Source organism: Psittacula echo (genome assembly GCF_963264785.1).
Source record: "Psittacula echo genome assembly, chromosome: 16".
Taxonomy (NCBI): Eukaryota; Metazoa; Chordata; class Aves; order Psittaciformes; family Psittacidae; genus Psittacula; species Psittacula echo.
In genome coordinates, this window is record NC_137752.1 from 10,575,587 (window position 1) to 10,697,482 (window position 121,896).

Consider the following 121,896-nt stretch of genomic DNA (forward strand, 5'->3'; position numbering starts at 1 on the left):
CTCTCCTGACACTGACCTCAGAGGGCCTCACTTTGGCCACTCAGTTCAGTGCTGCCATTGCTCAGAGCGGTTGGTGGGTTTGCTGACAGTTGCACATGAGCACTTCTGATGTTCTGCTCCCTCAAGAGACTGGTAGACAGGCCACCTCAATAGGGATGGGGGATTGGAGTGGTTCTTTGGGAACAGCAGCCTTTGTCCCCATGCCTGGTGGGACACTTCAGCCAAGCTGTCTTGGGGAGGAGAGATGAGTGGGGCTGGAGAGAGAAACCTGATATGCTTCAAGTCATTGTGAACCTCAGCCTTCTCCAAATCCAGGGTAGCCAGTTCTCCTGATAGCTTCTGGAGAGGGCCTACATTATCCTTACTCTGTCTTTTGTTTGCTCCATACCTATAGAAGCCCTTCCTGTTATCTTTCACCTCCCTTGCCAGATTTAATTCTAACTGGGCGTTAGCTTTCCTAACCTGGTCCCTAGCTTCCTGGGCAATGTCCCTGTATTCTTCCCAGGCTGCCTGTCCTTGCTTCCACCTTTTATAAGCTTCTTTTTTCCCTTTTAAGTTTTCTCAGCAGTTCCTTATCCATCCATGGAGGTCTCCTGGCCTTCCTGCCACATTTCCTTCTAGTCGTTACACAACACTCCTGAGCTTGTAAGTCAGGATACAAGCATCCCTTCCCTCAAGCTGGTTGATCCTTGAATATCAACCAGCAGTCTTGGCCCTCCTGCCCTTCAGGGCTTTATCCCACAGAACCTTACTATAAAGGTTCCAGAAGAGGCCAAAGTCTGTTTTCTTGAAGTCCAGGGCAGTGAGCTTGCTGTGTGCCTTTCTTACTGTCCTAAGGATCTCAAACTCAACCATCTCATGATTGGTACAGCCAAGGCTGTCCTGGAGCATCACTTTCCCAACCAGCCCCTCCTTGTTGGTGAGTATGAGGTAAAGCATGGCACCTCTCCTTGTTGGCTCCTCTATTACTTGCAAGAGGAAGTTGTCTTCTGCACAATCGAGGAACCTCCTGGACTGCTTGTGCCAGGCTGTACCGTCCCTTCAACAGATATCCCCCATGACAACAAGGGCCTATGAGCATGAGGCTGCTCCTATCTGTTTGTAGAGCACTTCATCCAGAGAGTCGTCCTGATCAGGAGGTCTGTATGAGATCCCCACAGTAATGTCCCCCATTGCTGTTCTCCCTTTGACTGTGACTCACAAGCTCTCTGTTGACTCATCACCTGTCCCCAGACAGAGATCCATACTCAAATGTCTGAAGATAAATATGTCTGTTATGGGACTTGCTTGCTTCTTCTCCATGGAGTTATATTTTAGTACTTTGTCGTTAACTAGTAAACAGGAGAACTTAATACCTATTTATCAACAGTATTTAGTTACAGAATGCCCAGACACAGTCTAGGCAAAATTTACTTTTTCAAATATCACTTTTATATTGATCTGGTAACCCTTTATTCATAGAGCTTAAATGAATATGTGAATGAGCTCCACTCAAGGCAGGTCCTTGTGCCTGAAAGCTTGCTGCTTCCCTCTCACGCCCAACTCTCTGTCATTTGGCCCAATGAAAGTTATTAACATCTATCTCTCAAATTTGCTATCCCCAGACTTCTCCAGTAGTTTTACTAAACTTCCTAGTGAGTGGTGCAAAAGCCAACGAGACATGAATATAAAGAAGAAAGTAGGAAAAGAGTGGCTATTGTTTTTGTGGGGCTGAGCAAGCCATGGTAAGAACACTGCAAAGGGAGGCAAGCCTAGCAGTTCAGATAAGCTGAAGGGGTCAGGGCTGAAGTGTGGTTTCTGCATCCTTGTTTATCTTTCTCCAATACAAAAGCACACAAATAATCCAGAGCAGCATTCTGTTGGAAACACAGCCATGAGCAAATCTAGAGGAAACCATTTTCACTATTTTTTATGAAACCAACATTCTACCTTTTGTTCTGTCACTACAAAATTTATACTTTACATAGGATAAGTAGTAGAACAAAGAAAATATTTGTAGTGTGTTGCTCTTCTTTAACTCTATTCCTTTCACTGGAAGGGTATCAAATATCTATAAAAATAAATCTGGATGCAATATATATAGCTAGACTGTGTGCTATGAAAGGGGGGACAACTGCATACAACATGAAATAGATTCTGTATCAAGTCTTTGTTTCTGAACCTTTTTCCGTATGCTGTCTTCATAATTTTAAATTTTGGTATTCTTCTGGGCAAAAGTGTTTTCTTGCAACACAAAAATTTAGGTTTCATGATTTTTAATGAAATAGTCCCATATCCAACAATTTCTACTGCTTCTTTATGTCTGATAAAGTAATGATCTAATAGGCTGTAAGGGATCAACCTATCTAATCCTTATCTTTCTCGTAAAGCTTTTTTTTTTTTTTTTCGAATACGCTATGACTCAGACCAGGTGATTTTTAAAGCTACCCTTTCACACTGTTTTTGGTGAAGTATTCGATGGTGATGCTATGATTCATGCTGAAAGAAGTAAAAACTACTGTCTGGTGACTAAATTTTTTGAGTGTTACTGAAGCTATGACACATACAGGCTGATACTCCAAGTGTGCTGTGGTAAATACTGTAAAGCTTTAGGGCTTTGCCTGATCTGGCCAGGGTCTGGGTTTCCTGCTGTTGAACTGTCAATAAAAGCTTCTCCAGTCACTAACGTGTCACATTTGCATATGCACATTTGCAGGCGGTGATTGAACTCCTCAGACATGGGGCTGACCCAAATCTGCCATTGAGTGGAGCAGTAAGAAGTGCCCTGTGTGCTGCTGTCAGTACAGCGCTTGAACAGCAGAGGACGGCAGCACAGAGGATTGCCTTGGTGAGATAACTTCTGGGTGTTTATTGGGGTTTTTTTCAAACCTCAGAAAACGAGAGAGTTCTGTCTCCTTTCTCTGTAATGGGTAATCTGATTTCTCCCCACTCTCCCTGTGTCTGTTCCTAATGCTGTTTATTTCTGTCCTGCAGAACAGGCGTTTTTTATGGAAATTAATTTTCATGTTCGAGTAAAGAGGATGATAACTTCCTTGTGTAGAAAAGGAAAAACTGCATTAAAGTCAGATGGGGTAGTTGTAGTGCCCATAGTCCTATCAAATCTGACTATAACGTTTATGAACCCAACCAGCATCCACATGAAGAGAGATGCGCTGTCTTTGATTGTTAATGTAAAATATTCAATACCACTGGTGATGAGTGAGCTTTCTCATTCATGATTAGGTCAATGGCAGCATTGGGCCTTGTGAAAACTGGAGTTTCTTCTCCTCATCCAAGGGAGCACAGGGCTGATCTTATTCAGAGTGGAGGTTAAAGGCTGCAGCTGATGGGTCTGGGAGAGGAGGGAATTTCCTCAGGTGGGTTCTGTTCTGAACCCTCCCTCACTAGTTGTCTGTACTTCATGTGTTGCTGGAATATCGTGAGATATCCAGAAACAAATAGCTACTGCCTGCAAGAAGGTTTTACTTACAGAACATTTTTAGATTTGACAATTCATCATCAGCTCTAAAGAGGCAGAAGAAATGCATGGTTTGGTGCACAAAATGGTCTCACAAATAGAGGTTAAGCTCTGATGCTCAGTACTGTCTCTTTAGCTGTGGTATGAATGCAGTTTCTGGGAAAGTTTTCTTTTTGCTTGAATGTGTTATGATTTGCTGTCTTCAGGTTGATAAGCTGCTTGAAGCTGGTGCAGATATCCTTGCACCAGTTACTCTTCAGGAAGGACAGAGAAAAGCTGTGGGAACAGTTGTTGGCTATACCTATTATGAGTATTACCAGGTATAACTTCAGTTTCCATATCTGAAAGTCCTGTGCATTTGCATCCATTCAAATACATGGCCTGTTATATCCTTATGAATTGACCAGGGCCTCCTTCAAAACCTTTTATGGAAATTTGATTTTCTCTTCTTTTTTTGGTGAGACTCAGTTCAGCATCAAATGAAACACTAATCAGTTAAGTTTCGATACCCTCTGATAGTTTTGCCTGTGAAGACAATCTTTGCTGTCACATGTTATTGTAAGATTCTATTCATAATCTGATTGAACAGGATTACTCGTAGTCTTAAACTTGGGCATTAAAACCAAAAATAGTATGTGTTTCTGTGAGGCTACAACCAAATCAGGGGAAGTTATTATGGGTTATAGATCATGGCAATTTTTGATGTCTTGTAAGCTACGAGAGGACATTATTGGTCAAATTTTAAAATAATGGATTTCCTAAATAAAAAAATACATTAAAATATGTATTATGCATTATATGTTATAGATAAATAACTAAATATATATTTATTAAGTAAATTTACTAAGGGATCTGTAATCATTTAGTAATGCCTTATAAAAAGAATCTCACAAAAAACTTCTGCTGATGTGTTTTTTCTGTATATATTTGTTTAAAAAGAAACTACTTTAAAAAGCCTGGGATTCTGTGACATAATTTCAATTAAACTCCTTTTTTTTTTTTTTTATAGCATTCTTATTAACAAGAAAACTTACATGTTGAGCAGATTGCTTATGTCTGAAACATAAACAGCAGTTGTTCTGAAAAGAACGATAGTAATGGTCACCTTGTTCACAGAGCAGCCTGCTTAGAGCTACTGAGGGTTTTTTCATCCCACACCAATGTTCTATGTAGATGTTACCTTGTGATCATAGCTGATTCTCAAACAGGAAAATAAATTAAGCAATTCATAGCTGTAATCACAGGTCAAATTTGATCACTGTGCTCCATGTATCTTACTGTCTTGCTTTGGACTTTTTTTTCTATACTCTCCTTCCTGGCACTTGCTACAGGGAAGTAGCACGGGAAATTGAGGAGTGTAGTAGTGGGCAAACAGTGCCCCCCAGCTGTCTTTTAATTTTCAAGACACTTCGTGGTGCTTCCAGACATGCTGGGAGAAGAGCTCTGCAAGATGAGGGCAGCTTCCAAGTGCAAGGTCCTGCAGATGGGTCCATGCAACCCCTGGTATCAATGCAGGCTGGGGGTGAAGCAGCGATTGAGAGCAACCCTGAAGAGAAGGACATGGGGGTACTGGTGGTTGAAAAGCTGGATGTGGCCCAGCAGTGTGCACTCGAGCCCAGAACCCAGAGCCTTGGTCAACATGGTCTAGGGTAAGGAGTCCCTGCCCATAGCAGGGGGCGTTGGAACTAGATGATCTTAAGGTCTTTTCCAACCCTGACTATTCTGATTCTATGATTTTGATTCCCCCCAACTCCCTTGGGTCTGGGTAAGGGGAAAAGAAGAATTTAAGCATCAGTACCAGTGTGGCAGCAGGATCAGGGCAGTGATCATTCCCCTGTACTTGGCACTGGTGAGGCTGTACCCTGTAGTTCAGTTCTGGGCCCCTTTACTACAAGAGAGATGATCATCTTTTCTCACTGCTGAAGGAGAACAGAATGAGTCCATAAAGCCTCACTCAAGTCCTGAAAGACAGATCCCAAAATTACAACCAAATCCACTGGGATAAAAGAGAGGCCTCATCCCCACTGTCTCTTTCTGAAAAGATCTAGAGAGGGAGAAGGGTTTAGAACAGTCACCACCCACGTGGCAGGACTTGGCTCTCCTGGGAGGGCACCCAGAGCCTCTGTCTCATCTGTACAATGACCCTGGACTTTCTATGTGGCACCCAGAGCCCTTCCTGGTCTTTACAAGAGACCCTTCTGGTCTCTACAGTCCCACAGAGTACAAGGGGATGGATCTACCCAGTTCACCCCTGCAACCATTCCTGGACAGTCCCGTCTACCCCCATCCAGGCCCTGCCCCCCAGGCCTCTGAGGTCTCTGCAATCCCCCAAGATCCCTCATCCCATGTGAGGATGTGTCCCCCAGTGCTGCTTTCCCTGAGACCAAGGAGCCCACCCAGGCATTTCTGATGCACAAAGGGTACCATCTCATTGACCAGAGGCTGGGAGAAAGGGAGTCTTAGGGCCTCCCTGGGGAGCCCTGGAGTGTACTGGGAGGGGAAAGCAATGGGGACCATGGGGAAGAGGACCTCCAGGGAAAAGACTGTAGTTCATGGGTTTTCATGGTGGGGCAACGGCATGCACTGGGAAGCCCTGGCCAAGAGAGGAAGGAGCCTGCAGAACTCATGGTGCTGACCAGAGATTCCTCCTCCTGAATGTCAACCAACTGCAACAGGAAGGTTGCCATGAGAGACCTTGAGGGTCACAGGGATGTTCCCAAGGGCAATAAGGGAGCAGAGGGGACAGATTTCACATGCTGTCTGGCACCAAGTCCAATCTCTCTCAGCTACTTGTGGTTAAAGGAACATCTCCACTTGCTGGGAGATCAGAATCTGCCACGTCCTAGGGAAGGAGAACCACAAAGCAGTTGTGATAAGACCTGAGAGGTGGGGAGGATCAGAGATGTTTCCCCTCATCCCCCCCCCAAGCTTCCCGCTCGTGCACCCCCAGCCTCATTGCTTTCCAGGTTTGTCTGGGATGTCTAACCGTGCAAGGACAACCTGGGTGGAGATGGACACATAGGACACTGCAGTGAATTTGGGTACCCAAGGAGAGGAGATTGGGGAGTGTGGAGGGAGAGGATTTTGGGAAGTCCAGCTGAGGTGATTGGTAGGCACCAAAGGAAAAGAACTGAAACAGATCCAAGTTAAGGGGCCTGGGAGGACCACTGTTAGGGGAATTTAGGCTATGGACCAGACAAAATGATAAGCATAGATCTGAGAAGAACTGAAAGGTCATGGAAAGAGAGCAAGGAGGATTTCTTTATGGACACATAACCATAGACTTCGTGGAGGCTCCTCCATGAGTTTGGGATGTGCCTTCACAGGCAAGGGACAGATGTGACCATTCACTGTGAACCTGGGCTCCAGGAAAAGAAAGACTTATGGCGGGAAGGAGAGGGACTGGCAGCATTGGGTAGCTCCTTGCTTGGTCAGGGAGAGGCAAAGCCGAAGAGGCTTGATCCCCAACATCGCAGCTTTCTTCCGCAGGATTGATGATATCAGCTTGCTGAGAAATCCTACCCCAGTCTCCCCAGAGCTCCCTAGATGTCTCTGGAGGGGCATTTCCAGGCTCCCTGGGATCCCATTACCCCAGACTGGCACCTGAAGGGCCATCTGGGCACTTACCACATGGTTCAAGTTCAACAATCAAAGAGGTATGATTTGGGCTCTGGAGAGAGAGAAGAGGGCAATGGGATGAGAGTTAAGGACCCAGGACTCCAGAGGCAGATCCATACCTTATGCTGGGACCCAGATGTCCATGAGGGCAAAGAACATCCATAGTCATTGGGATCTCCTGCAGCCTAGACCAACCCCCAGCCTTATTCATTAATAATGTTGAATAATTTGGGCTCACCTGTGCATCTGATTTGGTGTACCAAACGCTGAGGAGCAAGGCCAAGTTGAGCACTGTGATCTTCATCTTCCTCCTTTGGTTTATTATGTTTATTAATTGGTTGTGAAGATGTTAGTGATCACTTGATTCACGCCTTACCTGAACATTTGAAGGTTACATGAACCCTGTGTAAAAGCACAACTGGGTGCCTCAATTTAGCTGAAACACCTTATGTACATGAATAAATATTTGTTCTTGTAATTCTGTACTTCGTGTCCTGACCTCTCGCCTCAGTTAGAGTGAATTTTTGCGACACCACCACCGTCATTGTCAGCCTAAGTCAGCGCTGTCACCGAGCAAGATATGGCCCTTCAGAGTGGACACAATGAATTGTCTGCTTGTCCCCAAGCAGCCACTTGGAGCTAACTGCAGGAACAGAGCTCCCCTGGCTGTAGGAAGGATGTTTGTCCCCACAGCACCTCTGGTAAGATGCTCTTATTTTTGTTTGTCCAGGGCCCACAGGACAAGGATCTTGTCGAGGAAAATTGGAAAGAGCCTGATCCAGGTGGGCTGTGGCAGTTGAAGCATCCGATATGCCTGGGTACTGGGGAGACTTCCTTCCCTGCCTATCCTGGGCAGCATCCTCTGATCAGTGTGGGGTAGGGGCAGCCATGAGAGCCTGGGAACTTACCAAGCCTGGAACTATTCATGCCTGTTTTCAAGCACTGCAATCTCATCGTGCGCAAGAATCAACTGCAATTGAAATAGAGCCTTAAAGCATGGTTGTCAGCCTGGCTTCTTTCCATGAGACAAGCAAAATGCTGCCCACATGCCATTGCTAGAAAGAAAGGAGAACAACACTGAGAGCACTCTCATAGTTTTGGCCAGTCCTGGGCAATTTTCACATCAGGACAAAGATCTGTTTCTCTTGCCTGTTTCTGAAAGGTAACCATTGAAGCATATCAGGTTTCTCTCTCCAGCCCCACTCATCTCTCCTCCCCAAGACAGCTTGGCTGAAGTGTCCCACCAGGCATGGGGACAAAGGCTGCTGTTCCCAAAGAACCACTCCAATCCCCCATCCCTATTGAGGTGGCCTGTCTACCAGTCTCTTGAGGGAGCAGAACATCAGAAGTGCTCATGTGCAACTGTCAGCAAACCCACCAACCGCTCTGAGCAATGGCAGCACTGAACTGAGTGGCCAAAGTGAGGCCCTCTGAGGTCAGTGTCAGGAGAGCAGAGCTGTGAATGCCAAGTTGTTGCCTTATTCAGAATCAGAATCAGAATTACCAGGATGGAAGGGACCTTCAAGATCATCGAGTCCAACCCATGCCCTACACCTCGACTAAACCATGTCACCAAGCGCCACATCCAATCTCTTTTTAAACACATCCAGGGATGGTGACTCCACCACCCCCCTGGGCAGACCGTTCCAACATTTTATTATTCTTTCTGTGAAAAATTTCTTCCTAATATCCAACCTGTACCTTCCTTGGCGCAGTTTGAGACTGTGTCCTCTCGTTCTGTCAGTTGCTGCCTGGTGAAAGAGACCAACCCCCACCTGTCTACAACCTCCTTTCAGGAAGTTGTAGAGAGTGATAAGGTCACCTCTGAGTCTCCTTTTCTCCAGGCTAAACAACTCCAACTCTCTCAATCACTCCTCGTAGGGCTTGTGGTCCAAGCCCCTCACCAGCCTCGTTGCCCTCCTTTGGACGCTCTCAATCATTTCCACGTCCTTCTTAAACTGAGGAGCCCAGAACTGGACACGGTACTCAAGGTGCGGCCTCACCAGTGCTGAGTACAGGGGAAGAATAACCTCCCTGTTTCTGCTGGCCACACCATTCCTAATGCAGGCTAGGATGCCATTGGCCTTCTTGGCCACCAGGGCACACTGCCGGCTCATATTCAGCTGGCCATCCACCAATACCCCCAGATCCCTTTCTACCTGGACACTATCGAGCCACACTGTCCCCAACTTGTAACATTGCAAGGGGTTTTTATGGCCAAAAGGTAGGACTCGGCACTTAGACTTATTAAATTTCATCTCATTGGATTCTGCCCATCTATCCAACCCATCCAGGTCTCTCTGAAGAGCCCTCCTTCCTTCCAAAAGATCGACACAAGCTCCCAGGTTAGTGTCATCTGCAAACTTACTGATGAAAGACTCAATACCCTCATCCATGTCATCAGTAAAAATACTGAACGACACCGGTGCCAGCACAGACCCCTGAGGGACACCACTGGTGACTGGTTGCCAGCTGGATGCAACACCGTTCACCATCACCCTCTGGGCCTGGCCATCCAGCCAGTTACTGACCCAGCAAAGAGTGCTCCTGTCCAAGCCGTGAGCTGCTAGCTTTTCCAGGAGTATGTTATGGGGGACAGTATCAAAAGCCTTGCTGAAATCCAAATAGACAACATCCACAGCCCTTCCCACATCCACCAGGCGGGTCACCTGATCATAAAAGGAAATCAGGTTGGTCAAGCATGACCTGCCCTTCATAAACCCATGCTGGCTGGGTCTAATACCCTGGCCATTTCTTAAGTGCTGCTTAATAGCACTCAGTATGAACTTTTCCATTAACTTTCCCGGCACTGAGGTCAGACTAACTGGCCTGTAATTACCAGGATCCTCCCTCCTACCCTTTTTATAAATGGGCATCACATTGGCCAGCTTCCAGTCATCTGGAACCTCACCAGTGAGCCACGACTGTTGGTAAATGATGGAGAGCGGCTTTGCAAGCTCATCTGCCATCTCCCTCATCACCCTGGGATGGATCCCATCTGGTCCCATTGACTTGTAAATGTTCAGGTGCCTCAACAATTCTCTAACTTCCTCTTCTTGAATAACAAGAGGACCATTCTGCTCCCTAACACCACCTACCAACCCCAAAGTACAGTTATCCTGAGGGCAAGGTGTCTTCCTACTGAAAACTGGGAAAATTCTTTAGACTCTTCCTCTCCTGAAGTGTCACAGTCTTTCCACATACCAAGCAGAAGCCTCAGCACTTCCTCCCTCTAAAATAACTAAAATAATCCACTGTGAGGATAATTCTACAAGGCTGGTGGGGAAAACCTGACTTGGATCTTGAAGCCCATGGGATATTTCAGGGGAAGCAAGAGGTCACCTGGTTTGTCTCCATTATGATACAGACTCCTGTAGTAGTTTCAAATAAAGGCTGCCAAGTTCGTTTCAGATGGAAAGCTAGGAACAAAGAAGCACTATGTGTGGCTGAGAGCTGAAAATAGCTGGGATTCTCCAGTGAAACATTAAAGGTCATTTCTGAAGATTACCCATTACCTGATGAGTGCTTGTTCTTTACAGAAGACTTGGTATAGAGAAGAGGACTGTTGTTGGGCAGTTCTGAGAAGATATCAAGCACTTCTGAATATTTGCTTTGGAGATTGTTTAAAGGAGAGGCAGTCAACTGGAAGATTGTTCTGCCTTGTGCATTAGTTGCTGAGCCACAGAGTGCTGAATAATTAGCATTTCAGAGGGCTATGACACAGCTGTGAAGTCGTTGTTTAAGGCATTGCATGCATGTAAGTAGTTAACCACAGTGGGCAGTGCAGCCCACCCAGCCACTCACTCAGTCCTTGCAGTGAGTTCAATTCTTCCTCTATCTCCCCATCCCCTCCATTCCCCCTTTACTCACCTAGCATCTGTTGGTTTCCCCATCCCTTCCCACCTCATTTCTTCCCTCTCTTCATCCCTTCATCCCTTCATCCCTTACCTCTTCACCCTTCCTGAGTCACTCACTCACCAACATCCACAAATATCACTGAGAGCACCACAAATGGACAAGCAATGATTTTATCATCAGTAAATTGACTCGAGACTTTCTGTACCTTGGACCTTCTGTATCAGCAGTATCAGAGCATACAAGTGAAGTCTACTATGCAGGAGCTGATGTGCCTCCTTCTACAGCTTCATGCCCAACTGGAACATCATCTGCAAGGACCTGTAATTTAGGGGGCTGGAGGATACTGATTACCACCTCAATCAACACCTCTAGGGACTGTGAGAGCCATCTGGGGGATAATGGTCCTGAATGTGAGAAGAGAGAGAGGTGGGAAGCCACCAGATAGTGTCTAAATGACTCGGAGGGGGGAGAGATGTGGGGCTCCTGGCCTGGCTGGTGGTTACTTGTGGTCACTTCCGATTTTCAGCTGCCTCTAGAGAACAATAGAGAGGTGACAACTTCCAGCAGGGCACAGAGGTTCTCTGTTCCCAGGGTTTCAGTCACCCCACCCCTGCCAGCAACCCCTATTTCCACAGTGCTGCCCCCAGTGTCATCCCATACACCCTGAGTGTGATCCCAGCACCACCTGAACCGCCCTGAACCCCAGTGCTCCCAGTACTCCCTCAGTCCATCCACCTGCCCCAATGCCCTCCCACACCACTCCCTGGTTCCCTTTGTCTGCCCCAGTGGTCCCACTTCTGCTTCCTTTCCCTCCCACCTTTCCAGGGCCACTTCTTTGTTCTCTTCTCCTATCCCACTGCTCCCAGTGCACTCTCTCATTCACTCAAACCACCCCTCTGCTCCCAGTTCTTCTCTCTCATTCACCCAGTCTGCACCAGTTCTTCTACTTCTGGTCTCTAATTCCCCTTATTTTCCCCAGTGCTGCATGGGGAAGGTGGAAATGGAAGGGCTCAGCCATCTGGGGATACTCAAGGGCTGGTAGTTGCAAAGCAGAGGACGAGGGGCAGGCAGGCTGCCTTCCCTTTCCCAGGCAGTAGTCCTGGTTTTGACTGAGACAGAGTTAATTCTCTTCCCTGTAGCTGGTGTAGTGCTCTGTTTTGGCTTCAGTCTGAGAGCAATGCTGGTAACACATCAGTGGTTTAGTTGTTGCTCAGTAGCACTTACCCTGATCAAGGACTCTTCAGTCTCTCATGCTCTGCCAGTGAGAAGGGGCACAAGAAGCCAGGAGGAAGCAGAGACAGGACACCTGACCTGAACTAGCCACAGAGGTATTCCAGACCACAGCATGTCATGACTGGTATAGAAACTGGGGGAGTTGGACGGAAAGGACCGTTTGATGCTGGATCAGGCTGGGTATCGGTCAGCGGGTGCTGAGCAATTGTATTGGGCAACACTTGTGTTTTCTGGATTTTCATTTCTCTTTTTTCTGTTGCTTCCTAGTATTATTATAATTTCTGTTATTGTTGGTATTATTTATATTATCACTATCTTTTACTTGCTTTCAATTATTAAACTGTTCTTTTCTCCACCCGCAGGTTTTACATTCTTCCGATTCCCCTCCCCATCCCACCCAGGGGGTGGGCGAGTGGCTGCCTGGTGCTGAGCTACCAGCTGGGTTTAAATCAGGACAGAGGGACACTCCAGTTTGCCCTCATCTGCCCTTACCTGGGGCACACAGTGTGTGGGAAGGGAATGTCCTTTACACAGACACCACAGGAGCCCACACTCCCTCAGCCACTCTGCTCACTGTGGTGATGCAGCCAGAGAGGATCCAGGCATGCGGCCACTGGCAGAGGAGAGGGGACACAGACACAGACACACAGAGTGCAGCTTTGCTGAACTGGTTTATTGATCATGAGAGGGAAATGGCCCAGGGCTCCCAGGGGATCAGGTGGGGTCCTCCAGGGATGACCATCTCCTCATGGCGCTGGAGGGGGACACGATAAGGAGGTCACCACCACTTCCGGTCCTAAAAGACAGATCCCTAAATGAAACACCCGCCCGCGGTGTCTGCTGGAACATGAGAGGGGCCTTGTCCCCAGTGTCTCTCTCTGCAGAGACCTGAGGAAGGAGAAGCGAATTGGAGACCCCAATATGCCTGGGATAGGGCTTGGCTCCTGTGAGATCCATAGGGCACCCAGACTCCCTTACCACAGGAAGCCTTGAAACCTCCCAGAGCCCTGCCCAGCCCTCACGGTCATCCTGGGGGTCTGTATGGCACCAGAGCCCTTGCCTGGCCTGCACGGTGATCCTCTGGGTCTGCTGAGCCCCGCTGAGTTCAAGGAAAGGCAGCTCTGTCCAGCTTGTCCTGGCACATGGATCATGGACAGTCCCAGTCCCCTCTGTTTCTCTCTTCCATACCCAAGCTCTGGCCACCCCTGAGGGCTCAGGGATTTCCTGGGTCTCAGAATCCCTTGTGGGGCTGGAAATGCCCTGATGCTGCTCACCTAGACACGAAGACCTACAGCCAGGCGTTTCTGGGGGAGAAGCACCTCGAAAGGAACCTGGGGAGAAAGGGAGGGTTAGGGACACGCTTGGGTGCACTGGGGTGTACTGGCAGGCAGGGAAAAGCAATGAGCAATGGGGTCCTTGGAGAAGGTGCTTTCAGGGAGAAATGGGGTACATGAATTTGCTTGGTGGTACACAGAAAGCAAGGGGGTCATGGGGAAGGGGCCCACCTGGGTGCATGGCTGTGTATTGGGGCATCCTGGGGTGCTTTGGGTTGTAATGGGATGGATGGGAGTGCAACGGGGACCCAGGGGAAGGGGGCCTCCCTGGAAAAACACTGGGGTGTGGGGCTGCTCTCGAGGGTTGTAGTGGAGTGCACTGGGGCACACTGGGATGTCCGGGAGTGTTGTGGCTGTGAGAGGGGAGCATCTGGGGACAGCAGAACTCATGATACCTACCTCAGGCTTCTTCTCTTCCTCTATTTCGAGTTTCCCCTGTAGAGAGACCACGAAACCTCACTGGTCACTGGTATGTCCCCAGTACCAGCAAGGGACCAGCAAAGGATGGGAGGCGCAAACTGCCACCTAGTTCCCCAGACTGGTTGCCCTCTAAGTCCACCCCAGTACTCACATTCAGGCCATAATCTCCACTTTCTTCTAAGACTGCCTGGGAAAGAGAGCAAAGAGCTTGTCTGGATTGGACCTCGGTGGGGCTTTGTGTGGGGCACAGGTGTCCCCAGCCTCCCCAGGCCCACAGCTTCTCTCTGGTCTGAGCAGGAAGATCCCTTCTGCTCCCCCCCACCCCATTGCTCCAAGTTTCACCTGGGATACCTGTTCATGCAGTGACCAGGGGTGGGGACAGAGGTAAGGATAGCCTGGGGAACTAGGGGTCTCCAAAGGTGATGGGGTGACTGGGACCCAAAGATAGGGCACTGGCGTGAACTAACCAGGCTGATAACGTTGAAGGGACAGGACTGTGTGGGATGTTAATGTGGGGTATAGGAATTCAGGTGCAGAGGATATGGGGACTTCAAGCGTGGTGGTTGGTAGAGGCAGAAGGCCGACTGCAGAGGACCAAAGTGAGGGGACTGGGAGAGTGTTTGGGAGCTGGGGTTCAAGGAAGTGGCTTTGGGGACATTACCACAGTGGACAGGATGAAAGGTAAAGGACTGAGGGGGGCAACGTCCCAAAGGCATTGGGAATGATCAAAGGGAAGGCATCTGGGGACCCTAGGTAGGACACAGAGGAGATCCCAGGGAGGAGATGTCTGAGGGGATCAAAAGGATGAAGGGGCCCAAAAGGGAGGGGTGTGGGGGCACCAAGAAAAGAAACCATTCGGGGCCCTCCTAGGGAAGAGATAGATCCGACCATTCAGTGAAGAAGCTGGGCTCTGGGTATCAGGAGCTATACTGCTGGGAAGCTTGGGAACAGACAGAACTGTGGAAGGCAGAAAGGCAGAAAGCCTGGGGCTTCTCCCTTTCCTCTTGCTTGGGAAAGGGAGAAGCCAACTCAAGGGGTTTTATGCTCACCACTGTGATTTCATCCTGCAGGGGAGCTGATGTCTTGCAGCCAACACCTGTTCCCAGCCTTGAGCTCCTCCACGGGGCACTGGGGACTCACCTTAGCATCTGCTGGGGTGCACAGCAGGATGGTGAAGAGCAGGGCCATGCTGAGCACTGCGATCTTCATGTTTCTCTGCGGTGTGGTGAGTCCTGGATGAGGCTGGAGAAGGTGAGGGGCAGATTTTTCCCTCCCAGGACTCCTCCTTGCCCTCCCCGAGAGCCCCCAGGGCAAAGCCAGACTTGGCAGAGACACCAGCCCTGGCAGCAAGCCCGGCCTAGGCACAGTCACCCCTGCCTCCAGCATGGCTTCAGCCACCTTTGCCAGCATCAGTCCAGCTTCCTGCACGAGGCAGCTGGACATGCAAGTGCCCAGGCATCTGGGGGTGGTGAAGGGGAAGACAAAGGACCCCTGACAGCCAGACATCCTACAGTGTCTGCCCACTGCTCCAACACAAAAGCACCCTCCAACAGCCCCCCAAAGCCGGATCCCCCTATCTCCCAGTGCCCCTCACCTCCCAGCACTACCATCTCCCAGTACCGCCTACCTCCCAGGACTGTCCTTCCCCCCAGGACTCCCCCAGGGATGATGCTAGCCTCAGAACACGGGTCCCTAAGCAGAACTGTCCCTGCCCCCTCTCCATCCCTTGGGTAAACAGGGGGCTGGGAACGACCCCTCTTCCTGGGGCATCAAGGATCCCAGCATTAGGGAGCATTGGGAGGTGGGAGGACAGCTGCGGTGTACTGGCAGGTAGGGATACCGCTGGGTGACTGCGACCTTCAGTCACGGGAGGCAATGGGGAGCACTGGTGAGTGCTGGGCACTGGGAGATGAGGGTTCGGCTTGAAAGCGTGCTGGGGTGGTCCCGATGCCCAGCTCCAGCCCACCCCATTTCCCATGCACTGCAGGCCCCAGTCTGATCCAGTCCCCAGCCACAGCCTCCCCAGTGCAGAGAACAGAGCAGAATATCCCCTGCCCTGGCCACCAGCCTGCCACTGCCTGGGGCCACCATACCCACCCCAATCACTGGAGTCCCACTCTGCTGAGCTGAGTCCAGATGGGGGGTCCCAATGACTTTGTCCCCAACAAGGCTCTGGCTCCAGCCACGTCCCTGGGTGGCACTCAGACACTGGTCACTCAAGGCCCTTGTCCCCAAGGCATGTCCCTTCAATGCCCTCATCCTTGGCCAGGCCAGCTCTGTCCCGGAGCAGGATGTGGCCATCCGGAGGGACACTGAGAAGCAGGCGCTTGTCCTCAGGCAGCCACTTGGAGCTAATTGCAGGGACAACAGAGCTCCCATGGCAACAGGAGAGATGTTTGTTCTTGTCATTCCTCCTCTGTGTGTGTGTGGCTGATAAGCTGTATTTGCCCAGGGTCAGTGGCACAGGAACCTGTCAGCAAGAGCATGTTGTTGCTTCCAGCATGTTCTGCAAGTTGCCACTTCATGAGAATGCATAATGGGGGGCTGAGGGAGAACCTGGAGAGGTTAAGCCAGAGTGGCAGAGCCCTCCAAGGAGGGCAGTGAAAGAGAGGGACACCCTGGCCATGAGGCTGCTCCCCTGGGACTGCCCCCACCTCTGGGCTCCAGCCTGTCCCAGGGGAGTGAGGAGCCCTGGTGAGTGTACGGGGCGCCCTAGACCTGCTCCTCCCCGGTGCCCTCAGCACTGCCCTCCTTGTCCGGGAGGCCATGGCTGGAGACTGGATCAGACTGGGGACTGCAGTGCATGGGAAATGGGGTGGGCTGGAGCTGGGCACTGTGACCACTCCAGCACTTCCTGGCCCCGGGCAAATATAGCTTATTAGCCACACACACAGAGAGGAGGGATGACAAGAACAAACATCTCTCCTGTCCCATCAAAAAAACTGCAACTGCAAGGAAATGTCCTCTTCTCTCCACTGTTTTGTTAACAGGCTGGCAAGCTCTCACACTGTCCCCTCCCTAAATCATCTGTATGAAGTGTCCCATCTCCCACTCTAGATGGCTTCTGCTTGCCAGACCAAGTATCATATCCTCTTCTCCCTCTATGCATATTTGAGCAGGCAAATGGAAGCAAAAGAAGATTGCTTCCCATCTTCCTCATCTGTCATCACCACTGGCAACTCTCAATGTGGGGCTGTTTCAAGCAGATATTTCTGCATGTTCCCTTCTGAAGAAGGAACAAAAGCAAAATGCTCTTTGATGTGATGCTTGCCATACTCTCCAGGTTGGAGTCAGTTCATTAGTATTTGACTAGATGCTCTAAATGAAATTAAATAACTTTCCTGGCAGCCTTGGAAGAACAGGTTCAATAGCAAGGTGTGATTTAAATGATGACCCATTGCTGGCACCTCTAAAAAACCTGAAGCATTTAAAAGCAGCTGAAGGGAATATAATTGCTTTCATAAAATTCGCAGCATGCCACTCTGCATACTTGGGATGGGTTTGCCTATATATATACTTTTCTTTTTTTTTTTTCTGGATAGGTTTGCCCAGAGAGATCAGAGTCTGGGTCCTAGAAGCAGGATCAACAGGAGGGACTGCACAAACTGGGACTGATCCTCTCCCTTTGAAATTAATCATATACAGAGGTCTTTTTCTTACTGAAAGTAATTATAAAAAATGGTGTGACTTTCACTAGCAATGACTGAAATTACAAATGGCTTGGCAGCAAATTTAATGCACGATTTTGTTTCTTAACCCACTCTGACCCTGAAAAAAAGAAAGTTTTTTAAAAGTCCATTTGTTCAGGGCTAGGAATTGCCAACTGTAATGGATTGTTTTCCCTTGTTAGTTTTGAAATGACACCTGGATTTAGGAATTGCCATGAATTAACCTTGAAAAGAAAAGATCCATCAGAAAGGTAAGTCAGCAGCAGCTCACTGGGAAACGCTGTTTTCTAGATCATTTCAGAAGTGTTCAGCATTTATGGTGGAGAGCTGTATTATAGAAACTCCTTGTACCATCTACATTTTGGGTCAATCTTTAAAATTGGCCATGGTACCTCAGGTGCTGAGTGACCTTTGTGTGAGGGAAGGACAGGGACCTCACTCACCCACAGGAGTGTGACCTACAGGCCCAGCCACATGGTTTAGCAGCAAATGTGGAGCCTGATCCTGAGCAGCACCTCATCCAATGTAACCTTCCCAACAGCTCTGCAGCAGCTGGGCCAAGTTCTCCTTACAGTTATATTGAAAGGAAATATTTGTACACAAGGTTTGCATTTCCAGGGCTGGGGTGCTGTTAGCATCGCAGTGCATCAGCACTGCATCCTCTTAATGCCTGATGTGCTGTTTTGCTTCAACAAACAAATAAATCCTTGCCAAAATTCAATGCCCCTCATTCAGAAATGAGTGAAACCAACACATGAGATAGCAATGTTCTGGGTTTATATGGCTTTGTACACTGCAATTCCGTCTGATAGTCCAGACCTCAGTATGTCTGCAGAGAATCTGAGCAACAGAAGTGAGCTGAGCACAAGAGAAGTGACTCGTGTGTAACTGTGAGGAGAACCTGGTCCATTTGATTCAGAAGCATAGGTACGTTCTTTGTGCTTTAGCAGTCCTGGAAGAGCTCCGGATGGTCTGTTTCTCCAGGACCGAGAAGGCAACCTGGGCAACCAAGAGAATAGAAGGATTTATAAAATCTGCCTTGCATCCAGCAAGGCCCACTGATGCCCTGCAGTAGTGCTCAGACATGTCAGGTTTTGTACTCTCTATTGAAGTAACTGTGAATGTGTGCTCTCTGCAGGAGACTCCTTATCATAACACAAGGACGTGCCATTTTCAACAACAGATGAGGACAATGACATGAGCTCCTTTAACTGTGTGACAGAATACAAGGGAGCGTGGTGGTACAACGACTGCCATTACTCTAATCTGAATGGGATGTACTGGTTGGGTGTTCACAGGAGCTATGCTGATGGCATAAACTGGAAGACAGGGAAAGAATACCATTACTCCCATAAGCGAACAGAAATGAAATTCAGGCCAGTTTAATATGGCAAGAGAATGTCTGACTACCACCATCAGGTGCCATTCAACAGCCTAGAGTAGGCACAAAACAATGTTGTTAGAGGGCAAAATTGGACCAGGATGGATATTACAGGTTGCGCCTTCAGGCTAGAGCAGACTTTTAGAGACCACAAGAGACTAGTGCTAGTTTGAGCTCCTGTAAGCACAAGACTCTCACCCTGGACTATCTCCAGCAGCCCCACAAATGCTGACTGAGCCTGAGCATCTTTTTCTGAAAAGTGCATTGCCTTGATTTAAAGTGATGGTGAGGCTACTGCGTCTCAGTAAAGCTTTCAGATATTATCACCCTAAACAGTGATTACTGGTAATTTTCAGTCTTCTCACATATATGAAGCTTCCAGTGCTCTTGCAGCCTTTTTGCTGTTAGACCCAATACCCATATGAAAGGCACTGAATACCCAACAGCCCCCTGCTCTCTCCCTGCAGGCTGTGACAGAGCCACGATGGAAAGAACTGAGCTTCCAGCACAGAGCTGTCAGCACTGCCACCTGCCTCCTTCTCTCCCTACTGCCTCACAAAATCTGTGCTTCAGGACCTCAGCTTCTGGAACCACAGGAGTGTTGCCCAGCACTTCCCACCATGACACAACTGCAGCCACTCCTCCAGGGCACATTTCCAGATCTCATTCTTTAGCCACTGTGGACCAAGAACCGGATACAGAACAGTCTGTCCAGTAATATTTTTGGTACCAGGACACTACAGTAGTCCAAAGTCAAGCCTTGCACAAGTGAACATAATGTAAATTGCCAGGAGGTGTCAGTATCTTCCATTTCACCTTGTTTCCAGTGGGATTTGAAGATGGGCTATCCGCTGGTAGATGGAGGCAGTTCATAGTTACTGTGATGTTGTATTTGACTATTAGCAGAACTGGTTAAAGGGGCTCTTCTTCCTGGACTCCTTCTCCATAGGGGAAGGACAGCTTGGTGCTATCTCCATACTACAGGGACAGACCAGAGTTAGTGGAAGCAGAGTATTTATTTGCATATGTTCCTAATGGACCCAGGTTTATCACACAGTTATTGCATACGTGTGTCACAGTGGCAGCTACAGCCCTACAATACTGAATCCAAACTTTGTGGCTGAGAAAAGCAAAGAGGTCACTCATCCAGCACACCAGAGCCAGTCAACGACATGCTAAGAAATAAATCTGAGGCCTATTCACCAGGCCCTGTCCCTGCTTACTTCTCCAGGAGCTGTGTTTTGTTTTTCTCTTACTCTCAGTCAGTTTTGACGTGTCCTCAGCAAGAGCAGCAGCAAGGTCTCAAGCGTCCAGCTATGCCTCACCCAACCAGCCACTGATGTTGTTGTCTCAGAGATGCCCAAGGTGCCAGTTCTGCAGAACCACAGACTCCTCTGCAGAGATGGAAGAGCTGGTGCCGACAGTCAGTTTTAACTCAGCTAAAAGTGCTGAATACCTTTTCTCTGCTCCCCTCTATTTTCTCCTCCTACTACACAGAAACCTTCAACATTTAAATTTCATCTGTGAAGGACACCGATGTTACAGGGATTAGGAGAACACCAAGATCAGTTCACACAAACCCATGTAGTTGATATTCCCAGACCACCACCCAACTCCATGGAGGAAATGTTCAGGTATGACAAACCATCACCAGTGCTAGGTGCTTGGCTGCAGAGTGAAATTCTCATGCATCCCGTAAGCTGGTGCAGTGAGCCATGGGTTGGCAAACCACTTCAAGGCAGGAAAATGCTTCCTATGCTGATACAGGCATGTGGGGGAGAGGGTCCTTGGGCTTGATGGTCCATTTCAGGCATCATGCCTGCAGCAGTCAGAGAGGGTTTGTGACTCCAGCCAGGAAGAATTGAACCCCTAAGATCAGGATGCAGTTCCCTAGATACATACACATACCACCAGCCTGGCACTCCCACCTCCCCCCATCAGCTTTCACATCTGACCAGTGGGGGAAGAGGCAGGGAACAGACCTGAGATGTCCTAAAGTAATATGCTCCTCAAATTGTCAGGATACCATCCAGTCCCTCTTGCTTTTCATTGTCTTGCCAAGGGTCCCCAGAAGAAAACCAAGAATAGCCCCAGTCAATCTGTGATCCCAGCCACTGCTCATCTCAAGGCTTTTTTTCTCTGTCCTGGAAAACTCTTTCTGTGTTTGAAATTTTGTGTTTGGAAATCCTCTTCTGCTCATTAGTGGACACTGAAAGGGCCAACTCTGAAACGCAGCAATTACAACATCCCTGGAGCTTCTCCAGACATTGCCCTTGCTGCAAATAATGACAAGTGAGGCTGCAGGAGTCACCAGCAGAGCAGGTGGGCCAGGCTATGAGGTGTGGGGAGAGGACATGTTTTCTGCAATAGCGGGGAGCCAGACACATAATGAGAGGCTGGAAGCACCTCTGATGGCTTGTTGATGCACAGCCATCTGAAAGCAAAAGCGAGGCCAAACTAGTCCTCTCAGGTCCCACCAAGTCCAGCCTCCTGGCCAGATCAAGGCTGCCTCCAGCAGTGGAGGACACCTCAGGAGTCATGGGACACCTCAGGAGTCTGAACCACCCACGTGATTGCTGGCAGCCTCCAAGGGCTGCAATACAGTTCCTTCCAAGGAGGAACACAGCACTTTGGCCATGTGCAAGTGCCCAGAGGTTTCGCAGCTGTAAATCTGAAATCTGATTGACTCCAAGGAACTGGACTTTGGAATGAAAGGTCTTCTTCTGAGACAAGGAGACACAAAATTAAATACAAACCTTTGTAAATAAGTAGAATCAGTTCTAAGCAACGTTAAGTTTGATGGCTTTGTAACAGTAGTAACGGAAAATAACTGAGGTACATGTTTCACAGAAGAAAAAAAAATATACAGTCAGAGTGCAGTTAGAGAATATAATGAGAATCCTTGTATAATCCATTGTAGTTGGCATAGTTTTAGGTCCTTATGACCTTAGTACAAAAATAAGTGTAAGAAAACAGGATAGAAAAACAGGATGCGTAGATAAAGAGTATCTGAAACTAGCAGATGTCCAGGATGGGCTACAGCTAAACTAACTGATAAGTAGAAGGACAGGATGATTGCTATGTCTGCAGTGTTAACGAACCAATTAAGCTGCTGTAAGCATTATCTAGTGCATGTGCTTCAAAGCTGCCAGAAGTGATGAAGATTGTTGGAAGAAGTAAACGATCCTCAGAGACCACCACCACAGTTTTGAACGCATGCGGGAAAACTTTCTGGAACAACGATGTAATACATACGCGGCCTCATGAATATGCATGTCTGTACGTAATGAATATGTATGCATAGTGACTATACAAGGACGGCTTGTTTAGCAATTCGGGGAGACACGCTAGGTGGAGCTGTCCCTCGTGTCTGCCGGCGCCACAATAAAGCGTACCTGCTTCTCAGCTTGAAAACTCTGTTGGCGACTTCCTGGTGATTTCTCCGAATCGCTTCCTACCTAACACCGATGAGAGGAGCTCACAGAACTGAGTTTCAGCACTGCTCTATGATTTGGGTTTGGAGGCAGCAGACCTGGTGGTCCTGGCATTGTGAATAACTTCCTCAGATTTTCTGAGGTGTCCTTGTTGAGAGCATTGCATCTGAAGAGTAACTAATGCCGCGTGTGAGTCAGCATAGCAAGCTGCAGCTGGGGAAGGGAAATCGTTTCACTGCGTTTGGTCCTTTTGGGGTGGAAAAGATGAATCCTACATTCTTTGCACTATGTCTGTGCTCCTGTTGTTACCTTGTGCCCATCCAACTGAAGTGGTGACTTAAGACACCAGCTGACCCTGCCACAAACCAAGATACTCAGAATACCACTCTGTCATGGGTAATACTCTTCTGTAGGTTGCTTTAATTAAAGGTTTATTATGCCAGGCTGATGGAGCACAAAGCTGTTCATTTACTTGTGTTCGGTGCCTCTGCTTGGAAACACAGCATTTTGGCAGCACCACTCAGCAGACCCAGGATGATTAAAACACAGCAGCCAGAGCTGGTTTAGAAAAGACCCACTAGAATTTATTCCCAAATAGCATTTATAAAAGCAAACAAAGAAACAATGGAGGATGTAGGAACCCATGGCCCATGGGGCACAGCATGGCCAGGTCCACGCCATCAGCCACCTGCACAGCAAGTGGACAGCAGAAAGAAGACGCAAAGGCTCCTGGTCTGGTCCAGCAAAGTGGAGCCTGCTGCACTATCCCAGAACCTCCACCCACCATCACAGTTACTTCAGTTCAGTGCCAGGACTCCAAGACATGAAATTCAACCCCTGACCTGGTCTTTGCATCAGACTGGCATGGGGAAGTCAGGCCCTGCACTCCCAGCACACGGGCTTGTACCTGGAGGGCATCTCAGCAGGTTTCCCATGCTCACATTTCACCAGTGAAGAGAAACTCTTGGCCCATGAGATGCACTAGGCAGTTCCCAGATCACTTTTGTTTTCTACAGGCTCCCCAGTTGGTTCTTCTAGTCCACATGGTGCCTGCAGAAAGTCTCAGTGCCACCTGCTCCTGCAGCAGGTACCAAAGGTCCTTCTAGCAAGGACATGATATCCTTCAGTCACCTATGATCCAGAGTATGTTCCCATCATGAGAGTGGATGGGGCACATGGCAAATCCAGAAGAAACACAATCCTTACAGCTCAGACTGTGCTGGCTAATGCTGTGTGTGCTCTGTGCAGAAATTATACACACACACACCTGCATCTGTTTAATCCTTGAGCAAGCTTCTTACCCCCAAGCAGATAAACAAAACCAAAACATCTTCCTTCATACCACAGCATCACCAAAGTACACACAACTCCATACACCTCTTCTGCTATGTCCCAGTCCCACAGTTGTCACTCTGCAGGACCAGTCTCAGACATACGGCTGGAGGAAGGATGAACCCAGTCTCTGGTAGGGCACCACCAGCACCAAGCCTTGCTGGTCCTGGGAATGGGGTGGCCAGCAGAGGAGCAGCCTTGCAGGGAGACAAGACACCTTCATCCCATAAGAGGCCATATGAGGGATCGGTATGTTGAGTATGTATGATCTTCCTTTAGTCTACTCTTTTGTAGGGGAGGGCAGAGGAAGAATAGACTGCAGCTTGGCTGACCAGACAGTGGGGAAGGCTGAGGAAAGGCTTTGTGAAAGCAGTGCATCTAGCCAGGGACTGAGCCAAGGTGGACAGCTGTCCTTCATCCATAGTGGCCTTTGGAAAAGCCTTTGTATAATTAATGCTTTGGTTGTTAGGACATACTGTTAAGATTCCTCAGTCTCAAGCCTATCCCTGTATGAAAGAAGTGCCCAGGGGAGCCTGTGAAGCTTTGGAAGGTTGCAGTTAGCTCCTCAGGTCTACCTCCTGGCAGCCAAATATACATCCTGTGACTCTCATCCAACACATTGCAGTGATGCTGGTGGTCACTACCTCTCACTGAAGACACACATACATATCAGTGCAGTTTGCACTGCTGCTGCAGTCCATTTCATTCCACTGGTCTGAAGTCACCAAACTGGTGCAATTCAAAAAGTGGCTCTCTCCAGGTTGAAAAGCTTCCATTATTTTCAGTCTTCTACTTCTCGAGGCTTTGCTTCCATCACACTGACAGTATCCAGCTGAGATGAAGGTATCTGCTAGGCAGTTTAGTGTTGAGCAGGAGGTTTCTCGTGCAAGTCAGTCAGTATCCCACAAAAGCACAATGGCACCTTTGGGGAATAAGGAGCTGCAGATGCCCTCAAGAGCCCCCTGGCTGATGTGGTGACCCTGGTGCCATTCAGTGTGTTTCATGACAGCTTACAATTCCTTATGATCCCTGTTAAAAATGCACCGTGCTCCTCCACCAAGTCTCTGTCCCAGCACATCATTGACACTCCCTTGTGCAGGCACCATGGCACAGAGATGTTAGATATATATGACACTAAATCAAGCTCCAAGAGCTTGAGATGAGGCCCCCAGACATGGAAGGCCCCCATGCTGGAAGAAGGCCCAATCAGCTACTTACCATACAAATACTTTTTAGTAGCCAGATGAATGATCCTTGCTCCAAGGGCTTACAATCTACAAGAACAGAGCCACAGCTCCAGCACTATACAGACATTAGACCTATTTACACCCACAAGCATTTTGATCCCAGCAGAACATGTCTTTCAGACCAATGGCCCAGCAATCAGTTGACCTGGAGGCAAGAACTCAATTGTTCACCTCCTTCTCTTAATTTGCAACATCAGACCATTTCTAGCTGTTATTCTTTCCACCTCTGGCTGGGGTTCACAGCCCCAGCACCATCCTGTGGCCCATAGAAGAAAACATGGTATCAAAACGAAGTCCTTCCCTGGCTGCCTGAGTCCTGGTGCCTGTGAGTGTGTCTCACATTGCCAAGGAGGCAGAGAAATTAGTGAGATGCTGAGTGATGATGGACCCAGCTCTCCCCAGTTTCACCTCACAAGCTGTTGGCAATTTGCTCTTTGCAGTGGGACAAGAAGGAGGGAGGCAGAAGCCTCCATCCTTGAGCCCCAGCCAAGGGCAGCTGGGAGAAATCTACACTGCTGTGTCTGACAAAGCTTTTCTGAGAGGAATGTTAGTTGGTACCTTAATAAGGCACACGCTCCCCATTGCCTTGGCTGCCACAGGTTGGCACCCCATGGGTGGCCTTGTCTGACTCTCCAAAACCTTGCCCAGAGCCTCCATGCCCAGGTGAGCCCTGACCTAGGCGGAGACCTTACAGAGCATACCTGTCCTGCAAGGCTGCTGGATGGGTGCTTTAAGGCTTTGAAATATAAGGTGACTCCAAGCCTAACCAAGCACCTCAAAGCCTCTACTTCTCATGGCCAGACCCCAGCCCTCCAAGGCCATGGGGATGGAGAAGGGGAAGGCCCTGGGTCCAGGGGCCACAGGGAAGCAGGAGAGGATAATGTTCCTATCAGGGATCGGAAAGCATCCTTAAGGGAATTCAGGGTCCTCCAGGATCATTTGCTTTTAACAAGCAAACAGACAAAGGCGGCTCGGTGTCCTAATTACATGTGTTAAAAAATTTAGCTAGGAAAAATATACCCTTGGTAAGTCCCTTCTCCATTTTTAACCCTGTTCTCCATCCAAGAAATTAGAGACCAAGACTGTGATTAAATAAATTCCAGCACATCACTTAGCTCTGCCCTTCCCCACCTTTCTTCTTCACTCCTGACCCCCCCCGCCCCAGGCAGTTAATTTACAGTTTGGGCAATTCTCTGCCAAGCCTCACAGGAGGCATGCAGCTCAGCCCAAAAGCAGATTGTCCCTCCTAGGTTCCAGGCTCTCCACGACATCCTCCAACTCATCCAGGATTTCGGAGAATGATGGTCTCTTAAATGCTTCCACCTGGAATGAGAAGAGAAAGCTAAAGAGGACACCCTGGAATGGAGGCAGCTGCTCTGCAGCAGCTCTGTTGGCTCCCCAACATTGGGCAATGGCATCCATCCATCAGCAGTGGTTTGGGTCACACTCCTGCTGATGGAGCTTTCTGTCACCACCACTTGGTGATCCAGGCCTGGGCTACTGCAGAGAAGCAGGTACAGGAAAGGTTCCACAGTATGATACAGCTCAAGCAGAGGCAGTGAGATGCTGAAACCAGCCTGATGTAGAATCACAGAATCACAGAACAGTTTGGGCTGGAAGAGACTTTAAAGATCATCTAATTCCAATCCCCTGCCATACCGTGACCTGGACAGGGTGTGGGAAATGCCCACCCAAACAGTGTAGAGGCAGGTGTTGTGCAAGCAAAGGCTGCATGTAGGTATCAGAAGGGAGATGTCAGATTATTCCATAAGTTTTTTTCACAAAGGTCAGGATTTGTCTTGTCCCCCTGATGCAGTTCATCCTCAGCGGGCTGTGATCCCCCAGTGTATTTTGGGTGTACCCAAAGTGAGGGACATGGCCAGGGACACCCCCATCCTGCACCCGAATCCATGCCCCCCAGGCTGCCCTTTATGCCTGACCACATGAAGCCAGCCTGGAGAGCTGCACCAGAAACTCTCCAAACCTGCACATCGCACAAGGGCGGAGAAGAACAGCCTCAAAGGCCATTTCTGGCAGAAGCCCATTATTATATCAACTTGCATTAGAAAGATGCCCTTCAGCAATACAAGATCTGAACACATATATGTCTAAGCCAGTTCCTGATGTGAATCCCTCCTGTGATTCAGGGCAAGTTATTCTTCACACATCCTCCAGCCCCATGCAAGGATACTTCCATTTGCTGCCTTGAGCTCCAAGCAGTTAGGTGCATTACAATCACCCAGCTCATCCACTCTCTGCCTGATTACTGCCTTTGTTATTCTCTTCCTCTCAGAGATGATCTTGGATCCTCACTTTCTCTCTGCTTTATCTCCTGAGGCTTTGGACAGCACGGGGAGGCACCCCTCATCTTTCACCATTAACTTCTATGCTAAAGCTAGAAAGGTGGAGGAATATGCCCTGATAATATCTGTAATGCCAGGGCTGCTAATACCAAGGCAGTACTCTCCAGAGAGGATCAGCCAGGTGCCTCTGCCTGCAGCCTGGCTTAGGGAGGGACTGAAAACCAGCAATATGCTTCCCACTCTGTATTTGACATGCAAGGGAACAGGCAGGACCTTGGGATGTTCTGGGCTCTAATCCACAAACAACACACTTTTCCTACCAGCAAACTTCAGCGTGAATTAAAGCATTAAAGGAAGATCTCATCACTTCACAGCTTACAGCAGAGCCCTGTGTGCTTGTACCTAGAATAGCAGGTTCAAGCTCTCCACAATTCACAATTTTAGTCTCTGTTAGACAAGTGTGATACAAAGTCAATAAAACCAAAACGGGGGGGGGGAAAGAAAAAAAAGAAAAAGAAAAACAAACTAGCAAGAATCTTACCCAACAGCATCTAGCAGCAAGGTCCATCACCTGCTTGGGACATTCACTGATCATCCCCTGGAAAGCAGCAACATCCAAACCGTAATCCTGTCAGGAAGGAGAAAGAGTACATAGAAAAGACCTTTAAAAGCTCTTCATCCTTCTCAAAGTGTTAAAGCATAAAATGCTCGTGGTTTAAAGCTTTTAGAGTCTCCATCACAGCTAATTTACTGATGGCTATGCAAAGTTACCAGGACAACATCAGCTCTGGCAGGACTGCACAGATAGTAAACCGTTAGCAGAGCTGGGAGACTGCAGCATCCTTTTGCTTGATCTGTACTATCCCTGTCCAGGCAGCATGTGTCCTCCTGGAAAAGCTCAGACTAAGGCAACAACAGCCACAAAAGGCAAAACCAGAAGAGGAATCAGCACCAGGTGCTGAGCAGTGGCTGCCAAGGACAGGAACTGCAAATAATCTGGTCTTCCAACAGCAAGCGAGAGTCGAAGGGATCCAGCCAGCAGTCAGCAGTTTCCATAAATACAGCTTTGCCTCTCCATATATCATTACATATCATTACTATGATACATAATTCTCCTTCAGCTTGTGAACACAGATAGAGCATTATTTCCTGTTCAGTCTCACAGAAACATGTTTGCTGTTTTCCTGCTGGGTTTTTCATCCCTGTTCAGGATAAACTTTCCCTTCCCACTTTACGGAAGGGAAATGCTGCAAATGTTGAAACAAAAAAGACCATGTTTTTAGGGAAGGTCACTGTTTCCACATGAATTGTGGATTAACTGCAGCTTATTGCAAAATAAGTGTATGGGATGAAAGTTGTGTTTAACCTGCCGCTTCAATGTAGAAGCTGAAATGTCAAAGCAAAATGAAGTATTTAGAATTAAGGTCTTTAAAAGGAAGTATTTAATCTGAAATTGTTGATCTAACATAAGTTTTGAAACTATAGATACACTGAACTCTTGTACACTGAAAATTCTGAGATCAGATTTTATCATGGGAAAACCTCTAGAGAGAAACCTGAGTATCACAGTATCACAGTATGTTAGAGATTGGAAGGGACCTCAAAAGATCATCTAGTCCAATCTCCCTGCCAGAGCAGGAACACCTAGATAAGGTTACACAGGAATGTGTCCAGGTGGGTTTTGAATGTCTCCAGAGAAGGAGACTCCACAACCCCCCTGGGCAGCCTGTTCCAGTGTTCCGTCACCCTCACTGAGAAGAAGTTTCTTCTCAAGTTTAAGTGGAACCTCTTGTGTTCCAGTTTGTACCCATTACCCCTTGTCCTATCATTGTTTGCCATTGAGAAGAGCCTGGCTCCATCCTCATGACACTCCCCCTTTATATATTTATATACACTAATAAGGTCACCCCTCAGTCTCCTCTTCTCCAAACTATAGAGACCCAGCTCCCTCAGCCTTTCCTCATAAGGGAGATGCTCCACTCCCTTCATCATCTTAGTTGCCCTGCGCTGGACTCTCTCCAGCAGGTCCCTGTCCTTCTTGAACTGAGGGGCCCAGAACTGGACACAATATTCCAGATGCGGTCTCACCAGGGCAGAGTAGAGGGGAAGGAGGACCTCTCTCGACCTACTGACCACCCCCCTTCTAATACACCCCAGGATGCTATTGGCCTTCTTGGCCACAAGGGCACAGTGTTGGCTCATGGTCATCCTGCCGTCCACTAGGACCCCCAGGTCCCTCTCCCCTACACTACTCTCTAACAGGTCGTTCCCCAACCTATACTGGAACCTGGGGTTGTTCCTGCCCAGCATGTGTACAGCACTGTGAAACTACAGTCTGGTACCATGGAGACAACACAATTGAGATTGGCTGCAGGAATCATTACCTGAGTCCTGGGAAGCACTTCAGGGTCAGCTGGGATCCTGCCCAGGATTTCACAGAGGACAATGCCAAAGGAAAACACATCCACCTGCAGAAGGGGTGAAAGAGTGGGAGGTGGGCCAGGACAGGCACAGAAGCAAAGTATAAGAAAGAGGAGTACCAACAACAAGGTCCTCAAAAAAAAACCCACAAACGTTGGACATAGAGGCAGCAAACTCCTAAACTTCTGGTCTTCTGAACCCACCCAGAAAGACCTCACCTTTGGAAAGCCTGGTCCCATGCTCGATTGTTCAGTATGTCTGGTGTTTCTACCACAGCTCTGGCTCTCTACCCCAGATCCTGCAACAGCCTCATTGGGCTGTAACTCACCAAGCATATTCCTCAGAGAGGCTTCACTGTGTTTATCCACAGCAGCAGTCCATTTCCCTAGAAGTTTAACTTAACAAGGCCACATAAGAAACTTGCAAGTTGCTATGTAAAACATTACTGAGTAAAGGTCCAGGTAGCAGAGGCAGTGTTTCCCAGGGAAGGAGGGAAGGGCTTTTCTGCTGCTGGGACATGTCACCAGCAAGCAGAAGAGAAATCTCCAATGCTCACTTGGGGGCTCTGGGAATGAACAAAGAGCTGGAAGCAGTGCCGTACCTTCCGGTCATAGGGCTCTCCCCGCAGCATCTCAGGAGCCATCCAGAAAGCTGAGCCCACCAGAGAAAGCTTCCTCTCCGCATCCTTCACAGGCAGCTCCACCACCTCCCTGGCCAGCCCAAAGTCAGTCACCAGTGCCTCGTGGCCCCGCGGCGTCACTCGAATGAGGCAATTCTAAAAGGAGTCCGTGGGACATGGCATGAGATGCCTACTGAGGAAGGGCCTGGGCACTTCACTGAGGAGCACCTCACAAGCCCTTGGCCCAACCTCGCCATTGCAGGCCCTCCCCTCATCAGAGACCTGCATCCCAGCAGCAAAAATGGAGTGCACAGAGCAGATATGGGATGAATGAATCACATCTGAAGCCAGGAAAGGTACTTGGAAGAAGCTATTCAACGAACATGATCCACATCCTTTTCTCGAAATCTTGCATGCTGATCCCCTTCAGCTGTGGCAGGATCACAGCCACAGCACTTCTCACTACCCATGGCTACACATCCCTAACACTGCTTTCTGGAGGAATTCCTATAAGGTTTCCCAAAACCCCATCAGTTTCAGCCTGTTCAGGTTCCCAGGATTTCCTCCTCAGCATCAGCTCCCAAGGAACTAGCTTTCTGCAGATGGCTCTCACTCAAAAACTAGATTTCAGTTAAGCATGTACACACATCTCTTCCCTATCTTCCACCATCTGCAGGTTTCTTAGGTTTCCCTGGGGAATGATGAATCTCTTTCAGGGGTTCCACTACAGCAAGACAGGAAGAACAGGCAGGGACCTCTAGCACTTTGTACAAGCAGATCTGGAAAGCTCCTGAGCTCACCAGTCACCACCAAATGGGAAATTACATCTCATCTGACTTCAGAGCACATTGGCCAAGAAACCTATGGTAAGAGTGAACCAGGTTCTTGCTTTGTCCTCAGCCTGGTAACTGAGCCAAGTAAACAGCCTGAGAATACATAGGTGAGTTTTACTCCTGTGCTGATGTCTCTCAAAACTGTATCACTTGACTGGCTTCCCCACTGCTGACCTTCATATTTCAAGTTTTTCTTAAAAATCTCAATGAGCACCAACAAGAACAGCTCTCAGACATACCCCACTACCTACTCAGCATCAACTGCAGGCTCCATTTCAGCGAACCACTAAGCCAGCCTCTGGCGTCAGCTGACACAGACATGGTCCAGGCTGCTGGCCAACCCCTCCACTCACATTCCCTGTGGTATCATGGACATGCTACAGATCTGCCTGAGGTTTGGGTAGTTTGTCCAAGACAGATCAACAAGGCACTGTCCCACCATGTTCCTACTGCCATACCGCTGGCAGAGGAAGAGCCACATTAAAGTCCATCACCATGGACAAACCTTACTGTGGCAAACCCCAGTGCTCATTCCTGCCTCCCTCAAGCAGCATGAGCCCATGCTGAGAAAAGCAACCACCCAGGCACAGGGCTAATACATCATGAACATGATGTACCTTTGTGTTATACCCAACGCCTGTTTCCAGATGCCAGTCTGCAGAGTTAGCGAGATCCATGGAGATGACCATCCTAAAATTGGTGATGTGGACCCTCTGGATCAAGGAAGAACAACTTCTTTGCACTTGAGGAGAATCACATGTCCTGGTGCTCTGCACACAGATGGGGACCATCTCACATGGCATTCATTCCTAGAGCCCATGATCAGCTCCTTTTAGCAACAACTTCCCCTTTTCTGTGAGCAGGAAAGGAAAACTCTAAATCTGGAGGAGCTTCTCTTGCAACTGTAGGCAAAGAAAACCATGTGCAATCCTGCACATATTTCCATCTGTTTCTTTTCTGAAAGCAACTGCACTAGGAGTAATTATTTTTATCTCTATGTCTGTGTCCTGCTTGCCAAGTGATGAATGCAATGTAATGATGGGTTTTATCAATAAAGCTTTCTTGCCTGCAGAGGGATTAGCATAGAGCAGAGGATCAGCATGAGGCCTGAGGCCTCATGGTTACATTCGTAAAGGGTCCTCTACACAATCAACTTCAGCAGTCCAGAGGAGATGTCCCCTTTCTAGTGCATACCTTGGAGTTGAGATCTCGGTGGTAGATGTTCTTGGAGTGCAGGTAGATCATGCCTCTGGTGATGTCACAAGCTAAGTCCACTTTTTCCTTCCATGTCAAAGCAATGTCTTTGCAGGCCAGGAGCTCCTCCAGGCAACCCCCATTCACATACTGTGGAACAGAAACAAAAAGCAGTGGCTGTGTGGCCAGGCACAAGCTCTGCTGGAGCTCCCAGGAACCCCTCCTTCAGGTTGAAGGTTGGGAACACCACTGCGTGCAGGGGCCCCTGTGTGTGGTATGGTGCAAATACCCCTCCTGGCACAAGTAGTCACTACCCATCTCTGGGCTCTGCCCCACTACAGGGACGCTGTACAAGCCAGATGCAGTCCTCATTCACAGGCAGCAAACCAGAGGCAAAAAGCCTAGCAGCAGCTCAGTGAATGCCTTCTGCCACCAACAGCATAGGAACAATGTGAGATCTCCCAGGTACCAGCCCAAGCTTTTCCATTAGAACACACCACCATTCCAGAGCCACCCTGGAGGTTTTGCCACTGTCTGCTTGACTTTCTACTCCTGGCTCCTCCCTGCCATCTGGCCCATTCTGGCCCTTTGGTGGTACCAATCCAACCTGAAACACGTTTTGGTTATTCTGCCTGAATCTCATGGCCCTGCAGTGAGCGTGACCAGCTGTGGGAGGAAAGGACCAGAAGTTCCTCCAAGGCAATCTTGCTGGTCTAGAGCCATTCACAGGCACATGAGTTGGAGAAGTGTAGATATGCATTACAGAATATCTGCCATCCTCCCTGCCAAAGAATTGCAGGGTCATTGCCTGTTCACAGCACACTCACAAGCTAGAAATCTTTACCTCCAGAATTGGGTACAGCTTTTCATCCTTCACGCATATCCCAAGGTACCTAAGCAAAACACACCAGAAAAAAAAAGCAAAGAAGCCATCAAGGTTCAGCTCAATCCCTCATTGCAGAACTGCCTTAAAGACACCAATGCAACTCCAGCCCCAAGCAGTGCCCACTGCTAGTGGCTGGAGGATGTGCCCACCTGACAATGTTGGGGTGGGACAGCTTCTGTAGCAGGCTGATCTCACGTACAATCACCTCTTGATCCACATCATTCTTGTAGATCTTCACCACCATCACTTTAGAAGCAGCAGCCTGGGTCACCTGGAGCCAAATTTGGAGCAAAACACCTCATAGCTTCCAGAGGTCTGCCTCTGGACAACAGCAGCTTGTCCCAACCAAAGGCTTGAACCTCACTTCCCTGATGCCCAGAGCTTTTGCACAGTTACTTTCTCCCTTCCACATAAGCTCCACTCCAGTGATGCCTGCTTGGGTGGCTGCGGACAGCTACATCCCTCCTGTTCCAACACATCACAACACTATTTCCCTGCCAAAATTTGTGGGTTCTTGGGCTCTTGGGAGGAGTTTCTCAGCCCACCCTGGGTTACCACAAAGCTGCTGTTCTCCCCTTTAATGCCTTGATTCAATGTCCTTTCCCAAACACAGCCTGCCCCCATATCTCCATCATTCCTTGCTACCTGGGACTTATCACTGCACCAGCTGCTGGCAACTCTCCCCATCCCCAATTTCCTCCTGCACCCCTGCCAATGGCCAGCTCCCCTTCACCCAGGCTCTGCCACACGGACCCAACAAAGAAAGCGCAGATTCACCTCATTTGTCCCCCACATCCCAGGACGGAGGTCCCATGTCTGCTTCCTAGCCACATGCTAACCTGAACCCCTGCTATAGAATACCACAAGACATTTCGTTCCTAGAGCTTCCCCCAGGCAGGAATACTGGAAGCGAAAGAACAGCAATCAAAATGCTTTTCCCCCACCTGACAACACTGAACAGACTGAGCAGGCATTTTAGAAGGAAATTTGTTGTCCCCTGTGGAGGCACCAGGGTTGGGCAGTACTGAATGCAGGTATTTCACGCAGAGGTTCTGTGGCTGTCAGCCCTGAGAGGACCATCCAGGGATCCTGTACTGCAGCTGGTGTTATCTGTGTTGACAATCCAAATAGTAGTTTACAGACTACATTGCAGAGCACTGTGGTACTTCAACATTTCCATCCTCAATTAACATCTGTTTTAAGGAAGACTGATGTATCAGATGTGGCCCACACTGATGGCCTGACAGCTTCCCCAGGGCTAGCAGAGAATCCAGCCACATATCTAATCTTCTCTCATTTTGATGTTTGTGGGGTTTTGTTTGTTTGTTTTAAGGGAAGAATATTTAGACACAGCATGATCTGGCTTAAGAGCAGCAATCTGAGTCCCAGACTGTCACCCACTGCTCTCTGTTATGGATCACTTTACATATAAGGTTATTAACTCAGTTGAGGGGAACAAAGAGCAGCATGTTAGACTTACCTGGGCTGAAAGGACAGAAAGGGTCATTATAATCAGGGTCACAAAACAGCCTTCAGCAACATGAACTGCTGCTTCCTGTCTGAAGGAACTCAACCTGGTAGTCAATGTTATTGCTGGAATAACTTGAGCAGGTCATAAGGAAGCCAGAGCTCTGAGCCCCTCACCTGATGGGACTTCATAACCACAGACTGTAGGTCACTAACCAGATGTAACTGATTGTAATTGCACAGATGTAAATATAAAGGATGCTATCAATCATTTCTGCCCAAAGACTGTGAGTGCCCTTATGCCCAGCACAGAGTACAGGGAGCACCTGAAATCTGGAAGATCTGAAAAACTTTCAGAAGAGCTAATACTGAGTTTCAGTGAGACCTACTAGCTCTGCAGAAACTCTGGTGGAGACTCTGAGCTACACTCAGATTTAAGGTGAGGTTGCATGTCCCAGCTGGACACCAGTGGAGTTCATAATTACACTGGCCAAGCTGGTAGAGTCAGTGGGCGCTGGAGGAGTTCCTGTCCACAGGGCAACGTGAAGTCCAGCCGGGTGTGGAAAAGAAATGACTGAAAAGCAAGGGTAGACCTATACCCCGAAACCAGTAGTGGGAGAAATAGGCAAAGGTAACAGGCTCAGAAGGCCTCTTCCAAGACCACATATATTCATATATAAACAGTTCCTTACTGCACATCAGAAAACTAAGGCAGAGAAAAAGCGAAAGTACCTTGTGCCCAGGTCATGCAATACATAACCCACAGAGCAGAAGGCTGTGCCAAGACGTCTTCAGTCTGAGTCACCAAGTAGAACTAAGTTCTCCTTCCTCAGCCAAGCCACATATAACTCCTGAGAATGGGCTTACCCAAAGGAAAAAGGACAGCAAAAACAATAGGCAGCCAGTCCAGGCAGCGTCAGCACTGCAGGGAATCTATGTTCTTCCTGAGAGAGCACTTTGGAAGACACCATCTGTTGGCAAAGAGCTTCAAAGGACCACGGCCAGTGATGCTTCGCAGCAGGAGTTCTGGTGTTCAGGGCTATGAGTCCAGAGGGGAGTGGCTGACCCAAGAGGACCACAAGTCATCAGAGCACTTGATTACGGTCATACTTGAGCACCCAGACAAATGTCAAGTCTCCACAAAGGACTGTCCTTGTCCCAAATCCTCCTCCACTGTCTTTTGACTATTTGACCCATAGCATTTCATTCAATTTTTTTTTTTTTTTTTTTTTTTTTTACATTTCTTTTTCTGCTTCTGATTCAAGAAGTTATTTCATTGTCATTCAAGATCCATGTCTCCAGCCTGCCTACTGCTGGAATTTCATTCACTGCCAGGGCAGGAGGAAAATGTCACGCACAGAGGAAACAGCAACTGTTACTATGAAAATCTGCTAGATAAAGGAGAAAGAAAGTGATAGCAACAGCATGCTGTGTAGGTGGGGAAAGAAAATACTAGAAGGAGGCTGTAGTGGGAAGAGGTATTTGTCATGTGTTGCTCTAGTGTGCAAAGAGCTGCCACACATCTTTAGCTGGAGATTTCCCTTGTGCACTGTTCCAGGACCTGGCAAAGTAACATGACATCTGCTTTCAGAGATGCTGAGTCTTACTTCTTAATGTGACACATCTCCTTTCACTTTGCTGTTCATAAAGCCGAGGGCTGCAGGGAAAAGAGACCCAATTCCCATCCACTCCCTCTAATGAAGCAGTGGCTCTCCCAGGCTGAGGAGCAAAGCTAGCAGCACTGTGGATCCTGTACTTGCTCAGAGAGGGTTAAACAAACTCCCACACAAATAGAGCTTGGTGCAGGGAGGACCTTGACAGCCCTAGTGAGAAAAGCAGTTTTGTTTTGGTGACACACCAGCCTGCACTGGCTTGCAGGGAGCCATGAGTCTCCTGACACAAAGGCAGCAGAGGCAGAAGCAGATGGACCAGCAGCCTGTCCCAGCTTGACCCTGCCCCAGGCCCCCTGCTCTTCCCCAGCATCACCATATCACAGGGCAGCAGCTGGGGAGGGGTGACAGTGCTGGTGTCTCCACAGCATGTGGGTGGCAGGTCTTCTGGGAGACACACACAGCTTAATTTTATGTTCTCTTTCTCTATATATTTTGATACAGTTTTGGGAACAAAACACAGAGCATAAATATCCCCTAATCTCATCCAGCACCCAGGTTAGCTCCCTGACAAGATTGTAGTATGGCAAGACAACAGTATCAGTGAACACTGACCAGGTGATCCTATTCCTTTTTCACTATGAATGGGAGATGTGCATCAAAGACAATGTGCTTGGTGTGAAGAGGGGTAGTCCTTTCCTCCCTTACCTCATCCAACCTGCTACAGAATGCTGGGATGGATGAAGACTAGGAAATAAATTTGGGAACAGATTCCTCAAGTAAGGCACTATCTACACAGCCTCAGCAGCTGCTCTTAGACAAGGTTGTGGGCTGCCTGCATGTCAGTTTACCTTGTAGACCTTGGAGAAGAAGCCATTGCCTATTAGCTCGGCGTTGAAGTTTTCCCAGAACTCCAGCTTCCTGACGGCCGTACGCAGCCTCTGCCAGCGGTCCACATGGTAGTAGGTGTCAGATGACTCACCATAGCACTGCATGGGGCCAGAGGGCTCCGGTGAGATCAGCCCCGCTTCACACATCATGGGGGCAGCAGCTAAAACACAGTGTGTCACAGTAAGGCATCAGTGGTATTTGGACATCAAATACCTGCACTAGAGACCAGGACTCAATGAAGCCTGAGGAAATGGGGGAAAAAAGATGAGGCACTGAGATGATGCACCCTGAAGCACATATTGCACCAGAGCCCACTGGAGTTAGGCCTGCCTTATGCAGGTTGTATTCAGATTTCTTTAGATTAGGACTTAAAGATGTTAAATCAGCATATACCTTCTTATACCTTCTAAAGGTTTACAGCAGGTCGGATGCATCACCTTCCAGATATGACAGTGCAGCCCAGGAAAAGTCTAGGGGTCTTGGTCTTGCTCAGCCAGCTTATGTTGGGTTAAAAGCCACTGTGTCTAAACTGGCCTTTCAGTATAGGTCATATGCCACATACAAATGCCAAATCTGTTCCCCCAGAGCTCTAGACAGGACTTAGCTACTATTGCAAACACAGGGTCATGACTTGAATGTGGTAGCAGGAAAACGTCCTGAAAAGGTCTTCACTTTGGCATGTGCCTACATTTCATTATAATTCCTAAAGAATCACAGAACAAAGAAGTGCCCCAGCAACCCTCCTGCTGTCTGTGTCCTGAATTTGACTCCAAGTGCCTCTGCTGAACTGTCTTCCTCTTACACTCTGTTTCTCACACTTCCCTCTCCAGTCCCCTCATGCTGTTCCCCTTCCTGCCTTTTATAGCACTACTCACACTCCTCCTAATCCATATGCCATTCTTCTCCTTCTCTCACATCACTTGCCTCTAATTACTTCCAAAATGCAGGGGAGGCAAATCCAGCGGAAAATGGGCTTCTGAGACCCTGAGGGAGGCGAATAAGGTGCCACTTCCTTATAACTGTAACCAACCACTGGTACGCTACAAAGCTGTCTGAGCAACTTCCACTGGCGGCATGTGCCAATTCCTGGGGCTCTGGTGAGCTGCTTTACCATACTGTGACCAGATGAGACAACACCCAACAAAGAGCAGTTTTTCAGTGCTTCCAGCTGAAGCAAACGTAAGCTCTGCTCTCCCAAAGCTTCTGCCCTAGGTCTTGCACCGAACAAGGAGCTCTATCAGCATCCTGTGGATTATTTCATGGCTACTTTGCATCTACAGGGAAAGGCAAAATTTCCTAGAATCATAAGCAAACAGTTTGGGTTGGAAGGGGCCTTAAAGCTCATCCAGTTCCAACCCCCTGCCACAGGCAGGGACACCTTCCACTAGAGCAGCTTGCTCCAAGCCCCTGTGCCCAACCTGGCCTTATGTACCTTGGACATAGATCTCTGAAAGTTCCGGGCAACACATTGGGGATTTTTAGTTATTAATTTGCACTAATAATATTAATGACATTAATGTCAATATCAATAATATTCATTTCCATTGAGACATGCATAAAATGTTTGCACCAGCCACCTCATTCCCCCACACTCCAGCCAAGATCCAGAGAGCTGCCAAACAGGAACAGACAGCTGTGGTGGCATGGCTAAGCAGGGCAGGAATCTAGGAAGAGCCAAGGGCTGGGAGACGGGGCAGGCAAACAGCTGGCAGCAAGCAGAGCAAGGATCCCTGACACAAACAGCAGGCAAGCTCCAGGCTGAGAGTCAGGGAAACACAATGAAGGGGAACAACAGCACAAACTTCTCAAAGCAGCCAGACCCAAGATTGCCACCACAAGACAGTCACACACAGACCACAGGAATCCAGTTCGAGCAAAATCAACATGATACATGGGCTCCTACCTGATTGCCTGGCAAACACCTGTGGGACCAAAGCCTTGGAAATGCTCATGAAGAGGGGAACCTGTGGCCATGATCAGTGGAGAACACTCAGATCAAAGAGGGCACATGAAAGAGATTACAGGGCCATAGTTTTACCCCTGCTATGACTCAAGGACAGACAACTAAGGAACATCCCATGACAGGACACAGCTGCAGGGGCCTGCCTGGAGGTTTTTGCCTTGGGATGGTCACTGCTCCTTACAGCCAGCACCACTGAAATGAGGCCGTGCCCAGACCCCTCCCATCCAGCCTGCACCCAGGCACCACGTACTGGCACCAGGGGAGAGGCTCATGCAGAAGCAGGAGCCAGTACTCACCAATCACACTCAGTGCTGCACCAAAGGCATTACGTTCCGACAAGGATGATTCATCCAGATTCTGCAAGGATCTCTCTCTGGTGTACAAAACGGCCCAGCTCTAGCAGAGCTTGTGGGATGGATGCAGCAGGGCAGGGCACTGGGAGCATGAGCTGGTGGCAGGGTGCAGCAAAGGGCTTTTATTGCCCAATGCCATGCTCAGCATGCAGGGTCATGGCACAGCAGGGCAGACACAGGATGTGCTGCAGCTCCAGGCCAAGCAAGTGGTGCTTCATGCTCAGTTGACAAGACACAGAGAAGCTCCTCCACACAACTGGCCAGGACATAATGCTGACAGGGTTTAAGTGATCCTTCTGACCCCAAGACACCAATGAGGATGCACTCTCAGCATTTACCCATTCCTGCACCCAATCCTGAGACACAGGTTTTCCCTCTCCTGTTGTGTGGATGGCAAAACAGTAACACAGTGACCCACAGACTCACTCCAGAGTGGTGGTCACTCACTGGCAAAGCTGTGGTGAGCACCCCCAACTGCTGCTTTAGCTACCAGAGACACATCTACCCAGCAGGCTCTGAAAGCCTCTCCTTCCACTTTAGCACCCTTCAGTCACAAAGGAAAAAGGAGCCATTCCCACCAGAGCAGCAGACCTGACCCCAGCCACCCTGGAGCCCCCCTTGCCTGCAAGGTGACCCACAGGTTCTCTTGGGCAAGGCAGGCTGCCCGAGGCTGCCTCTTCCATAGCGAATGGTTTCCTTCTCAGAGGCCTCTCTGTTCAGTGCTTTTCCCATGTACCATCTCTTCCCTCCAGGACCTAGCTCCTCAATTGCCTTCTTTGTCCAGTAAAGAATCCCTGCAGCATCCCCAGCATGCCAGGAATGGCCCCTCACATTATGCTGCTGAGTGGGAGCAGAGTCTTTATTTTTTGCTTATAAATGTGGCTGTTTGTCCCCAGATTAGTGCTGACACATAGGCTGGGGGTAAAAATGGCCTTTCAAAATGCTGAGATTTATTTTAAGGCTTCCTAGGGGCTGTGGAGGACAAGGGGCAGGAAGGGCGGTCTTGGGGGACAGCCCACAGCCCTGGACAGCAGGCAGAGCACATTCTCATGTCACCAGCAAGGTTTAGAGCACCCAAAGCCCTGCTTTTATCTGAGCAGGCCAAGCACTGGGGCAGCTGCCCATATCTCCAGTGCTCTCAGAATGAACTCCACCGGCAAGGAGGACACAGGCTGAGGCACAGGAGGATGCTCATCCCCTTTGAGGCTGCCTTGCCTTAAGGGAGCCTCTGGCTTTCACCATCCCCTGGGGAATCTGCTCATGTTCTCGAGCTTTCAGCTGCTGCCTCTGTACACAGCAGCCAACACGCACCTCCCAGCTCCCCAGGGTGGAAAGAAGCACCAAGGAAGCAGCTCACAGGCAGCCTGGAAATGATTGGATGCTGCGAGATGTCACTGTAGGGAACACACTCCTTGACAGACTGAAAACATTACATTAGCAGTCACTTTGAAAAGCAGCCCTGGGACACCTTCTTCTTCTGGTCTTTCCTCATCACAAACACCAGGGGTACCTGCTGCAGGGAATTTCCTCCCCTGGTCTGGCTCCCCAGCAGGGCTCACTGCCCCACCACGGGCTCAGCAAGGCTCCAGCACTGCCAGAGCTGACAGAGACCCCCAACAAGCCTGGGCATGTACCCTGAGAGGGCAATCACAGCCAAAAGTGTGGCTCCAGCCTCATCACCACGGCTGGCTACAGTCAGGGAAGGGCCTGGCAGGAGCAGGCAGGCACTGGGGGGGCTGTTCTGTCTTTTCAGCAATACAGCACCCACTGCTCTCAAGTAAACCGCCTCCCAACAGACCAGTAACCCCAAACAGCCCTGAGCAACTGCCCAGGCCCTGCTGTGAGGATACAAAGCCCAGGCTTCAAACCCCTCCTTTAGACAGCCAATTTTCCTGAAGAAAAAAAAGGGAGGAATAGACTCTTCCTCCCCTCACCCACTGGACAGCCAATCTGCCTCCCTGGACACTCTTTCCAGGACTTTTCTTCCCATCATCAGGAAAGCAGAAAGATTCTCACCAGCCTCCTCTGCCAGTATGTTGGAAGTTGGACTGGGCGCAGAGACCTCCCTGGACCAGGAAGCCCAGTGTCTGATAGCTGGAGCTTTCCCATCAGGAGCAGCATGTAACAGCTTATCTAGTGCTTACTAACACGCCACACAAGAACTTTCTGTGATCAGAGATCACTGTAGACAAAATATCTTTGCCAGGACAGCACGGTGCCAGCACTGGGGTCTAAAACAGGGGAACCCACCCTCCTGGTGGGCAAGGGGGTGTGCTCTGCCTGTTTATGTATGCATGCATGCACACTTGTGCACGATTTGGCCTTGAGGGGATCATATACAGAAGGATGTTTAGAAATCTGTAGATGCTCATCAACATTTTTTAAGCATCTAGCACTGGGGTTTAGCTGATGAGTTGCTGATAATGATCCTGATGCTTCACTGATGGCCAGTTGATTACATCTTATCAATAAATCAGTAAATCACTTCAGTCCCCACATGGTTTAAACCACAGGAGTTGAGTGGTCTTCTCTTGCAGCACAGGTGACCATGAAGTGCATGGGAAACGTTCCTACAGCCTTCTCCATCCTGCCCTCCCTGCACTTGGCTCACCCAGATGGAGAGATGAGTGCTCCTCAGCTCCTCCAGAAAACAGTGGTAACATTAGATGAGATCATCTATCTAAGCCAGATGAACAAAACACCTCAGCAGAGTTACTCAGCCTTTAGCACTGTCACTAGAAATGGACTTTCTTCCGTTCTGGCTTTTTATAACAGACATCAACAAACCTTGTAGTATAAGAACAATGTAGTAAGTCAAGCAAAACCAAAGTGGATTTGCTGACCAATACTACGCTTCTGAACCCTAAGAATATGTTATCAGTATATTTGAGTTCTTGACCCACAGAAAAAGAATTTACCAAATACTCCCCAGCCTGGGGAGGAGGCTAAACCACAACTCCTGCTGTCCAGCAAGAGGGTGGTTTCCCACAGATAAAACAGTGACATTCACTAGTGCAAGGATGTGAGGAACAGCCCTGCAGCCAACAGCTCCCAGCATCAACGGAGATTAGCTCCCTTTCCCTGGATGCCAAGTTAGCAGTTAGATTTTTGTAGACATCCTCACTTATGTGAGAACATCTAGTCTAAGCTTGGCTGTTTCCCTCATCTAACCCAAAAATATGTGATCTCTCCAGTCAAAAAGACAATTTTTTGTTGGGAAAAAAAAGCCCAACAAAATGAATCAGGAAGGCAAATTCCTCTCTGCACAGGAAGGCAAATTAAAGTAAATTACACAGCAGGGATAAAGGGACACTTGCATTTCATTTGAGCACAAACACATTCTCATTAAATGAAATAAATAAATACAGCCTGGAAAGTAAGACTTTAAAAGCTCAGGATAAGTTACTGACAGAATAAATCATTTTCACTTTGCAAATCCAAGTGCTTATTTTGCTGCCATCAACAAGGACATCTGTGAGCCACAGACTTGGATGAAATCCTGCCCCCTGAGGATGGCATCATGCTCACAGGGCTGGAATCATACCCTGGACTACAATCCCAGCTTTGATTTAGCTGCTCAGATTTCAAACCTATCCCTTGCCAGGTAAGAAAGAATCCTTAGGAAAAATCCAAAATCTGGGAAATCTGCTTTCCCCAGAGATTTAAACACAAGGGAAAGTTACAAGAGAACTGGTACCTGAAGTATTCTTTTGCTGAGGGGAAAATGCCAAGTAATAGGTATAAGGGCATTATAAGACCCAGCAAATGGGAACTCAGATGATCTAAGGACAGGAGGCTCTTGGCACAGGTAAGTATAGGTCTTTACTGTAATTGGTCACCATGTGACATAAATACCCTCTGAAATCTGGAATAGAAGCATAGAATCATATAGGTTGGAATAGACCTTCAAGATCACTGAGTCTGACTGTAAACTTAACACTGCCAGGTCCACAACTAAACCATAGCCCTCAGTGTCACATCTACATGTCTTTTAAATAACTCCCGGGATGGTGATTCAACCACTTCCCTGGGCAGCCCATTCCAATGCTTGACAACTCCCTTTATCTGAAGACATTGCTCTTTATATTGAGTTTAAACCCTCCATGGTGCAGCTTGCAGCCATTTCCTCTTGTCCTAATGCTTGGAGAGAATTCCTTGGGAGAAGAGACCAGCTCCCTCCTGGCTCTATCCTCCTTTCAGGTAGTTGTAGAGAGAAATAAGGTCCCCCCGAGCCTTCTCTTGTCCAGACTAAACACCCCAGTTCCCTCAGCCATTCCTCATGAGACTTGTTCTCTACACCCTTCACCAGCTTCGTTGCCATTCTTTGGACTTAGTTAAAAGGCTCCACACATGTTATACTCAGGGAGGACCTAAGTGTTGGAAAACCTGATCAGGACACAGATTTGATCTAACCAAAAAGCATAAAGTTTCCAGGTGAAGATCTATGGCTGATGCTACCTACAAGGGGGAAACAAGCTTTTAAGATCTTCTGGCCCTAAAAATCAGTATTACCCCAAGGTTTTCAAGGAAGAGATTAACTGCCTGTAACCTTGGCTTTACCAATGAACATTTTTGAAGGTAAGTGGAGACAGACTTGCTCCTCCAGGAACTGCCTTACCTCCACCCCACAAAACAAGTCTACAAGGGAACAAAGACACAGGTGGCCCCTCCTCCAAGGAGCCCTGACCTTCAGCTCCTGTCTGCCCACATCCAGAGAAATTAGTCCCACATGAAATGGCTTTCATTAAAACTGTTTAAGACTCATCAGGCGAGGATGCATAAAGACATTTAGGCAGCTAAGATGCAGTTCGGCCTCTAGCAGGGTTAAGGATAGTCAGGCACCTGAGTTTTCCAAGAACAACCTTGCTGTTCTGATCTGAGTTTGGTGCAAGTTCAACCAAACCATCTACGAAGGTCTGTGCAGTGTCCTCCCCTGTAACACTCCCCATGCACAGAAAGTGCCACAGCACTGCCTGCCTGGTGGGAAATTAGGGGGTGTTTCGAAGGAAGAGAAACAAGACAAGTGAAAACACTCTCCAGGGCACTCAGCAGAGGCTTCACGCTGGCTCACCCTGCAAGACAGATGATGGACAAGGCACATGGATTCATTTGAGATGGAAAGGTGCAGAAGAGAGTAGGAAAAAAATAGTCATAACAACTCAGCAGTCACAAGCCTGATCCCACACATGGAGCGTCCCACACATTGACTGTCTGTCCCTGCTCCCTTTGCCACACCCTTCATGCATTGCTGTGATTTTTTTTTTAATTCTGAAGACTCACGCTACAAGACCCCTAAATTGATGTCATATGGCACTTATTTCATCAGCATATCTAAACCTCATTTCCCCCTGATATTTAATTGACTCTATACAAATGAAAAAGCAGAGCAAGGCACGTGGGTGTTTAAAAGGAAGCTAGGTGTGTGGGAACTGTCAAGCATTTCAGCTGGCTCGAACATCTCCAGCCCACCCTCTCCATCAAGAGAAATGCATCAGGATGAGAAAAGATACTGTGACCTTATTGCTGAAATGTCTGAGGCATCATCTAATAGCAATTACTGTAACTTGCTTCTTGTTACAGCCCACAGACAAAAGCTGGGGGCTATGGACGGATCAAGGAGGGAGGTGGGAGCTGCACTGTCAAACGGTCCATCAAAGGGTGAGCTCTTTGCAAACCCATACGTGCTCCACAGCAGGTGAAGGCCGTGGCCTTTGTCTTTGGGGTTTCCAACCAAAACCCACAAAATACATCTCAAATCTCAGCCACTCTGTATTGTTCCCAGAAGCTGAGATTATTGTTAGCTCAGGGATTGTTCTTGGTGCAGATGGTCAGAATCCTAAAGTTGAATAAAGGCTCGGGCTATCTGCCATGCACTGCAGGCAAATCACCCCACTGGAAATGAGCCTCTCCATTTCAGAGAGGATCCAGTGGACCTGAGACCCATGTTCCAGCCATATCTTCATCCCTCAGAGACAAGAGGATGAGCTGGGTGAAGACAATAGCTAATGGGGCCCCACCTCCTGTTGATCACTGTATCTACAGACTCCCAGAAATCATGGAAAGAATAGCCTAGAGGGTCCTCGTAGCATCCTCCAACACTGTGGTCCTGGCTGCTGTTGTGGACAGGGATAGCCTGGAAAGACCACAAAACCCTGCTCTGCTGATGCTGCTCCTAGGAAAACTCTAATCATGATATAAACTGAATTAAACATTTTGAGGTCTTTGAAATCTGTAGGTGGGCAGACACCAGAGTCACCAGTGTGACCATGCTGCTCCACGAGATTATTCATGGATGGCACAGAAAAATCCTGCAGAAGTGGCACAGCTCAATAAGTAAGTAGCAGACCCAGAACACTTGGGCTGCAGCCTCAGTCAGCATCTCCTTGGCATCACATTTTTCCTCCTTCCTCTTCTTGGCTTTTCTCAGTCCTTCAGGACAGGGACCAGATCTTAACCCACACAGAGTTTGCAAATGGGACAAGGTGGAATGCACCCCATCTGTGGGCAGTGAGAATAACACCACAGAAGGGTACCCCAGGAGGCGGCATCTGTCTCCTTTCAGAAGTGTTGGTCTTTCTCCAGCAACTGTTAAAACCAGCAGAGACCCACTTGGACCAGTCAGCCCGCTTTCAGAGAGCTAAACCTGGCGAGAGGCGACCCTAGGCCCCAGATACCCTCAAGGCTCCAGACCTTAGTTTACCCTTTCTCTGACAGCAGCCATTTGAGTGGAAAGGAACAGCAGATGAGAAACACCTGAGGGAATCAACATGGGGACTAAACCAAGGCAAACACTATTGCTCCCTAAACTGCCTGACAGGAGGATGGAGCCAGGAGGGGCTGGGCTCTGCTCCCAAGGAACAAGGGATGGGACAAGAGGAACCGGCCTCAAGCTGCACCAGGGCAGGTTTAGATGGAGCTGAGGAACAATTCCTGCCCCAAAGGGTGCTCAGGCATTGGAACAGGCTGCCCAGGGCAGGGCTGCAGTCACCGTCCCTGCAAGTGTTCACACATTGTGGAGATGAAGTCCTCAGTGCCACGGGTTAGTGGTGGCCTTGGCAGTGCTGGGAACGGTTGGACTGGATGAGCTTAAAGGGCTTTTCCAACCTGGCTGATTCTATGGTCTTCAATTGAAAGGCCATCCCCATTATGGCAAAGGATGTGTCCTGGGTTCAGCAGCAGCAGTCACTTTTTCTCCTTAGTAGCTGGTGCAGCGCTGTGGTTTTGACTTTCGGCCTGGGGATAATACTGATAAAGCCGATGTTTTCAGTTACCGGTCAGAATGTTTACTCTGACCAAGGACTTTGTGAGTCTCATGCTCTGCCAGGGAGGAGGAAAAGCCGGGAGGAAGCAGGGACAGGACACCTGACCCAAACTAGCCAGAGAGGTATTCCATACCACAGCATGTCATGCCGGGGGATGTAACTGGGAGTTACCCGGAAGGGCACATCCCTTTTCTCTGTTGGGCTCATTTCCGGCGGGCGGTATCGTATTCTCTCCCCTTGTTATTTCCCTTATCATTATTATTATTGGTGGCAGCAGCAGTGATTTGTGTTATACCTTAGTTACTGGACTGTTTTTATCTCAACCCGAGGGAGTTACATTCTTTTGATTCTCCTCCCCATCCCTCTGGGGGGTGGGGGGAGTAGACTTCGTGGTTCTGATTTACGGCCTGGGCTTAAACCACGACAGGATGATTCCCCAGCTGAAGGAGCACAGCCTGTACTTGCTGCCCACAGTCTCAGTAGGCATATCAGTCATACGCAGCAAGCATCAGCACGCAGGGAAAGCCAGAGAACAGTGGCAATGCTTTTTTAACTCAGGCTTACACCAATGAACAACCCACTGGATCTGGTCACAGCAGAGGTATATTAAACAGCCTTGCTGTGCATCCCTCCCTTACTTCACCATCGCAGTTTCCCACCCTTGCCATGATTCCCTTTCCCATACAGCAATGCTTGAGCTCTGCTTCGTTTTCTCAGCTCTGCGAGACCTATGGCAAAACCAAAGCATTATCCTTCCATTAAGCAGAAATCATTCATCCTCTTCCCTTCCTAAAGAGACCGCTTTTCCCCTCTCCATATCTGGAGGTCACAGTGCAAGGGAAAAGATAAGCCAAAGTGCTGCTGAGAGGATGGAGAAAACACAGCCCCCAACCTCCTCCTCACAGCAGAGGCATGAGCAGGCAGCCTCCAGCTGTCTCAACTTTGAAACCTGTATAATTGAGCAGTGAATTTGACTCATGCTTCCTAACCCTGCCTCCAGAGCAAGATGCAAGCACGTCCTTGAGGGGATGGCCTCGGTGTAACTAACTCTTGATTCACCATGAGAGGAAGGGCAAAGCTTCCCCTGGGCTGAGGCATGCTTGAATATCCGTATTCTTCAGCCCTTCCAGCTTGACTGCCTCCAGCGTGAAGAGGCAGACACTCAGCAGACTTCACATGCCCCAAACTGCCCTCTGGCCATGTTTCTCTGCCTCCATCAGAGGAGCCTCTGGGACACTATCCAAATAATTCACAGAGTAATACTGCATTCCCCATAACATCTCTGTGCCTCAATTCCCAGTCTGCACAAAGAGGAGGAAAAGCCTGAGCCTTCAAACTACTACATTCACTCCAGCACCTTTGCAGATGTACCACCTCAGACCAAGCCACCCCAGTGCTGGGCAGTGCAGTGCAACACGGATGAGGTCGTGGTGGGTCCCCAAGTAAGAGGCACCTTGGCAGCAGACCTGAACCCAATAGAGGACACAGACACAGTGGCAAAACTGGTGTGGAACCTTGCCGGTTCGCAGAGGTCATCCTGGCAGAAATTCTGTCCCTTGTGAGCTTAAGAAGCCCCCAGCACATATTTCTCCTAGCACACTATCCACTCTCCAGCCAAAAGTAAAACTGTAGTAAATACCCAACAGATAAAGCTGAAATCCAGTTAGAGTGCCTCAGACATCTTTTCTCCCAGCAGTGGAAAATTAATCACAGTAGTCCCATTGACTTCAGCTGGCTGCCCCCAAAGCTGGAGCTATGGTCTTCAGCAGCCAAAGGACTGATCTTTCCAGGCAGCTTAAAACAAATTAATTAAAACACAAAAGATTTGTAGCAAATTTTCTCAACCTTTTATGGATAAGGGGCTTCTTAGCCCTCTTCCTGCAAAAACCTAGAGCAAAATTATTTCAGCAGGTCTGGCAGGGACTGCTGTGCTTTGAAGCTTTTTCAACACTGGAAAAATCCATTTTCAGACCTGCTTTCATTGCATTCTGCAGCTTGTGCACAGAAACAAACCACCCCCTCTCACACTGCACGAAGTCAGGAAGTGATGAATCCTCTTAAGATTCACCAGCACTGAAGCAGGTTCATTTCAGTCAGGCCTCTTCTCAGCCTCTGCCACACAAATCTTCCCAGGAGCTGATGTGACAGCCAGTGCTAGCGTGATGGCCTGCTGTGCACCTCTACTACCCTGCTGCACCAACAGGCACGCAGGGAGAACAGAGTTGCTTCAAGACTTTGTATTGTAAGAAATGTGACCAAGGCTCTACGTCCCAGCAGTGGCAGAGGATTCAGAACTGCAAGCACAGGTATATTCACTGACTTTTGCCCCCCTCCCTGCAACAGATTCCTGCTCCGAAAAAAAAGGCACTTCAAGAACCAGCTGTTGATGGTGGGACACCAGCAAGGGAGCACTCCATGGGAGCTGGGCCCCTCCATCCCATCTGCACACAGGGACTAAACCCACAGTAATCTACCTGCCAGAGGCTGCATAAGAAAAGTAGGTAAGAGATAATTTTAAAGGTCATGCTTTGAGATGGAGGAAACCAGACCCACCTCAACACAGCAGGCGAGTGCATTCTCACAAGTTTCACAGCCCCACAGCACTTGTGGGCACCATGTCCCTGCTCTTCATATGGCCCTTGCCCTGATCCCCTGCAGCTAGGCTGTGCAGATGCAAGGGAAAATGTTCCCTGCTCCAACAGCCTCCAGGATTCATCCTGCCAGATGTGAGTCCTTCCCAAGGGAGTGAAGGAATGAGAGCTCAAATCCTGCTTATGTCCAGGCAGGGCTTGTCTCCCTACCTCAAGCTGAGTTTGCCCCAAGCATCCAGGGCTACTGTCCCTTAACACCCTGCTCTCCCCTCTCTCTACTCCAACCCTTCCTCTGGCCATGCCTGCTGCATCCCATCCATCACTGGCTTATGAAAAACCCTACGACTTGCGAGAAGTTGAACTTCAGCTGACTTACAAGTATCAGATTAGCCCCACTAGGGAAATCAATCACTCCCATTAAGTCCATTTCTCCGTGTAATGCTACGTAAACAAGCAGTATTTGCATGACAACACAGATTCTAAGAAGCTCTTCAAGGCAAGCTTTTCCAAGAGCTCCTCAACTTCACAGCCAGCTAATGCTGGGCACATTGAATGCAGTAAAGTCTCTCTTCAGGGTATCACACTCAACAGCTCCCTAACTGCCAAGGAGAAAAATAGATCTGCACCTGAGATAAGCATTTTCTTATCAATCTAGCACAGCAGACTGAGCCCCTAAGGCAATCCCAGCTCCCTACACTTGATATCTCTTACCAGCCCACTGTTGCAAAGCAGGAAGACTTGGCTAGCACTGACAAATGGAAAAACTAAAGCTAAAATGTAAGCAAGGCAAGTTAAGTGAGTTGCTGAAGGCCATGTGAGAAGCCAGTGTCAAGGTGGGGTGTCAAGTATGCGCTGTGAGAGGTGACAAGGGCACCCCTCACCCTTGCACTCAGACCTGTCTCTGCTCATTCGCCTTCCGGGCTCCCGCTTGTAGCTCAGCACAGAAGGTGCTGATACAGAGATTTGTATTAAATAGCTCTCAATGGATGATTTCCTTCTATGAATGTGCCCAGTAAAGCTCTTGAAACTACACAGGTTTTTAGCCACAGAACACGCTTTGGCCAGAAGCTGCACAGCTCAGCAGCATGGCCTGCCGCCTGGGGAGCAAGAATCAGATCTGCTGAGCTTGAACACCCCCCCGGCTGCACCTCTGTCAGCACTGCCCACTGCAGTGGCTCTTCACATCCCCTAATGCAGCTGCAGAGCCCTTAACCCAGCCCTGGAAAAGCAGCAGTGGGGTGAGCAGGCTCCCCAGCAGCCAGGATCATGCCCACAGCAGGTCTGGATATGGCATTTGCACACTGCCTGCTTCCACACCAAGGAGGGAGGGCAGCAGAGAGGAACCCTGGCAGCAACTGAGCAATTGAGGAGTAGGAGTGAAGAAGCAGTTCACACAGGTTACCTCTCCTAGGACATCAAGGCCCATTCCCACATCAGTGTGACTTTAGTGGCTTCAATAAGATTGCAGAAAATGGAGTTGACCCACAGTACATGCAGGTCGAGGGAGGGAATTCTCCCCCTCTGCTGCACTCTGGGGAGATCCCCCCTGCAGTCCTGATCCAGCTCTGGGGCAACAGCACAAGAGGGACGTGGAGCTGTTGGAGAGAGTCCAGAGGAGGCCACAGAGATGCTGCGAGGGCTGGAGCAGCTCTGCTCTGGAGCCAGGCTGAGAGAGCTGGGCTGGGGCAGCCTGGAGAAGAGAAGGCTCCTGAAGGGGAGACCTGAGAGCAGCTCCAGTGCCTAAAGGGGCTGCAGGAAAGCTGGAGAGGGGCTTGGGACAAGGGCCTGTAGGGACAGGACAAGGGGAATGGCTTTAATCTGCCAGAGGGGAGACTGAGATGAGCTCTTAGGCAGAAGCTCTTCCCTGTGAGGGTGCTGAGGCGCTGGCACAGGGTGCCCAGAGAAGCTGTGGCTGCCCCATCCCTGGCAGTGTTCAAGGCCAGGTTGGACACAGGGGCTTGGAGCAAGCTGCTCCAGTGGAAGGTGTCCCTGCCTGTGGCAGGGATTTGGACCTGAATGAACTTTAAGGTCCCTTCCAACCCAAACCATTCTGTGTTTCTATGATTCAGTGATTTACTTAATTACAGCTGTCACCGAGGACACAAGAGGAGCAGAGCACCAGCCAACCACTTGCTAAATAGCAGCAACAAGATATTTCATGTTTGGTGGCTAGAGAGGCACACCTCTAGCCTTAAGCACTCATGTTGAAGATCATATAGGATAGGAGCCAAAGCATTTGCCATCAATGCTCAAAGTTGAAAGTTGCCTCAGAAACTGTGCTTCAAGTCAAAACCCCATGGCCTTTCTTTATGTAAAGCCAGGGTGCTGCTTTACATGAAGTTTTCGTTCCAAAATCTGCCCTTAGGGAAGAAGATTATGCAAGACTTAATCTGAACAGTTGGAATAACCCTGAAGTGTTTTCTCTAAAAGCCCTGATGTTTTAAGCGCTGACTACAGGAAGCTGCCAGGCTTCCAGTCACCAGCAGAAGAAAACCAGCTCCTGTGCTCATAAAGTAGACAAGCAGCAGCTTTCTCAATATAGACAGAAGCAGGGACGTGGCAGAAAAATCACAACTTCTGCCATAAATAGGCTTGCCCACTTACACCCAATGCTCTCCAGAGAACTCCTGTGCCACTCTCCAGGTGCAGGTACATTTGGGTGCAGCCTGAAGGTGCGGAACTCACTCCCAAAAACTTTGCCAACTGGTGTAGAGAAGAGCTTTAGTAATGACACGACCTTCAGTTTCAGCCCATGAGCTTAGATTGCTTTGAGATCCTCTGAAATGTCACCAGAAAGCACCAAACCTAATGATCACGAGAACAGTAATTTATATAGAAAATAACAAGTGCGTCTACAGCAATCATCAGCAGAGAAGGGACCTTGCCTGGTGGACCAGCACAAGAGAGAAACACAGCTGCATCTCAGCCCACACAACCCTGCTATGTGTGAGTAGCTACACTCCTGAAAGAGCAAGATTAAATGGGAAAAGGACAAGGAAATATGTGCCAGGTACCCCGAGTGACTCAGCCCTGACTCCTGCCTGTGGAGGGACCCTGGGCCAGGTGAGGACTCTCCAGCAAAGTTCCTGCAGAAGCCTGAGGGTCTCTAAGTGCTGCCCCGCCTTCCCCATGCTGACATCCCACGATGAGCTGACATCCCAGCTCCGCAACATGGTGCATTCCTCAGCCTCACTGCTCGGGTCCAGCTTGGGTTTATATTCTTTTTTTGCTCAGGGATAGGAGTATTGCAACTCTTGCCTGATGATTTAGAACCATCCGCATGCAGGTAGTTTTGCTTTGAACACTTCAGCTCCAGCTGGCCACCTGTAAGCTTGTGCCATGCTGTGACTGACCCTGCATGGTAACAGCAATCTTTTCACTACACAGTACTGGCTTTTCACCATTTGTTGACCCCACAGCTTTACCTACACTTCGCAGCAGGTTTTACATAGGCTCCAATTCAGTTTTCCCTCTTACCTGAGTGTTCGGGGATTTTTAAAAAGAAAAACATAATACATTTGAGATCCTGCTGAAGACAGCTTGAGCGTGCTTTCTCCTGGAAGCTGCTGTTTCAGCAGCGGAGATGCTGAACTTGGCAGGGCAACTGAAGGAGACCTGGAGCTGCTAGGCCACAGATGGGGGAGGCAGATTTAGACAGAGGGGAGATTGAGATGAGCTCTTAGGCAGAAGCTCTTCCCTGTGAGGGTGCTGAGGCGCTGGCACAGGGTGCCCAGAGAAGCTGTGGCTGCCCCATCCCTGGCAGTGTTCAAGGCCAGGTTGGACACAGGGGCTTGGAGCAAGCTGCTCTAGTGGAAGGTGTCCCTGCCCGTGACAGGGGTTGGAGCTGGATGAGCTTTAAGATCCTTTCTAAACCAAACCATTCCATGATTCTATGAATCCTGCCTGATCCACCTGGAGCCATTCCTTCCCTTGGCAGGGCCCCCTCCTGAGGCAGATCCATGTCTTCAAGCCAGGTGCACCAAGGAAGGGCAGGGTAAGAGGGGCCTTTCCTGCAAAGCAGAGATCGAGCTGAAAAACCATCTTTCCTTCAGCAAACCAACCTGAGCCACTGTGTGCACAGAATGTGCAAGCAGCATCAGAACAGCATCAAAGACAAACTACTTGCTTGGACATGGGGAAAGGTAACACAGCAGCTGCCAAGGAACTCCGGCCAAGCCAGTAGTCTATTTCCCCACCCTTGGGATCTTTATTTTTCTGGCAGCCCTCCAAAAAGCCCAGAGCCCTTCTCTGAATCAAGACTAGGGCCAGTGCTACAGGCTGTGGACCCCTGAGCAGGTCCCGAGGACAGCAGATGGGAAACCAGCCGCAGCTCCACTGAGGCCAGAAGAGCTGCTTTCATGAGCGGCTCCTCCACGCCATCACTCCCGGGGGCAGCTCTGCCCCATGAACTGGTCTGCTCAGCTGCTCCCACCGGGACAAAGCACAAAACGGGCTCCTGGGACTAGACCCAGCTCGGTCTCCATCTCCGGAAGGCAGGAGAGGGTCGCCCAGCTGGGCTTGACCTATCGCAGTGTCGCTGTCAGCTCGTTCAAGCACCCTGCAAACAGCAGGGTCTTGGTACGGGAGGTACCGGCCAGCCAGGGCACCCCTGCTCCTAGAGAAGAGGGAGCGGAGCGTCCATGGGCGCTCGAGAGCTCGGAGCTTCAGGGGGGCGGTGCCCCTGTCCCGCAGGGTCCGGCCCGCTCCGGAGGTTGACAGCGGAGGGCGCAGAACGAGCCAGCGCGGACACCGCGGGTCACGGCTCGGCCCCCCCGCCCGGCCCCAGCGCAGACTCACCTCCCGCGGGCACGGCCCCGCTGGGCCCCGGTCCTGCAGGACGCGCTACCCTCCGCTCGGCTCGGTTCGGCTCCGCACGGCTCGGCACGGCACAACCGCCACTCCCCCGGCGTGAGCCCGCTCGGCTTGGCTCGGCACCTCCCGCCCCACGGCAGTGCGCCACTCCCCACGCCTAACACCGCCCTCCCCAAGGAAGGCATCACCCCCCGCACACCCCCTCCCGGCGCATGCAGCCCCTCCTGGGGTCCCCGCCGGCACGCGGCACTACTTGTGCGCAGTGTGCGGCTCCGCACCAGCGGTTCCGCTGTGTTCCCCACGCCCAACCTCCTCCGTGAAGCGCAGCAGAAGCGACCCAGAACTAGACCCCCCGCATCATACCCCACGGTGGGTCACGGTGGGGTCATGGCCGGCTGAGCCGCATCCATCCACACCTTGGGCACACTGGCTCCCAACAAATGATGCGTGCTGCACAGAGCAAAACCAGCTCAAACTCCAGACATGCTGCACAAGGACATGTGTGTCTCATGAGGACGCTGCTGTTAGACCCCAGACTATTAAATGGCAACAGATCCTGGCACTGAGGCTTCCCAGTATTTGTACGAAGCCAGAAGAGCTGATGAAGACCCCAGGCTGAGGAAAAACATCTTCTATTCATAGAATCACAGAATCATAGAATAGTTAGGGTTGGAAAGGACCTTAAGATCATCCAGTTCCAACACCCCTGCCATGGGCAGGGACACCTCACACTAAACCATGGCACCCAAGGCTCCATCCAACCTGACCTTGAACACCGCCAAGGATGGAGCATTCACAACCTTCCCTGGGCAGCCCATTCCAGTGCCTCACCACCCTAACAGTAAAGAATTTCTTCCTTAGATCCAATCTAAACTTCCCCTGTTTAAGTTTGAACCTGTTACCCCCTCTCCTACCACTGCAGTCCCCTAGCATCCTTATAGGCCCCATTCAGACACTGGAAGGCTGCTATGAGGTCTCCACGCAGCCTTCTCTTCTCCAGGCTGAACAGCCCCAACTTTCTCAGCCTGTCTTCATACGGGAGGTGCTCCAGTCCCCTGATCATCCTCGTGGCCTCCTCAGGACTTGTTCCAACAGTTCTGTGTCCTTTTTATGTTGAGGACACCAGAACTGTATACAATACTCCATGCTCCAAGTGAGGTCTCACGAGAGCAGAGTAGAGGGGCAGGATCACCTCCTTCAACCTGCTGGTCACGCTCCTCTTGATGCAGCCCAGGATATGGTTGCTTTCTGGGCTGCGAGCGCACACTGAAGCCGGCTCATGTTCATTTTCTCATTGAAGAAGACCCCCAAGTCCTTCTCCACAGGGCTGCTCTGAATCTCTTCTCTGCCCAACCTGTAGCTGTGCCTGGGATTGCTCCGACCCAGGTGTAGGACCTTGCAGTCGACACGGTTAAACTTCATCAGGTTGGCATCAGCCCACCTCACAAGCGTGTCAAGGTCCCTCTGCATGGCATCCCTTCCCTCCGGCGTATCAACTGAACCACACAGCTTGGTGTCATCGGCAAACTTGCTGAGGGTGCACTCAATCCCCCTGTCCATGTCACCGACAAAGATGTTGAACAAGACCAGTCCCAACACCGATCCCTGAGGGACACCACTCGTTACTGGTCTCCAGCTGGAGATTGAGCCGTTGACCACAACTCTTTGTGTGTGGCCACCCAGACAGTTCTTTATCCACCGAGTGGTCCACCCATCAAATTGATGTCTCTCCAATTTAGAGACAAGGATGTCATGTGGGACAGTGTCGAACACTTTGCACAAATCCAGGTAGATGATGTTGATACAGGGGGCTTGATATAAGAAACATCAGTGCCTGGAAAATATAGAGTTAAAGTACTTTTTGCTTAACTTAAGTTGTAGAAAGAAAACTATGGTATAAGTCTGTGGAATTTAGGGGCCCCACTAAACATGAGTTAATTGTTTCACACTAGCCTTCTGAAGTATAACATTTCACACCATCCTTCTACTTATCAGTTAGTTCAAAGACAGAGCCTGCTAGTTTGAGATACTCCTTGCCTGCCCATCCTGCAATAAATTTTGCAGGAAGGTCACCCTGTTCTAAATCTTTGCTAGTTAACAGAAGATTTACAGATATGGCTGGTTTCAGCTAATTGTGTAACCACTGGGGCGTCCAACTGTGCCAAAGGTGAAAAGTTTAAGAAGAGGAAGACTTGTTTACTTCATCTTGAAGACCCCTACTCACAAGAGGAAGACTCATTTACTTCATCCTCAGACCCTCGCCCATGACCACGGGGAGGCACTGCGCATGTGCAAAGGACCTTTTAGCTCATTATAATACAAGCGGGGATAGATCATGAATATGTATAGGCGTGTAACTTTAGAGGATAAATGTAGCGGGAAATAACACTGAGGTGTGCATACTTTGGAGGAGCGATCCCCATGCACCTCAGTGCTGAATAAAAGCATACCTACTTTACAACTTTAACAAGTTGTGGAGTCTCTGCGTATCAATGTCAACTGCTCTGCCCCTGTCTATCAGTTTCATAGCCCCATCATAGAAGGCTACCAAATTGGTCAGGCAGGATTTCCCCTTAGTGAAGCCATGCTGGCTGTCACCAACCACCTTGCTGTTTTTCATGTGCCTTAGCATGCCTTCCAAGAGAAGATGTTGCCAGGCACAGAGGTGAGACTGACTGGTCTGTAATTCCCTGGGTCGTCCATTTTCCCCTTCTTGAAGATGAGGGTTATATTTCCCTTTTTCCAGTCATTGGGAACTTCACCTGACTGCCATGATTTTTCAAATATGATGGCCAGTGGCTTAGCAACTTCATTCGCCAGCTCCTTCAGGACCCACGGATGGATTTCATCAGGTCCCATGGACTCATGCACATTCAGGTTCTTAAGATGGTCTCGAACCAGATCCTCTCCTGCAGTGGGCCCAAGGTCTTCATTCTCACAGTCCCTGTGTCTGCCTTCCAAGACTTCCGTGGTGTGCTCAGAGTATTTGCCGGTAAAGACTGAGGCAAAGAAGTCATTGCGAACCTCAGCCTTCTCCAAATCCAGGGTAGCCAGTTCTCCTGATAGCTTCTGGAGAGGGCCTGCATTGTCTCTAGTCTGCCTTTTATTTGCTACATACCTATAGAAGCCCTTCCTGTTACCTTTCACATCCCTTGCCAGATTTAATTCTAACTGGGCCTTAGCTTTCCTAACCTGGTCCTTAGCTTCCGAGACAATATCTCTATATTCTTCCCAGGCTGCCTGTCCTTGCTTCCACCTTTTATAATCCTCTTTTTTCCCTCTAAGTTTCCACAACAGCTCCTTATCCATCCATGGAGGTCTCCTGGCGCTCCTGCAGCACTTCCTACTAGTCAGGACACAACACTCCTGAGCTTATAGCAGGTGATCCTTGAATATCAAGGGGTCTTGGGCCTCTCTGCCCTCTAGGGCTATATCCCATGGAACCTTATTAAGCAGGTTCCTGCAGAGGCCAAAGTCTGCCTATCTTTGATGGTGGTCCAAATCTTCTCAGCCCTTCTCCCATTCTGACTCCTCTGCCAGCTGTTATCCCATCTCTTCACCAGCAGGATAAGGGTGTTCACAGAGGGCTGCCACACAGCACCCACCACATTTCCATGGACCCAAAGGACAGGAACAGGGTGACCCCCTCACTGCTCTGACAGGCACCACAATGTTGCTCCATCAACACAACTGCTGCTGTGACAGTGGGTGAGGGTGTCCTGTGGGTTTCAGCAACCTCGCTAAAACAGCATCCAAATTATTTGATGAGGACAAGACAAACAGAAGTCTGAGTCATGCAAGAGCAGCAGGCAGCTGGAACTTGAGGAACGCAGCTGGTGGCGAGGCAGAAATGTGACTGCATTAGTGACTCTGGTATGCTCCAGAGCAGAACACAGGGCTCCTAAGACAGCAACATGTGACTGAGGCACATGCTCAGTCCTCTGTCCCATCCACAGCATTCTTGTCACAGAATCCCAGACTGGTTTGTGTTGAAAGGGACATTAAAGTTCATCCAGTTCCAACTTCCTACCATGGGCAGGGACACCTTCCACTAGAGCAGGTTGCTCCGAGCGCCATCCAACCTGGCCTTGAACACTGCCAGGGATGGGGCAGCCACAGCTTCTCTGTGTCAGGGCCCCACCACCCTCACAGGGAACAACTTCTTCCTAACACATAGATTTCATCAGTGACTATGGCAAGCCCATGGATCTGGGTTATGTCTCCCTCTGCAATCATCTTCCACAACATACAGAGCAGTTCTTACTACATAGCTGAATGTGAAGCAGCTCAGTAGAGAGTTAAGGAAGTGCCCAATTCAAAATTAATTGAAGGGGCAAACTTATGTGTGCAGAAAATGAATTTGTGTGAAGTCATATCTGAAGAGCAGGACTCAGGGGAGATGCAGGCAGAAAGGGGCCGTTACCCCCTGCCCTCCCCTCCAGCCCTGCCATCTCCCCAGGGACACCCTATACTGCCATGGTGGGGGACACATGATGCCAGGAGCACCATTTAACCCTGACAGTGATGCAGGGTGGAGGGGAGATGCTTGGAGCAGCCACACAGGCTCTTCTGGGTCAGAGTCCTTGAATCCCCTTTGTAGAGGGATTAACCATCCAGGGCAGTTTCTTCCAATAAGAACAAAATCAGGCAGAGCAATGATGGCTGGTTGGATACTGCAGGAAACTGCATTTTAGGGGTGTCACAGACCCTCTTCCCCTCTTCTCCCTCTTCCCCTTCTTCCCCCTCTTCCCCTTCTTCCCCTTCCACAGACCTCCTCCATCAGAGCTGGCATAGGCCACTGATGTGTCGAGATCAACTTCTAGCTGCTACAGACCAAAGGTTTGCCCATATCTCCCCAAGGCCCCAGACATGATGGCTTGAAGACCCTAGTACTTCTATGTGACAGCCACCCACAAGGGAAGCAACAGAAATTCTGCCTCTCCAGGATATCCAGTGGTCATGTTCACCATGTGAAGGGACACATCACAACACAAGATGCAGTTTCAAAAACACCTTCTAGTACACAAAGAGAGCATTTAGACAACACTAGCTGTTAAGGCTCTTAATAGCTTCTAGATACTCGCCTTTAAGAATATTTACTGCCCATTTACCGCTGTGTTGTAAACACCGTTGCTAAGATGCAGCTGTACAATGAGAAACCATCTTCAGAAGTGTCCTTCACAGCAGCGCAGGGTCTGAGAGCAGCTGCTGGGCAGTGACTATGCTGAGATTCTGGGCAGCAGCAACCTGCAATGCTGCTGAGCCCTCATGTACTCACAAGTTTGGCTACAGCTTTGGGTTACAAACTCCTCCCTCGAACTGGTGATCATTTCAGGCACATTTTCCTTTTGACCAACACCACAAATGCAGTGGGAACAAGTATATCTGCATATGTGGCATATGGAGCTCGTGAGCAGCCTGGCACTCTGAGGCTGTTGGTCAGGCTGTGCTCCAGGTCCCCATGGTTTTCTATGGCTCCATTTCATAGAATCACAGAATCAACAATAGCTGACTCTATGATTCTATTCCATGATTCAATCAGGTTGGAAAAGACCTATAAGCTCACCAAGTCCAACCATTCCCAGCACTGCCAAGGCCACCACTAACCCATGGCACTGAGGGCCTCATCTACACGGTGCATGAACACTTGCAGAGACGGTAACTCCAGCACTGCCCTGGGCAGCCTGTTCCAATGCCTGAGCACACTTTGAGGAAGAAATTGTTCCTAATCTCCAGTCTAAACCTCCCCTGGTGCAGCTTCAGGCTGCTTCCTCTTGCCCTATTGCTTGTTTCTTGGGAGAAGAGACCAGCCCCCTCCTGGCTCCATCCTCCTGTCAGGCAGTTGTAGGGAGCGATAAAGTCCCCCTGAGTTTTCTCTTCATAGAATCACAGAATGGTTGGGGTTGGAAGGGACATCTGCAACCTCTAGTCCACTCCCCTGCTATTTCATAAATGGACTTGTCCAGCTGACCACAGGGTGAAGCTCTCATGACCAGAAGGTTACGTTAGGATGTGGATGTATCCCCACTTAAATCAGTGGTCAGTTCCAGGCACGTCTCTTCCCACTGCAGTGCAGTCTCTGCTTCAGGTATGGCTGGCATGGCCTGCTGCCCAGCAAGCCATCCTGCTTTCCCTGCCCTCCCTCCTGCATGTTCCTTCTACAATGTCCATCAAGAGCAACACATGCAGTGCTAAGGTAAGAGGAGAACCCCAGCTCCTTTCTTCTCCCTCGCTTTTCTCAGCCCATAGACACCTCTTCACAAGCTGCCCACCCGTGTGATAACCTGGCCATGCTGGTGCCCAGCTACTCTCCACAGAGCACTCTGGAATGTCATCCTGCCTCACCTTCAACCACAGACCATTTTCCCTGCAACAAGCAGCACACAGAGCAGCCCCAGCTGCCACCCTCTGCTCCAGGCTAGCAGGGAAGCTGTGAGCTCTGTAAAGATCATCAGCAGGTGTCAAAGCAAAGAAGTTCTGTCCCTGCACTCAGGCCCAATCAAACACAGAAGCAGCACTAGCAATACCAACTGGATGGCTCAGGGGCCCCAGTGTCCACATCATTAAGACAAACACCAGAAAGGCAACCCCCCTGTAACAGCATTTTCAAGCAAACACAGTGCCAGGAACAAATTTCAGTTTTGATGGCTGAGAAGCACCTACATCACTCTACAGAAAAACACAAGAAGACCCAGGCGTAAATGCCAATTATGTTTTCCCTTGCAAGAATTTCCTTCTCTTGTTCAGGTGCTTTTCTCCTCTGGCAAGACCTTATACGATGCCACCATCCTTCCCAGCCTCCTTGGTGCCCCCAGCTCCCTGAAGACCATCACGCCCATGGCTCCCAGACAGGAGCTTCAGCATGTCTGCAGGAGAACTATCAGGCAGCAACTCTGCTCTGATGGAGGCTTGCAACGCCTTCCTCCATCCCTGCTTTTAATAACTTCAGGATTATCACAGGCCGTGAGAGGTTGTCAAGAATGTTCTATTTGCTTGCTGTCACTGAACTAATTAAACAAAGGTCAAAGTGTGTCCCTGGAGAAGCTCACCAGCCAGCTGAACCTCTCATCTGAAGCCCAGCTGAGGATCCCACATGGTTCTGGGCATATCTAAGCAGCCAGCAGCCATACTGCCCCATCTGGAACTTGTGGAGTGACAGCTGTCTGTCCCAAACACCGGACATCTCTGCAGGTAGAAAGATCACCAACAGAACCACAGATATGACAGCCACAGCCAGGATTTGGTCTCAAAGCATCAGCCTGAAGAGGAGCCTCTGGCAGGTGCAGAAGAGCCAAGCAGAAAAGGTGCAGCATATGGAAAATCCTCCTGCTGAGGAGGGATGGGAGCCAAGATGTATTTCAGTGAATACCCTGATCTTGGGAGAGCCACTCTGCCCCTGGGTAAAGTACCCGTGGAGCCCCCAGCTTGGCCTGCAGACAAAAGCAACAAAGAGAGGAACAGAATCTCCCTTTTTCAAATGCAAACTCGTGGAAATGCCACGTCCCCCATAGGACAGCCTGACATCATTCTCTAGGTCATTCAATGCAGTGCAAGATATTTGTTCCCTTTGTGCTCCTCGGGAAGTATTGTCTAGAAAAGACTTGTGCAATCACACTGCCTCCAGTTTGTCCTGCCTTGGACAATTTTAGGACTTATTCATCATTTCTGCTACATTTGACAGAAGGGCCAAGACTTCAGAGGTGCCTGGTTTTGTGAAAACAGGCAGCACACGGGGAAGTGAGACCCTGTTTGCACTCCAAGTGCAGGAGGTGCTGCAGCTTTCAGCAGACATGACAGAATCCACACCCCAGAGAAACTACCTCAAGATCCAGCAGTGGGAGAGGCTCTGGTAGAAGCTTGCACCTTCTTAGACACCAACAACAGCATAGCAGCATACCCAAGTGGAAGAAACCCCTGAAGAGAGTCCTAGTCACGCAGGGACTGCCCAAGTCTGCCAAAATACTGTGGCCAACATTGAACAATCAGAATATGGACTGTGGCTTGTTTTGGTCCTCCAAACAATCCTGAGGTTGCTGCTGAGCCCCATCCCACAACAACGTCTACCCCCAACAGACTGCTGCACAGATGTGCTGGCCATGCATACCCACTATCAGCTGCCTCTGGGACGCTGTCCTTGAACATCCTGGAGGACTGATAACATCCCTGGTGATAGCTTGAGCAGGGCAGATGTGTGGTCCCTTGGTGTGCTCCCAAGCTGTGGGATCTGCTGCACCCTGTGCAGAAACAGGAGATGCTTGGACTTGGGAAGAAGAGGCACATACAGGGAGACCCCCAGCCTCACCTCTCCTGCCTGCAGGCAAGTTTCCATTTTCTGGCTTACAAAAATCACTCTTGGCTTTTGGCATCCCTGAACCTTAGTTAGAGATGGACTCCTGCAAAACACAACAGCACAATGGCACTGAATCTGTCACACAAGGCCCAACCATGCCCCACTCCCAAGTGAATTTGAGGGCATCACTTGCAGAGGACAAGTGATGCTGTTCTTTCACCTGTTATAGGGACTGCTCAAGTTAAGAGAAGCCAATGGTGAAAGTGCAGCTTCATGGGCAGAGCTCCCTCACCAGCACTCTCACTGACCCTCCCCAGGCTGCACAGCAGCCAGGTGGTCCCTCTAGTTTGTGCCCACTCTTGCCTGCATCAGCCTGCCACCACATGCCACCAGCAGATTTGGTGTACCACAGAGTACCCATCATGCCATCTCCTGAGGCTCTGGTGACCAGACCATGGCTGGTTACCCCTGCTGGTTACCCCTGCACCGTGCTGGTGCAGGCAGCAAAGGTGGCCAACGACATTTTGCAAGGCCCAGCCCCTACTCTCCCGCAGCAGCCCGTGCCAGTGCAGCAGCGCAGTCGCATCACTCCTCAGCTAACCATCTCGTGAAGGTCACAGTGCCACTAAACCAGACCTGAAGAAGCTTATCAGGAGGCTGGTGCTGTAACACTACTTTGCACAGTGCATGCATGTTCTGCTTTGGCAAGCCTGCACAGGGATTGACGTTAGCACTTGGTCACCCAGCTGGCACAAAGCACATGATGCCTCCTGCTTCCAAGGCTCAGCGTTGCACCATTCCCAGCTCACTGCGCTCCTCAGGGACATGGGTTCTTTGTACCTCCAGTGCCACCATGCTGAGCTCTGGCTCACAGCAGCAGCCAGCACAGCTCTGGGAACATCCACCCAGTGCTTTACAGGGAGAAGACACCTTTCCTCTGACAACCACCAGGCCAAAAAAGGGTAGGGTAACCCACCCTCTGCATGGAGGCTTTCTCCCAGGCAGACACTGCAGCCTTCCACACACATCCTATGTGAGCTGGGACCTGCCCCGCAACAGTTTTCGTGGGCTAGGCTGTTTCTGCAACCCAGAGGAAATCCAGCTGCCACTCAAAGGCACAGCTGCATCTTCCCCTGCTTCGGCTGCCTCTGCCCTCCCCCTGTGCTACCACAGCAAGCAGCCAAGGAGCACAGGGAAGGGAAGCCAACCAGCTCTGCCAGGAACCACGGCAGCAGGCAGAGAAGTCGCAGAGGCTGCATCTCGTGTGGCCACCCCTCAGGAGTTACACAAGTGAACATTGGCAAGACCACGGTCTCAGCCATGGCTCATCAAGGAGCTAAGTTTCCACCCACAGAGCCCCTGAACTGAGCAGCAATGAAGGCCTGCTGAGGACATCTCTGAGCATGTTATAGATACTGCTTGGTCTCAAAGGTGTTCTAGAAATGTTTGTAAATGAAGATCACAGAATATCAGGCTGGTTTGTGTTGGAAGGGACCTTAAAGCTCACCCTGTTCCAACCCCTGCCACAGGCAGGGACACCTTCCACTAGAGCAGCTTGCTCCAAGCCCCTGTGTCCAACCTGGCCTTGAACACTGCCAGGGATGGGGCAGCCACAGCTTCTCTGGGCACCCTGGGCCAGCGCCTCAGCACCCTCACAGGGAAGAGCTTCTGCCTAAGAGCTCAGCTCAGTCTCCCCTCTGGCAGGTTAAAGCCATTCCCCTTGGCCTGTTCCTACAGGCCCTTGGCCAAAGCCCCTCTCCAGGTTTATTGTCAGCCCCCTTTGTTGGGGGGAGGGCTAGATACATAGATCCTACTTCTTCCAAAGAGAGAAACTGAAGTTACACAATTACTATGTGCAAGGCTGTTTATAACTGACTATATGCTTAACCCTTCTTCCTATTTTCAATACATTTGAATGCCCCATTTCCATCCTGACAGCTAGGACCAAGGGACTGTTAAACCAGATGTACTTTAGCTGACACAGACAACAAAACATTATCTATGGAAAGGCCACACAGTGCCACAGGTTATTAGAGCAAGACAAGCTGCTCAGTTCAGACAGGACAAGTGCTGATCTCTCCACTTTCACAGAACAGGAACTTAGAAGCAGTTAACCTGGGGCAGACATCAGAAGGGTTTACATCATTTTAAATGAATGGACATATCACGTATGCCACCATCTAGAAATACAGGACTGCATTGTTTGTGTCCAGAGGCCACTCCAAGCACCCCCTGCTCTTTTATCCCACCAAGGCCAAGGATCTTACCAAGGGAGATTGTAAGGAGCTTGTCCAGCTGGAGCTTCCCACAGCTGACAGTCTTAAAGTACCACCAGAAGGGAACTTGCCTTCTCAGTTAGTATCTTTGGAGGAATTTTAGTATTATTGATAGGGGAGAGACATTTCTTTCTCTTTTCAGTTCTTGGAAAGCCTTTGGCAAGAATTTTCATTTCTGAAGATACTAAGAGCCTTTTTAAAGGCATTATATTATTAGGATTGGTTTATACAAAAGGCTTTGGTGAAGAACATTTTCCTCACCCCAGGCTGAATATCTTGGCTCATGTCATCTCGAGGATTTCCCTAACGCCTTCATAAAGCTTGGCAATGAGTCAAATCCTTCCTTCTTCCCTTAAAGCCATGGAATGCACACCTCAGAGGCATTTCTTGTAGCCTAACTCTGCAAAGCTTTTTGGGACAGAATTTAGACAAACAGTAGTCTGAAAATAAGATCTTAATCCTGCTGTGTGTAGCACAGCCTTCACTCTGAGCCCAAGTAGGACCAGCTCCAAGGACCAGTTCCAGCCTTTCCTCTCCACTGAAAAAGCAAATACTTGCCTGCTAATGTGTTTAGTTTCTTTGTATCAGTTCTCATTTTAAACTAAAGAGGTCTGAAGACCCAGTTAAGTGGGCGCTACCTCTGTATCTCCTCAGGTGGGAACCTGAGGACAAACTCAGCCCTAGAGAAGCCCTGGCCAGAGCTCACCCATGGTTGGAGCCTGGTGCTGTTCTTTCATCAGGCCAAGACAGGCTAGATCTCACTTCCACCTGCTTTTATCTTGTGACTGCCTGAACCAGACTGATCCCCAATGCAGCCATTGCCACTGCATGGCTGCAGATGGTAATAGTAGATGTGAAAATGCTGCTTCTGCAGCTTCCCAATCATGACAACATCTTTTAGATCTTCCAACAACAACTCCTTTGGTCTTCAGTAAGCTAAAACCCTTCCTTCATAAATTTCTAAGACATTCACATACATCTTGTAAAGTACCTGCAACATTTTGAATGAGCTGACAATATACTGACCATTTGGGGTAAGAAGGCTTTTTTTTTCATGCTTATACAGCCTTGGCATAACAAGGTCAAGCTAGATCATAGGGAATGCTCAGTTTACTTATAGCCATACCAGCAGCTCCAGCCCCACTCAGTTTGTAATGCATGCAACTTTTGCTCATTGCCCTTTGCGATATGGGCCGCCTGCCCTTTGGGGTATCTCTGGAAGCAAAAACCTACAGAAATTACCATTACATGATTTCATGCTGCTCCCAACTTGCCGTCAAGAGCCGTGTAAGCTCCCTCTTTCCCTAGTACGCGCACCCACAGGGCCACTAGTGTATCAGCACCATGGGAACATGTTCTACTTTTGTCACACACTTATATCCTCCTCTTAAGAGCAAGGGGCATCTTCCTCTCCTCTGCTGCTACCTTATCGCCCACTCCTCACTGGATATGTGGACACAAGCCAACAAACCTCACCATGAATCCTCACCCTGATTTCATTCTGTGCTATATTCCCACTTCCCTCATCTCCAATGAGTACTGAGCCGAGCTGCCATGGCCTCTGCATGCTGGCTGGGCTTTCACTCTTTCCAGCTCTTCCTTTCCATGCAAACACATAATGGAGGGGACCAGAGATGTCACCACTTGTCCTTGCAATGAGTAGCACTGATTCAACACCAGGAGTCAAATGCTGCAGACATTCAAAGAGCAGAAGCTACCAGTGAGACCAAGGTGGAGACATCTCCATCCCTGGAGACATCAGGGTGAGGAAGTTGATGAGGCCTTCTACAAGCAGCTGAGAGCGGCCTCACAGTCACAGGACGTGGTCGTCGTGGGGGATTTTAATTTCCCTGATGTTTGCTGGAAGGACTACACAGCAACCCAGCCACAGTCCAGGAGGTTCCTCCAGTGTATGGATGATAACTTCCTCATGCAAATGGTGGATCAGCCAACCAGGAGAGGAGCGCTGCTGGATCTCATCCTCACTAACAAAGAGGGTCTGGTCGAAGCAGTAAAGGTTGAGGGCTGCCTTGGTTGCAGCGACCACGAGATGGTGGAATTCAGGATCTTGTGTGGTAGGACCAGTACAATAGCAAGTAGAATTCCCATGGGCAAGGCTGCTTGAAGGTAAAGGGACCCAAGATAGTTGGTTGACATTCAAGAACTGCTTATTCCAAGCTCAAGAGCTGAGCATCCCGACACGTAGGAAGTCAAGGAAGAGGGCCAGGAGACCTGCGTGGCTAAATAAGGAACTGCTGGGTATGCTCAAGTGGAAGAGCAGAGTTTATAGGTCATGGAAGGAGGGGCTGGCCACTTGGGAGGAATATAAGGCTGCTGCTAGAGGATGTAGGAAGGCAGCTAGGATGGCTAAGGCCTCCTTAGAATTAAATCTGGCCAGAGGGGTCAAGGACAACAGAAAGAGCTTTTTCAAATACATAGCTGATAAAACTAACACCAGAGGCAAGGTTGGCCCACTGGTGAATGGGATGGGTGCCCTGGTGACAGAAGATACAGAGATGGCAGAGTTATTGAATGCCTTCTTTGTGTCAGTCTACTCTGCCGGAGGCAGTCCTGAAGAACCCTGTACTCCTGAGACCTCAGATGAAGTCAGGTCACTGGAGCGGTTTGCCTTAGTCCATGAGGAATGGGTTAGGGACCAGTTGAGCAATCTGGACATCCATAAATCCATGGGTCCAGATAGGATGCACCCGCAGGTGCTGAGGGAACTGGCGGAAGTCATTGCTAGACCACTCTCCATCATCTTTACCAAGTCTTGGGAAACGCGAGAGGTGCCTGAGGACTGGAGGAAAGCAAATGTCACTCCAGTTTTCAAAAAGGGCAAGAAGGAGGACCCGGGTAACTATAGACCGGTCAGCCTCACCTCCATCCCTGGGAAAGTGATGGAACACCTTATCCTTGATGCCATCTTAAGGCATGTCAAGGATAAGAGGGTTATGAGGGGCAGTCAACATGGCTTTACCAAGGGGAAGTCATGCTTGACCAACCTCCTAGCCTTTTATGAGGAAATAACATTGTGGATGGATGATGGCAGAGCGGTGGATGTGGTCTACCTTGACTTCAGCAAAGCATTTGACGCAGTCTCCCACAGCATCCTCATAGCTAAATTGAGGAAGTGTGGCCTGGATGATCAGGTAGTGAGATGGACTGCGAACTGGCTGAAGGACAGAAGCCAGAGAGTTGTAGTCTATGGGGCGGAGTCCAGTTGGAGGCCTGTATCCAGTAGAGTGCCTCAAGGGTCAGTACTGGAACCAGTATTATTTAATATATTCATCAATGATTTAGATGAGGGAATTGAGTGTACTGTCAGCAAGTTTGCTGATGACACTAAGCTGGGAGGAGTGGCTGACACGCCAGAAGGCTGTGCTGCCATCCAGCGAGACCTGGACAGGCTGGAGAGTTGGGCAGGGAGAAACTTGATGAAATATAATGAGGGAAAGTGTAGAGTCCTGCATCTGGGCAGGAACAAGCCCAGGTTCCAGTATAGGTTGGGGAACGACCTGTTAGAGAGTAGTGTAGGGGAGAGGGACCTGGGAGTCCTAGTGGACGGCAGGATGACCATGAGCCAACACTGTGCCCTTGTGGCCAAGAAGGCCAATGGCATCCTGGGGTGTATTAGAAGGGGGGTGGTCAGTAGGTCGAGAGAGGTCCTCCTTCCCCTCTACTCGGCCCTGGTGAGACCGCATCTGGAATATTGTGTCCAGTTCTGGGCCCCTCAGTTCAAGAAGGACAGGGACCTGCTGGAGAGAGTCCAGCGCAGGGCGACAAAGATGATTAAGGGAGTGGAGTATCTCCCTTATGAGGAAAGGCTGAGGGAGCTGGGTCTCTATAGTTTGGAGAAGAGGAGACTGAGGGGTGACCTTATTAGTGTATATAAATATATAAAGGGGGAGTGTCATGAGGATGGAGCCAGGCTCTTCTCAATGGCAAACTATGATAAGACAAGGGGTAATGGGTATAAACTGGAACACAAGAGGTTCCACTTAAACTTGAGAAGAAACTTCTTCTCAGTGAGGGTGACAGAACACTGGAACAGGCTGCCCAGGGGGGTTGTGGAGTCTCCTTCTCTGGAGACATTCAAAACCCGCCTGGACACATTCCTGTGTAATCTTATCTAGGTGTTCCTGCTCTGGCAGGGGGATTGGACTAGATGATCTTTTGAGGTCCCTTCCAATCTCTAACATACTGTGATACTGTGATACTGTGATACTGTGATCCCATGCTCTGCCCAGCAGCTCCCCCAAGATTTGCAGTGATGGTGCAGTAGCATAGCACCAGCACTGAGCCTCGCTGGCTCCCACCCTCCTATTGTCCTGAGAACAGGCTGCACTCTCTGTGTGCTGTACAATGGCTGATTCACACACAGAGCAGAGGTGTTTGTTTATTCCAAGTTTGCACAAAAAGTAGTACTAGGTGGTATCGCAGAGCTGGCACCCACACCATACGGAACTGATGTATTTATACAAGTCAGTTCAGGTTAGTAACTCCTCAAAACCTTCCCACCATTTAATAACTGGTCAGTTAATTTACATAAGATCACATTGTCACCAAAAGTCAGCAGAATAAGACTCCATAACACAATGTAGCATTAAGAAGCAGGCATTATTTATTATGGCACTGGATGCACAGGGAAATTGCTCCACCAAACATTTGTGCTGATTCCTACAGGTTTCTTGCTTATAAGCGTTCATCTCATACATATACATTATAATTCCCAGGAATCTTATACATAATTTCTTCCCAGAATTAACTGACATAGGTTACTTCCTACTAGAGCATGCATGGTAACTCTCTCTGGTGGTCCTGGGGGTCGTTACGTCTCTCTTCTTTTTCTCAGGTTATTTGCAGGTCACACGGAAGATGATGAAGATGTGATACTTCGTATTTTTCTCCCTGTAGCAATCCTCCACACCAGGGTGTCCGATGTCCTTCTCAATTGCCTGCAAGAGCCCTGTTATCTATGAACCACGTGTATACATTGTAATGTTTCCATGGTGTGAATGGGCTACTTTTAGTTGAGTTTGCAAGCCTCGAGGCACTTAAAACAATTGGGTATAGTAGGAGCGTTTTTACATGTATCAACATCACTGATTCCTTACTCGGCATGCTCAGTGAAGGGTCTTTTGACCTCTAGGTGTGATATTTAGTATCTTGAGTATCGTTCATCTAAAGGACACCCTGATCATGTTGTGCTGACATGTCGAAGTCCTGTCTTGATGATGTCCATGTGTTTTCAGGATGTACCAGTCTCCAAGGATAGTTTTCTCCAATTAAGACATTCATTAGCCCTGTTTCTTAATCTGGCTATGCAAGGCCAAAACCTTCTCCCAGGCTATCAATTCTCTTAAATCAGTTAGTGTTGTTCTCAGGTCATCAGATCAGTACCTTTCAGGAGGCCCCTGTATGGGCTACTCTGGAAAAGGAGACTTCTATAGTAACACAAGTCCAAATTTTTTTACTATATGCCTACATAAGACCCATTTTTTTAACTATATGCTACAGCATTCTTGTCCCAGCCCTGCAAGCTGGGTTCCCGACACCGAGCCTGGAGCCATGAGGGTCAGTCAGCACAGAAGGACATCACTGGCGCAACAGCCGGCACACCAGGCAGCTGCGAAAACACACTGCCTGGTCCTGCAGAGGAGGCACAGAGGCCCCTCCCTGGCCTGCCCTGCCCTGCCTCGCCGCAGCACTCCCAGGCCCATGCTGAGGGTCCTGCTCCACTCCCTACACGCAACCCAGGGCCCAAGAGGCGTCGCCCGGCCCGAACCCTCCAGCAGCATCCCCGGAACCAACCGCCTCGGGCAACATGGCGCTTCCCTGTAAGGCACGGCCACGTGATGGACCGGTGGCTCACCACGTGATGCCGACAGCGCTGGGAACGTGTAACAGGCTGCCAGGATCACCCCGCGGCAGAGCTGTCGTCGGTGGGAGCGGTTGGTTGTCATGGAAACGCTGCTCCTGCTCCTCTTGCCACTGGCCGCCGCCGCCGATCCCGGTGGGTGACCGAGTCGAGCCCCCGCCCCGCAGCCCCCAAATCGCCCCCCCCTCTCCGGTCCTGACACCGGTGGAGCCCCTCCAGCCAGTCTCCCTAGGCCCCGGGCACGGTCTCGAGCCAGTCTCCCTGAGGAGCGCTGGAGCGGGGCCCCGGTAGCAGGGCTGGGCTGGGCGGTACGGCCTGTACGGTACCGGGTGGTGGCGCCGGTTGCCGGTTTCTCCGGCGATGACGGTTCACTCCCTCCAGCTGCTCGGGCAGCGAGGCCCGGCCTGGAGGAACGGCTCTTCCAGCAGGTGCGGGACCACTTCAGTTTCGAGAGCTGTGGCAACGAGACCTTTCCGCAGCGGTACCTGGTCACAGGTGGGTCCCGGGGGCGTGCTGTGGCCGAACTGCTGTCACCCCAGTGTGGCGGTGCAGTGATGTGGCTGCCCCATCCCTGGCAGTGTTCAAGGCCAGGTTGGATGGGGCTTGGAGCAACCTGCTCTGATAGAAGGTGTCCCTGCCCGTGGCAGGAGTCAGAATTGGATGAGCTTTAAAGCTCCCTTCCAACCTAAATCAGTCTGGAATTCTGTGAATGCAGCAGGAAAATGAAATAGTGACTGAAATATTGTTCTTAAGAATGAAGATAACTCTGGGTCAGTGTTTTGCATTATTTAAAACCCTGCAACTTTATATATAGCTTAAGCCATGCTGAACAGTAAGGGATTCCAGCAAGGAGCCAACAGGGTCTTCCTTTCTAGCCAAATGCTGGGTTATCTTCTGTGCCACAGGCTGTAAGAGAGAGAAGAATTTTCTAAACAGTGTGTAACTAAAAGGGCAGCAAGTTCAATAACCAATGTCACGTGATGTTCAATCCTGCCTGCTTGGAGGAACCAAGGAGAGATTTACAGGGAGCAAAGGTGGAGCTGTGAATAGCACCGGCCCAGAGCCCTGCCCAGCCCAGCCCAGCACCTGCCTGCTGCTGCTTCACAGACTGCCCATGTCTGGAGGTTTGGATGCAGCACCTCACCTTCATTACAGGATTTGTTACTCTGCAGCTTGTTCAGCACCTGCACCCAATCATGTGTTTCACCAAGTGTGAATTCATGGATCAGTTCAGTCCAAATACATGGGAATTGCCAGTGAATTTTGATAGCGTACCCGAGGCTCAAATTTTACAAAGTTTGTAAAACTTTTTGGACAGAAATTTGGGATCACCTGGTTTAAAGCATTGCTTAACCTCTAGTTCTTTTGTTTTGAAAGTGTTACATTTGATCTGTGTGTCCTGGGCATAGCTGAACAATATTTCTGAGAAACAAAACATTAACATTGCACTTCTGCTGGTTTACAAATAGTTTTTTATGCAAAATGCCTCTGAGGAGTTTCATTCCCCTTTACTGCTGCTTCTGCAATAGAAGACTTTGCAGATTATCAGTGAGAACTTGGGAGACTGGTATTTCACAATCAGGCATCTGACACTCTCGAGGTTAGCTGGCAGATTCCCAGGATTTTAGTCTAAAACCAGATACCTTTTAGGCAACCCATCTGGTCTGGTTTTGGCTCCTGTGACTGGTTGTTTACTCCAGGAGCTGGGAAGCATATCAGAAGAAACACCACAGTAAAAATAGCACTTTGTTTTTCCACCTGATAACCCAAAGCAAATGCAACACAGAGAGACAATCAGCCTCTTCATTTACAAAGAGCAGCAGTTTACCTATGAAAGGTTTCACACCCATTTCCAAGCCAAATTCTGCTTTGGCAAGGCTGTGTTGAGAATGCCAAGAACTAAATTCAGGGCTCCTGTGATGTGCTGTAGTGGCATCTGTAGGACAACCACTGCTGGAAGATCCCTTTGAAGATCACAGACTGAGAACAGTGTTGAGTAAGGTGAATTGCATTTAATCTGAACATCAGGATGCATGACTGTGCACCAGAAAATCTTCTCTGTCTCTTGGTTAGTAACCTGTTATAAAAAAATATGTTGTAATCATAGAATCATAGAACAGTTAGGGTTGGAAAGGACCTTAAGATCATCCAGTTCCAACCCCCCTGCCATGGGCAGGGACACCTCACACTAAACCATGTCACCCAAGGCTCCATCCAACCTGGCCTTGAACACCGCCAAGGATGGAGCATTCACAACTTCCCTGGGCAACCCATTCCAGTGCCTCACCACCCTCACGGTAAAGAATTTCTTCCTTAGGTCCAATCTAAACTTCCCCTGTTTAAGTTTGAACCCATTACCCCTTGTCCTGTCACTACAGTCCCTAATGAAGAGTCCCTCCCTAGCATCCTTATAGGCCCCATTCAGATACTGGGAGGCTGCTCTGAGGTCTCCATGCAGCTTCTCTTCTCCAGGCTGAACAGCCCCAACTTTCTCAGCCTGTCTTCATACAGGAGGTGCTCCAGTCCCCTGATCATCCTCGTGGCCTCCTCGGGACTTGTTCCAACAGTTCCATGTCCTTTTTATGTTGAGGACACTAGAACTGCACACAATGCTCCAAGTGAGGTCTCACGAGAGCAGAGTAGAGGGGCAGGATCACCTCCTTCAACCTGCTGGTCACGCTCCTCTTGATGCAGCCCAGGATATGGTTGCTTTCTGGGCTGCGAGTGCACACTGCAGCCGGCTCATGTTCATTTTCTCATTGACCAACACCCCTAAGTCCTTCTCCGCGGGGCTGCTCTGAATCTCTTCTCTGCCCAACCTGTAGCTGTGCCTGGGATTGCTCCGACCCAGGTGTAGGACCTTGCAGTCGACACGGTTAAACTTCATCAGGTTGGCATCAGCCCACCTCACAAGCGTGTCAAGGTCCCTCTGGATGGCATCCCTTCCCTCCGGCGTATCAACTGAACCACACAGCTTGGTGTCATCGGCAAACTTGCTGAGGGCGCACTCAATCCCACTGTCCATGTCACCGACAAAGATGTTGAACAAGACCAGTCCCAACACCGATCCCTGAGGGACACCACTCGTTACTGGTCTCCAGCTGGAGATTGAGCCGTTGACCACAACTCTTTGTGTGCGGCCATCCAGCCAGTTCCTTATCCGCTGAGTGGTCCACCCATCAAATTGATGTCTCTCCAATTTAGAGACAAGGATGTCATGTGGGACAGTGTCAAACACTTTGCACAAGTCCAGGTATGAGGCTATGTGTCAAAATCAACACTTAATTGACAACCTGAGGTCTGCTGTTGAAGAAAGCTGTCTATTATCCCTCTTAATTCTTATGCTATTTAAGACTAAGCTAAAATAAAATGCTTTCAAGCATTAAAGTAACTGTTTGTTAGATAAGGAAGTACTGGCATCATGGATCAGCTTGTCCTCCCAATCTCAATTTGCCTTCAGTTATAAACAAACTGGAGGATGAAGCACATCATGTTAACATAGCATCATATATATATATGTATATGTCATATGAGATATATATGTATCTGATACGTATATGAAGACAGGCTGAGAGAACTGAGAAGAGAACGCTCTGGGGAGACCTTACAACAACTTCCAGTGCCTAAAGGGGCCCATAAAAAACCTGGAGAGGGGCTTTTGGGAAGACCCTGTAGGGGCATGGCTATGTAGGACAAGGGGGCATGGCTTTAAACTGACAGAGAAGTAGATGAGCTTTAAGGTCCCTTCCAACCCAAACCATTCTAAGTTACGTGATTTACAGCTTGGCTCTACATTATATGTTACAGCGGAAAGCTTCCCTAATGTCCACTTTGTGGGAAAAGTGATCCATGCAAGTGTTTTGGGATGAGCTGGGCTGAAGAGGGTATATTGATTTGAAATCATTCTTGAGGGTGGGATGAGGCAGCTGTGTCTAAAGGCCTTGCCAAACTTGAGATTTTTAGGAATTTTCAGGGAGAATCATAGAAGTGGCAGTTCCAGCCCACATGATGATCTCATGGAAGCTATTTACCCCTGCTCAAATGAGAGGTTTCTATAAGGCTGGGCTGTTAAGCTCCTGACCAGACTCACCAAAGTTAGTGTCACTTCATGCTCATGATGTTTGTTTGGGTTTGTGAGGGGTTTTTTTTGTTTGTTTTGGGTTTTGTGGGTTTTGTTTGTTTGCTTATTTGCTTCTGTCAATTTTCTCAGCAAAGTTCTGGAAGAAAGGATTTGGACCCATCTTCTTCTATACTGGCAATGAAGGTGACATCTGGACTTTTGCTCAGAACTCTGACTTCATATTTGAATTAGCAGAGGAACAGCAAGCACTTGTGATTTTTGCTGAGCATGTGAGTATTTTAGTTATCATGACTACAACAGAGTCTTGTTCTGTTCAGTATTACCAAATTCAGCTTTCTGCTGGTCTGGAAATAAAACCATCTCTTGCCATGAAGCTGAGGTGTACCTGCTGTAAGCTTTCTGCTTGTAGTAGCAGCTCTTCTTTACTTAACCATGGCTTCGGAATGTTTTTTACTGTGCCTATCAGCAATACAGGATACAGAATTACTGTTTCAGTAAAGCCTATGCCACAGGGTATTTGCCTTAGAGCAGTGCTTTTGTAAGTAGTTTCCATGGGTCTTGAACTCCACGCTTGTCTAGAAAGTTATTTGGTTTGGATAATATTTAATCTCCACACCATTTCCAACACAATTCTATTAAATCTACTATTCTGGAATTTATGCATAAAGACATTACACTGTTCCTTTTTCTAGCTGTGGATTTCAGGAGAGAGACGTGCTGAGGGCCCACTTGACACTCAGTGAAGCAGATATGTCTTGAAGGTCTCTGTTTATCAGATGTAGAAGAAAAGGCACTTCCTGAGTTACAAACAAGTTAGAGGACACCACGTGCTCTATTATTGCTTCCTGTTTATGCACACTTATCCCGTTTCTGTAATGAGCACAGGGAAGACCTGGACCTTGACACCGGCATTTCTGCAGCATATCTCTTTCCTTTCAGAGATACTATGGGAAGTCTCTCCCATTTGGACTTGAATCAACACAGCTGAAGAAGACTGGTCTGCTTACTGTGGAACAAGCCCTTGCTGACTATGCAGTGCTAATTACTGAGATTAAGCAGCAGTATGGTGCTGCAGACTGCCCTGTCATTGCTTTTGGAGGCAGGTAAAGGTTGTGTCCTTCCCTTTTCAGCATCCTTTCTCAGCCACGGTTGTGCTGTTCTCATAGATCTGTTTGGCTCTCAAGCAAGTTCTAAAGGCAGAGCTTTAAGCTGTCTGATATAGAGCAGTTGTGCCTGTGCATGAGCTCCTAAGATCTCATCACTAGGCCCCAATCAGTTCTTCCGTCAAGAATTAGTTTGTGATTGCTTTGGAGAAGCACCACTGACCAGATATTTCTAGGTAGCTTCAATGTGCGAGACAGCCAGAACTGCAAAATGGGAAATTCCTCCTGTAGGATCAGAACATTTTACGTTGGAAATACAGAAAACTAATAATTGAGAAAATATTCTTTTCAGGGGCCACCCAGCGTTTTATTAAGCACAGCCTCTTTAACAACATCCAGCCATTTTCACTCTAGGCTCTTTTATAGTTGTTCTGCAATCTGCTGCTTGGTTGCTCCTTGCTTCCTAGCAGAAGTTCATTCCCAAAACTCTGTTGCAGCCATGTTGATGCAATGTCTTTGCCTCTTAAATGGCTCCCCATGCTTGTAGTACAGATGCTTCACTTTAAAAGGATTCCATGAAGTACAGGGCTTCTAATTCAGTTGCAGTGAGGTAAAAAGCATTTGACCTGACAGTTATCATTAAGCTTCCAACTCACCGTAGTGGTGACTGGGCTGTTGATCTCAGGAGTATTTGCACTGTGACTATGAGGACAGTAGCTAGTGTAAAAAGGGCCAGGAGCCATCCTGAGGTGGAGAAGTGGGAGAGGAATTCAGCTAGACCTGCTAGCTGGCCTGCAATGTTAGACTACAGCTCTGTGTGTGAGTCAGAGTTCAGTCTGCAGCAGCCTGAAGGGCACTAAACCTATGTGAAAAAGGCCTATATTCCCACGAAGCCGGGGTGAGCAGCTGAGGAAAGCCCAGTAAGAACACAGCATGTGCTGCTCATTTTAGATGAGGATGGCAACTACTAAGATAACCACAAGCTTCTTGTTGCCTTGTGTTAGGTGAACCTGTGAATGCTGGCCTGAACTGTTGAGTTACTATGTTCTCAGCTGCCTGTTAAAGGAAATAACTCTTTTGTCTCTCCTGTGGCAGCTATGGAGGCATGCTCAGCGCTTACATGAGGATGAAATACCCCAACATTGTGGCTGGAGCATTGGCTGCTAGTGCTCCTCTGCTGTCTGTGGCTGGGCTTGGAGACCCCACTCAGTTCTTCAGAGATGTAACAGCAGTAAGTAGCACCACTTTTTAGGAGCATTATTTTCTTCCTTTAAGAAGGCTGGATTTTTTTTCCTTTTCCATGTGTTTAAACAGACATCTGTCCTCACAGCATCAGTGCTGGGCAGGGAATGCAATTAAGTGGGAACCTGCAAGGAACAGCAGCAGCTGCAGATGTGACGGCTGAGCACTGCCTTAGCTGTTGGCATCTCAGGCCCCAGAAGTGCTGTTCTGGGCAGCACAGTTTGGTTTCAGCACTTTTAGTACCTCTAAGGATTCACTTTCCCATTTCTAGTAACTTGACCATATTACAGCCTGAAAGTTCTCCTTTTTGCCTGCCTTAATTCCTTTAGGATAATTTATTCTTCAGATCCTCTCCCAGAATGTTGTATTTTGCATTGTTATCAATGATTCACAGGAGTTACTTAATCCGAAGATGTTTGCATTTCAATGAAGTGCTTGGAAATCTTCATTTCACTAACTAAAAATATTCAAGGTGTCCTGGGCATACTTAAAAGCAAAATTTAAATATGGCTTTCACATTTTGAGGACATAGGACCCGTAGGAAGGTGGTATTGCTTAGAACTGATTTACGTTTAGTTTATAAGGAAAGACATGTACTACCTGGCAATACTGAAGTCTTGTGATGTTGTCTGTTTTGCCTCTTTTCAACATGAATTTCTACAACTGGGTGACACATGGAGTTGCATGAACTACCTGTATGTGAAACTTGTGGTCTTTTTGCTCTTATTTACATATTTGAAAACCTTATTTCAATGCAGAGACTTACAGGATAGATGGCATAACCACTAAGTGTAAAGAAAAGACTCTAACTGTTGAAGACAATAAAAGAACATTGTCTTTAAATTATACATTTTAAAACAAAAAATGTAATACCATTTAGTCATCTAACAGGCCAGGGAATTCTTCCTTGGTTGAGCTAATTGCTTCTCAGAAGCCCTGTTCAGCTGGTATGTGTCTTACTTCAGTTGTGAATATGCTGAGTCATTACACATCCTTGAAATGATGGCTTTGACCTTTCCATGCCCAAAATTCTCCTGTTATGTTTAAAATCTGTTCTCTCTGAAGCAGTAAGCTGACCTTTGAGCTGTGATCCTAAGCAAGCACATTTTGTTGCTTTCAAAGTAGTTCCTTCCATCATCAGTGTGTTTGCATAAAACCAATTTGTGCATCTGAAATCTGAATTCAGTCACTGCTCTTGGTGAGTGAACACCCCTGAGAGCTGTTAATAGTAATGAAGGCACAAACCTTCCATGAATCATTGCAGAAGCTCTCTTTTCCTGTGAGTCAGTCTCAAATCCGGCTTCTCTGTGACTTTTACTGAGCTTTCCCAGCTCACTTCATAAGCCTCTAGCTCACAGGGAAAATGAGCAAAGGGCAGAAAGTTGATTTTGAGTAAGTCATTTGCATAAGTTCTGTATGCCAAATGCCTTGCATACAGCCAGGCAGAACCCCCTGTGTGAATGCTACACATCCAGCCATATGCATGCATGCTTCCCATAGGGATACTGCTGTAGGGGCTGTTCGGGCCATTAACTTTAATCAGTTTAGACATCTGAATTAGGTGATTCCAAAGAGTAAAGCTGGCAGCCTGGAGTGGGAAACTGCTTTCCTTGGAATGGCTGTAATGACTCCTACCCCTGCCTCTTTGAGGTCTCAGCTGAACTATTCCTGAGTCTTAAGGGTCTGCAGGAGAGAACTGGAATGGGTGGTAGTTCCCAGCATGCTGCTGACTCCAGCATGACTAGTGGGGAGCTCAGCGTCATGGCAGCCAGAGCAGACCTGCTCCTCTGTCCCAGGCTTATCCATCCCCACGCTCCAATTAGAGCCATTAGTAGATGAAGATCAATAAGCACACTCAGGAGAAGATTTGGAACCCCTAAAGGGTTGCCCAGGTAAACTGTGGAAAATTCCATGATGATTTATCTAGACGTAATTGTCAGACAAAGGCAGAGTTAGGAATGAAAGAAAGGTCCTGAATCTATTTTTAGTTGAGGGTGGGTCTTTGTAACAAAAATGCTTAGCTAGTGATTTGCCGTTACTTAACCATTGCTCTGGCATGGTAAAGGGATCTTAAAAAAGCCCTGATAATTCTTACTATTACAAAGCACTGATTGCCAGCAGATCTCAAACTGCCTTGCAAGCTGACAGAAGAGAAACAGTTTGAGTTGCTAAAGCCTTCAGTGACAGAAACAACTTGTTACACCAGTGTAAGGAGCCACAGCTCATCAAACATACTTTAAAGGGATTTTTCAGGATCAGTGATGTTTTTCCCAAGAAAAAGGACGTGGAGTTCCTGGTCATCTGGCAGGTCACTGGTGGGCGTAAGGAAAAAAGCAGGTCTTGGTTCCCAAACTTGTGCTCTGCCCTCCATGCATAACTGCCTTCTCCATCGCTCCTTCTTACAAAGTGCAGTATTGTGTGTTTGAAAACAAAACAAGACCACAAACAAACCCTCAGAAAATTCTGGGCCTAGCAGCTTGGCATCTTCTTCCCATGTCCTGCCTAAGGTATGTGTCTCGCTGCTTCATGTCCAGCCTAATGGCTCCACTAAGTGCAAAGCATTTGCCTAACAGCTTACCCCAGGAAGACCTGATGAAACACTTGCTGCTTGGTCTGAGCTGTGCAGACTGGCAGACTATTGGGAGATGCTGATTGTCTGGAGGACAAGGCAGAAGAACTGGTGTCACTACTCCTGGAGATGCAGATGAGGTTATGAGCAGTGGGCCAGTAACGTCTGTTATCTCTTGGTACTTCTGGCAGTTCTTCCCACTGCAATGTCCAAAAGTACCTCCTCTGTGCAACCATAACTCTGTGTCTTTTCTGTCCCTTCAGGATTTTCAGAAGTCAAGTCCAGGCTGTGTCCCTGCTGTCCGCAAAGCCTTCCAGCAGCTTAAGGATCTGTTCCTGAGTGGAGGTAAGGAGATGATAGCTCTGCAGATGGCTTCCCAGGGGCTGGCAGCAAACAGTTGCAGCCATGTGGAAAAGAGCTGATACAGCTTTACTTCAGCTAGGTCTTCAATTAGTTCCACTAAATCAATGCAAATGCCCACCTGGCTGCTTCTTCCTGCTTGGCTTTTGATTTAATGAACAGTTTCAGCACTGAAATTCATAACTGACACAAAAAGAAAAACATCAGTGTGGGAGCTTGCACAGTGTTAATGAAACTGTCTTTTATGTACCAAAGCGCAAAAATACCTGCAGGTGCAAAACACCTGCATTTTATGATGGTAAAGCCTCATGTTTTGTTAGGTACTTGTCCTCAGCACTCACACTGTTGAGAACTGTTCAGGTGTGTATGACAACTGCATGGCTCAGCTACTGGACAATCTGAGAAATATTTGAAAGGCAATCTAGGTCTTAAAGCAGCCATCACAATCTCTTTCATCTCCAGTTGGGTAGTTAGGTGAAGACAAGGACAGAGGCTAGTGAAGATCTCTGCACTGTCTCCCAGGTAGGCCAGATGAGGTGTCACGGGCCAGTGCAGCATCATCTGGGGGCCCTGCTTGGTGTTGGAAGAGCTGTGGTGGGTTCTTGGCCTGTCTCAAGGCTTGGCTTGGTCTGTGGTGCTCATGTCAGGGGCTGTGCATCACAGCAGTAGCTGGTCCTGGAATTGTTCAGAGGAGCTGAACAGCTTTGGGTCACAGCAGGAAAAATGTTACTGTTAAATAGCCAAGCTCTTCAAGGTGTCCGTGGGGCCATGCTTTCTGCAGCTGGGTGGATAAGGTGGTCATAGGCTCTGAAGTAAATGTCCAGAGACAAGTCCCAGGCTTCCAAGTAAAGACAGCCAAGCTCTGTTGGGTAGCTTCTAGAGTAGGATGGGGACTGCAACTCAAAAATGTGGAGGATGAAAATGAAGGGAGCAGCTTTCCTCAGCAGAAATTCAAAGGTATATGAGTGCATCTTGAAGGAATGTCTTCAAAGACAGATTTCCTGACTCCAGCTGACCTCTCTGCATTACACTGAAGTTTGAAGGCACATCTCAGGAATCCTTTGTGACTTTGTAAGATTCATTCTTGCTTGGCAATTCTTACTGCAGACCTGCATGGGAGCTTGCCTGAGGACACTGTCCTGCAGGACACAGCAGACCCCAGATAGGGAGCCAGCAGGAGCAAAGAGGAGGCAGCCAGGCAGGGCATGGGCAAGGACAGGCTTGTACTAAGATGCTATTCTCACTGTGCCAGCTGGGACTGCTGCTGTCTCAGTGGGTGCTGATTCCCTGGGCTCCCCCTGGAAGTTGCACAGGAAGAATGTGCCTGAACATCCACATGTTGTAAATTGAGATATAACATGTCGTTCCCACTAGAAACCTCATCTGTGAGTTACAGTATCCCCTTACTCCTGAGTGAAACAAGATGCCAAAGCCAGGTATTACTTTCCTCTGTTAAAGTTTGTGGTTTTCATTTTCCTTTCTTCTGCAGCCTATGATGAAATTAGTAGTAAAATGGCCACATGCAATAAGATCTCTAACAAGGAGGATGTTTACCAGCTTTTTGGATTTGCTAGAAATGCCTTCACCATGACGGCCATGATGAACTACCCTTACAAAACCGATTTCATGGGTCACCTCCCTGCCAATCCGGTGAAGGTGAGTACCAGGACACAGGGGAGTGCTGGGGTTAGTGATATGCATCTTTGTGATTCAAGTGCAGGGGGCTGCACAGCCTGGGACAGTCAGGCACACACCATTGGTGATGGTGACGGGGGAGGTGGTGGTGGATGTTGCAGCCCTTCTACTCTAACCGTAACTGTTTACTGTTACAGTAAGTAACAGTAGCTGTTTAAACTTCTATCTGCTGGTGACTGCTGCATTTGAAATGCACTGCGTAAGGCTCATCAGGGAGCATTTTCTGAAAGCACTCCTACCCTGCTCTGCCTTTATCTTAGAAGCAAAGGCCTGTGCAAGCTTGTTGACTTCAGCTTTTAAACACTAAAGTTGCTTTACTGTAGCCCACACACTTTTGTAGATGTATTTTTCTTGGTGGGTAGAGATGGAGATCTAAAAGTCAGGCTCCTTTCTAAGTATCACCAGTTACTGTTGCAGTTGGTTTCATCTGATGTGCTGTCAGCTTCATGCTGCTGTTCTTTGCTGCACTCAGCACACCACACTGATGGGACTATTTGCCTCTGGCCTTGTGACATTTATGGCTTGAGCCCTGCCTGGAGCAAAATACACATTGCATGAGAGGACATACAGGCTACACTGTACTGGGACTCAGGAGATGCTGTCTTTGGCTCCACTGGGCATCCAGTTCCTTTCTAGGGACTGTTTAACAATCTGTAAAATGAAAGTAATTATTCTACCTCCCCTTGAGAAGGACATTATTCTGACTGTAGGAGGTGCTGTTGCCTATCACTGTGGCCTCTGCACAGCTATTTAACTTGGTAAAGGAACTGTTTGTCCTGGCCCTGTCTCCTTGTTTCTATGTATTTTGTTGCTAGAAGGAAGATAAAAAACCCCAAACTAACCAACCAAAAAAAAACCCGACCCCAAAACCACCACCACCACTGCCAAAACCAAAACAACCACCAAGCCCCTACCTGTTGTATTAGACCCTTGGAAATCTGCTGAACCATCAAATGTGTAAGCGATAATTTTAATGAACCTTCCAGCTTAGCTCTTGCAGAAAGCAGAGACACTTAACTATTCTGTCTGCAATTTGCCTGTAACGTCTCATCCAGGTCAGCTGTGAACAAATCCTTGCCCACACAGACCCGATTCAAGGCCTGGCTGCTCTTGTTGGTGAGTTAATATTATCATGGTCTTTAACACCCTGTTCTCTAGAAGCACCTATGAGTAGAACTGTTGCATTGTTGTGCAGGATATGTGTTGTGGGAGCTTGTGTGATTCCCATCTCCCACTGGGATGTTTTGCCCCATATTGTCTATTAGGATATCCTGCACTGACCCATGAGTTCATCTTCTCACCTTTCCAAACTTATTGTTGTCAGATTTTTCAGCATTGCAGCCCCTTAGCCTGTAACCCTCTGTAAGATGTGGACTTCAAAGGTACTTGATTCTTTTCTAAAAGTTAGGCATCTGCTCAAGCAGTCACAGCTTCAGTGCATATTCACTGATGGAAGGTTTCTGGTCTGCTTGTTGAGGACAAGGTTGTCCTCATAGTGACCTATGATCCAGTGCAAGACAAATTTATCATCATATGTCTCTGTGAATACTCAATTTGTCAGCCAGCAGTGTTTGTAAGGGAATTGTTAGAGAGAGAATTCAAAGCTCTTTAGAAGACTTCCTTATAAAATCTCTCAAGCTGCTCATGAAAAATAAGTTCTACCTTGGTTGTTATTCAGAAAAACAGGTCCTGAATGACGAAAAAAGTTATTTAACGAATTCTTATGGGTTTAATGCAACTTAGGAGGATTGGGAACTAATCCTTTTTTTTTTTTTTTTCTGTAAATTATGCATGTCACCATGATAGCACCAAGTCAGAAATGTACTAATTCCAAATCACTGCTAAAGATGCTCGGGTGCTTGACTGGCAGCTAGAAGAGTTGTTAAAATACTAGTGTTTTGGCAAACACTGTTGGATCTGCGTTATATATTCACATCCTACTTCTTCTGTGGGCCAGAGTGGAACTCTGGTTCCTTTGTGATGAACAAGCTGAAGACAGATTTCTTCCTCCTGCCTGCGGGGAAGCACTTGGTACCTCTCCCTGTCCCACCAGCTGCATTTACTTGGGACAGTTTAATCATGCAAGAGGCATGATCCACCAGAGCCTTAGGCAGGGGACTGGCTTTCTTCCATATACCCCCCTCTGTGTTGTACAGGAAAACACTGTCTTTTTTCTGCATGTGCTGCAGGGCCCCACCTCCTGCAAGGTAGAGTGTAGTGTCGTGGGCTGCGATGCTGAACTGGCAGCAGTTGAATGGGGGCAGCTTTAGCGTTGTCCACTGGTTGCTTTCAGGACAATAATACTCCATCTCATTGACATGAATCCATTCTTCCACCTGCGAAGAACCATACGAACACTCACACATTGTGTTGTGCCTGTCACATCAGGCTTGCCTGGTTCATGATAAAGGAAATCAGTGTCTCAGCATTGATTTAAATACCGTAGGGCGTAAGAGGCTAAATGTTTTATCCACATTTAGCAATCAGAGCCTCAAAAGAAGCTGAATAAAGTTCAGGAATGGCACAGCTTTGAAGGAGCTTTCATCTTGGAAAATCAGAAGAGTGAGCTGAACAGGGGGCCACAGGGACCTGCTGGAACTGACGTAGCCCAAGTCATGCCTGCTTTCTAGACTTTTAACACATGACAAAGGAAATCATCTGAAGTGGCTATATTGCATTGAATTGTGGACAATAACTGAGTTTGTGTCATTCAGAGGAATTTGATGTCAGCCTTGATGTACAGTTTCTCTTTTCTATCCCTTCCTCAAGTGAGTAACTCCGTGCTCTAAGACACCCTCATTCCTTCAGAAGAAACTATACCCCTCAGGCTATAGTGGGGCCAGGCCCTGAGTCTTTACACTTTCAAATAGGAATTGCTGAATGATCTTTGAAAACTCATTTCTCTTGGCTTCAGGGAAGAGGATTCTCCTAGAGTGAGCCCTTCAGTCCCTGTCAGGTCTCTTCCCAAAACGCAATGGGCAGCGTTTTCCCTCCTCTTTAAGAGGTGGGAAATCCAGGTTTTCAGGACTTGACCCCATCTTTCCTAAAATCTAGACTAGCGTCCTCACTGCAGCCCATTCCTCTTCTAGTCTGCCAGTGTTTCACTCCCTCCAAGTTCCAACAAGGAAAATCTGGTGGTCAGTGTGTTTGGGGCAGGGTACATGACGGGTTTTCTTGTGTTAGCAGCCTGCACCTCCACCTGTGTTTCATCTATTTAAAGAAAATGCTTTCAGCAGCCTTTGTACTCCAGCAAATAGAGTGTGACAAGAGGGATGCTCCTGATGTGCATGACTGTAATGGCAGGCACATTTTCATAAGCTTATTGGCCTGACTTGCAACTGCACCAGTCCATTAAGAGCCTGGTACCTGATGGAATAAAAATGTCAAGGTCTATCAAGAGGGAGACCCCATTTTGGATCAGATATGAGACTGTAAGAGCAAATAAACTTACTCCTTTCAGTGTCCTTCCTCCAGTGCAAAAGATCTTGTCCCTGACTGTAGCCATCCCATGATCACAGCGGGTGAAAGCCATGGCACTATTGCAAATCCAGCGTCGGAGGTGAGGGAGGTAGCTGTAAGTGTCTCGTAAGGTTTTACCCCCAGAGAAGCCTCCTAGAAGGAGAGCAGAAGTCTTGAAAATCTGTCCATCCTCCTGGCTGACATCCAGCAAACCTTCTGAAAGCATTAGTAGAGCTGATTTTTTTTTTCTTACAATACCTAGGAAGATCAGGTTTAAAATTTCACACATCCTGCACAGCTGATGTGGTGCAGAATTCAAAACCTGACCTGCTCACCTGTTTTAAACAGGAAAACAAAAACAGAACAAAAATCCAACCAAAACAGTTCCAGCTCTTTCTATAAACTGGGGGGTATTTCAAATGTAACCAGGAGCAGCTTTCATTAGGGGAATCAGCTTCCAGCAGTCACAAAATGGGGATTTGAAGGAAAAGCATTGAAAGCTCTTTGAACGCTGGATCTTCGGCAGAAGGTCAATGCCAATCTGCCCATGCCGTGGTCAGCTTTCTCTCTTAGGCACTCACTTGTGTATTTCAGTGTGCATTATAAAAACCTCCTTGCAGAAGGAAAGTGCTGCTATGGGGAGGGGGAATGTCTCCAGTTGCCTGTCTGTCCAATTCCAGCCTGCAGAGCCTTTGCAAACAAAGAAGATGGTATTTCAGGTTGGCTGTAGACCCCAGCTCACCTGGACACAGATACTTTGTCTGCTTGGGTTTGAATCCTGTATTAAAGTAATGCTCTTCATTTTTCTGTTTGCTTGGGCAGGGCTGTAGGCTGGCCAGATCAAACTTGCAGTTAAACACACTAGTTTAGAAGGAAATGAATGCTATAGGGAAGATCTTGCACCTGAGGGGTATAGTGTTACCCAGGCTAGATTGCTATGGTGTGTCTGAAGCTCTGTGAAGCAATTTTGTCCTTGCTTTCTGGTAGGAATTGAGACAAACAGAGGTTAAATGAGCTGCCTGTGGCATGATAGGCTGAGTCAAAGCAGGGACTTGAATAACTTGACTCTCAGCCATTCCCCATCTGAACCTTTATCAGGAGCCCTGCTGTCACTGGGGTATGTGTCCCAGGGCAGGACAGGCTATGTGCTACCTTCCCTGCTCTTGGGGCCTTAGGTGTACAGTCCATCACAGAGAAGTGTCCTTCACTGCAACTGTGCAACTTAAGTTAATCTGGACTGGATCAGTGCAGTGATCCCAGCTGGCTGTAACTGGTTTATGGAGCAGGGAGCCAGCAGCAATGGCAGACTAGCCCAGGAATTCTAACTCGGAGGTAGTAATACAAAACAACAGTGCTTTTCCTAGGACAAACTAAAGATTATCTTTTAAGTCCAAACTAGTAGCTGCAAAAGCTAAGTATCCTACAACACTTTCCTGAAGTGTTTAAACCCATGCTGCTTTACTGTCAAACACCCTGCACTATCTACCAAAAATCCCTGTAAAGACTGAGGATCCCTTGTACAGTAAGAGCCTGCATTATGCTTCTTTTTGTACAGGTTAACAAAGCAGCACAGGAGCATTAGTCCCACATCTTCCACTGAGATTAATATCAGGGTTTAATCCCATCCCTAGCACTATGGCAGCCTGCTTCTGGTTTATCTTTCAGACAGCAAAGCTTTGGGATTCAGCCAGGATTGCAGGGTCAAAGGTGAGCAGGAATATGGATTGCAAGTAGATGGTATCCCCTTTAATGTCTTGAACAAAGACATTAAAGGTGACACTGGAAGAACACAGGAGGGCAGTGAGGCTGTGGTAAAACAGCAGGAAACTGCCCCTGGAGCCATTGATGTTACTAGTGTGGGTGCAGGCTTAGACTGTGATGTTAAGATGCTAGCAAAAATCAATAAAACTATATGAAAATATGCTGCTTTCTGCCAGCTTTATCACCTGAAATATAGAGGATTCCCTTGTGGGTTGTGCCTGCATGATCAGCAATAGGCATGGGGAAGGGAGCTGTGAACTCCCACTTGTTGCCAGCAGGCTGGTACAGTTCCACCGTGCATGTGAGGGTCCCCAGCAGTGTCCCACCACCCACGGCGATGATGCAGTCGGACAGCGCATCTGCGTGGAAGCGTGTCCGCCTCTGCAGCATGCTGGCGACCTGGAGCCAGGAGGTGTTGCGGGGATCGAATCGGAAAACCTAGGATCACAGCAGAGGGCTGAGAGTTAGAAGGTGGCATGTGACTGGCTTGTGTTTTGTGTGGCTTCAAGAACTGAGAAGCAGTTCCCTAGACTAAGGAAGGTTTTGTATTCAGACTTGAACAGGCTCAACTTCTAGTGCCAGCCAGCTGCTACAGCAGCACCTCCCAGCAGAGCTGGAGGCTCAGATAAGGCCTTTCTGGAGGTCTAGGAGCGTCTGGGAATAGGTTGTTCTCCCCGCTTTGCCTGCTGCTCTTGTCCAGGAATAGGCAGGAGTGGCTTCCCCTGCCCTTATCCCTGGTGACAATACAAGAGGGGCACAGCGCCTCTGCTAAGGCTGGGCTTCCACTCACATTCTTGTTCAGCAGTTTTTCAGAAGCTTGTTTTGCCAGTCCCGTTAGAAAGCCCAGGTCACTGAGCAAGGGCAGCGTCTGCAGAACCACATGAGGTGGATGCTGAGCTTCCACTGTAGCCCTGGTGCTGCAGCATTCTCTGGTCTGCTGCTGCTGAGCTGCCTCCTGCCTTCGAGGCAGTGGAAGGGAGTTGCTGTTTGCAGTGGCACTGTTGAGCTGTGCTGAAATAAGCCCACCTGGGAGCTTGGGAAAGGAAAACATGCTGGTTTTGCTAGCAAGCTCACTGGAGCCATCTAGGAAAATAAAAATCCTGCACAAGTCTTTTTACTCCCCAGGCAGAAAGGGAAAGTCCTGGGACCTAAAGCAGATTTGCATTTCCAGGGCGAACCCAAGGAAAGAGCAGTTCTCAAATGAATTGGTGAACTTCAGCTATGCCTCCCAAGGATGAGTCCCATGGCAGCAACAGTGGGGATGAGGATAGCATTCATGGGGTTTCTTTTTCAACTGATGTGGACCTGGGTGAACCTGCACCATGGAAGTTGTGTACAGATTAGGATAATGATTTACAGTAGAAGCAAGGTGAGGCCAGGGCAGGAGCTGATTCCTTCCCAGGCAGTTTGGAAGCTGTATTCCCAAGGGCTTTCAGGACTGCCCAGAGTGCTAAGAAATGTGTAGAGTTGGGAAAGCCGTGGTGTGCAAGAGGAATGACTCCCTCCCTTCCTCACCCAGCTGTTTTTCCAAGGCTAAATGTTTCTTATGCCTTACCTCATTTGACGGTTGCTTTCCAGTGGGATCAAATTTGCTCTGTCCCCCGATAACAAAGAGAAAGTCGTTGATGATGGTGACACAGTGGTTGTACACTGGCATGCAGAGGTCCCCGACCTTGTGCCAGGAGCTGCAGCTCTGGTCCGCAGCCCACATCTCTCTGCACACATGGTTGGTGGTGGTTCTGCCACCAGCTACAAGCAGCACCATGGAACCAGCGCGGAGGCTTGTGCTCTGGGTCTGCAGGACTGGCTGAGCATACAGCTGGGAGTGGTAGTTCAGAGCCTCCTGCACATACCTGTGGCAGCCTGAATCCAGGCTCATAAGAGGCATTTCCTGGATACATCGCTGCAGATCCCATAAAGGAATGAGAGGGAATCTTATGTGCCTTAAAATCTCTGCTGCATCTTTTAGCCGTGTGCGGTCGTGCTGCAGCCAGCTCATGGCAGCTCTGAACAGCTCCAGCTCGCTGCATCCCTCTGTGTCGGTCTTGGCCAAAATTTCACAAAGGGTTCCTCGGTCTAGGTCTTTCAAGCACTGCGGATCAGCCAGGATCTGTTTGCAGTGCTGCACTACGTAGCACATGGCTTTCTGTCTCAGGTCTGCTGGGCCGAGTTTGTTAACAATGTTAAGAACATCCATGCAGTTCTCACAGTTCAAGCAACCCTCCAGGAAGTGGAAGCACAGCTTGATCACCTCCCGAACCAGGAGGGTTTCTGCAGCTTTGAAGGTCTCCTCAATATTCTGCAATGAGAGGTCTAGTTTGTTGGAGTAAATGAAGTTGAGAACATTCCTCAGCCCAGCAGCACTGACGGTTTTCAGCCGAATGTTACTGTCTGGGCTCCCCGCTCTGGTCAAGTTTCCAACAAACAGGATCTTGCAGTAATTACTTGCTGAAGCTAAAATGATCTTGTGGGCTGGAAAGCAAACCCCTTCTGCCTCCAGTGTCACATCACACAGCGTGCTCTGTGTGCGGAGGCTGCTGAGCCCATCCAGGAGTTTAGCCAGGTAGGTGTCTGACACCAGGCTCACTGTGCTGGCCTGCGAGTGCAGCAGCATGGCTCTGGAAGCAGCCCTGGGACTCAGCTGCATGCGGTCAGTGCATCCCCGGGCACTCTTCTGCAGCCAGGACAGCCGTTTCCTGCTTCAGGAGAGCTGAGGCTGTGCTGCCCAAGCACACGGAGCCATCCAAACAGCAGCAGCCGCAGCAGTCCCTTCCTCAGCAGCCTCTGCCCGGCGCTTTGCAGGTGCAGCGTGCCTTGTGCCTTGCAGAGCTGCTTGGGGCTGTTTGCAAGTGGAGCTGTTGGTGCTGGTTATCACACAAACTCCACAGTGCTTGTGGGTTTTGCCTGTTGGCTGTGACACTGGCAGCAGTGGACAGTCACCGGAGTAGCCACATTCTTCCTCCTTGCTATCTGGTAACTACCCATCTGCACAAAGAGCAGCTCATTCTTCGGCAGCTCCCTAGCAATGCTTTGTTGGGCGCCTGTTTAGGTGCTCTTTCATCTGGGCAAGTCTGCACATGCCGTCTTTCCTCCTTGAACAACAAACAAAATCCTGTCTGTGACAGGCCACCCTTGGCCCTCTGACTAGATTTTATCGCTTCAGAAAACAGCTACTTTCAAGGAGGGGGTGGGAAGGTCTCAGCGCTTGTGTCCTGTTCAGCTAGAAGCAGTCAGCTAACATCCGGTGTGCAGCCTGCTCTTGCTGGTGTTGGAGATTGGAGCCTAGGGTTTTCCCGATACCTAGTGAACCAGTCGCTTGGCTTTTGGCACAAGCAGAGAGCTCCTGTAGCCTCTTTTCTGCCCCTGTGGATACAGCAGAAGCAAAGAGTATCCACAGCCAGGCTTGAGACCATGTGAAAGCTTTGGCATTAAGTTGGGGTTGTAGCCTAATGGTGGTCAGCCCCTGCTCCAGGCTGATGCCCTTGTCCAGCTGGGACAGCCACCCCTTGGCCATGTGGTTTGGGGGCAAGGCGGTGGGTGAGGCAACAGAGAGGTGCTGACAGGTTGGCACTGTGTTCTGTTCCCCTGGCAGGGGTGTTCTACAACTCCTCTGGCTTGGCACAGTGCTATGACATATACCAGCTGTACCAGTCTTGCGCCGACCCCACGGGCTGCGGCGTCGGCCCAGATGCCGAGGCCTGGGACTACCAGGTAAAGTTTTGGAGACACCAACAGGTTCCAGCTACTGGTTTTTCCCCCCTGCCCTGTGACAGCTCTTCTACCTTTCTTAGGTTTGCACCGAGATCAACTTAACTTTTAACAGCAACAACGTGACTGATATGTTCCCCGAGATGCCCTTCACAGAGGCCATGCGGGAGCAGTACTGCTGGAGGAAATGGCACGTGAGGCCACGAGCGCACTGGCTGCAAATAAACTTTTGGGGAGAAGGTGAGTTGTGCTGGCTGCTCATCCCTTGGCACTACCCTGCTGTTGGCTGCCTGTCCCACCTGCCTGTGCCTGTGGGGACAGGCACAACGCACTAACAGGTCCCGGCAGACAGTCACAGCCTTGCGGTGACTTGAGCCAAACAGACGTTTCTGTATCTCCTCGATACGAAAATGGAATACCTAAAAACTGCTGAGAATTTGGTTTATTCTCCTGTGTTTTCTGTTCTTGGCCATGTTTGCTGCAGCAGGCAAATGCGTTTAGGTAAATGGGCAGGAAGACCTCTCACGTGTCACCTCTCTGAATTTCAGACCTGAAAAGTGCAAGCAACATCATTTTTTCAAATGGAGACTTGGATCCTTGGGCTGGAGGAGGGGTAAGCATGTGGAGTCCTGCACTCCCCAGCACAGAGAGCAGCCTTTCCAGGTGATATACCCCCCTCCCCCTCCCTTTCAGAGCAGCACTGGCTACAGCTTCTGCTGACAGCTGTTTTACACTGAACCACTAAGGAGCCCCAGGACATTAATGATCATAGAATCACTTCATTTGAGATGAGGCATTGGGCTTATTGGGACTGTCAGCTGTGCACACGATGTCAGGCATACCAGGGGGCTCTTCCCATGCCTGTCCTCAGTCCTGACCAGCTCACCTTGCAGTTTTCAGAACAGATGCCCAGTTCCGCCTGCTCACTTGGTGAGAGTTTCTCTCTGCTCCTTCTTCTTCTAGATAAATAGCAGCCTCAGCCCTTCACTAATTGCACTGACTGTTAGAGGAGGCGCTCATCACCTAGACCTCCGGTAAGTAGTGAGCTCTCCTTTGGCTGGCAAATTCCTCCTGCCTGAGTGTTAGGTCTTAGCCACAGTTAAAGATCCAGGAGATCCTTTAAAAGGGATTGGATACAGACTGTCACAGCCTAACTGTAGAAGAACAATCTTCTTCCCCAGTACAGGGCTCTTCCAGCCTCCAGGGAAGCCAGACAGTGCAGAACTCAGCACTAACCTCACATACTCTCATTGGAACATGTTCTTGTACAGGGATTGGCACAAGTGTGCGATAGCCTGTAGCTGTCAGTCACGTGAAATAGTCCAGTGTCTCTTGGCATTAGCCATCAGCATTCAGCCCCAGAGCAGAGGACACCAGCCACCAATGCAAGGGAGAGCTTGGGGCTCTCCAGCCTGCCTCCCAACCTCTTTGTGGACACCACACTGTAAGTTTTTTCCAGGGCATAAATATCAAGTACAAAACAGATAATCTCTGTCCTTCAGTTCCCTGGCTTGGCTTTCCCCGTGCGAGAGGCAAAGAGCTGCCCCCACTGACCAGCTCACCCTGCTCTGCTTTCTCTAGAGGACACAATCCAGCTGATCCCCCGTCAGTCACACAAGTGCGCAGGCTTGAAGCGAGCATCATCAACAGCTGGGTGAAAGCTGCAGGGATGGAAAAAGCACAGCAGAAGCACCCAGGGGCTTCAGCTGTGAGTATGTCCATACCCACAGCCTCAGGCCTGCGGGTGAGGCTGCCACTGCAATAGAAGACAGAAGCCTGCTGAGCTATGCCTGCGCCATTTGAGGAAGTGTTATCCATGCTGGTGGAAATTCACCCTTCTGAAGTGTCTTAGCTGCCCCTCATCATGCATCAAAAGAAAAGCAAAATGCCAAATCTATGACAGAAGCCCAAAGCATGTTGTGCAGCTCTCATGCTGACCTGCTTGCAGTGAGAGGGCCCTGGGAGGCCCAAGAACCACCACTAGCCTGAAAAGTGTGGTTGCATGAGGCACCTTAAGGTTGAAGCTGAATTATTTTAGGCAAAAGGTAAAGATTAGATGGCTAGAGTAGAAGCAGGGGTAGGGTCATTACTTACACAGGTTCACAGGACTCCACCAGAAACCAGTTACATACAAAAAGACTCCGTTAGCCTCATCCAGTGCTGGGGGTTTGGGTGGGTTTTTGGTTTGTTTTTAACTTGCTCAAGAGATCTTTAGTCCTTGGGTATCTTTACACCTAGCAGTTATCCTGTTGTACTGCTGTCACTCGAGAGCTGTGCATTAGTGACCAGTAGAGCAGTTTGCTCCAGACATCTTCAGATCTTTTTAAAATAAATTACAAGTCTGTTAAAATGTGTGATATGATTTCATGGCTTGCTGGTATATCAGAGAAATAAAACTGTTCAGGTGGAACAAACTCATCTTCGCACATCAACAGGTGGGTTCTTACCTACTGGAATTACTATGCACCAATAAATACTAGCTTAAGTGTAGAAGTATTAAATCCTGTAATCAATTGGCTACCTCAGTTGATCTATTTGCGATGATTTTATGACTTAGTGGAGGAGCCTCCCAGATCCCCAAAGGTTTACATTACTTACACTGGCACTCACAGCATTGCCTCAGCTTCTGTTCCACTGCTCAAACACAAGGCTTTGTGTGCAGTATTTGCACTGCTGGGTCCTCTCGGCCATCACAGTGTGACTTGTTCTGAGCTACAGTGACAGTCACTGGTGTTTCACAATATTTGGGTGCTGACAAAAAGCCTTTTTGCATACAACCTGTTCATCTCTTCCCTCTTCTTACAAAAGACCAAAGGTTCTGCTCCCGTCAGCACTGTGGAGTGCAGGGGGAGGGAAGAGCAGGAATGGATGAAGTCCATTTATCAGATCTTTCAGACATGTACAAACGAAAGACAATGTAGGGAAGACCTAGTTAGTCAAACTCCAGTCCCCAAAGAAAAACATTTTGTTAGTGGAACTACATCCTCACTGATCAGAATCCCAGACTGGTTTGTGTTGAAAACACCTTAAAGCTGACCCAGTTCCAACCCTCTGCCATGGGCAGGGACACCTTCCACTAGAGCAGCTTGCTCCAAGCCCGTCCAACCTGGCTTTGGCTCTGCCAGGTTATTGTTAACATAAAGCCACGTGTAACACAGAAGAGTTCACATCAGCCAGTGCCATGGACCTCACAAAACTGCCAGTTTCTAAAACCTGCAGTAAGACTTCAGTCCTCAGAGAGCACAGAGATCAGATGCTGTGGCCCCATCCATCTACTGGATTTTCTTTGAGCGAGGTCTGTATTGTTTCCTGAGCTGTGGTTTAAAGCCCAGAATGTGAGTTCTCAGAGTCCCACAGCTGTGCAGCACAACATGGCTGTGCTCATACCTATTTCTGTTTCTCAGTGAAAGCATAAGTGAACAGTATACCTGGGTGGAGCAGGGTTATTGTGTATTGGTTTATTTTAATCAGGAAAGGCACTCAAGCTCTTGGAGAGAAACCACAGCAGCTCTTTGTGCAAAAGGACAGAATGACTCGCTGAAGTGATTTCTGCAACATTCACCTTAAGCACCAGAAGCATACAAGCACACTGAAACACCAACAGGGATTACTGAGCCAAAGCCTGAACTGCAGGGGCTGAGAACCACAGAGTCCTCAAAAGAAAATCTTTCAAAGATGTGCAAAGCTTCTGTAGTGCTGGGGGAGCAGAGTGTAATCGAGATGGGCTGTGAAGCTCAGCAGCTAATCTGACACAGCATATTATGCTAAGGAAGTAAAAGTAAATAAGCAATTAAAATGACCTTTGCAAAAAAAACCAGGAAGAAGCACATGGACTTTTATCAGATTATTTAAGTTTCTACCATTTCACATGTGATACAGGAGCCCTGAACAATCTTAACTTCAGATTTAAAGGACAAGGACAGTAAAGCCACTCTGCAAAGAGGTTCAGTATCCCATGAAGAATAAGGTAGAAAGACAGTAGTTGAACAAACAGGCTCAGCTGAAAGACAAGAAGTGTGTTTGGGGAAGTGATGATTTATTCTTCTCTCCTTCAACTCATTCAGAAATGGATTATTACTCTCAAAACAATCAGAAGGCAAAATATATATACCACAGACTCGCACAGTCCCATTTGCAGAGTTGATTCCATTAAGACTAGTATAAGACTTCAACAACTGAAGGGGTTTGGTGAGCATTTGTACATACTCCACTTTCTAAGACATCTGTTTCCTCAGTAGCGCTGCCCTAAAGGTGAAACACCAAACTCTGCAAGTTTTACGATCCACAGCAAGTCATTGAGTCTGAGTTCAATACTAGCTCCAATGGAAGGCACAGGCCAAGCAGCACCAGTCAGCAGGGCCTGGACGGTCTCACTGAGGAGGGGTTTAACTTTCTTTTTTTTTTCTAAAATCTTCAGTTTTGAGCCTCCAGCTTTTAGCCAAAGCTCAGCTCCTCAGAACCACAAACCTGCTCCACAAACAGAAACACTGAAGGTGTTCCTCCCATCTTTCAACAGCAGTTTCCTTCTTCACTATGACATCAAAGGAAACAAAAGTTTTAGGAGGAAATCACTTATGTGAACAAAGGCTACAGCTACTAGATTCCAGTGCACATGTGAGAAATTGACTTCCAAGGTTACTGGTGGCATGTGAACTGGAGCAACATTAACATTCTGCACACATTTGTCATGTCTTGCAAATTCCAAGGTCCCTTTGACAACAGAAAAAGGTGCATTTAAATAATTTGTAGCATTTCTTCATTTCCATAAGCCATCATTACTACATGGAATGATAAATATTCTTTAAAAGACTTAAACAGTGGTCCCAAGGGTAACTTCTGACCCCAGCAAACAGAACTGATAAGCATAAAACAAATAAAAATGCGTCTTACTTTACAGATCAAAGGTTACAAATACTACCAAATACACAGAAAAACCAACTGTTACAGTCAGATTTCATTAGCTCCTGTAGCAGCCCTAGATTTAGAGGGAATGTACCTCACCACCACAACCTGCATTCCTCACGCTGCCCCCATTAAAGTGAGCAGAAAGGACATTTTGATGGGAGCAACCTCAAAAAGAAATGAGCATATCTGAGACCTTATCTGTGAATACAGGACTGTCCAAGTAGCTACAAAACCTACAGGAAAAGCATTACAGAAAGCTGATTTCCAAATTCATAGTGTAAAATCTATCTGCACATATAAAAATGAAAGATACCAGGGCTCCCATAAGATTCTTAAAAAAAATGGATCTGCTTTGTCTTCAAGCAGCTGAACAGATTTCACTGATTCTATTTGGACCAGGAATTGTTGTAATACACTTGGACTGTCTGCTTTTAATACTACTTATGAAAAAGACTTTTACCCAAGTACTCCCAAGGAAAAAAAAAAAACAACAAACCAAAAAACCTTGAGAATTTCTCCACAGTCCAAAAATGATGAATAACATGAACTCTGCTGTACACTTGTAAGCTTGTTTTTTGTCAAACACCTTACAATGCAATATCTGAACAGGAAGGGACAGAAGAAAGCTGACAGAATTATACCTAATGTGCTCAGCAAGCTTTCCCAGTGCCCAACCTCAGAAAGCAGCTTTCAGTCAGAATACCTGAGTCTAACTGATGCAAATAATATATAAAACGCACGTGTAGTTTCACTTGTGTTTCACATTATCTCCTGCATTCCTGCAGATAAGTTAAAAAACTGCAATAGCTCTACAAAATTATATACCACTTTGAACCAAAGCAGCAGCAAATTCTCTTCCATCATTCATTTCAGCCAAAGTGCTCTATAAAACTAAGACGCTGTCCAACAGACGCTTTGCTGCTGCTTCCTCCAACGTGACGCAGCATAGCTGGGGAGGTTGGAATGAGATCAGAGTATCAGTACCAATACTGACAGCTTTGATTCTACCTGGGACAATGTCACAGTTCTTGGTTTATCCCACTTAGCACCTTAAACACTGTATGTTCTCATGAAGAAACAGCACTGTAACCGAGTGTTTCAGTGAATCCAGGACAAACCAGACACCTGTAGGCTTATTCCTTCTCTTCAGGAATAAGCCTGTGCTGTCAGACAACTCGCTGCATTCCCAGTATTTAATAAGCATTTAGTAAGACTGACATAAGTTGAGTTCTGGTTCACCAGAGCCCCATGGTCCATTATTCTGTGAACCACATCATTAATACCAGGAAAACCAGCTTAGTATGGCACACCTTGTCCATCTGAGAACCAGAGACTACATTTAAGACTGACATGACTTCTTCATACCAGAGATGCTTTCCTAAAGGTTTTGTTTGTTTGATTTAAGCCAAAAAAGGTGCAATATAGCATCTCTCCTCAAACCCTGAATAGTAAAGTGACTCGAAGATAAAAATGCCACCACTGGAAGGTCTACTGACACCCAGTCTATGCTGGCACCCAGATAGGGAGTGGATGAGCTTCTGTGTTAAATACATATTTGTCAAGGTTGATTAAGTCTATGTCATCTGAAAACAGCAGAAACAGGTATTTGAGCGTTTCCCCAAGGAAGAAGCTCTCCATCTTATCTCGTGGCTCTGGATTACTGGGATTCTGGACGTTATTAATGGAAGTATAACCACCTGTAGGAACCTGTGCACAAAAAAAAAAATAAATAAATCAGAAATGTATATTTTGACAATCTAAATTATTTTCATTTCTTAATATCCAGATGCACTTGGAGAAGATAAGCGCTAAGAAACAGATCAGCATGTTTTTCATTCAATGCTTGTTTTTCATTTGCATGTAAAATTTCAGTTATGGAAAAAAATCTCTACATTTTAAAAGAAACCACGAGGTTAACATGAAACAAAATGTCTATTTATGCTTCATTTAAAGAGATATCAAAAAGAACATCCCCTTGAAGCTTCTGGATGAACGTACAGGAAGTAACTAGAGCAATTTCTGCATCAGAATTGGCCAAAGTACCATGCCTATTTCTCTTAAGTACAGACCATGGATACCACTGGCATCTAGGCCACACTTTCACGGCATGTAAGAGTGCTTACATCTCCACAAGACTGTAGTCAGAATGAATACAAAAATCCCTCTATTAAGGAATTAATACCATTTTGTGGCTTTTTTTTTGGGGGGGGGAGGAGGGGGAGGGGCAGAGTGGTGGCAATTTCAACCAAATGATTTTTTCAGTCCAGCCAGGTTCTCCTCAGCTTCTTAATTCTAAAAAAGATCACAGTAGAGGTTCTAACAGCTTCCAAGAGGACACAGAGACACTTTGGTAGTCTGCATGCAGCTTCTGCATTTTGCTTTTTAATCAATGTAAGGCAAGTTCTATCCCTGAACGTACTAAGTAGTGTATCTCAAACAGTAAGGCATTTCATGAACTGAGTTTTTCTGAGTGTTGTAACTAATTTCCCTGCAGGTTTTTAATGACTGTTTAAAGATAACAGGGTACCAAAGTTCTTGTTAGAGAGCAAGTGAGCAAACACAGTGCTGACAGAACAAGGTCATTATAAGGTGACCTTACCCGTGTATATTTATTGAAGTTCTGCAAGATTTCCCAGCCCCAGTCTTGGTATTTCTTATCACCGGTGAATCTGTACATATAAAAAAGGCTTTCCACAGTTTCTGGTCGCAGTAAGTTGTGCCTGTCTGCAGGCTGCAAGAGGAAAGAAAAAAGGCAAGAATAATTCAGACATGGAATTTCCTCAAGGGGGGCTGAACTGGATGACCTCCAGAGGTCCATTCCAACCCTAACAATTCTGTGATTCTGTGACTTATCCAGGAAGAAAAATAGTGATTCCCATATCCATCTACTCCAATGAGTGTATTATGCATACCTCAGCTTCTAAATATACTACAAGGGTAATTAAAGACAAAGGCTAGGGTGCATCCAGAAAGCAAGGCAGCAAAAGAACAAGCTGCTCTACACCAAAGCACATCCCCCATACCCAGGTGCGAGTTTCCGCCACAGAACAGAGACACAGAAGAACCACTGAAGTACAGTTCAGGCCAGCTATCTGTTCACCTTGATTTCCACGTCTTTGTGGCCCTTTTGTGCATGAAGATTGAAGTGTACAATCTCCGGACTGAGGCCTGTCTCCACTTGAGCATACATCTGGTAACAGGTTTCTATAAGGGCTTCAGCCAACTTCATATGATCTGCAGTCAGTCCATTGTGAGCTCCCAATGCCAAAGTACCAGGCAAAAAGCAAACTAAGTGATCCTGCAAGACAAGACAATCTTTATTGAGTAAAAAACAAATACACACAACAAACAGGTATTTGTGTGTGTCTTTTTTTTTTATCCCCTTCATTATCTTCTTCAAAACACAACTTCAGGTCCCAAGAACATGAAGGTAACTTTTTAACACTGATGCAATGTAGCACAAGGCAGGAAGCACTATTCCAGAGACATCAATAATTTGGAAAAAGTCCAAGACTGTGTTTTTATGTTTCTGGACAAAAGGTCTCAGGTTAGAGTAAGGGGGAAGAGAGTGTCTTTTGGTTTACCAGAAGTACATATCTCATACCAACTGATGAAGCAAAATCACCTACAGGTTATTCAATAGAGCCACCTAAAGGGACATCATGAAGGACAAACTTGACTGTTTGCATTAATTTTAAACTTAGACATGGGAGTCAGAAAACACAGCTTTGGGGAAGGGCGAGAGGTCAGCTGAAGATTTTCCTCATTCTGAAATAGTCACCTTAGCATTACTGTAAGAGAGACACCACTTGCCAGAAATCATCAGTCAGATCCACTGATAAAACCAGGAAACACTGATAAGCTTTCAAGCATACCTCCATCTGAAAGCTTGCCTCCTTCTTTGAACTTCGTTATTTGGGATAATGAAAAGCTATTACCTCTCACACCTTTAGAGCACCAAAGGTGCAAGAGCACCACTGTTGTAGAGAGACTGGAATGCTACTAGCTCCCATCCCCACAACCAGCTCTCCTAGACTCTTGTTTACAGCCAGCTGAATGTCACACATTCCAGGCACCTCAAACAAAACATCTTTGGCTCTTTGTGTATGTAATGGAAGAGGAACACCAGAGGATGACTGTGTGAAGAGCATTCCTGCTTGCTTTCCCAAGACAAAGCAGAAGCAATGAAAGGACTGAAGGGACATTTCTTGCTTAGTTTTTACTTGCTACAGCAAACAATTTGTTCAAAGGGCAAGGGAAGTATTACTCCAAGAATTGTACAATTGTAAACAACAGAAATTAACTTCATTTTTCAAGAAAGCTCAATCACCAAAGTCAACTGAAGAACATGTCAGAAACCAGATAGTATAAAATGACCAAAACTTGGCTTCAGCAAAATTCAATTTGCAGTACAAGACTGACTGTCCTCTTTCAGCAGCTAATCCACCACTGATATGGGGAATGTAAGAACTGCAGATTCCTGTCACATATGGAATTTCAAACGATTCATATCATTCAGAATGAAAGCTCAGGTCTCATTAATCAAAACGATAGTAAAACCACTCTGGTGCAAAAGGAGCACCCGTATGGACCTTTAAAAGCTTTGTCCAGTTCTCAGGGAAATATATGAGGGTGGTGAAGGTCAGCATAGACTTTCACCAAACCATCATTGATTAAATACCAACACTTTGACTGGGTGGAACAGAAGCAAGTCTACTGACACATGCAGGAGCTTAAGCCAACTCTTGAGAATTCAATTCTGTCACATCTTGGGATGGGGGAGCTCCCCTCTACCCAAAACCCAGACTCCAGTCTTGCTCACAGCAGAGAGCCCCTGTGAAACTCAGATGCAAGAAACACCAGCTGAAAACCAGAACTGAACATCTCAAAGCCACATTATTAAGAAACCAAACAGGTCACAGAATTCACTAAAGATCACTTCAGGTATTGAAAAAGTATGTGTAAGGCTACGCATACATTGGTAATACACCACTCATCTTCAAAAAAAGTCACACAATTTTACATTTGCAAGAGACCTTTAACAGAAAGGTCTAAAATGCACTTTAAAGAATACTGGATGCACAAATTAAGAGCAGAAGTTGAGCTCAATCAATTCTTCCTACAGCAAACAGCATACAGTTTACTGAATAATCCTACATGTAGGAAAAGAAATGAGTGTCACGGACTGAACTCTCCACAATTATCAGTAACACAGTATTACATTACCTTGTTCTTTTTTGAAGGTGAATCCAACAAGCCCAGTGTGCAAGTGTCCATGTACACTTCTTAATTATGGAAAATAAATAATACATACAATAGGCACTGCCTTAACAGTTTCAGACACTGGAATGTTATGACCAAGACAGAAAAAAAAGAGAAAGAAAATTTGACTCCAGCACCAAAATTTTCAGTCTTACAGGAACATAAATTGACTTACTAGAAGAACTCAAAGAAAAGGCCACTGGTTTGCCTGGGTGACTAGTTTCTACAAACCAGTTACTCAGCACTGCCATCACACTGGCTATATATGTGTCTATCTATGGAGGAGGGAAGGGGGAAAGACAGCACAGAAGCTTTGTGTTTGCCTGCCCCCATGTTGATTTCTTTTTGGTGGTGGTTTTTATTTTCTTCTATTGTTTTTTAAATGCAGCTGTACTTCTCACCATCTTGGCACTGAAATGGCCATGAGCAAGTTCTCCTACAAAAGTAAGCTTCTTCGGTTGCGATCTCTGAAGAAGATGCTGTTTCACTCCTTCTATGGCTCTCATATAGTCTTCCAACAGCCTGTGAATTAAAATCATTCACAGTTGGCTCACATATATGCAGTCAGAACATATTTAATCACAGATAATGTTCAGCACAATCCTTTCGGAGACTTATTTCAGTATAAATAACAATATTTGACCCAATGTGAAAACTGACCTAAAAGACCCTCAAAGTCACCACCAACTGGCTATTAATTAGGTATGACTACCATCTAGCAATATTTGGTTTACTTTTCAAGTAAACCCTAAATTTAAATACCAAAGAAAACACACCTTCAAATATGTTTCTAGGCAATAAACAAACCTTATTTCAGGAATGCTTAGAAGTACAGTAATTGAAGTAAGAGAAAAATCTCAGCTGGTAAGGACCTCTTGGAGGCCTCTACTTCAACACTCTGCCCTGAAGCAGATCCAATTAGATCAGATTGCCTGAGATTTATCAGAGCACTTTGTTAGTTTCTCCATCCAGAAATGCAATAGTATCTCCATACAAAAATGCAATAGTATCTCCATCCAAAGGTGGACATTCAACAATTTTGAGCAGTCTTTCCCAATATTTGACTACTATCATTGTGAAAGATTGTTTCACAGTATTTCATTAGAATTTCCCTTGTTTCAGAGTACTTTCATGTAGAAAAAAAACCTGCTGAATAATTCACACAGTATCACAGTATGCTAGAGATTGGAAGGGACCTCAAAAGATCATCTAGTCCAATCTCCCTGCCAGAGCAGGAACACCTAGATAAGGTTACACAGGAATGTGTCCAGGCGGGTTTTGAATGTCTCCAGAGAAGGAGACTCCACACACCCCCTGGGCAGCCTGTTCCAGTGTTCCGTCACCCTCACTGAGAAGAAGTTTCTTCTCAAGTTTAAGTGGAACCTCTTGTGTTCCAGTTTGTACCCATTACCCCTTGTCCTATCATTGTTTGCCATTGAGAAGAGCCTGGCTCCATCCTCATGACACTCCCCCTTTATATATTTATATACACTAATAAGGTCCTCCCGCAGTCTCCTCTTCTCCAAACTATAGAGACCCAGCTCCCTCAGCCTTTCCTCATAAGGGAGATGCTCCACTCCCTTCATCATCTTAGTTGCCCTGCACTGGACTCTCTCCAGCAGGTCCCTGTCCTTCTTGAACTGAGGGGCCCAGAACTGGACACAATATTCCAGATGCGGTCTCACCAGGGCAGAGTAGAGGGGAAGGAGAACCTCTCTCGACCTACTGACCACCCCCCTTCTAATACACCCCAGGATGCCATTGGCCTTCTTGGCCACAAGGGCACAGTGTTGGCTCATGGTCATCCTGCCGTCCACTAGGACCCCCAGGTCCCTCTCCCCTACACTACTCTCTAACAGGTCGTTCCCCAACCTATACTGGAACCTGGGCTTGTTCCTGCCCAGATGCAGGACTCTACACTTTCCCTCATTATATTTCATCAAGTTTCTCCCTGCCCAACTCTCCAGCCTGTCCAGGTCTCGCTGGATGGCAGCACAGCCTTCTGGCGTGTCAGCCACTCCTCCCAGCTTAGTGTCATCAGCAAACTTGCTGATAGTACACTCAATTCCCTCATCTAAATCATTGATGAATATATTAAATAATACTGGTTCCAATACTGACCCTTGAAGCACTCCACTAGATACAGGCCTCCAACTGGACTCTGCCCCATAGACTACAACTCTCTGGCTTCTCTCCTTCAGCCAGTTTGCAGTCCACCTCACTACCTGATCATTCAGACCACACTTCCTCAGTTTAGCTATGAGGATGCTGTGGGAGACTGTGTCAAATGCTTTGCTGAAGTCAAGGTAGACCACATCCACCGCTCTGCCATCATCCATCCACCGTGTTATTTCCTCATAAAAGGCTATGAGGTTGGTCAAGCATGACTTCCCCTTGGTAAAGCCATGTTGACTGCCCCTCATAACCCTCTTATCCTTGATACGCCTTAAGATGGCACCAAGGATAAGGTGTTCCATCACTTTCCCAGGGATGGAGGTGAGGCTGACCAGTCTATAGTTACCCAGGTCCTCCTTCTTGCCCTTTTTGAAGACTGGAGTGACATTTGCTTTCCTCCAGTCCTCAGGCACCTCTCGCGTTTCCCAAGACTTGGTAAAGATGATGGAGAGTGGTCTAGCAATGACTTCCACCAGCTCCCTCAGCACCCGCGGGTGCATCCCATCTGGACCCATGGATTTATGGATGTCCAGATTGATCAACTGGTCTCCAACCCATTCCTCATCGACTAAGGCAAACTGCTCCAGTGACCTGACTTCATCTGAGGTCACAGGGGTACAGGGCTCTTCAGGACTGCCTCTGGCAGAGTAGACAGAGACAAAGAAGGCATTCAATAACTCTGCCATCTCTGTATCTTCTGTCACCAGGGCACCCATCCCATTCACCAGTGGGCCAACCTTGCCTCTGGTGTTAGTTTTATCTGCCATGTATTTGAAAAATCTCTTTCTGCTGTCCTTGACCCCTCTGGCCAGATTTAATTCTAAGGAGGCCTTAGCCATCCTAGCTGCCTTCCTACATCCTCTAGCAGCAGCCTTATATTCCTCCCAAGTGGCCAGCCCCTCCTTCCATGACCTGTAAACTCTCCTCTTCCACTTGAGCATACCCAGCAGTTCCTTATTTAGCCACGCAGGTCTCCTGGCCCTCTTCCTTGACTTCCTACATGTCGGGATGCTCTGATCTTGAGCTCGGAATAAGCAATCCTTGAATGTCAACCAACTATCTTGGGTCCCTTTACCTTCAAGCAGCCTTGCCCATGGGATTTCCCCTAGCAATTGCTTGAAAAGGCCAAAGTTTGCCCTGCTAAAGTCCAGGGTTGCAATTCTACTTGTTATTGTACTGGTCCTACCACACAAGATCCTGAATTCCACCATCTCGTGGTCGCTGCAACCAAGGCAGCCCTCAACCTTTACTGCTTCGACCAGCCCCTCCTTGTTAGTGAGGATGAGATCCAGCAGCGCTCCTCTCCTGGTTGGCTCATCCACCATTTGCACGAGGAAGTTATCATCCATACACTGGAGGAACCTCCTGGACTGTGGCTGGGTTGCTGAGTAGTCCTTCCAGCAAACATCAGGGAAGTTAAAATCCCCCACGACGACCATGGCCTGTGACTGTGAGGCCGCTCTCAGCTGCCTGTAGAAGGCCTCGTCAACTTCCTCACCCTGATCTGGTGGCCTGTAACAGACACCCACAACAGTATCGCCCCTGCCAGCCTGCCCCTTAATTCTCACCCACAAACTCCCAACTCGCTGGTCCTCTGTCCCTGGACAGAACTCAGTACATTGCAGCTGCTCTCGCACATGAAGAGCAACCCCACCACCCCGCCTGGCTGGCCTGTCTTTCCTGAAAAGGACATAGCCCTCCATGACTATATTCCAGTCATGTGAGCTGTTCCACCACATCTCTGTACTTGCCACCAGATCATAATCTCCTGACTTAACACAGGTTTCTAACTCCTCCTGCTCAATATTCCACACTGAGATTCACAAAATGCTATCATTCATGGTCCCAAGGTCTATTTACAGTGAGGTATGACTTGGGAATAGCAGTGATCAAGCTTTCTTTGTAGAGATGCACCTGTTCAGATATAAAGAAATGCCTCAGAGAGGCACAGTGTCACTGCATGAAACCCCTCAATGTGAACAAGCCCAACATAATTAGCTTAGAAGCAGACAAAAACTGCTTGGATTTTTTTATCTTGTTTCGGAGGAAACCTCCTTTTCCAATACCTCTAATACCTCTGCTCCTTGCAAACATTTTCTTTCCCTTATCCACTGCAGATAAAAGAAATATAAGAGACCTAAAGCAAAGTTTACACAAACATCAAACTTCAGACTTCTTCTGAAGGGAAGTTTTTCCTTACAGATTAAATCTCCCACCTCAACCATCTTGTAAGACTCACCTTTCCCTGACAGACCAAGTGGAAACACATGGCTGGTGAAATGAAGCACCATCAGTATTTCAGAAGTGTCTAATTATTCTCTGCAAAGACTTAATTCTCCTCTATGTAACACTCCTCACATCTAATGTGAAGAAAAATTTTCTAAGAAGGAGAAGTTTTGAGACAAAGCCTAACTCTCACCAAGCTACCACAGGTTCCTCTTGCTTGCTTAGCTTGCTTTTAAAAACAAGGATATTTTCAGTTGACTGTTGGGCACATACATTATTTTTCTTTAAGTAGCAAACTATGACAGAAAGTTTTACAGCTCACACGATTCTCACACCAATATGAGAAGCAGAAAGAACTTACTCATTTTCTTTTTTACCACCCTGAATCCACTGCTTGAGCAAATACTCATAGTAGCTGTCAGCTCTGGCTCCCAGAGTATAGACACCCAAGTGAGTGAACTGCCCGCTGTTGGTGTTTATGAACATAGGCACTAGTCCATCATTTTTCCCTGAGAGGGTGTGAACATGCTTCATCACCTCATCTACAGCTTTCTAAAAGAAAGAAAACAGAAAATATGAATTACAGGTATAAATGAGGCACAAAACTGTGGCTTGTTAACTTCAGGCCAGTAACAAACCTTTAACTATTAGAATCATAGAACAGTTAGGGTTGGAAAGGACCTTGAGATCATCTAGTTCCAACCCCCCTGCCATGGGCAGGGACACCCCACACTAAACCATGGCACCCAAGGCCTCATCCAACCTGGCCTTGAACACCGCCAAGGATGGAACATTCACAACCTTCCTTGGGTAACCCATTCCAGTGCCTCAACACCCTCTCAGTAAAGAATTTCTTCCTTAGATCCAATCTAAACTTCCCCTGTTTAAGTTTGAACCCGTTACCCCTTGTCCTGTCACTACAGTCCCTGATGAAGAGTCCCTCCCTAGCATCCTCGTAGGCCCCCTTCAGATACTGGAAGGCTGCTATGAGGTCTCCACGCAGCCTTCTCTTCTCCAGGCTGAACAGCCCCAACTTTCTCAGCCTGTCTTCATACAGGAGGTGCTCCAGTCCCCTGATCATCCTCGTGGCCTCCTCGGGACTTGTTCCAACAGTTCCATGTCCTTTTTATGTTGAGGACACCAGAACTGCACACAATACTCCAAGTGAGGTCTCACAAGAGCAGAGTAGAGGGGCAGGATCACCTCCTCTGACCTGCTGGTCATGCTCCTTTTGATGCAGCCCAGGATACGGTTGCTTTCTGGGCTGTGAGCGCACACTGAAGCCGGCTCATGTTCATTTTTTCATCGACCAGCACCCCCAAGTCCTTCCCTGCAGGGCTGCTCTGAATGAAATTCTTCCTCAAATTACCATCAGGGACCTCAAGTTCAGCTTATGCAATATATAATATACAAGATTCAAAACTTTCTGACTTTCAAATCATGAAGTTCTGGGTACATTTAAGTACTCTGAATTAATTAAACTATTTCCTTTCCATCAAGTAAGCCCACTTGAAAGCCAGTACTATGGCAAAGGATCTACAAGGATGCTGGGGATGGACTATTCATCAGGGACTGTAGTGATAGGACAAGGGGTAACGGGTTCAAACTTAAACAGAGGAAGTTTAGATTGGATATAAGGAAGAAATTCTTTACTGTTAGGGTGGTGAGGCACTGGAATGGGTTGCCCAGGGAGGTTGTGAATGCTCCATCCTTGGCGGTGTTCAAGGCCAGGTTGGATGGAGCCTTGGGTGGCATGGTTTAGTGTGGGGTGTCCCTGCCCATGGCAGGGGGGTTGGAACTGGATGATCTTAAGGTCCTTTCCAACCCTAACTGTTCTATGATTCTATGACTCTGATGTGACTTACTCATGTTTGCAAAATAGACGTCCAGCTAAAGTAACAACTACATGAAACAAACAATAGCTAAAATCCCCTTAAATAACTGCAGTCTTCAAAACTTGAGCTGTGGATAGAGTATAAAACAATAAAACAACTTGGCCAAACAAAAGAAGAGTTGAAAATATAATTTTCTCTGGAATTATTTTTATTTCAACTAACTTTTCATTATACTGTGAACTGCTGTCAGACCCTTACCTAGTGAGACACATTTGACTTCTTTGGATAGCAACACTACGGTTTTGTTGTTTGTATTTAGAAAATGAAACCAAGAAATGGCTCACAGGACTCTAACATCTCAAAAAAAGGAATTTTCACAGTCCCCTGCTCAGGGGAACTATTTTCTCAAAATCTGACAATCTAGTGTTAAACAAAAATGCCAACAAGAAAAAACTGGGGGGTTGGGAGAGGGGAAGGACGGCATCTGCTCTCATTTTGTTGTGGTCTGAGTTTGCTGTTTGTTTTGTTGTTGTTGTTTTGGGTTTTGTTGGTGGTTGGTTGGTTGGTGTTTTGGGGTTTTTTTGTAAATCAAAATCTGTTTCTGAGGAAAAAAAATATTCACCTCCTCTACTCCTTTTTTTATATTTAAGACAACAATTGGAAATTCACTGATTCTTTTCCTTTCCTCATCTAGCGTTTCACAACTCATTTATCTCTTAGAGACTACAGAGACCATGTGTATCAAATGAGAGTCAGTGGTGGAGCTGCAGAGAGGTGGAAAAATAGAAAAACATCAACTGATTCTTCCATACCTGGAATTTCTGATCGCCAGTGAGACGAGAGAGCTCCCGAAACTCCAGCTGAATACTGGTCACCTCTGCCACAGTGCTGTCAGATGTCCAGCGAGGCGGATGTGCAGTGCCCCGGCCAATGTTGACATCAGAATATGGTATCTTGGAGGGGGTCTTGAATGCTGGCATAAGCCTGTTTCCGATGTCTTTCTAAAGAAAACAAAAAAAAACCAGGACAAAACAACAAATGAACAAATACACACACACCCCCTTTTAGATTTGCTTTCACCAAGCAGAGCAAAAAAGAGAGAACAGCAGCTTAGTTTTATACGGTACAAGAAAGCCAAGAATTGAAAAGGGTCATGGATTTCTTCATAATAATGACTACAGACTTTCTACCTTGTTTCTACCATGCCTCATCTGAGTCTGCAATCCCTATGCAATGTGATGCAATTTTGAAGTCATTGACTTCACCTAGGCAATCTAAAGAGGTGACTGATGCTCTTAAGACACATAGAAAAGGTGATTATTTCATTTTATAAATATAATAAAAAATATTACTCTTTGCCATTTATTTCTTTTCATGTTTTATGAACTTTATTATGCTCAGCTCTTCATCAACAGAAGAACAGAATATAAGAATACCTGATACAGCATGGATCTGAAGTTATCCAGAGAGCAAAAAGAAGCACAGGCTTAAAAGAAATCCCTTCCCCACCACTTTAAATATGAAACTGTCAAAAAAGAGCAACATTTAGCTTTTTGATGAATACTTCCTCAACTCTGTCCAATGTGGAATACATAATCCAGTTCCACTTGTAAAATTAGTCACTCACAGCTTTTTCCAGGAAGAGGCTATCTCCGGAGAGATGGTAGGTGCTCAGCAAGCCCCCCAGGATACGAATGGTGCTCTCAAAAAGGTTCACATCCACATTTTTATCAAATACTAAATTGTTTGCTACCCATTTTCTTGCTTCTTCAAACTCTGCAAAGTATAAAAGTAGTTCAGTTATGAACCTCTGGCATGTTCCAGAAACTAGACTAGAGGTATTAGTATTCCATATATCCGTGACAGTTACTTATATCTATCTAGAGTGATCGTAATTTTAGATGGAAAACTAAAATGAAGAGCACATGCTGGGAGGAATTTGACTACCATTGGCTTAATTCTTACTCAGTATACATGACAGATGCAAAGTCAGAAATATCTAAGAAAATAAAGAGTTCCTAGTAGTCTAAAAAAAGAAGAAATTGAGGAATTCTTTATTAAAATAGTCCAGAAATTGACATCATCTAAGTCCATCCATTTGACTTGTCAAGAGAATTCGTTATACTTCCACAACAGCCTTATGAACTTTTAATTAATTCTTTTTAAACAAAAGCTGTTATCTACCATGGTAACAGAGAGCATTTTCATCTCAGAGCCCTTACTGCCTTTAGTCTAGCCATGTCCTGGGGAGCCTGCCTCCTGCTTCAGCACTTAACCCCTACAATCCCAACAGTCTGCAAGTTTTTCTGCAGAAAGACTTGTTTACCACACTACGAATTCAAAAAGGAATGTAAAAAAGACAAAACAACCCATTTTTTAGACTCAACAGTCAGTTTAGCAGCAGCACCACTCAGTGATTATTGCGCTGGGGCTAACTCCATGGTGCAGATGAGTTGGCTCACGCTTCATAACTGAAGACTAAGCTATCTCAAACTCTCACACTTTCCAGGAACTTCTACTGGTGAGCAGCTGCAGAAGAATCACCAGCTTCCCAGAAATGGAAAGCATTCCACAGGAGCTTAACTCTAAAGCAAAAAGATGCCTCTGTGTCCCCATGAGAAAAAATGTCTTGGATGTTGTGTAAATACTGGATGTTGGTCCACTGAGAACAACAGCAGAAACTCCGTTATCAGATGCCAGCACTATCCAGTAGTACAATAGAAAATGTAAGTTCCTCTTTCACACAAGCATCAACATTTACCAGCTTATAAGAAAGATTAACTTTCATCTATATAGCATTTGTTATTCAGAAGAATCCCAAGAGCTCTCTAAGGCAATCAGCAGAATAACTGCTATAAAATATGAAGAAGCCTTCACCAAGAACTCATTTTCAACACTAATAATTTATTTTAAAAGCTCTATGCTGTTCATCATTAGCTTTTTAAGAGGAAAGACAAATAGCAGCACACTGTCAGTGTGATGAAACTTTAAGATAAGCTGCTCAGGACTATAGCTGCAGACACATAATACAGAGTTTTCATTTGATTTAATGTTTTACACAAGCTTCAAAGTTAGGAGAGACAGAGCCATTATTATTGCCCCCTTGTGAGCAGCTCTGTTCTTCCTATCCTGACACAAGAAACCGCGTGATCAGTACAAGCTGACAGAGGTGGCCATCTACCAAGGTTAATAATGCACTTCCAGAAAATTTTAAATTACCACTAAAAAAAAAAAACCCTGCACCACATTAAAACAACCAAAGAAAAAAACCCAACCAACCAACAACAAAAAAACCCTCTGAACTACTGATTAAGCAACTTTTTTTTCAAAAGAACTGCAGCACCTTTTACTAAGTTTTTAAAATAGGTTTGAAAGTCTTCTAACATAACCACTTCCAGAAAAATTGTGGAAAAAACAGAGAGCAGAACAGTTCTGGAAGGAGGTACTGAACACTCCCCTTCTCCATCCTTTGATTCCTTACAGAAACAACTTTCTTAAATCCAGGCATGAAATACTGATATTAGGTGTGATAAAACACAACCTAGGAGCTTACAGAGCTACCCAAAACTGAAGGGCACAAGGACAGCACTAGGGTCTTAGTAGAGAAGCAAGAACTCATGAGGCTTATTAATATGTTCCTCAGTTTCTAGCAGGTATATCCACTGTTAAAATGCAACAGTGAAATATTTTCTTTTCTGGCTCAAAACGCTATTCCAAGAAAAATGGTGTCCCATAATATAGTTGTTGGGGGGAGGGAATTTATTTTTATACTTATTGTTTTTCTATATATGTGTGTGTGTATTTACCCTCACAGGAAAACTAAATTCATTGGCCACACTTACAAACTTGGAACTGTACTACCTGAACAGAAAATATGGAATTATTTTGGAGGGGAAAATATGGAGTGGGAAAAAAAAATAGTTACCTTCTTTTAAGCCTAAAATCCACATGGTATCCAAGGCATCTATTAAGGTAAGCCCAAGTCCAAACCACTCGCTGTAGGACTTGGACAAAGGCTTTAGCTCATCATGGCCCCAGGCAAATTCCTTATATCCTTTCCATGCATGGCGGAATGCTTCTATCACAGCCATCTGACGGTCATTTATGGGCACTGCAAAAGGAAAATGGCACCTTGCTTAAGACTTCTGCAGGGGAATTATGCAGCTATACTGGACACCATTTTGCTGCATTCTACCCAAAATAAACTTTCTTCCAAACTCAATGATCAGTGTGATGGAAAAGCTATTCTCATGTTATTCTTTCCAGTACAGCCTTTCTTCTGTGGAACAATCAGTGTTTCTGGTCAGCAATTCAGCCAGTTGGAAACAGAGATCTTTCCCTGGCCAAAAAAAGTCACTTTTACAAATAAAACATTAAAATAATCATAAGCAGAGTTGTTAGATGAGTGTCATCAAAGCTCAAAGACTTGAAAGTCAGGAAATATTGGAATTCAGAGTGCTTAAATCACCTGTAATTCAGCTGCTAAATACATATGCTTAACAAAACAATCCTCAGCTAATTTACCACACAGCAGTTTTGCTTCAGCTTCTTATTCATTGGTTTCTGCTAAATTTAAAATCACTTATACAAAATGACTTCTCTTGTATTTTTCATTTAATACAAAAAAGGAGGAAAATTTACATTTTCCATCTTGGGTAAAGCCATGTCCTTTTCCCATGGTTCCACTGAAATTTTTGCTTGCAACATGCCATGAAGTTGAGCTCATCTTACACATCCACAATGAAAAACTTCAAGCCCACTAGCTAATTTTCAAAAACGATTAACAAAGTTTGTCTAGAGTGGGAAACACCAAGCAGCATAACTAACCCCTTACATCTTCTGCTAGCAAGAGTCAAATATATAACAGGCTTCATTTATCATATCAGAACTTCCCTGCCTGAACCCAGAAGGCAGAACAACAGGCTCTTTACTCCACAGGACAGCAACTGCAAAACCAGCTTCTACAGCCTTCTGTTGAGCACCAAAAATAGTTACAATTTGATTCAGGCAGGAAGTCACTTTCCCTGTATTTGAAGAACAAAAGGAAACCGCTGTTGAAAAAGGAAGCTGTCCCTTTCAAGCTCTCTCTCTTCAGAATATCTTTCCCTGGGTAAAAGATGGGAATGTCTGCCTCCTCCCAGAGGCTATGTTTCAAAGATTTGTCACTAAAACTATTTTCAAATTCTGAAGATGAGTGAGAGTGAAGGCTGTCATGGTGGAATAAGGACACTGAAAGGCTTAGCTGTTCAGGGTAAATCACCTCTCCTACACTTTTTGTTTCCTTTAATTAAAATAAATAAATACAGCAGATTTGTGTGGGGAGGAATTGCACAACTTCAACCATAAAAGTGAACAGATATAAAGGTATAATTAACTGTACTGTTTACCTGGTTCCTTCTGGTCTTCAGCATCCACAGATGAAGGTTTCTCTGATTCCTTTTTTTTACTAGAAGGAGGTTCAGTGCTTTGGTCAGGTTCTATCATTGCTCCTCTCCAGCTGCAAATCCAAGAGATTGTAGTTAAGACTTAATCTGATCCCAGAAAAGTCATGCAAATGAATGGGACTTATTTCTGTATTCCCTTTATATCACAATACTTCGATAAAACAGGAGTTGGCTTTTGTATCATGAATCAAAATAACTATGTTGTCCACTAGATAATTTTTCACTTCAAAGAAAGAAATTTGCACCAGAGAAATTTTACTGGATTAAGAAATCTTACAAGCTCTTGGAATTTCATTAAATATCTTGGCAATGGAACTTAATAAAGTACTTCTAAAAAGAATTAAAACACTTGAGAATGGTGTATTAAAAGCACAAACACTAAATGGTACCACACAAACGATCATCATCAAAAAATCACAAGCACAAAGTACAAGCTGCTTAAAGCACCTGCTTTACTACCAAGGGGTTCACAGCTTTCCCTACCACCACAGATGCATATATCAGTTCTTACAGGGTTATATTAAGAATCTCCTGAAGGAAAAGTCTTTCAGAATGGACTTCAAGCCAAGTCAAATCCATATCAAGATGAAACGATCTCAACCTTCTTGTTTAATATACAGGTGTGTTGCCTTTGAGTTCATAATATGCCTCCTGAGGGAGGCAGGTTTATAGGACCTCTGAAGTTTGTTGCTTACAGTCAGCACACCTTATGACTTACATAAATCATATCATTTCATTTCTCACTTTCATCCTTTAAATTTGTAACTAGTCTTCACTATGCTTTCATTGCTGTCCAAAGTTTTCTTGTTGCCTGCCATTTGACTCTATGAGCTTAGCTCATAAGCTTCTGCTTATGCTATAGGAATAAAACAAAGTCATTCTGGGAGGTTTCAGATACCAGCAGCCAAAATGTTGATGTAGGCATGGTTCTTATGCTATGATCAGCTTAGCTGGGTCAGTGCTAAAAAGGACACAAATGTAATAAAAAACCAAGCCTAGTGTTCCAAATCTCATGAAATTCTGCTGAACATGTAATAATCTTTTCTATATCCAAGATACATCCCTTCAGTTATTTCCAAATCAAAAGATTTAGATCAATAATATCTTAGGGAATAATTTTGTATTAATACAGCATCATAGACCCTCTGTAAAAGATATGACTGTATATGCATAAGAGTCCTTGAACTTAGTCTTTTGTAAGAAAGGAGTAAGCCTACATGTACAGCTACATGTATACAACTACATACACATGTACAGCTTCTGCCAGTTGAACTTCGGCTTAAGCCCAAGCATTTAGTGACATCATACCCATAAGTAGCACTGACACTGGTGTAATTGTCCAAGTCTGGCCCAGGACACAGACACCTGTGAGTATTAACGGACTGATAATGGTTCATTAATATTTACAACAAAACAAATGGCAGAAACCTACAGTCACTAAGAATTCTCCCAAGCATTAGGAGTGCCCAAGTGCATTAGAAATAGTCTTGTAGAGCTCCCAGTCTTCTGCACCTCTGTGGTTCAAACAGTAAAACGAGAAAAGCTGCATGTTCATCAAAATTACATAAATCAGCCTAGCAGTATCAACAGCTGTCAGGCCAGACCTGGGACCAAATACAGAATCACTGACTCACAGACTGGTTTGGGTAGGAAGAGACATTAAAGCTCATCCAGTTCCAACCCCCTGCCACAGACAGGGACACCTTCCACTAGAGCAGCTTGCTCCAAGCCCTGGTCTTGAACACTGCCAGGGATGGGGCAGCCACAGCTTCTCTGGGCAGCCTGTGGCAGCACCTCAGCACCCTCACAGAGAAGAACCTCTTACTGAGATCTTATCACAGTCTCCCCTCTCTCAGTCTAAAGCTATTCCCACTTGTCCTGTCACTACCCTTGTAAAAAGTCCCTCTCCAGGAAAGAAATCAACTCCAGGCGACAAAAACCTCCTACAATTTTCACTCCAATAGCCAACGGATCTGGGTGGGGGTGAGGAGGGAGAGCATTGTAGCATGTTGGAAACATTTCTACCTGATAACAGATTTCTCTGTTTTCTCTTCTTTATCGGCCTGAACCAGCTCTTCTACAACCCTGCTGCTGCCACGTCGGGTATTAAGCCTCACATCCTTCCATGCTGGCTTGATCTGGAGATTGGAAGAACCACGCCGAACATAGGGAGGTTTTGGTGGCTTCTGACAAAATGAAGAAAAAAAGTATTTTGCTTGTTATGTTACAAAGATGGTGAAATTTCAAACCACAAATCAACAGCATTCCAGTGTTAAACATAACTTTAGATAAATCTGATTTTGATATAGTATCAGCATGCAAGTTCTGCCCTGAACAGAAAGTTCATTAAAGAACTTGGGGTTTTGTTTGTTCTAAACTTGTGGTATTTACTTTTAAACTACCTCTACTGCTATGATCTACATTAACTACGAGTTCTCTACTCCACTAATCCACAGTTAGTTCATGTTTACTTCCCATCACACCCCTCACAAATGTAACCCTCCAAAACCTATAACATATTTGCTGCTATTTTTCAGGCTACCAGAAAAGCTGTTCTAGTTCAGTGTGACACTGTATCCTATGTCTCATATTCAGGCATAACTCTGTTTAGGCTCCTCACTGACATCCAAGTCCAAACAAATTAATCATAGCAGGAAAGAAAAGCCTCAAGTAAGAGGTCACTGTGACCTGAAGTCCTGGCTCTCCTACGTATATCAGTGATTGAGAAATAGTATACTGAACACTTAAATAAAAAAAGGTAAAGCCAAGAAATACTATACCAAAGGCCTTCCTGAATGGAGAGCATTACGCTCAGAGCAGACTTTTATTGCAAGCTGTAACTCCTTTCTCCTCAACAGCTGTTGGAACCAAGCACTATTTACAGCTTTCACAAACTCTTTGGCAGCTTTATAAAACTCACTTCTTCTCATAGTACCTGTGGTGAAAGCTCTCGGTAGTCTCCAAGGTTGGCATCTGCCTTCTGGGGTGCTGGTAGAACAGCTGGATTTGCCAGCTTTAATCCAGGAATTTCTGGTTCTGAATTCTGGTCGTCCGACGATTTGCTTGTTATACCTAAATACACAACAGCTTTCTGCATTCACACACTACATGCACATCCAAAAAGTCTTTCCATTCTCAAAACACTGATAGACACACACTAATTGTTAGATATAAAGTGTCTGCTGGTATTAACACTCTCTCTAATACACAATGGGGATGCTAAAAGGCACATGCTTTTTATTAGTTGCTGTTGGTTTAGCTTCTCAATACAGGCAGTAAGAGAGTATCAAAGGTAAACGTGCCTTCGTATTGTAGAAAAGCTTGGAATTTCTAATCTGATGTACAATCAAAGCCAAGAGAAGATTATCTTGGGCCTACAAAGATGCTGGGGAGGGACTCTTCATTAGGGACTGTAGTGATCAGACAAGGGGTAATGAGTTCAAACTTAAACAGGGGAAGTTTAGGTTAGATATAAGGAAGAAAGTCTTTATTGTAAGGGTGGTGAGGCACTGGAATGGACTGCCCAAGGAAGCTGTGAATGCTCCATCCCTGGCAGTGTTCTAGGACAGGTTGGAGAGAGCCTTGGGTGACATGGTGAGGTGTCCCTGCCCATGGCAGGGGGGTTGGAACTAGATGATCTTAAGGTCCTTTCCAACCCAAACCATTCTATGATTCTATGATCTTATTCTACTGTTTAGATTTGGGTTACCAATATCTACACACAAACATAAAAAAACCCACCCTCATACTCCAAATCTTCACCAACTAAAACAAGACATTACTCTAGTCAAGATAAACCATGAAAGGGCAGATGAAGAGTATTTCTGATTAAGTAGAAATCAGTCATCCAAACATAAAATCCCGCACTTTAATGGATACAGCCAGTCATTGTCAATAAAAATAAAAACTAGTGATAAGAACTACAGCAATCTTTTAAATAGAGCATAGCATTCCATAATTCCAAGCTATACAAGACACCTACTTTTCCATGGTTCTCCCATGCTTGTGTATGAAATGACACCACAGACTGCCAAGAAGGCAAACAGGAAGAGGATTACGCTTCGCTGCAGTCGAGACAGCTGCTTCCATTTCTTTAGGAGAGAAAATAAGTAAGAGGAAGAATACTTAATATGTCATAAAGATCCTACTCAGTCAAAAATAAACACAAAACTGAGTAGGTTTAATTTTACCCTCTAATTCCAACTGCAGACATCCATTGCTTATTTTCTTTGAGGATAAGAGAAAACAAAAACACAACATGCTAGCATACAGCACAGCAGGCTCAGAGAAACATCAGAGCCACTTGCTGCAAGAACTTCAGAGATCGCCAAACGTTCAGACTCCCAGGGAGCATCACCCAGTGTGCTGAGTTCCACCGCAACCTTCGCTGCCTGACCTGTGCATCTGCCCAGGTGTCATGGGAAACAAGCCAAAAGCCTCTTTCCTCCCTTTGGCTGCAGAACACATATGCAAAATAAGAAACAGGAGAAAGTGGCACAAAACCTAAAAACATTGCTGCAGCAAAGAAGAAAGACTCATAACAAGCTAAGTACCAGTCACAGGACAAGAAGAGCCAGGCCTCCTGCCTCTGACAGACACAAACAGAACTGTCAAAGTCGCAACATGAAAATGAAATAAAGCAACAGAAAAACTGACAAGACAGAACCACAATGTTTTCAAGTTAGTCCTGGGCAAAAATGTGTTTTCAAAACTGAAGTATATACAACCAAATCACTAGAAGTCAGACAGCAAATGCTACATTAGCCTAATAGAAAAGTTTCCTCCATTTAGAGAAAGAGAACAGTCGGAATTAATGTTTAACTGCTAAATTATCATTTTGTTAGTTTTCTAACAGTCTTATCAATATTCCCCAGAGAAGCATTTTGCCTATAATTACTGGTTCTGGCATACAGAGAGTATGATTCAGTCCAACACTACACTTGGGAACAACCTGCAGTTCCCTACAAACCACTCTACACCTCATAGCACTTCCCATAGTCCTCAGTGAAGAACTGTCCATGGACTCACATTGCCAAGCCCTACAGCTCACATTTCCTGATGTCTTCCCACAGTGCCAGCAGTACAGTAACCCTGCAAACACTGCCCTATGCACCCATCAGCAAGATGCTGATCCCACTCCTGCACCTTCATCTCCACCTGCATGGCAGACCATACCATCATCTCCCAGTTGCAGAAGGATGCTTGAAACCCAGCAGCCTTATTTCTTCAGGGCAGGATATGAAAAGAGGCATTGACTGTGGTGTCTTGGGGTGGGTAGGATTGAGGCAAAAGTACATGAGGGTATTTACCACCATCTCACTTTTTTTGCCAACAAGGAATAAGCATAAAAGGAAGGGTTATCTTGTCCTTTTGACTCACACTTTCCCACCCTGCCTCTTCAGACCAAGACTCCCACTGTGGTAAAGCTGCCTGCCCAACTCTCACCCCCAAGTGGCAAGAAGGTCACTTCCATACAGCTTTGTTGGAGCTTTGCTATCTCCTCACATTCAAGTCTTCCCGCAGAAAGCAGAACCATCCCCTTTATTCTCTCAGAGCAGAGGACAGGTCTTCAAGCCCTAAAACAGGGGGCAAGGGCACCAAGACCACATCTCCCTCCTCCGCCCGTGCCCGGAGAGTACAGTGTTGCCTCTCAAATGCCCACTAGCAGACGGCAGGATTCCCCTCAAACACGCACCGTGTCTCCCTGCCAGCTCTGTTGCAAAAACTTAAGCTGTGACCTCGAGCACCCTCACTCAACCTGTGCCTCACAAATCCCAGCCAGGCAGGGAGCTGCCACCCAGCACTACCGAGAGCAGGGCCCTCGCCAACGGCCCGCCCTCCCCAAAGACCAGGGCACCCCCATCGTCAAGCGCCCACAGCCCTGGCCCCATACCCAACTCGGAATGGGGATGGCGGGGCCAAGCCAGGACCCCCCACACGCAGCCCAGCGGCAGGGACACTCCTGACTGCCCGCTCTCTCAGCCCGCCACCCCCCAGCCCAACCCTGCTTCCCCGTTGCTCCCCCCTGCATCCAGCCGGGGGTACCCACCACCACCCTGCCGCCCTCCACCCGCGCCAGGCCGGGCCCCTCTCACGGCGCGGGTCCCGCCCTCACCCGCCAGCAGGAGCGCCGCCTCCAGGCCTTGCTGTTATTGTAGCCGCCGGACCCCACCGCCGCCTCCTCCGGGCTGAGGGTGACGGAAATGAAGTCCCGGCGAGGCGGCGAGGCGGCGGCGGCGGCAGCCGAGTACATGGCAGCGCCTCAGGGCCCGCAGCCTGCCCGCCCACCGCCCCGCGCGCCGGCCGCCATCACCGCGCCTCCTCCCCGCCGCTTCCGGGTGCCGCTCTAGGCCGGGAGCACTTCCGGGATTCTGTGGCAGCGGCAGCCGTGGGGAAGGGGAAGCGGGAGCCGGGCTGGTGCCAGTTCCGAGCGGAGCCACCGGGCACCCTGGCACGAGCACCCGTTTCGGGCGGAGGGCAGGTGCTTTTTGGGGCTGAATGTCTCTTGCGCTTTCCGCTCGTTGTCCCTCGCTTCATCTGTCTCACTGTGAGGGCCCTGCCCAGCGAGACTTCAGCTGCCTGGGCAGGAAACGGGATGTAAGGAGAGGCTGGGAGCCCCTCGCTTTTCCTGTGTTGTGAGACTATAATGTAGAGACCAGTCACAGAAATACTGGCATGAAAGAAACATAAATGGAAATGTGCATGTGGAAGGTCTTAAGGGAAAACAACTTGACCAGAGAAGGGCCTCCACACTCCCATCAGTCACAGAATCCCAGAACTGTTAGGGTTGAAGGGACCTCTGGAGCTCATCCAGTGCAACCCCCTGCCAGGGCAGGGCCTCCCAGAGCAGGTCACACAGGAACGTGCCCATGATGGGTTTGGGATGGCTCCAGAGAGGGAGGCTCCACAACCCCCCTGGGCAGCCTGTGCCAGGGCTCTGACACCCTCAAAGGAAAATTCTTCCTCATGTTGAGGTGAAACTTGTTGTGTGCTAGTTTATGGCTGTTGCTCCTCATCCTGTCACTGGGCACCACTGGAAAGAGTCTGGCACCATCCTGCTGGCACCCACCTTTGAGATACTGATCTGCACTGATGGGTTCCCCTCTCAGTCTGCTCTTCTCTAGGCTAAACAAGCCCAGCTCCCGCAATCTCTTATCATTGGAGAGATGAGAAGACCCTGATGAGAACCCCTGATCATCCTTGTTGGTCTCTTTTGGACCCTCTCCAGTAGCATCTTAACTGGTCATGCTCAGGAACGAGTAACGCCCACCCACCTTGGGGAACCATGCCACAGCACCGGACACTGCACCCTGATGAGAGGATCAGCTCCGTTCCACAGCATTGCTCCTCCTGCCAGCCTGCCAGGGAAGTGAGCACAGCAAACGAAAATCCCAAACAACTATAGATTCTGAAAAGACAGAGAAGAGCTGTCTAATGTCATTATCACTCACCAGTGAGAACCCCAGAGACATGCTTTACAGCTAGCATCCCTCATCCCCTGCATCACACACACAGAGTCCCGGGCAGACAACATGGGCCTGAGAGTAGACAGCTGAAATCTGTGAAAGGATGCATGTGAGTGGGTGAAAATCAACTTAAGCAGTTGTGTAAACAACCCTTCCATAAGATCCTGCACTGAATTTTGGTGCTCAGCAGGGTCCCCTTGTCCAAGCAACTCCTTCCCTCACCTGCTTCCCCACAGACCCCCCAGCTGTCAATCCCTGTGCAAATAGTTCTCTGCATCTTCACCAGAGAGAAGGAGGGATGTTATCAGTGGGTGCAGAGGAATAGGGAGGAGCACTCTTTAATGATGTACACACTGAGAGCCACAAAATGACTGGTTTTGTAATAATGATTACTTCTAGGTCGGTTTTGTAGTCCAACAGGAAAAGTAAGGAACTGAAGTAGTGGCTTTAAGTGCTGTCACTGCATTCACCTTCAGCTGTGTCTAACTATTTAGTTAACATGCATCTTTGAGCCTTTAAATTTGGAGTCTACCTCCACAACAGATTTCCAGGAAAAATGAAAATTTGGGGTTTTTTTCTGAGCACTTCATGATCCAAAAAAAAACCAAGCAAACAATTCTAACAGATGCGAACACTCTGCATAGACAAGTAGAGGAACAATTTAACAAAAGCCTGAAGCATGCATTTATTTTTAATATTTGTTTTCCTATCACAGGAAACTACCTGTTCATATAGCTTAAAAACCTATTAAAAACCCAGCAGCCTTCACGGATGTGCCAAGAGAGAAACATGGAGCAAAATAGGTAAGTGTAGGGATTGGTGCATGGACGGGAAGCTGCTAGGAGGGACAGGAACCAGCTGACTCTGGGGAGGTGCTTGGGCGGCAAATATAAGGAATTCTAACTGCGCAATAAATCGTTGATGACCCGCATTCCGTGAATGCTCTATGTCTCAGCCCTAGTTCGGAGGGAACTAGTGCTTCCGTCCCTCACCACACGAGTAGCAAGAAACTACAGCTACGGAAGATAGAATATCTACTTCTGAACTTTGCTGGGTTCAGCACTAAGCCCCAAAAAGAAGATAATCTATCATTCATGAAAAAATACCGACTTCCACCAAAGATTGTTCTAGAAATAAAGCCCAGTTTTAAAAGTGCTGTCACTGGGAAGCCAAGCAAAAGCTGCATTTCAGTGAGTGCTCATAACCTACAGAGCAGCTGTGAAAGCCTGACTCAGATTCAGATCGCTTAATTCTACTTTAAAGAAAGGAAAAGCACAGACCACCCACAATGAAACTCCCTCCCCTCAGTATTCTGTGTTTAAAAGCTTGGAAAAAAACCCCACCAAACAAACAGGAATGCAGGCAAGAAGAATCTTCTCTTTCCTGATGAAAATAATACATCCACAATATCAAACCCCGTCAGGAGTTACCCTCTGCTGAGTTCCACATCCCCCTGTACCTCTGCAGCAGGAGCACTCCAGCCAGGCCATGGGTGACACACAGTGTCCTGCAGCCGTGCTGACAACACCCATGACATATAGGGACAAAGACAGCAAGTGTATTTTCCTCATGGACAAGAAACACACACAGACACATAGAAATCACAGTAACAACTTTATTATAAAAATGCTTAGGTGTCCAAAAGTTTCTGGAGTACTAAGGGACCTCCCTTTGTTTCAGGTACTTTTTTCATTTCATAATGCATACTAGAATTACTTTGCTACACAGAGGACAGATACTATTTTCCTTTTTTTTTTTTTTTTAAGTTCTCTCAAAATTTTTTCTATGTTCCAGTTTAAAATGTGAGGAGTTATAGAAAAACACCCCAACAGACAAGGCATTCAGCATTCTAATTCAGCTTCCCCTCAAAAACAACCTCTAGAAACAGTCAACAGCTCAGTGTACACATGATTAAAGCCCACAGGAACTGAAGTCTCAAAAGAAAGCACTTTAGAAAGAGCAATAGAAATA

At 47.5% G+C, this 121,896-nt stretch overlaps 3 protein-coding genes across 3 annotated transcripts; 1 reads left to right on the top strand and 2 right to left on the bottom strand.

Moving 5' to 3' along the window:
* Positions 1–70,674: 70,674 nt before the first annotated feature.
* Positions 70,675–92,894, top strand: DPP7 (dipeptidyl peptidase 7). The gene is made up of 13 exons (XM_080630671.1): positions 70,675–70,769; positions 71,016–71,129; positions 74,845–74,984; positions 75,655–75,818; positions 76,914–77,049; positions 79,893–79,974; positions 81,479–81,645; positions 82,740–82,800; positions 90,497–90,615; positions 90,696–90,852; positions 91,161–91,225; positions 91,576–91,646; positions 92,194–92,894. The coding sequence occupies exons 1-13, from the start codon at positions 70,718–70,720 to the stop codon at positions 92,375–92,377; spliced, it is 1,512 nt and encodes a 503-aa protein (XP_080486797.1). The 5' UTR covers positions 70,675–70,717; the 3' UTR covers positions 92,378–92,894.
* LOC308227808 (kelch-like protein 9) lies at positions 83,224–89,518 on the bottom strand (the record flags this gene model as incomplete). Its single annotated transcript, XM_080630670.1, has 4 exons — positions 83,224–84,020; positions 85,136–85,296; positions 87,090–87,342; positions 88,460–89,518. 4 exons carry the CDS (start codon positions 89,516–89,518, stop codon positions 83,622–83,624), a joined length of 1,872 nt encoding a protein of 623 aa, XP_080486796.1. The 3' UTR covers positions 83,224–83,621.
* Positions 92,895–94,452: 1,558 nt separating the features above from the next.
* MAN1B1 (mannosidase alpha class 1B member 1) lies at positions 94,453–118,760 on the bottom strand. Its single transcript, XM_080630742.1, has 13 exons — positions 118,575–118,760; positions 116,442–116,550; positions 115,395–115,531; positions 114,485–114,645; positions 112,403–112,512; positions 110,941–111,126; positions 108,643–108,791; positions 107,828–108,016; positions 105,542–105,732; positions 101,181–101,301; positions 98,618–98,815; positions 98,117–98,248; positions 94,453–97,224 (listed from the first exon to the last, which is right to left on the bottom strand). The coding sequence occupies exons 1-13, from the start codon at positions 118,710–118,712 to the stop codon at positions 97,021–97,023; spliced, it is 2,025 nt and encodes a 674-aa protein (XP_080486868.1). The 5' UTR covers positions 118,713–118,760; the 3' UTR covers positions 94,453–97,020.
* Between the last annotated feature and the right edge of the window lie 3,136 nt (positions 118,761–121,896).

Excerpts from the sequence above, each read along its gene's own strand:
- DPP7 (XM_080630671.1), top strand. The coding sequence starts at position 70,718 with ATGGAAACGCTGCTCCTGCTCCTCTTGCCACTGGCCGCCGCCGCCGAT. Across the intron at positions 81,646-82,739 it reads TCCCTGCCAATCCGGTGAAG|GTCAGCTGTGAACAAATCCT; the intron begins GTGAGTACCAGG and ends CGTCTCATCCAG. Across the intron at positions 82,801-90,496 it reads AGGCCTGGCTGCTCTTGTTG|GGGTGTTCTACAACTCCTCT; the intron begins GTGAGTTAATAT and ends TTCCCCTGGCAG.
- MAN1B1 (XM_080630742.1), bottom strand. The coding sequence starts at position 118,712 with ATGTACTCGGCTGCCGCCGCCGCCGCCTCGCCGCCTCGCCGGGACTTC. Across the intron at positions 108,792-110,940 it reads GATTTTAGGCTTAAAAGAAG|AGTTTGAAGAAGCAAGAAAA; the intron begins GTAACTATTTTT and ends TATACTTTGCAG. Across the intron at positions 98,249-98,617 it reads ACAAAGACGTGGAAATCAAG|CCTGCAGACAGGCACAACTT; the intron begins GTGAACAGATAG and ends TTCCTCTTGCAG.